Below are 144179 nucleotides of genomic sequence, written 5' to 3'. Positions count from 1 at the left end.
GGATCCATGTCAGCCTTCTGTTTATCACTCTTTCCATCAGTTTGCAGGTACAGCTAGTGAGGCTGATGGGACGGTAGCTATCCAGTTTATTTCTTGGCTTGCCGTGCTTTAGTATAGGGATCATAATGGCTTTTTTCCAGATGTTTGGAATTCTGCCAGATTTCCAGCTAGCATTGAATAATTGTAGCAGTTTTCTTTTGGCTTGAGGACCCAAGTGAAGAAGCATGTCATTTGATATTTTGTCTGGGCCCGGGGCTTGTTTTGGTTTGAGGGCTTTTAGGGATTCATCTAGTTCCTTCATTTTAAGATTAGTGGTCATTCCCAAGGAGTAAGCTGGATTGTTTTCTTTAAATTTATCCTGGATTTCTGAGTTTACATCTTTATTTCTACTTTCATTAATTTGTATTTGTCCTACGCTTTGGAAAAACTTAATGAATTCATTTGCTGCTTCTTGGCCTTTCAGGGGTTTGTTGTCCTTTTCTATTACTATAGGAGTTGTTCTGTTTTCTTCCTGGTTGAGACATTTGGCTATACGCCAGAGTTTGTGGCCATCTCTATCTACGTTTAGTTGTTCTGTTTTTTCATGCCAACTTTTCCTCATGGCGGAAAGGTAATTTTTCCTGAAAACTGCGTTAGCTGCTTTTAGATTTATGTTATTTTCTATACAAGGGTTATTTTCTACTGTGTTTCTGGCTTCAATAGTGGCATTGTGGAGTTGTTGAAGGTGATCAGACCAGTTGGGGATATAATATTTTCTTGCTCCTCTAGGAATTGATTCCTTAGCTGCTAGGAGTATTGCTTTGGAGAAAGCTGAGAATGACTTATTAACCTGATTTGTTTTGCAGTTTATTGAAGTTGTATATAGGTCTGTGAGCTTTGAGAATAGGTGCCAGTTGGCTTTTTTGTAGTTCCATCTGGGGATGGTGGAGTTTTCTGATATTTTGAAGGAGGTATCGATACTGATCAATATGGGTCTGTGGTCGCTGGTGGCTAGCTGGTCTGCAACTTCTCTAGTGCACTTTTTGGATAAGTTGTCTGTTGCAAAGGCTAGATCTGGAGTGGTTGATGTTAGCCAGGCTCTTGAAAAAAAGGTTGGTTTGTCCTCAGGTTTATTTAGCAAGATAAGTCTGTTCTCTGCTTGCCATTCTTCAATTTCTTCTCCCCTGGCATTTAGGTCTGGGTATCCCCAGCTCTGAGAGTGACTATTCATATCTCCTAAGATTAGACAGTCTTCTTGGTCAGGTATTTGAATGTGGTCAATCTCTATTTCCTTGTCTGGTGGGAAGTAGCAGTTAAATAGATTAATATTTCCATCTGGGAGAATTAGCTTAGTTCCCATTATTTCTGATTCTGAGGAGTTGGGCATAATTATGTCTGTGGTAGGGATATCATTTTTAATGAGGGTGAGGATTCCTCCTTTGGGTCTGATTTCTCTATCTTGTCTGATGCAGGTGTAGCCTCTAATGGAGAAACGAAGATTACTGTTCAAATGAGTTTCTTGGATGCAAGCTACATCAATTTCTTTCTCATGCAGAAATATTTTTAGAGCTTCTTTTTTCTTTTGGATGCCCTCTGCGTTCCATTGTAAGATTTTTAGACTTTTGGTCTTGGAGTGTTGGCCAGTAGTATTTACTTTCTTGTCCCTGCTCCTGGCTCCACAGGCAGAGATAGAAGAACCACCAGCTCGCTTGTGTGGGCTCCTTCGAGGCGGAGAGCCCGGCCCCCTACCTGCGCGGCGGGATTCCACAGGCAGGACGCCACATCTATTAGAATCGTTACTGAACTCCAACATAGATGAGGTTGCGTGTCAATGTGTTATGCGCCAGGAGGCCCATTGACTCCGACTTCAGCCTGCTTTTCTTTCTGGGTGTGCTCCCATAACCTTTGATCAACCAAGATCATCTGCAAGGCAGCAGGTGTTTATTTTCGGAGTTTTCTCTCCTAGATGAACTGCTATCCCTAGCTAACGGGTTTCATCTACCCGGGTTTAGAGTTAGAGCGCCCTATACTCGCTTTTTGCAATCATTTCCCTGGATTTCTGAGATGTTTTTAGTAAATATTCTAACCACTGGAATACTTCACCTCATCCTCCATGACTGCAAACCAGTTGGTCCGCGGCTGTTTATTTGCTATTCACAGCTAACCCTTATATCTAAGGGTCTTTCCCCTATCCGCCACCTGGGGACGCGCTTGGTAGAAGGTGGTAGCTCCCCCAAGGTCTATTCCAATGAATAATTGTGTAAAGTAAAAGTTTCAACTTGATCCGAAAATAGGTGCAGGAGAAATAATGTATACAAACTTTTGACCAGACAGACAGAGTGAATGTATTCCTAATTACCCATTCTTCCTCAGCAACTTCAGAACTTTCCACATTGTCTTTGCCGACTCCTGAAGATCCTTTCATTTTCATTATCTTATCAGTCCAGTTGCTTCCAATTTTATCATCTCCCACAAAATTCTTTACTGCTAGGTTCACCTCATCATGAATCACCAGACTTTCTGGGGAGGAAATATAGACCTAGCTTTGTTTCTGTTATTCTATTTTTATACTTTTATTCCCTAAAATATGCTACAATTGATTAAACATTCCTAATGGTATTGAAGGTAATAAAGTCTTAACTGTATTAAAGGTATAAATAAAAGAAAAAAAACTATTACCACTGATAGGCATATTAAGTACATTTTTTTACATATGTATTACATCAATCTTAAGTATGGTAGGAATTTAAGGCTTAAAAATGATAACTTCTCTTGAGGCATAACATTTGTGCTACAACTATAGTTAAAATTGTTTTTCAAGAAGTAATGACACAATGAACTACTTTCACAAGCAATTATCTTGAGGCCAGACTTGAAAAGACTTGGATGGCTGCTTGATCCTGCTATATGGATTGTTGTTAGGTCATATAGATGGTCCCAGGTACCCTGTCCGCTGACATTTTACAAAGACTTTCTTACCTACTTGAGAATATGTAGTCTACCAGACTACAAGTGATGATTAAACAAGCAGATAGATCAATAAATACAAATGGAACTCAAAAAAAAATTATAAAAAATCAAGACAGCAGTAGGTAAATGAAAGTAGCTTGTCTGCATATTTTGCAGTTATAATTAAAGGGCACTTGCCAGTGTTTTAAATTTTATGCTATCATCATTGAACATCAGACTGGAGAATTTACTTTGTTGACTCACCCACGATAGGGCTATCTCCTAGTGTTTTGATCCTAACTGACATCCCATTTGTCAACTCTATTTTCTCACGGTCCTCCTCTTTAAAGAGTAGAAATAAATCTCCATAAGATTTGGTAACAAGATCTTTTAACATGTCTTCAATATTAGAGTTGTGGATAAATGATTTCACTTGACCAAGAGACAGTTTGTCAGTTTGACCTTTGGATTTGACATCTGTAAAATAAAAGTATAACATTATTTACTGACTCATTTTTTGATATTTTAATTTATTTCAAGGAAATCAATATGAATGATTAAGATTAATAACTAAAAATAAAACAGTTTAAGCACCAAGTAAAAATTGCCTTGTTTAAAATATTAAGTTTTTAGGTACTAAGCAATATCAAATACTCAAAATAAAAAAAAAATCATTCATTTTCAAAACAAGATGCTTCAGAAAAAAAAGAAAAAAAAAAGAAAAAAATATATATATATACATACCATATGAAGAATTCAAATATCCTGTTGAGACTTTTGTAGTTTCACTAAAATTTGGTTCTATTTCTTTTCCTTCTTCATCAAACTTTCTTCTGTGAGCTTTTTCAATTTCCAGAAATAGTACAAAGTACCTTCCCTTTGGGACAAAAAAAATGCAATCAAACTATACCAGCATGTAGTATAGTGTACCAGCATGTAATAATAGTTAAAATCCTAACTAACACTAATTAATGGCAAATTTAGATTTCATAATTCTGGTCTAATATTTTTTGGAAGTAACTACCTTGGTAGTAACACTGCTATCAGAACTAGTAATACTGATTCTTGCTTGACTGATCACTTTGCCTTCACAAAGAACTCCAGGATTTTCTCTAACAATAAAAGTAGAAAAATGATCTCTTTTTAGTGGTTATCTTATAAAAAAAAAGTGCTTCTTTAAAAATATATATCAGTGCATAGCCCTAGCAGTTAATATTCTTTCTATTCAGTTTTGGGAAGGGATGGGAAGAAAGCATTTACAAACACCTCTGGTCAGTATCAGTACATCCAGAAAAGTAAAAAAAAAAGGTAGACTATCATCAGAACAGTGAGATGATGATTAAATATATTCTAATTACCAAACTGATTAGGAATCTTGAGGTCAATGCTTTGAGTTTGTGCAAATTAGAAGTAACAGAAAGTGACTTTATTTTGACTCTTAACCTGGCATTTGTTAGCCATGTAAATGTTAGAGTGACCATAAATCAGTGTGAATGGTAGAGGAGATTGATCTAAAACTAATCTAGATCTGTCAGGGCAAAAGTTAGAAAATATAAAACTGGTCATAGTTATTTGTGTTAATTCAATATTATTGATAATAAATATTTGTTTCTAGATCAATAATAACTATATTAAATACAAATTTAAATCCTGTTGTATTTTTCTTCTTATATAATATAAAACTGGTCATAGTTATTAGTGTTAATTCAATTATAATCAATAAATAAATATTTTATTCTAGATCTATAATGACTATATTAAATATAAATCTAAATCCTGTTGTATTTTTCTTCTTCTTCTTCGTTTTCATTTTTAAGTTGGAAAGGTTCAGACCAGTAATCCTAAATCTGCAATGAACTGTGATCTGTACTATAGGGGGGTTTTAGGCCAGTGTCTTGTTCAGGCCTCTTGATAAAGTATGCAGCTTTGAAGAATATGGTTCGCATTCTCTGATGATGCTCCACAAGAGCTAATCTCACTAGTCCCTATTTTTAGCTTCTGGAACATGCTTTTTAAATTTTAAATTATAATGATACTAGATCTCTAGAGTTAAAAGAATATATTCAATTTATTTAGATCTAGATCATTAAGATCATTAGATTTTGGCAATGTTTCTTACTCTTAGCCTCAAAGTGGTGCAAAGGTGGAAACAGCAGTTAGAGGAGAAGATTAGGCCAATAATTATGGAATGACAAAAAAGAACCATCGTTGTTGAGCTAAGGATAGAAACCACTATACTAGCATGGATGAAAGAAATCCTCAACAAACTTTCCACACACTGTTCCTCAAGGGACCATTTTTATGTTGGAAACCTGCACGGCTTATGTGGTACAGAGAAGCAATATGGGGTTAGTTTATCCAGTGTGGTTAGCCTTCCACCTGCCCTCTAACACAAGAGTCTTGGGATAATAGCCATAAATAATAGGAATGTTAAACATTTTACATACTGCTTGGATCTTTCCAAGACAAAAGTTTGTTCAGACAGGTGGAGCGAGCTCCCATGTCTCTAGACTAGAGTTCCAATTAAAAGTCTTCGACTTTAAACTCTTATAATTTATTGCAATTACTGTCTATTACAAAGATCACTAGATTACTAGGGTAGATCTAGATTCTTGAACTAGATATAAATTACATCAAGATCTAGAATATCCCTCTAATATTGATAGATCTATCTATATTTAATTAAATCGATAAAAATTGAAAATTATTACTAGTGTAACTTTTACACTTAGACTTAGTAAAGATCTACCTTTTTGTATTTAGTAGCTCCTAGATCTAGTATTTCTAGTACTAGATCTAGTTACAATCTAGTAGTAAAGTTGTAGGGCCTACTACTACACTACACTAAATGTCTGACAGTGACAGATGAGATCTATTATATTAGATAATTAGTAATATTTAGATCTAGCATACAGCATAAATATAATACATGTATAAATATAGAATATAGACTCTAGACTAGATCTAGAATTTAGATGATAGTCTTAGGTCTAGATAGATTTAAGATTAGAGTTTAGAGAGACCACTACTCCACTAGTCACTAAATCATAAAAAGTATCATGATGTCATATATAGTAGTTTATTTAATTCAGACATTACATGAATTCGGACAATCGCTGATTTTGTGGTCATTAAATAATTATTTAAATATTTATTATAAAACTAGCACACTGTATAATGTGCTTGTCCATTTTACAATGATTGTGATCCAATTTCCTTCAATTTAGCTTTCTTTCTATGTAAGAAAAATGAATTTCAAATTTGTTAGTCAGGTTGTTGTTTTTTCCTATGTTACCCGGATGACATTACCTCTTCCTAGGGTTAAGACTATATTTTTTGATTGGCTAAGTCTATACTAATGAGCCCGGCAATATTTATTCTGTTTTTGGAGCTGATTTATTTGATAAATAAGCCAAGTTGTTTGATTCCATACAAAAAAAAAATTAATAGGGTGTCTGAATTAAATTACGATTTTCTTACCAAAATTTATTTCGGACAGCCAGTTGAGGACATCAATGTTAATGATCTTATATTATATTTGTTCGTTTGTTGTTTTTTTAATAGAGAATAAATGGGCAATTGTTTGGAGTGAGCTTGGTACATTGAATGAAGTTAAATGCTTAGATCTAGACCTTCTAGATAGATCCAGATTTATAGAGAGAGAGAATATAGAGGATTCAGTTAGGCAAGAATGGCTATCCTAACCTGTACTATACTACAAAAGATCATCTGTATATTAGAAATTTATTAAATTAATAAACAAAAAACACAAACATTCGACACACATCTAATCATGCAAACATAAAATAAGTCTAAAAGTTGGTGCAGAAGTCACTATCCCAGTACCTAATTTTGGTAGAATAAGTGCGTTCATATTTTTATTTTTTGTGTTATGCATAAAATGAAAACATCTTAATGATTTCATGTGAGTGGCTATGCCTGGGGATCTTAAAATTTAGTTAATGTTAATATAGAATTAAAATCTGAGTTTATTGATGCCTAAATATAGAGACTGTCCGAAATAAATTATGGTGTCCGGAATCAAATAATGTGGGTCAAATTTGTCCGAATTAAATGAAAATACACGGCCTCTTTGACCTTAAATATAATAACAAATATAGGTTAGGGGTACAAATATAAGTAGTCATCCTTATTCTCCTTTAACTAAAGAAGATTTTGATATTTCATTTTCAGAAAATTTTCTTTTATATGTCGAACCATTGTAAAATAATGCAGTGTCAAAGTCAAACTTTCAAATTTGGGCCTATATAGGTGTCCGAAAAGCATTTAAACTACTCTATGTCGAGTCTAGCCTAGAGTGTCTAAGTCTAAGTCTAGAATGAATTTAGATGGAAGTTTTACCTAGATGACTAGAGTTACAGTGACTAGACTCACTCTAATTACTCTAAAGTCTAAAGCCTAGAATTTAGTAGAATGAGACACTTGACTAAGTCTATTATATATCATGACTAATTAAGATTTATATAATTAATGACTAGATTTAGATTTTAGATGACAGAGTACTAAAGACTAGACTCACTAGAGTGTGACTAGACTAGTGACTAGGGTCTAAATTATCTCTAGACTAGACTAGAGTAGAGTAAGACTAAGACTTATCACTTAGACTTAGACCTAGATGTAGTAGTCCGAAGTAGTCAGACTGCCTTAGACTTAGACTACTTAGAGTTTCTAGACTAGATGTAGTTACTTTTAGTAAGTTAGACGACTTATTAAGTTAGTTGTAGTAGACTCTACTGACTACTCTTAGAGTTAGAGACGAGAGACTCGGAGAGTTTAACTTTAACTTAGACTTAGAGTACTTAGTAGACTTAGACTTAGAGTAAGTTTAGTTAGAGTAGACTTTGAAAATTTTAATTTTAAGACTACTAACTAACTTGCTCGATTTAGGAAAAGCCAAATGGCTCCATGCTCCATTCCATTTAACATTTTGCACAGGCAAATTATCTAAAGGTTTATTGTCATATAATCGACTCATTTTACTAAATTTTAGAAATATGTTTCTTGATTTGTTCAAATTAATTTATTGTCTACTTTCGTAATATACTTCCGTGGTCATATTAAAATATTAAACTGACATATTTCTATCTTTACAAAAGAGTACTTCATAGTGGATTACATTTTGTTCTTTCTAAATTCCAAATTTAGATCTAGATCTAGATTGTATTTAAAAATATATAGATCTAACAGTGAAATAGTGTAGATCTATATAATTTCCTTAGATTCGATGAAATTAGTGCAATCGCAAAATCTTACAGATTTTTTTTTTTCTGTGATTTATGTTATGACAAAAAGAAATGATGCCTTTTTGAAGTCTTACTTATAGACACAAATCTTTTATACCTGAGATTACATTTACTTTGATTGTTTATACATGGCTGGCAGCTGGTCTGTCACTCTGTGCAGTTATTGTTTATTTTCCAAATAGTTCATGGAACAAAAAAGTGAATTCACCCACATCGTTGATGTTCATACACACTTGTCAGATGATTTATTAATAAAAGTGGGCATTAAAGAAGCTTAGAATTTAATCTTTAGAAACTTGGCTTGATCTATGACTAGTCACTATGGCCATGGCTATAATTTATAGTATAAAATAAATACTTCAAATAGTAGTATGATTATCATTATGATAAGTATGGGTATTGGTTTATCATTATGTGACTAGATTGTCTAGATCTAGAGACTAGATACGCAGAATCAGGTTTCTCTTATATTTTAAGAGTATGCAGAAAAAAATGCAGATTACAAATATGTAATTTGATTTCTTCGGAAATAAATAATTTTTAAAATATAGATTATCTCCCTTAAGTTAATTGCCAACTTGTTCTGTTTGTATTTTGTCTTTGTTTCTAACACTACTAACAGCTATTAGATCTAATAGTGAAACTTATTTAGAATGCAAACAAGCTTTTTGTACTTTATGCAATAACTAAATATAAATTATAAATGTAATAAAAGTAATAACATAGATCTACAAAGACGAAAAAAAATACCATAACCTCTAGCTTTAAGCTTGACATGTTGTAGCCATAACGTAATTTAATCTTTGTTGTTTTTATGATAAAAAAAATATTTGTACCACCACATCATTCAAGTATATTTTTTTCAGTTGTTCGATTCCAAACAAAATAATTAATTATCAAGAGTTAATAAACTAATTGGCTAATTTTAAATTACTGCTTAATGCACAGGGTTAATTAGATATACCAGTAGGCCTGACACACACAAACTGTAATAGAACAAAGAGAAATAATTAAACTATTGAATGTAAAACAATGAACAATATAAAAATAATCAATATCCACAACAAAGTAGAGAACATCATGATTGGATTGTGGCATGGAAGGGAAGATTCTGGAAATGTTACAATGGTATCAGTTAAATTTACAGAAAAAGTTTTTTATTCTCAATTTAGACCCACTATACCATGAGGATTCAATGAGAAGAATGCAATATTAAAAGGGCTCATGCTGAAAAATAATAGAAGAGCTTCTAGACTTTTGAAATATTTCAATAAAGAGCTAAAAAGTCAAAGAATACTCAGAGATTATATGTAGGACTATATCCTAAGGTCTAGGGTGGGGATATGTGATACAGGTCATCTGTATTTAGGGGTAAAAAGTATATGGTTGGGAGGGGTAGCGTTATAAAGCTGGCGTGCCAATTAGATGTCACATTATGAAATTAGGAGGCACTGTGACTGAGCGGTAAAGCGCTTGACTTCTGAACCAGGAGTCCCTGGTTCAAATCCTGGTGAAGACTGAGATAGTTAATTTTGGGATCTTTGGGCGCCTCTGAGTCCACCCAGCTCTAATGGGTATCTGACTTTAGTGACATTAGTTCGGGAAAAGTAAAGGTGGTTGGTCATTGTGCTGGCCACGACACCCTTGTTAAACACTGGCTACAGAAATAGATGACCTTTACATCATCTGCCCCATAGACCACAAGGTCTGAAAGGGAACTTTACTTTACATATTATGAAATAAAAGTGTTGTTGTTTTTTTTTTTTTGTTTTTTTTTTTGGGGGGGGGGGGGCGAGCAGGATGTAAACAGTAAAAAAGGGCCCAGCCCATAAAGAATCATAGAACCTATCAACTATTTCAAAATAACTGAAAAGCAGAAGTATAGTCAGATAGTGTAAAGAAGACTATTAGTCTAGGCAGAGAGTGTGTGGGGGGGGGGGTCTAAATTATAAAGCGGAAGGGATCCATAGCAAAATAAATTATATTTATATATATTGCCTGGAACCAGATCAACTGGCATAGCCAGTGGGTAATGCTTATAATAATATAGATTATTGAATCTAGATTTTTCTAGATCAAGTCTTTTAAAGAAATAATAATATTTTGTTATCAAAAACACAAAATACAATAGTTTAAGACCAATGCAGGTGTGTAAAAGATTGTTAGTGGGAAAAAATTATAAATATATAATTTCCACCTACCACACTGGCCAATATCCATCAATCCATCCATCTATCCATCTTGGATGACCATGGCCTGCTCTAGCCCATCTTTCCATTCTGATCTATCCTGTGCTTTACGTCTCCATGCCTTGACTCGTAGCTGCTGTGGTAGATCTGCCTTGACATCATCAAGCCACTGTTCTTGTGGTCTTCCTTTGAGATGCCTGTCATTCAGCGCCAATATCAAACTCCTTATCATAAATGATAATCATAAATATGAATTTCAATGACCATCTTAGCCTAACTTGAGTCTCTTAATTTTAAGCTCTACATCTATATCTAAGCTTACTAAATAAATAACTTATAAATAATTACTAATTTTATGTACTAATTAAATTTATTCTAACTATACCACTAATTAATCAATTATGTGAAATAATTTGTTCAATAATATATTTTCCATTTAATTTAGGATGTAGGTGAAATTATTCAACGAGCTGTGCAGGTAAGAACATATAAGACTCAGTTAATATTGATATGTGGTTATTATTTTTACACAGTTAATCACGGAGTAAAAGTAAAGAGTAACATTCCCTTTTCAGACCTTGCCATCTATAGGGCATAATATGTAAAGGTCATCTGTTTCTGTGGCCCGGCCCACAGTTAATGAGGTTGTCAAGTGGACAGCACAACAGCCAACTGCTTAAAGTTTACTTTTCTCCATTAGAGCTGGGTGGACTCAGATGCGCCCTAAAATCCCAAAATTAAAATTCCCAGTCTTCACTAGGGTTTTAACCCAGGACTCCTCAATTGGGAAGCCAAATGCTTTACCTCTCTGCCACTGTGCCTCTACCGTGCCTCCAAAATTACTGATTTATAAGTAAGTAAAAATTCAAAATGTAAATTACATACATCAGCATTTACCTTATTGTGTGAGGTCCTCTGATGAATTTTTTTTTTATTACAATATCAGCAGCACTTTTCTTTTGACTTTAAAATAATACAAACAGATGCATAGGTCAGGGCTTATCTGCCAATAGTTGCAGCAAAATTGATGTAATGAGTTTACAGTACCTAATTTTATCAACATCTACTCTGAAGTTACATAATGAAATTAAATTATGATTAAATGTTCTATATCACTAGGACCTAGGAATCATGCTTCCTAGATGAACACTTATTTAAGTAAGGAAAAGTGCTCCTGCATCCTTGTTACCTGTATTCAGCAACAGGTCAAGGTCAAGGCAGCTGGTATAGGTTTGAGTATATTTGATGACCAATGGGACCAACATTTTCCAGTATGGTATTTTGAATACCCGGTACTCCACAATGCTTGTCTGATTACCAATTCATTATTGCCCGTAATAAAACGTGACCTCAAATTAGTGAACATCAATACTGATAATTGGGAAGACATAGCTCTAGACTGCAACAGATGGAGAGAGACAGTGACCAAGAAAGCTATGGACAGTGAAAGTACATGGGTCTCAGCTCAGGAAGAAAAACGCACAATCCGAAAAATGGCCAGCTCCTCTACCACCGAAGCAAAAGCCACCTTAACCTGCGTTATCTGTGGACGGGAGTGTCTCTCCAAAATAGGGCTCCACAGCCACATGAGGAAGTGTGCTCTGAGATGAACCATAGTCGTTCTACGACTGAAGGAGGCCACTGAAAATTGCCTCTTCATATTGTGAAATAGACACTATCACCTTACAAATGTTTAGTTTTACCTTTATCTGTTTCTACATGTCAATGAAAATCAAATTTCTAAAATTTGCTAAACTGGCCAAAGTAAGTAAGCTACTTAAAAAAGAAACCACCTGGCTTTTTACCCTCACATAATATTTAAAACCTAAGCTTTATGCTGGAGTATTTCTCTCTGTCCTCATATTATACAATTTTATTTTAAAGCAAAATGTTTATTCAGCACTAGTGGTTGCAGAAAGCAAGCTAGATTTCCAGCCAATATTGGACTTGCATCATATGTAAAGTATTTTTACTTTTAATATAATCATAATTTTTATTTAACTTTCATTTTCAGAGTAGTAGTTTTATTATAATTTCTTGTTGCTATCTGTATGGTAAAAAGATTTTATTTTCTAGAGTTTAAAGTTGGTTAATTGGTTTGTAAATAATACTTTATATTTTGACTTTAAAATTTGCATTCAACATCCTCTTGATTGATATTATCTATAAATTTAAGTTAATTTCTTATCTATGCGAAATAATAGTGTGATAGCTTAAGATATTAAAAATGTATTTATCAAATAGATCTACATATTATTTGTTTGGATTAATAATTAAAATTAGGCAGGGCCAACTAAAAATATTCATATCAATATTGATAAATATTCTAGCCCTAAACAAAGTAAAATATATGAATTTCAGTTGTATAAATTTTCCCTGATTGGTACCTATGTCTTCGTGTATACTGATTTTTTATTAAACTTATTTATATTTAATGCTGGTATGTTATTGTTAAGATGTTATATAGCAATGTATCAGGCATTGTAGTTTCTACAAAAGCACTTTGAATTATTTCTTTCTTTTCAGATACCCTGAGTTTGTGCTGCCATGTCTTGGCATACATCCAATACAGGTACTTTCATAATTCATCTTGACATCAAACTTTGTTTCAAATTATTGATTAAATGATTTTTATTTGCCCAACACATCTTGTGTTTCAGAAGTCAGGAAAAAAAGATGAGAAAGGAATAGAAATCAAGAGAAGCGTCTGTCCAAGTGTAAGCCTATCAAACTTTATTGGCACAAATGAGTGAGCGTTTCCAGTGTTAATATTGTTATTAAAGTTTACCATGGCATTGATTAGTGATTTGCTAAGTTTTAATATAAAAATGCTTCTAAATTATAATTAAATTTTCTTGTGTGTTAAGATACGTTTGGACATACGTTCATACAGGTGAAGAGGTCAAATAGATAAAGGATTTCTTATTTTATTCATTTCATCACTTAGTGAATGGTTTGGACGATACAAATTTAGATAAAGTAGAGCACACCTATCTAAAGGATCCACTACAACATACTGTCAGGTACCTATTAGGGAAAAGTAAAGGCAGTTGGTCATTGTGCTGGCCACATGACACCCTCTTTAACTGTATGCCACAGAAACAGATGACCTTTATATCGTCTGCCCTATAGACCACAAGGTCTGAAAGGGGAACTTTATTTTACAACAGACTGGTGATTGCATAGTTGTTTGTTTTGTTTTTGGCCTGACTTATCATGATGGTAATCCATGATATTGTCATTGATATTCTGCTCTGATACAATTGTAAGTCAATATGTTAAGCTCCCAAATCAACTGCATTTTAATAGTGCTAGATAAAAGGGAAATCTCGTTAAAATATACCACACATTTGGTTCCTTTTCAACTTCTTTTCTCACCACCCATCTGGTTCCCCTTCAATTTCTTCTCTCATATTTAAGTTCAAATAGAACTGTCAGTAGAATGCTATGAAAATCTGAAACTAGGCTAGAAGTTATGCCTGGTGAAATGTTTTCACCAAGAATTCCGGATTTTACAAACTTTGTCATGTGGTATGCCCTCTAGACCTAGTTTGAACACTGCCTGCTGCTATCTTCCACTATCCTGCAGGAGGTTAATAATCTTCAGTTCTTAAAGAACATCTGCAAAATAAATAAATAATGCTCCCAGTATGAAAGAATATCTAAATGTACAAATTTAAATGATTAATATGTGTTTCTTACTCGCTTAAGTCAATAATAATCTGCTTTTTTCTTCCCACTAGGATTATGATGGAGTGGAAGAGTGGATAGAAAAACATGTAGATCTGGTTGGAGCTGTTGGAGAGGTTAGAATAGTCATGGAGGATTTGAATTCAAATAGTTTGGGTCAATTTTAAGTGGTTTTCTCTTTAACCTTTTTTCTTTTTTTTTTTATATTACTATATGTATAAAATCTATATCTATAAAATACTTCACAGATTGGTCTAGACTTCACCCCAAGGTTTTGTCCACTGAAAGAAGACAAAGAAAATCAGATTCTGATTTTTTCAAAGCAGGTTATTTACAAAATTAGCAGGCAATATATTAGTGTGTATATGTATTTTGTTGCTAAGAAAATTTTCTTCTATATCTATATAAAAGACATCAGTGTTGAAAACATATCTTTTGGGAAACATACTTGTTAAATGCTCTTAACACTACCTGAGAAGAACTTTGATTGGTGGCAAGGCAGGGAGACCTAGGTCTCCCATAATGGTTAGGAAATCTGCTGTTAGGCGTAGTGTCTCATAGCTCCCATACAGTTTGAATGCCCTTTCATTTATGTCTCCATGCATCTCTCCTAGCTGTGGACACTCTTGTAAGACGCGCACCACTGACTCCTCTGACTCACCACAGTGTCGTCAACATTTTTCAAAATTTGGCCAGAACAGAGCAAAGTATGCACCAATGGGTCAGTGTCTCATGTGCCACTGCGCTATTATCAATAGTTCCTACCTATTTAGCTTCCTCTGTGGGTCATCTTGGTTGGAGTAGCATATGTGCTGCCAGACTCCCCTGGCTTTATCAGATTCATCCCAGGATTTAAACCACTTCTCATTTACCCACTCTGTTGAAACATACTTGGGCCTCAAAAGTGGGCATGGCCAGCGCTCCTTCATGAGCTAGATCATTAGCTGTGTCATTGCCCCTCAAACCGGTGGACGTTTTTCTGTCATTTCCAAAATGGTCACTATGATGGTGGACCGCTTTTTTAGTACTTTTTTAGCTGCTTTAGACTCTTGCAAGTAAAAATTGTATAAAGAATTCCTTTTGGTAAGAATTGAAGAGGGGCATGGCCCTCAGAGGCTCAGGTCATAGGGGAAAGTTTGTTCCAAAGGCTCAGGTCATAGGGGAAAGTTTGTTCCAGAGGCTCAGGGCTCATAGGGTTAACATTGCATCTGATAAAGCATTTGTTGAATCAAACTTTCAAATATTCAACAGATTTAAATTAGTTGTCTGCTTACAATGATCTCTGTTATGTATGGTAGGGGTGACAATAGAATTATTTTTAAATCATTAAATTGTCATCTAGAATATAAGTAGCAATTTTGATAGCAAATAGAAAATACTATTATGTCTATGTTGTTTTTTTATTGTTACACTAATGCTAAATATTAATTTAGTTTTTTTGTTTATTTTATTTTAATTTCATTAAATTTTGTGTTTTTTTCTAATTCAATAAATACATTTAAGGAATTATTAATATGTATTTCAGGTCCAGTTGGCAGAAAGACTACATTTACCAATGTAAGAAATTTTGTATTCATGTTTTTAATTTCTTTACCTAATCAAACACATTAGGACCAGCAGTTGTTTTTTTATTTTATTATGTCTAAAACTAACTCTATTTCTTGATATCATACAGAAATGTGCACTCCAGATCTGCTAGCAAGCAAACCATACAACTTCTCAAAGAAATAGGTAATACTTCTTTAACAAGTTTACTTTCAACTGAACACATTAAAAAAAAATGTTATTGTTGAAGATGTAAAACATTAAAGATTTAAATATGAAAATATTTCAAAATAGCAGCACAGTAATACTTAACCAAAAATTTTCTTCAAATAAATAAACTGCCCTTTTAAATTAAATTACAAAAAAAAAAAATAATAATGTTACTTATAGACATAACTGAATATTACATCATACATATAACTGATTTCATTGAATGTCTTCATAGGTGCACACAATGTTTTACTTCATGCTTTTGATGGAAGAGCCTCTACTGCCCTACAAGGTGTTGCTTATGGTTTTTACTTCTCTATACCAGCCTCTGTGTGTAGAGATGAGCAAGTATGTGGTTGTTAATGGTTTAGCAAATATTTGGTTTTGCATGGCTTTGCAAATTAGTGGTCGTCTTAGATCGAGTTTATGGTTGTGGATAGTTGAGCAAGTATGTTGGTTCATGAGATACATGAAATCTATTGTCATTATATTTATACAAATATTTTTCTGTCATTTGGCCTCTTCAGCGACTGCTTTCCTCCAGAGTGTGGTGGTGTCTCTAAAAGTCTCCTGTCAACTGCTATTCCTCCAGAGTGTGGTGGTGTCTCTAAAAGTCTCCTGTCGACTACTATTCCTCCAGAGTGTGGTGGTGTCTCTAAAAGTCTCCTGTCGACTGCTATTCCTCCAGAGTGTGGTGGTGTCTCTAAAAGTCTCCTGTCGACTGCTATTCCTCCAGAGTGTGGTGGTGTCTCTAAAAGTCTCCTGTCGACTGCTATTCCTCCAGAGTGTGGTGGTGTCTCTAAAAGTCTCCTGTCGACTGCTATTCCTCCAGAGTGTGGTGGTGTCTCTAAAAGTCTCCTGTCGACTGCTATTCCTCCAGAGTCTGGTGGTGTCTCTAAAAGTCTCCTGTCGACTGCTATTCCTCCAGAGTGTGGTGGTGTCTCTAAAAGTCTCCTGTCGACTGCTATTCCTCCAGAGTGTGGTGGTGTCTCTAAAAGTCTCCTGTCGACTGCTATTCCTCCAGAGTGTGGTGGTGTCTCTAAAAGTCTCCTGTCGACTGCTATTCCTCCAGAGTGTGGTGGTGTCTCTAAAAGTCTCCTGTCGACTGCTATTCCTCCAGAGTGTGGTGGTGTCTCTAAAAGTCTCCTGTCGACTGCTATTCCTCCAGAGTGTGGTGGTGTCTCTAAAAGTCTCCTGTCGACTGCTATTCCTCCAGAGTGTGGTGGTGTCTCTAAAAGTCTCCTGTCGACTGCTATTCCTCCAGAGTCTGGTGGTGTCTCTAAAAGTCTCCTGTCGACTGCTATTCCTCCAGAGTCTGGTGGTGTCTCTAAAAGTCTCCTGTCGACTGCTATTCCTCCAGAGTCTGGTGGTGTCTCTAAAAGTCTCCTGTCGACTGCTATTCCTCCAGAGTGTGGTGGTGTCTCTAAAAGTCTACTGTCGACTGCTATTCCTCCAGAGTCTGGTGGTGTCTCTAAAAGTCTCCTGTCGACTGCTATTCCTCCAGAGTGTGGTGGTGTCTCTAAAAGTCTCCTGTCGACTGCTATTCCTCCAGAGTGTGGTGGTGTCTCTAAAAGTCTCCTGTCGACTGCTATTCCTCCAGAGTCTGGTGGTGTCTCTAAAAGTCTCCTGTCGACTGCTATTCCTCCAGAGTCTGGTGGTGTCTCTAAAAGTCTCCTGTCGACTGCTATTCCTCCAGAGTGTGGTGGTGTCTCTAAAAGTCTACTGTCGACTGCTATTCCTCCAGAGTGTGGTGGTGTCTCTAAAAGTCTCCTGTCGACTGCTATTCCTCCAGAGTGTGGTGGTGTCTCTAAAAGTCTCCTGTCGACTGCTATTCCTCCAGAGTGTGGTGGTGTCTCTAAAAGTCTCCTGTCGACTGCTATTCCTCCAGAGTCTGGTGGTGTCTCTAAAAGTCTCCTGTCGACTGCTATTCCTCCAGAGTCTGGTGGTGTCTCTAAAAGTCTCCTGTCGACTGCTATTCCTCCAGAGTGTGGTGGTGTCTCTAAAAGTCTCCTGTCGACTGCTATTCCTCCAGAGTCTGGTGGTGTCTCTAAAAGTCTCCTGTCGACTGCTATTCCTCCAGAGTGTGGTGGTATCTCTAAAAGTCTCCTGTCGACTGCTATTCCTCCAGAGTGTGGTGGTGTCTCTAAAAGTCTCCTGTCGACTGCTATTCCTCCAGAGTGTGGTGGTGTCTCTAAAAGTCTCCTGTCGACTGCTATTCCTCCAGAGTGTGGTGGTGTCTCTAAAAGTCTCCTGTCGACTGCTATTCCTCCAGAGTGTGGTGGTGTCTCTAAAAGTCTACTGTCGACTGCTATTCCTCCAGAGTGTGGTGGTGTCTCTAAAAGTCTCCTGTCGACTGCTATTCCTCCAGAGTGTGGTGGTGTCTCTAAAAGTCTCCTGTCGACTGCTATTCCTCCAGAGTGTGGTGGTGTCTCTAAAAGTCTCCTGTCGACTGCTATTCCTCCAGAGTGTGGTGGTGTCTCTAAAAGTCTCCTGTCGACTGCTATTCCTCCAGAGTGTGGTGGTGTCTCTAAAAGTCTCCTGTCGACTGCTATTCCTCCAGAGTGTGGTGGTGTCTCTAAAAGTCTACTGTCGACTGCTATTCCTCCAGAGTCTGGTGGTGTCTCTAAAAGTCTCCTGTCGACTGCTATTCCTCCAGAGTGTGGTGGTGTCTCTAAAAGTCTCCTGTCGACTGCTATTCCTCCAGAGTCTGGTGGTGTCTCTAAAAGTCTCCTGTCGACTGCTATTCCTCCAGAGTGTGGTGGTGTCTCTAAAAGTCTCCTGTCGACTGCTATTCCTCCAGAGTGTGGTGGTGTCTCTAAAAGTCTCCTGTCGACTGCTATTCCTCCAGAGTGTGGTGGTGTCTCTAAAAGTCTCCTGTCGACTGCTATTCCTCCAGAGTGTGGTGGTGTCTCTAAAAGTCTCCTGTCGACTGCTATTCCTCCAGAGTGTGGTGGTGTCTCTAAAAGTCTCCTGTCGACTGCTATTCCTCCAGAGTCTGGTGGTGTCTCTAAAAGTCTCCTGTCGACTGCTATTCCTCCAGAGTCTGGTGGTGTCTCTAAAAGTCTCCTGTCGACTGCTATTCCTCCAGAGTCTGGTGGTGTCTCTAAAAGTCTCCTGTCGACTGCTATTCCTCCAGAGTGTGGTGGTGTCTCTAAAAGTCTCCTGTCGACTGCTATTCCTCCAGAGTGTGGTGGTGTCTCTAAAAGTCTCCTGTCGACTGCTATTCCTCCAGAGTCTGGTGGTGTCTCTAAAAGTCTCCTGTCGACTGCTATTCCTCCAGAGTGTGGTGGTGTCTCTAAAAGTCTCCTGTCGACTGCTATTCCTCCAGAGTGTGGTGGTGTCTCTAAAAGTCTCCTGTCGACTGCTATTCCTCCAGAGTGTGGTGGTGTCTCTAAAAGTCTCCTGTCGACTGCTATTCCTCCAGAGTCTGGTGGTGTCTCTAAAAGTCTCCTGTCGACTGCTATTCCTCCAGAGTGTGGTGGTATCTCTAAAAGTCTCCTGTCGACTGCTATTCCTCCAGAGTCTGGTGGTGTCTCTAAAAGTCTACTGTCGACTGCTATTCCTCCAGAGTGTGGTGGTGTCTCTAAAAGTCTCCTGTCGACTGCTATTCCTCCAGAGTCTGGTGGTGTCTCTAAAAGTCTCCTGTCGACTGCTATTCCTCCAGAGTGTGGTGGTGTCTCTAAAAGTCTCCTGTCGACTGCTATTCCTCCAGAGTGTGGTGGTGTCTCTAAAAGTCTCCTGTCGACTGCTATTCCTCCAGAGTGTGGTGGTGTCTCTAAAAGTCTCCTGTCGACTGCTATTCCTCCAGAGTGTGGTGGTGTCTCTAAAAGTCTCCTGTCGACTGCTATTCCTCCAGAGTCTGGTGGTGTCTCTAAAAGTCTCCTGTCGACTGCTATTCCTCCAGAGTGTGGTGGTATCTCTAAAAGTCTCCTGTCGACTGCTATTCCTCCAGAGTGTGGTGGTGTTTCTAAAAGTCTCCTGTCGACTGCTATTCCTCCAGAGTCTGGTGGTGTCTCTAAAAGTCTCCTGTCGACTGCTATTCCTCCAGAGTGTGGTGGTGTCTCTAAAAGTCTCCTGTCGACTGCTATTCCTCCAGAGTGTGGTGGTATCTCTAAAAGTCTCCTGTCGACTGCTATTCCTCCAGAGTGTGGTGGTGTCTCTAAAAGTCTCCTGTCGACTGCTATTCCTCCAGAGTCTGGTGGTGTCTCTAAAAGTCTCCTGTCGACTGCTATTCCTCCAGAGTGTGGTGGTGTTTCTAAAAGTCTCCTGTCGACTGCTATTCCTCCAGAGTGTTGTGGTGTCTCTAAAAGTCTCCTGTCGACTGCTATTCCTCCAGAGTGTGGTGGTGTCTCTAAATGTCTCCTGTCGACTGCTATTCCTCCAGAGTGTGGTGGTGTCTCTAAAAGTCTCCTGTCGACTGCTATTCCTCCAGAGTGTGGTGGTGTCTCTAAAAGTCTCCTGTCGACTGCTATTCCTCCAGAGTGTGGTGGTATCTCTAAAAGTCTCCTGTCGACTGCTATTCCTCCAGAGTGTGGTGGTGTCTCTAAAAGTCTCCTGTCGACTGCTATTCCTCCAGAGTGTGGTGGTGTCTCTAAAAGTCTCCTGTCGACTGCTATTCCTCCAGAGTGTGGTGGTATCTCTAAAAGTCTCCTGTCGACTGCTATTCCTCCAGAGTGTGGTGGTGTCTCTAAAAGTCTCCTGTCGACTGCTATTCCTCCAGAGTGTGGTGGTGTCTCTAAAAGTCTCCTGTCGACTGCTATTCCTCCAGAGTGTGGTGGTATCTCTAAAAGTCTCCTGTCGACTGCTATTCCTCCAGAGTGTGGTGGTGTCTCTAAAAGTCTCCTGTCGACTGCTATTCCTCCAGAGTGTGGTGGTGTCTCTAAAAGTCTCCTGTCGACTGCTATTCCTCCAGAGTGTGGTGGTGTCTCTAAAAGTCTCCTGTCGACTGCTATTCCTCCAGAGTGTGGTGGTATCTCTAAAAGTCTCCTGTCGACTGCTATTCCTCCAGAGTGTGGTGGTGTCTCTAAAAGTCTCCTGTCGACTGCTATTCCTCCAGAGTGTGGTGGTGTCTCTAAAAGTCTCCTGTCGACTGCTATTCCTCCAGAGTGTGGTGGTGTCTCTAAAAGTCTCCTGTCGACTGCTATTCCTCCAGAGTGTGGTGGTGTCTCTAAAAGTCTCCTGTCGACTGCTATTCCTCCAGAGTGTGGTGGTGTCTCTAAAAGTCTCCTGTCGACTGCTATTCCTCCAGAGTGTGGTGGTATCTCTAAAAGTCTCCTGTCGACTGCTATTCCTCCAGAGTGTGGTGGTGTCTCTAAAAGTCTCCTGTCGACTGCTATTCCTCCAGAGTGTGGTGGTGTCTCTAAAAGTCTCCTGTCGACTGCTATTCCTCCAGAGTGTGGTGGTGTCTCTAAAAGTCTCCTGTCGACTGCTATTCCTCCAGAGTCTGGTGGTGTCTCTAAAAGTCTCCTGTCGACTGCTATTCCTCCAGAGTGTGGTGGTGTCTCTAAAAGTCTCCTGTCGACTGCTATTCCTCCAGAGTCTGGTGGTGTCTCTAAAAGTCTACTGTCGACTGCTATTCCTCCAGAGTCTGGTGGTGTCTCTAAAAGTCTCCTGTCGACTGCTATTCCTCCAGAGTGTGGTGGTGTCTCTAAAAGTCTCCTGTCGACTGCTATTCCTCCAGAGTGTGGTGGTGTCTCTAAAAGTCTCCTGTCGACTGCTATTCCTCCAGAGTGTGGTGGTGTCTCTAAAAGTCTCCTGTCGACTGCTATTCCTCCAGAGTCTGGTGGTGTCTCTAAAAGTCTACTGTCGACTGCTATTCCTCCAGAGTCTGGTGGTGTCTCTAAAAGTCTCCTGTCGACTGCTATTCCTCCAGAGTGTGGTGGTGTCTCTAAAAGTCTCCTGTCAACTGCTATTCCTCCAGAGTCTGGTGGTGTCTCTAAAAGTCTCCTGTCAACTGCTATTCCTCCAGAGTGTGGTGGTGTCTCTAAAAGTCTCCTGTCGACTGCTATTCCTCCAGAGTGTGGTGGTGTCTCTAAAAGTCTCCTGTCAACTGCTATTCCTCCAGAGTGTGGTGGTGTCTCTAAAAGTCTCCTGTCAACTGCTATTCCTCCAGAGTGTGGTGGTGTCTCTTAAAGTCTCCTGTCAACTGCTATTCCTCCAGAGTGTGGTGGTGTCTCTAAAAGTCTCCTGTCAACTGCTATTCCTCCAGAGTGTGGTGGTGTCTCTAAAAGTCTCCTGTCAACTGCTATTCCTCCAGAGTGTGGTGGTGTCTCTAAAAGTCTCCTGTCAACTGCTATTCCTCCAGAGTGTGGTGGTGTCTCTAAAAGTCTCCTGTCAACTGCTATTCCTCCAGAGTGTGGTGGTGTCTCTAAAAGTCTCCTGTCAACTGCTATTCCTCCAGAGTGTGGTGGTGTCTCTAAAAGTCTCCTGTCAACTGCTATTCCTCCAGAGTGTGGTGGTGTCTCTAAAAGTCTCCTGTCAACTGCTATTCCTCCAGAGTGTGGTGGTGTCTCTAAAAGTCTCCTGTCAACTGCTATTCCTCCAGAGTGTGGTGGTGTCTCTAAAAGTCTCCTGTCAACTGCTATTCCTCCAGAGTGTGGTGGTGTCTCTAAAAGTCTACTGTCAACTGCTATTCCTCCAGAGTGTGGTGGTGTCTCTAAAAGTCTACTGTCGACTAGTTCCATCTATTTTCTATCATCTTTCAAATATTGTAGATGTCTATTTTCTCTCTATCATCTTTCAAATATTGTAGATGTCTATTTTCTCTCTATCATCTTTCAAATATTGTAGATGTCTATTTTCTCTCTATCATCTTTCAAATATTGTAGATGTCTATTTTCTCTCTATCATCTTTCAAATATTGTAGATGTCTATTTTCTCTCTATCATCTTTCAAATATTGTAGATGTCTATTTTCTCTCTATCATCTTTCAAATATTGTAGATGTCTATTTTCTCTCTATCATCTTTCAAATATTGTAGATGTCTATTTTCTCTCTATCATCTTTCAAATATTGTAGATGTCTATTTTCTCTCTATCATCTTTCAAATATTGTAGATGTCTATTTTCTCTCTATCATCTTTCAAGTATTGTAGATGTCTATTTTCTCTCTATCATCTTTCAAATATTGTAGATGTCTATTTTCTCTCTATCATCTTTCAGATATTGTAGATGTCTATTTTCTCTCTATCATCTTTCAAATATTGTAGATGTCTATTTTCTCTCTATCATCTTTTAAGTATTGTAGGTGACTTTGTCTAGAACTCATCGTCTTCTCATCATTTTTTTCTTCGTCTTCACTTTTTACTTCCTTAAAATCTGTGGAAAGTCTTGATGATGGCTCTTTGTTATCATAACAGTTTTAATTAAGGAGGCCATTAATAGGACAGTTATTAAATACATTTTACTGGCTAAATAAAAAAACCTCTGATATTGAAAAATTATAACAATACTTTAAAGGTAAAGTCATTGGCATTCTGATATTAACAAGTATTTTGTATCTATATGTAAATAGCTGTTGTCAATGAATGTCTAAAAAAATGTTTGTTTCATTCCAGCTTCAAAAATTGTTGAAAGTTGTGCCATTAGACCATTTGATGATTGAGACAGACTCCCCTGCAATAGCTCCAGTGAAAGGAGTAAGTAACCAAAGAATCAGACACGAATGATAAAGCCATTAGTATCAAAACCACAGCATTGGTTGCTAACAATATAAAAACTGTTGTTTGATTTATGCATAACATTCATCAGCTCAAGAAGAATGTTCTAATTGATTTCATGACTAACACAGCCAGTTCATTAGCTATCTCTGCTAAGAACTTTTTGTAATCTACTTGCATGTCTGTAGAGATAGCAGCTAAGCATTGTGATTTTTAAGTCAGGCCTACAAAAACATTTAGCACACTTATGCTAGTCACTAAGAAAAGTGCCCAGATTGGTGAACTGAAATGTTAGAATAATGTACCACTTGGGTATTGTGAACCATGTTATAGAGTTCAGCAGAAATAGAGAACTAAAAAGATTGATAAGATGTTGTTAATGATATCTTAAAAGATTCATCATCCACTGTGAGAATAATAAACCTATAAATGAAGAACAAAATCAATAGGAATACTATTCAATGCAATTCAAAGACTTTTTATAGGTTTTTATTTGATTTTTTTTATTTATTTACCCCTTATTACAAAGCTTATGTCTACTCACTCTGTCTGTCTGGTAAAAAGTTTGTATACATTATTTCTCCCACACCAGATCTGAGATCAATCTGAAATTTTGCACATAAGCTCAAATTCAGGTCGTTCCCCTTTTTTATCTTTTATAAATGCTTTTGTATTGTTGTCTAAATCTATTTCAAATTTATTAGATGGCTGATCTAAACTAATTGATACATCTTTGCTTAATATAAGCTTTCGGGGGTTTTTTTTAAATATTTTTTTTTTCTTGTTATAAACATGATGAAAATCTTGCCCAAAAGGGAGTGAAAAAGACAATCTAAGAAACTCATTGCTAATGCAAACTAAGCTAGATCAAGCTTAACCTTCCAGTGCCCCATATTTATTAGACATTATGAATATAAGACAATCTTTATATACATTGAATATAAGACAATCTTTATATACAGTAATAATAAGACTACACCAATATTTTTTTTGGAAATTTCTCTTTTTTTATTAAGTAATGTTTTAACTTTTCACAAGTTATAAATTTATATAAAAGAAAAAAAAAAAAAAATTAAATTTGGATTTCCTTTGTTTTCTGTTTTAGACGGTGAATGAACCAGCCAATGCTGTCATATCCTGTGAATATATTGCCCAACTCAAAAACGTTGACATTCAAACAGTTAAACATATGACAACTGCAAATGCTATGAAACTGTTTCCAAAGCTTGCAACACTTCCTTGCCAAATGATGTCACAACTTTAGGCAACTTTCAATAAACATTAATAGAAATAGAATTTGATAACTTTACTACATTACACATTCTTGTACAAAGAAATCGAGTACTTAATATAATATTGGAAGTAAAAATCTAACATTTCTAGTTGTTGTAAGAAAATGCTAAGTGTGATGTGAGACTTGGTCAACATTTTTTTGTCTTGGTATGTTTATCCCAAGGCCATTACTATAATGGAAACATATCCACACATGACTCATCAGTAAGGCAAGCAAAGCAAGTTTACTTTAGGTCAAATAATGATTTTATAAGTATAAAGGAAACAAAATAAGTGGAAACAATTTCCTTGATTGAAACAATGTCTCTATCAAGATAATTATTATAAGGATGTTTCTGCACTGTTGTTACATTGGTGGACTCAAGGGTCCTTATCAGTGGCTTTGACTCAACTGGACTTAATTTATTCACTTATCTTAATAACTGCCATTAATTCTCTTGAAATAAAACCAGTTAAGAAGTATGTATCCAAATAGCCCAGCTTAAAATATGAAGTTTTTAGGCAGTAAATGTTATTTCAAAACAATATATCATAGTTCTTAGGCAGTAAATGTTATTTCAAAACAATATATCATAGTTCTTAGGCAGTAAATGTTAAATGTTTTTTCAAAACAACATATCATAGTTCTTAGGCAGTAAATGTTATTTCAAAACAATATATCATAGTTCTTAGGCAGTAAATGTTATTTCAAAAAAAACAATATATCATAGTTCTTAGGCAGTAAAGGTTATTTCAAAACAATATATCATAGTTCTTAGGCAGTAAAGGTTATTTCAAAACAATATATCATAGTTCTTAGGCAGTAAAGGTTATGAACGTTATCATTATCAAGATGTTTCTAAAATCCTTAAATAAAATCTAAAAGAGATCATTGTAACATAGGTGTTAATGAAAGAAAATAAATGTGGCACAATGGAAGTCATTCTTAGTAAGAGAACAATCCACATTCATCCATACATAACAACAAATGAAAAGAAAAAAAAAGAAGCCATACCAGGTATGAAGAATTTTATAATATCCTGTGTATTTTCACTAAAAAAATAAAACTATAACAAATGCCAATCCTAGATATGAAAGAACTTAATAAGCCTTTAATTGAAAGCTTTTAGTGTAATGTATTTTGATTCAAAATTCTTCACTGTTACTTGGTCATGGGAAGGAATGGTGGCTGAGTGGTCAAGCGCTTGGCTTCCGAACTTGGAGGTCCTGGGTTCCAATCTTGGTGAAGACTGGGATTTTGAATTCCTGGATTTTTTTTGAGCATTCCTGAGTCCATCCAACTCTAATGGGTACCTCATTTTAGTTTGGGAAGGTAAAGGCTGTTGGTTGTTGTGTTGGCCACATAACAACCTGCTTGCTAACCGTTGGCCAAAGAAACATATGACTTTAACATCATCTGCAAGAAACATATGACTTAAACATCATCTGCCCTAATTCGCATGTACGATATTATTATGATGTTACTGATACTGTTATGAAATTATGATTATAATGAGGAGCTTTTTTTTTTTTTTGAAATACTTACTAGTAAAACAAAAGGCATACAGTATTCCTTAGCTTGGCTTTCCTTTCTGTTTAAGTCAATGACATGGTAAGAAATGTCGTAGACAAAACGAACATCGAAGTTCTTACGGACCTACAGAGTTCCTGGTTATATTATAGATGGCAAGAAAAATCTACAACCATGACTATTAAAACAGAATAGACAAATACGGCGACAGAATCTATGTAATTGCGCATGAATGTGTCAACATTATTTTGAAAGAAAGACTTTGTTTGGAAAAATTTTGAATTCATGAGAAACTTTTTAAGTATAAGAGTAACAATTGAGATGAGTTCTGAACCCAAATATTTTTTTCCTAGTCGCCTTTTCCCGACTTTTATAGTTCTGTAACAATACGAGGTTTCAAACATGCGTACTGAACAAAATTAATCACTTATAAATCAACATCTTTTTTAAATATTATTTTTCGAAATGCTTTGGATAGAATCTCTTTCATTTGGCATTTTCGTCCATTCTTTTATGTTGTCTTCCCATCGCTTTCTCGGTCTGCCTCTTCATCTTTTTCCTGGTACTGTTCCCTGAAGGAAGGTCTTTGCAAGCCCCGAAGACCTTGTAATATGGCCATAGAGCTTTAGTTTCCGTTGTTTTTTTTTTGTTACACTAGATAACAGGTCATAGTGAGGTCCAATCACTCTGGTAACCATGTCTCTATTCTATTTCAAGGAAGATATTGAAAATAGTTGGTTGGCAGCCTTTACTTACTCCCTGTGGTTTTAAACCAGTCTCCAATGTTTTTAAAGTAAAAGCATTATTCAAAAGGTTCTTAAATATTAGACGTTATGAGCGAGTCAAAACAGTTGAATATCTAAAGAGCGTTTAACCGTCGCTCTGTTGGCGTCTTATTCTGACCAAAAAAAAAAAAAGCTTGCTACAAGAGATAATATTACGATAAATAGCAAGGTACTGTATTGAGAAGAGTGTTGGGTCCCAATGAAGAAATTGTTTTGTTTCTTGAAATGAAGGACTTTGACTGTGACTTTGTTAATAATATTTCTAATAAAGAGTGGGGCGTGGTGGAATTTTTTTTTTTAATACGAAAAGGCGGCAGTAGATCACAAAAGGTTGAAGTAGTCCGTATGCCTGAAAATAGCCTCCATAAACAACTTTTTTTATGGGTATCTGCAGAAAAGCGTTGGGGGGGGGGGGGGGGTCAGCTGTCAATAAGCGTTGCAAAGGCTCCCTTTAGAAGTTTGAGTTTGACTTTCACTGTTGGGAAACGCTAGCTCATCGCTCCTCATAGCGTGAAGCCTTGAGTGTCGGAGTCTCAAGATACGATGCAAGGAGAGCGGCCAGTATGAAAAGAAGCATGCATATCTGCTGACCCAACATACACATGCCATGTATGTCATCGGCTTTTTTTTATCTTCGAGTTCATAGGAAATGAAGGATATACGAGGGGGGGGAGGGGGGGGGGGTTCAAAAGTAGGTAGGTACACAGTGATAAAAAGAGATGACATTTCATTTATTATGCTGAAAGAATTTGTCACCACCTCAAAGTTGGTGCCACATTGTAAATACCCTATTTTGTTATTGTGAGTGTAATTCATAAATCATGTTTAGGAAGGTGAACACTTTTAACCTTGAGTTAAGAGCAGTAAGTAAGATATGTCAGTAAAAGCAGTCATAAAGGGGCAGTCATTGAATCACTAGCGGTTCCAGAACTTTGGAGTGGGAGGGGGGTGATTTTTTTCCAAACCCTAACGCCCAGTAAACCCTAACCCTATGCCTTAACGTGCGTACAACATATATATCAGTGGGGTTTGGGGCGAAGCCCCGACGCCAAAAGCGTTTTCTTGCATTCTTCACTACAGAAACACATTCTCCTGACCTAAAGCTCATTATTCATCAGTGATGTTCGGTCGAAGCCCCGATTCCAAAAGCGTTTTCTTGCATTCTTCACTGAAGAAACGCATTCTCCTGACCTAAAGCTCATTATTCATCCTATTATAGAGTACCTTTTGAATAATGTTGAAAAATATGCTAATATGAATTTATATGCCCTTAATACATTGCAAATAAAACCGATTTGTTCCTTGAAAAGATAAGATGCATCACATATTTAGATTAAGGCTTTGAGGATCGCCGCCGAAAAAAAAAATATTCGATAAATAATATTCAGTAAAATTCAAGCATAAATTGTGAGTTATAGTCCCAACTTTATTTCACTAGAAAAATATCAGATTGAGTAAAGGTTAAAAAGGCGACTAAGAAAAGATTACCTGGGTTTAGAACTCATCTTAATCGTGACTCTTATACTGAAAAATTTCGTTTGAATTATAACTTTTCCAAAGCAAAGTCTTTTCCATTTTATATTTACTAATCATAAAATTTGAGATTAGATTGTGGAGCGACATAATATAAAATGGGTTCACATATCAATACGTAATTTATATTAGCCTATATAGATAATCGACAAATTTTGTTCACATACTATGATTTCTCAATAAAAACAGAACCGCCCCCCCCCACTCAGAGGGCTAGAGTGGGGAGGGTAGTATATGCAATCGCCCCCCCTTACCCCAGCGAATCGGCCAAAATACCCCTACCGCCCCCCCCCCCGGATCCGCCAGTGCGTAGTGCGTAGCGGTGACTAAGCTAGAACGCTTTAGTATTTTCTCTACGAAAAGAGTAATAGATTATCTAAGAATGCTATTAAGATAACTCTTGTCAAATCAAACTAGCATGTTATTGCAACATAAAAATAAGTTTAAACAGTATAAAAATGTTAGGAGAGTAATCTCGGGATGCCGGACTCACTATTCAAGTAGGGAACAAGAGGATGATGCTAGAGTGCATTGATCCCCTTTATGCTCAGACAGATGACTAGATATTTTAAACAGAAATACCAAAACTAGAATACATCTTTAGGCAGCAAAGGTTCATTTTGAGGAAGCTAAAACTATGAAGTACTTGCATTCTACAATTCAAATGAAATACCGATGGGACTTAAGGAACTTTTACCAGCCCTTTGATTAAACCTTCAACTGCTTCTTGCCAATAATGTATGTAAACGTGATGTCTTTTGAAAGAAGCTTTTCAAAACTAAAGTTAATTAAGAACTATTAATTTAGAACTATTGAGGCACGAATTTTAAATCAAGCAGTTCTGTCCATTGAAATCGCAAAAGATATTGACATCAGTTGTTGTTGTTTTTTTATAAGTTTTCAAGCTTGAAATCCTGAAAAGTTCTTGTAAGCTTTTAAGTGTTACTTTACTATTATATTTTGTACTGATTAATAAATTGAAATTCGTCGTCGGCACAAAACTAGCACTACAATATATGTTTAACTGTTTCCGTTAGACGCTCTTTAAAGTCTACTAAGGAAATCATGTTCAGTTGATGTTCAATATTTTTCTAATTTAAACTCTTATATTTTAAACTATGCAATAACTATAATATGATAAAATGAAACAATTAAATTTTAAAATAGAATCGACACTTTGTTTTATCATTCAGTAATAACTGTCAACGAATTTAGATAATTATATAGCCCACTGTATTATGGCGTAACAAATAAACAATAAGTTAAAATTTTTGTTGGGAAGATTTGAGAGGAAAGCTGAACTTACCGCACCGGGTGACACCCACCCTAGTGACGCCACTGGGCTTAGGGCTTTCCCCCTCCCCCTATAAAGAAGGTCCCAGCTATAGCTATAGTAGGCCTATTTTCAATCAAGCAAAAGACAGATTTCTATTGTAAACTAGATGAGCGTATTATAGCCAGTGGGGGGGGGGGGTTCGATTTATAAGGTTCCCCTAATCTTTGTTTACGACGATATCAAGACAAGTCTAAATCTGGTCCTGCTCCCAATAATTCTATTTTATCTCGTTTTGTTTGTCTAAGCTGGGAAGGGGGGTGGTAAAGGAAAAGGCCCAGTTGGCTTTGGAAAAAAAAATTCCCTGATCTTAAAATAGATCTACACTAATTTCACGTTTAGGTGCTCTTCATCATTAAAAACCATTTTAAACCTTCTCTACAACAATCACTTGTCAAGTAATATAAAAATTATAGAATAGATCATAATCATCATTCAGTATGAGTATCACGGATCTTTCTACTTCTAATTTGTTAAAAATTACAATACCATCTCGTTTATAAGATCTATTCCTATATCTAGGTAATTGTAATAATTCAGTTTGTCCCTTTCCGCGTTAGAATAACCCCGTTAGATCTAGACTATTCTAGACTATCTATTATTCTATATTATATTAGTATCTAAGTATATTATTATAATAATAATAATTATTATAATAATATATAATTTTAATAAATTTTATCAAAAATGATAATCATAATGAATGATAATGTTAATCTTAAATTTAAATCTAGTCTAGAATATCATAATTAGATATCTGATAATTAAATTACATATCATATATGATCATTTATGATGATATAGTCAATATAGTCATTATAGATCTAGATCTAGATGTAATAATAATATGTCAATGTCACTTTACTATGTCTATGTGACATGTCTGATCAGAGTCTGATGTCTATACTGTGAGTCTGTAACTCTGTTGTCTCTATTAGTCAGTCTAGAACTCTAGTTACTAAGATAGATCAGATCTATTGAAGTCTATTCTACTAAATTCTAGATCTAGATAGAGAATAGAGTAGTTTATTTAATCCGGACATTACATGAATTCGGACACTCGCTGTTTTGTGGTCATTAAATTTTTATTTTGATATTTAATATGAAACTAGTGTGCTGTATAATAATAATGTACTTGTCCATTTTCCAATGATTCTGACCCAATTTACTTCCATTTAGCTGTCTTTTTATTTTATGTAAGAAAAAAGAATTTCAAATGAAAATGTATACAACAGGTTTTTGTTTTTTCCTTTGTCCTTTGTTACCCGGATTACTTATAAATACCTCTTCCTAGAGTTAAGATTATATTTTTTGGTTGCCTAAGTCTATGCTAATGAGCCCGGCAATATTTATTCTGTTTTTTGAGCTGTTTTATTTGATACATAAACCAAGTTGTTTGATTCCATAACAAAAAAAAAATTAATACTTAATAGGGTGTTTGAATTAAATTACTATTTTCTTACCAAAATTTATTTGAGACAGCCAGTTTTGGACATCAGTTTTAATGATCTTATATTATAAATTTGTTTGTTTGTTGTTGTTGTTTTTATAGAGAATAAATGGGCAAATGTTTGGAGTGAGCTTGGTACATTGAATGAAGTCTAATGCCTAGATCTAGACCTACTAGATAGATCTAGAAATCTAGATTTATATTATATATAGAGAGAATATAGAGGTTTCAGCTATTTAGGCAAGAATGGCTATCCTAACCTGTACTATACTACAAAAGATCATCTGTATTAGAAATTTATTAAATGAATAAACTAAAAACACAAACTTTCAACACACATCTAATCATGCAAACATAAAATAAGTCTAAAAGTCTGTGTAGAAGTCACTATCCCAGTGACCTAATTTTGGAAGAATAAGTGTATTCATATTTTTATTTTTTGTGTTCGTATTTATGCATAAAATGAAAACATCTTAATGATTTCATGTGAGGTGCTATGCCTGGGGATCTTAAAATTTAGTTACCGTAATGTTAATATAAAATAAAAATCTGAGTTTATTGATGCCTAAATATAGAGACTGTCTGAAACAAATTATGGTGTCCGGAATCAAATAATGTGGGTCAAATTTGTCTGAATTAAATGAAAACACATGGCCTCTTTGACCTTAAATATAATAACAAATATAGGTTAGGGGTACAAATATAAGTAGTCATCCTTATTCTCCTTAAACTAAAGAAGATTTTGATACTTCATTTTCTTTTCCATGTCGAACCATTGTCAAATAATGCCCTGTCAAAGTAAAACTTTGAAATTTTGGCCTATAGGTGTCCGAATAGCATAAACTACTCTAGATCTAAATCTAGATCAAGTCAAGTGTGACAAGAGATCAAGAATTCATGATATATCATATGTGATTGTGAAGAACTAGTGTAGATTTTTTTTATAGATTCTATTTCTAGATCTATTCTTGAAATTGCTGTTTCAATGATAGTAATAGATCTAATACCATATAGATCTAGGTCTATCATCTAGAATCTAGATTTAATATACTAATTTAGAATAACTATCATAATAAAATATATTTTACCATATATATAGTAGTCAGTAGATTCTTATATCTGAACACCGACTTTCGGGAACTACGTCAAATTTTTATTTTATTTCTTTATTTGGTGAAGGTTTACTTACAAAAAAACTGAAAGCAGATTCTTATTCTTCAACTAATGACAATAAAAATAGCTGTGTTCCTTTGAATTACCACTCATAGTCAAGATTTTATTTTAAAATAAATTGGGTCACTTCATGTTCCTATATTGAACGCAGTTTTTGTGCTTTCCACTTCATTGGACACTGAGCACAGTCAATGAACGCCACTATGTAATTGCTAATAAATTATATCTGTATTAATAAAAAATTATTTAGATTGTATTAAAAGAAGTAGATTCACTCCTGCAATATGTATTTTATGTACTTATAGTCTATTGCCTCATATACTCTCTCTCTCTCTCTCTCTCTCTCTCTCTCTCTCTCTCTCTATATATATATATATATATATATATATATATATATTTATATCTGTGGCATTTTACGATCGCAGTTTGGGCATATGTGATCACCAGGCGCTGTTGCATTTTCACCTTTCTGCTTCTGTTGTGTATGGCATATGCAATCCGAGACCCTTCCTTTATGCTCTCTCTCTTCATGTGGATCTATCCAGTGCTACTTTTTCCCAGCTGCTAGTCGGACTCAACCTTTGTGAGGCCCTATGCGAAACGGATTTCGCGGGGCCAAGTTTGGGTAGAGATATGGATAATAAGTGCTCGTCTCATCTTCACCATAGACCATGCACCGTTTTGCTTTGGCCTTTCTGATGCCATTAAGGGCCTTCGACATGTCGCTCCGTTTCGCTGACTTAGAGATGTCAGCAAAGCCATGGTTTAGAGCGCCCGACCTATGACGGTCTGTGACCACCATGACCTGAGCCATTAGCAGGGGCGCTGCTGCTTTTGGTTCTTTCGCCCTAGCCAAGTTATTAAGGAGTTCCCATGCCTGCCGTCCATCCATCTATGGTGAAGATGAGACAAGCACATTCACTAACGTATTTACCCATGGAGAGCTAGCATTTGCACTTCGGAAGTACAAGTTACGAAAGGCACCGGGCCCAGATGGTCTTAGCAATGAGATGCTTAAGAATCTTGGCCCAGTTGGCAGATGGAAACTTGGAATTGGTCAATTGAACTTGGACTCAAGGGGATTTCCCTAAGGCTTGGCGGGAGGCAATGATCATACCCCTTCTTAAAAAGGGGAAAGTCCCAGACCGGGCAGAAAGCTATTGACCCATCTCGTTGATGTCCAACGCTGGGAAGATGGTGGAACGCATGGTCAACAGAAGGCTCGTATGGTTCCTGGAAATGAAAGGTCTCATTGCTCCTGAACAGGGCGGTTTCAGGCAGCACCGAAATGCGATCGACCAGGTGACACTATTTATGCAGAAGGTGGCGGACGGCTTCCAGTGGGGCAACACAAATCAACCTGGTCAGTCGACGCTAGCGGTTTTCATAGATCTCAAACTAGCCTATGACAGAGTATGGCGGCCCGGTTTGTTGTTAAAGCTCATGAACCTAGGTGTGGATTCTCATATGCTTAGGTGGATACAAAATTTCCTCACGGAGCGAACAGTGCAGACATGAGTTGGTAAGCACGTGTCGAGAAAAATTCCATTGGAGCAGGGCGTGCCGCAAGGGTCGGCTCACAGTTGTTCACTCTTTCTTGTGTTCATCAACGACTTAGCGGCCTTCTTGAAATGTCAGAAGCTACTATTTGCAGATGATATCGTGTTATGGGAGTGGGGGGGGATCGCCAACAACTCAATGGCACCCTCCAGCAAGCACTGATGACAGTGTCTTGCTACTCCAGGCTATGGGGCCTCGAGGTAAACCACTCGATGTCGGTTTACTCGTGGTTCACATTAGGGCGCGATATAGTGAAGGAACCAGTTGAGCTCCGGATGGATAGCAAGATTCTGGCATGGGACAAAAAGCCCAAGTACCTAGGGGTCATCCTCGATCAGAAATTTACCTTCTGCGACCATATCCAGCACGTGAGTGGCTAAAAGTCGTAAAGAAGCTAGCTGGAGCGAAGGCGGGTGTGCTGACATCACTGTACATGGGTGCAGTTCGGTCTCATATGGACTACAGTCTACCTGTTTAGGTCTGAGCATCGCAAACGTCTGTAGCAAAACTAGACGCTGTTCAGAACCAAGCTATTAGACTCATATGTGGCACGTTTCACACAACGCCAATTGCCGCTGGCGAAATTATGGCCAATGTGCCGCCGCAGAGAGCGAGCCATCCTGATAGCTCATGAGAGATACGGACAGCTGGAGGAGGGATGCCCGCTCAGAAGTCTGGTCGACATCTGGGAGGGCAAGAGACATCTTAAAAATCCGTGCTTCATGCATGTGGCGCGTGAGCTGGTCAGAGATAAATCTGCCGACAGAGCGGGCTGCTCTTTCCCCGTTCGGTTCCTTCCCCCCTGACAAAAGCTTTCGGTCGACGGTACAGAAGAGCCTTCTTGGCGCAGAGGTGACCAAGCGGTGGGATCCTACACGGCTACTACATGCAGCCAGAGAGACCATCGCTTCGTATCCGGCTGGAGTGACCACTATCTACATGGACGGATCTGTTCAGACGCATTGTGAAAGCTGGGTATGGGGCGGTGGTCTGACTCCCTGGTAATCCCGAAAGTGTAGAGCTGAGTGGACCCTGCAATGGGAAAAGCAGCACAGTAGCTGAGATGGAAGCAATGCTCGTAGCATTGATGTGGGTAGCGGAAAGAGTCAGAAATGGATCCACAGCCCCAGTGGACGTGGTCATTTTTACCAATTCAATCTCTGCCCTCGATGCCCTTGAAGGGCAGCTTGCAGGCGTCGGGAAGGTGGAAGCGCTCCACTCGGTGGTGAAGCGACATCTACAGCTCAATGTAAATATTTTTATACAGTGGGTTCCATCCCATTGTGGTCTGGTCAGTCATCAGAAGGCTGGCTTTTTAGCAAAGGCCACAGCGGCAACGTGCACCCAATATGATGAACCGTGCACTCTCACGAGTGTACAATCCCAAGCCGACACCCATTTGTTGGCACATTGGTACAAGGGTTGGGACGTTTCCGACAAGGGCCGAGAGCTACACAGGCAGATGAGTAGACCAGACTGAAAGGACGCGTGGTGGGAGCTCTGCCGTGTGGAACATGCAGTCCTAGCCCAGTTCCGAGTCAGACACTGTCCAATAGGCACGTACTTTGGATGGTGGAAGGAGAACTAAGACACACGGTGCCGCCACTGCGTCGAGGACGATGAGACAATAGAGCACATTCTTTATGAATGCCGAGCTCTGCATTAGGGACAATCGGGACAAGGAATTGAGAGAGGAAGTACTGGTCCATGTGCGGCAAAAGGTCTGTCCTTGTACGGGGATAAGGCGACCTTACAACTCACTGCCTGCTTCCTCTTCCGTGCTCTACGGGAGTAATCTCAGCATGGTTGTTACTAATGGGGTTTCTGATTTGGATAATAAGTGAAATTTAAGAGTTTATATTAGAAAATTAATTCGTCTTTGCATTTTATTAATTCTTTACTATGTACAGAACTACTTTGCGAGCCTTGCGTGTATCGAACTCATACAGTATATCATAAAAATTGTATTTCCTACATAGATCACGCTCAACAGCATGAATTACCAAATGTTTCAATCTATCTACGAGAATTGTTGACCTCAAGTAATTCTTCATAAGTTTGAGGCTCGAGAAGCTTCTTTCACTATATTCCACAATTACGAGTATTGCATAATGCCTTTTTTTTATCGCGCATAGGATTGGCGTTTTCCATATTGAATGACACCCCAAAATGAAAATTTTTGTCTATATATGTATGACTTTTGTAAAGATTTTAATAATTTCCAGATATTTCCAGGAGTTTTTTGTATATTTTGCAATTTTAGGAGATTTCCAGGACTCCTGGTAAATCGACAGGAGGCAGCAGGAATTCAGTTATAAGTTATGAAATGGTTTAATTTAATAATTTACACCTAGAATTAGCGCGTTGCCTTTGAAAGTGCGGGACCCACTGCGGTCACATGGGATGCATTGGCCTAAGGCCGGCCCCGCACAATAACGGCGTATGCTACGCCGTGGGTTGACTAGTATAAACTAATATAGATGCATTTTTTCTTCTTTTTTAGTCCTTATAAATAAATTAAGTATATTTATTTAAAGTGATTTTATAAAAAAAACTTACAAACATACTTTTGTAAAACATTTATAACCAAAGGATATGTTAATAATAATACTTGATAAACCTAGATTTTATATGAGTAAATATAATGCTGCTGTATGCAAGTTGTTGTTTTTTTGTCAGAGCATTTGTTTATTTTTTGTAAATAACTGTAAGGTTTACTTTGAATTCACAAAAAGATCACTGGTAGCTCACACCATTTTTTTTTCATCAGGCAATGGATTTATATATTATGATCATGTCTTGAAAATAGTTATAATAATTATACCAGTTGCATTGCATAAACTTTTTTTTTACTCTAAAGACTAAAACATCTTTTTTTTTTTTTTTTGGCATTTTTTTGTATTCTCTGAAGTCTTTGATACTGCTTACTCTTTTATCATTTTCAAGTGTGAGATGTTGCTGTAACTTGTACAGCATTCCAAATGTAACTGATTCAACACAGTACCTAGGTTATGTCAATTACAATAGTTTGTGTTTCTTACCTTCATTAGTGATTGTGTTTAATGCAGTCAAGAGCAGTAGACAAGTTGTAGACAGGCAGTATGTGTCTTAAATTCAAGTCAAAAAATAGTTTCAAGTTGACCGTTGTCCTTAAATTCTAATTCAAAAGTAAAGTTTTTTGTCTACAAACAAAGTGTTTAATCTTAACATGGTAGAATATACAAATTTAAAAAATGAACAATTCTGTCAGAACGTGGAAAAATAATTAAGGAGAAAAAGAGTTAAATATAACTTAAGTTATATACTCAATATCTGTAAAGTAAATAATTAGGACCTGTTAAACTGACCAACTACTAAGTTATATATATTTAATACCTGTAAAGTAAATATTGAAAATCTGTAAAACTGACCAACGGCTAAGCTCTCTATTCAATACCATTCAGACTTGTTAAAGCTCACTAAGCTAGATGTAAAAACTTGTGTGTGCCTCATTGTAATGACATCAGGAGGGGAAAAACAGTTGATCATTGACTTGGCCACATAGCATTATGTAAACTCAATTAGCTATGGAAAGTGGTGAGCTTCAGACCCAAGCCTCAGGGTGACAACTGAAATCATTTTGGGGGTGTGGGACATAAGTTGCTCACTACCTATCAACGGGACTTGAGATTGAATCTTCACTTAAGCTGAGTTGTGTTTGTTGAACGCCTGTTGAACAGACACCTCTTCCCCCTATTGGTCCACAAAAAGATTGGACCATAATGCACTGGGCATGATATTATATGAAATGTGTGCTACACAAAAGTAATTTTGAAACAAAAAAATTCTAGTGATGCTGAAGTCTTTGCACTGTTGTCCTTATTGTCCTTCCACAGTTACATTGCAAGAGCGTGATCATTTTAGTGATATTTTGAATTTTTTGCTTGATGGCTTAATTGACAAGCTTTAGTGAAATTGAAATAGAAAAAAAAGTTATCGTTCCTTACTCTCCACATTTCTAATCTAGAGATAACTCTGTTGATAAGAAGTCAGCCTCCAGGTCATTTTTTTAAAGTTATCTCATTGTTGATGATGACAACTAGCACAAAGTTATTACTGGATGTTTGGATAAAAATAGATGTGACCCTTTGTGTATCATAGTTTGTATGTTTTTATTTCTTATTTTGTTTGCAAAGGGAAACAAGTTTCTTGAGGACTATTTGGTAATTCACTAAGATGAAAGTATTCTAGATTGTTTGTCTTTATTTAGAGTTTGTATTTCCTTTGAGTCATTTTGAGGTACATCATAAAAATTACTCTCAAAATATATGATGAACATAACAAGTCATTTTATTACATAGAATTATATCTTTTAATTATTAGCAAGAGATAATGAGCATAAATAGTTATTTTACAACAGAAGTATATCTTTTAATTACTATCTCTATATATTTTAGGACAATGTTTGCCTTGACTATAAACTAACCCTGACTATGAAGTTGAAATGATTAAGTTGTGGCTTTGCTTGTATTTACTCTTTAATTACTTTCTGAGCCACTAAACATTGGACCAAGAAATCACTTTAGCTTTAGTTTGGAATCAACATACAAAAATCAAATATCATGTGACCAAGTTATCTTAATTGGTCATTATGTCCAGGGAGATAACACATTCAGTGCTTGTAATTTGGAGTTATCTAATCCAAGTTTGTTTTATATTAAAAGAATTGTGTCCCATTTCTCAGGGGAGGAGGGGAGAGATGGGTGTAAAGGTGAATTGATAAACATACTGGGCCCATAGCATATGTTGCATTCTGTGATCTCGTCTCATTGGGATATTTGTTTGTTCCATTTCTTTTCAATTTGAGGTTTGAGATTTACGAATATGTTTAAAATTTATTGCATTTTCATTGAATGTCAATTTAGTGAGCACCATTTTATTTATTTAAGCTTATTAGCTGTACAGTATAACAAAATCCTGATTGCATTGTAGTTAGCTGTTGATTTTCTTTAGCAATTATCCACAGCTAACATTTCTTTAATATAGCAAAGAGATAATGCCTAGTCAACAGCTTGACTGTTTGTTAATAAGGCTCTAAAAGTTAAATTATTCTTGGTTATAGTATTAGCATAGGGCACAGGGTAGCTGAGTGAAAAATGCTTGGCTTCCAAATAGAGGGGTTCTCAGGTTTGAATTTGGGATTTTGAATTTTAAGATTTTTAGAACACCCCTGATCCCACTGAGTCCACCAAAATCTAATGGGTAATGGGTATTTGACATTAGTTGGGGAAAGTAAAGGCAGCTGGTCATTGTGCTTGTCACATGACACCCTCATTAATTATTTGCCTTAGAAACAGATGAACTTTAAATCATCTGCCCTATAGATTGCTAGGTCTGAAAGGTGTACTTTACTTTTATAATAGTATCATTTAACATATATAAACATATATAAACATATATAAACTCATTTCAATTCTAAACAATAAGATATACTCAATTGAAATATTTTTTGTGCCTGTTAATAGGCATAAAAATATTGATATTCTCAAATGTGTCCTGTTCAAGTGTGTTGTAGTTTGGTACATGACCTACTGTTATCATGTTATCTTGATATGTCAATGACAAAAAAATGTCATGTTTTATTGTAGACAATGATAAAATTAAATCCTTTAAAAAAAAATAGGATTGACTAACAAGTGAGCCTTTGTATGTTATAATAAAGATTTTTAAAAACTAGGTCAAATCTTCTTTGGAAACAAAAACATTTTTATTATTGTTCTTCTTCTTATTATTTGATCATTGTATAGTGTCACCATGCCACTACAGTGCTTGCTCTGATTCAATCTGACTTGTGGATGTTGGTGAACAAGGATTCTAAGTAACCTTTAGAAATATAACTCAGCTCACTTTCAATAGAAAATGTCTCCATCCAGAATTCATACACAAGCCCTTAAGCTTGGATGTGAAGCACCACTCTGCCTCAAAAGTCTAGATCTTATTGACTTCAATAATTCAGGAAAATATTTTTATTCTTTCCTATTCTTTTCTAGTCACTTGAAAAGAGAATGTACATACAGGATTTCTTGTTTGGGAATTAAATTTTCACCATTTTAGAAACTTTGATCATATCATTGGCCTGGTTTCTTAGTTCCCAGTATGTGCCAAAAATGAATAACACTTGTGGTTAAGACCATCATCGCAGTAGTCTGTCAGCCAGGAGTAAAATTGATTCTAATCTTAATTGTTGAAGAGCTCTAATATTTGGAATCTCTAGAATTTATAAACAAGAATCGAAGCAGGACGTTTTGACGCGAAGGTCGTTTTGGCACATGGAACGTTTTGCCGTGAAATGTTTTGGTCACATTATTTACATTCATCATATTATTTATTTTAAAAGAATGATACATATCTGTTTTATAATGATACATATCTATGTTTTGTATGAGTGTTAGTGTTAAGACGTATTTTTAATTTTTGTTCATTATTTTTGGTATCTAAGTTTATTGAATTATTATTAAATCACTAACATTACACAAGACCAGGCAGCCATCCATCAAAGTTATTCAGACATTGTTTGTGGGGGAGGGATGGGGAGAGAATGTATACTTTGTTTATATTATTATAATATAGTGAAAAAAACTGTTTATTATACATTTTAAAACATTTTTAAGCGAAAAACATTAGTAGTTTTTGTACATTATATTTGTAATAAGTTATTTGAGTAATTATTTTTATATCTGCTAACAAAATTTATTTTATGTGAACTATAACACTGTCCATTAATCAATGTGACTTATTATTTTGTCTTTTCCTCACTTCTACTGGGACCTTTTCCATTGTTTATATAGACTGCCATCAGGTTTTCAATTAAAAAATATAATAGCCCACAAGTTTTTATTCTGGTCGTACCTTTTTTTTTTTTTAAACACATTTACAAAGAGATCACCCAGATACCCTGCTCTTTCTCCCCCTTTCCAACTGGTCCAGACAAGTGATAGGATCGTAGCGTATTGAGAATCCTAAAAGCATGAAACTGTGTTAGACAAAACAATTAGTAAAAAAATATTTCAAATCGCACAGATTTATTATTATTATATATAGTCTACATTTGTTACAAACTAATTGTTACACTTAATATAAGCTTTGTTTTGTTTTTATCATTTTTTATATTTTGCATGTTATCTAAAACAAATGACTCTTATAAAATCAACATTAAATTTTATTTTGGATAATGGAATTTAAGAAATAAAAAAACTTAATGTCTGCGTACAAGTCTCTTTGGAAGAAGATCTAGACAATATTTTGATACAAATTGAAATAAAAGTATTTTTATTAGTTATTCATATTTATAACATATATAAAACATATAAATTAATTGTTTGAGCTCACTATCCTGTGTAGCAACCATATAGAAAAATTAATGTAGACAAATAGAGCCTTTTTTACCCCTCTCTCTTTAAAAAGATCAATAATAAAAAAAATGTGTATGTTTTCCCTTTTCAAGATTAAATAAGAAGCAATTAAAAACATTTTAGGAGAAAAAAAAAGACTTTTTAAGCATTGTTGATAATATTGTCTATTTGGCTGAAAGAATGGGGTCAAATCAATGATTGTATTGTGGATAAATAACACAAAAAAGTTGTCCTAAAATAAACAAACACCTAAACTTGGTTTCTCAGTAATATTATGTACTTCAAATGCTTTTAGAGAAACCATTGACTTCTTCCTGAACAGCAGACCATTGTGCAATTAACTACAGATATAGTACTTGTTAAATAATATTTGAATCATTTAATGTTTCAGTTGAGAAGGAAAAGATACCTAGATTCATCAAACTGTTGCTTGGAGATGTATTTCTTCATGTTGTCTTTCTTGGTTACCACTTGCTTGGCCCAAGGTATTTTGGGATATTTTGCATATTAAATAAACAAATATTATATTTATATATATATATATATATATTGTGATTTAATTGAAGCACAAAATTAGTTTTAATTTAAAAATGTTATTGTAAAGGATTGAATTTTTTAAATTTTCTAAATAGTTCCCTAAAATTATTTTATTACTAGGTCTGTCATTAATATTTTCTTTTTTTTTTTCATCTCCTTTTTTGTTAAGGATTATCCTCCAAGTCCTCCCCAGGTACCCCTTCTAATAAGATGATGATGTCATTAGATACCATTGTTGCACAAGTCACTACCACTGTGCCCTTATCATCTAGTACCACCATTTCATATGAAAATTCCACACTGTCCCCATCATCTAGTAGCACTTCAGAGAAAACATCCACAGTGCCCTTATCTAGTTCCTCCAGTTCAGAGACAACTTCCATGGTGCCTTCAACATCTAGTTCCTCCAGTTCAGAGACAACTTCCATGGTGCCTTCAACATCTAGTTCCTCCAGTTCAGAGACAACTTCCATGGTGCCTTCAACATCTAGTTCCTCCAGTTCAGAGACAACTTCCATGGTGCCTTCAACATCTAGTTCCTCCAGCTCAGAGACAACTTCCATGGTGGCTCCAACATCTAGTTCCTCCAGTTCAGAGACAGCTTCCACAGTGCCTTTATCTAGTTTGAGCCGTTCACATACCTCAGTGACCCAACCATCTAGTACTACTGGTACCAGTACTTCAGCCAGTACCACAAGAACTGAACAATTTACTACCAGTGCCTCAGCAACTACGATCAGTACTGCAAGCCCTTCCATCCAGACTAGCTCATCAGATGCACCTATAAATACAACACCAGGCATATCAAAAGTAAGCCCTTAATATAATGTATTTTATTATTTTTCCTCCTCTATACCATAGGAATACATTGAAACCTACTCAAACTCAAATGGAATCAACTTTTCGATGAAACAATTTGATTGGTTTGTTTGTTTTTCATGGTTTTATGTTCCGTCAGAATTGAAGATGACTACATCCAAGCCCAGACCTCCTCATAGTGGCAGAGGATGGATAGGGCAGGGTATGAACGCAGGACCATTGAGATGAATGTCCAGCAGGAATACCACATGACCAGGCAGCCATTCAACAGACATCTTTATCTTTGTGTACATAAAAAATGAGAGCACATCTGACATTATAATGCACATCTATTATAGTGCACATCTTTTATAGTGCACATCTATTATTAGTGCCCATCTGACATTATGAAAGGGAAACTTTACTATTGAATCAATTCAAACACAGAAATGAAATGGGAAATTAAACATTAAAAAAATAACAAGGTATCATAGAAAGGAGAAAAGAAAAAAAAACATTTTTTTTAGGTGCATTAAAAATATTTTGTTTTATTAAACCTTTGAAAAGATTTATTTAATGAAATTAGGAAATTATTAATTTTTTATATCACCTATTTTCTTCATCTGTTTAAAGGATGATCACATTAACTTGTTACTAATTCTACTAGATATAGCAGATAACTAGAAATGTTGTGGCAAAATGTTTTTCTCTTTAAAAAAGAAATGCCAGTTTTTGTGCTGGTAACTATTAAAAGTTCTGTCCCAAATAAGTGTTTAAAACCTGAACATGTTTATTTGATTATTTGGTGAGATGCATTATTTAATCATTTCTAGCCAGAGCATAACATTTCACGCCTGCATGGTACAATTTTAAGTTATCAAGAATGACCAGACTTGTCACAAATATATTGTCACATAATGTACATTAAGGTCTCAAGCGATGTGTAAACTAAAAAAAAAAAAGAAAAGAAAAATAAAGTTCCTGTAGTACTAAAAATAGCCAAGGGAGTTAAAAATAAACACACAAGAAAATTCTCATCTCTCCTTTAATGCTGGAGATGTTAATTTTAGAGAAGATATATTTACAAGGAGTCGGTCAAAATATTTTTAAAAATACATGTTAAGTCTAATTTTAGAGAAGATATGTTTACAAGGAGTCGATCAGAATATTTTTAAAAATACATGTTAAGTCTAATTTTAGAGAAGATATATTTACAAGGAGTCAGTCAGAATAGTATCAAACTACATGTGAAGTCTACTCGAGTGACTCTATTTTGAAATGAAATGTATATTGTGTGTTTATGATTTCCACTTGAGGATTCAAAGCTTTATTTCATTAAGAAGAGTAATTTCTTCACTGAAACAAATATCTCTGGCAACATGGTGGAGTTTGGGTCATCAGACATAGTTTCCAAAAATAGCAAGATGTGTTCAACCCCCCAAATACCATTGTTACATATATCTCATCTTAGAGTGTGCTTTATTTATTGTACATTAGTCTTGATACAAATCATAAAAAAATCTTCCTAGACTTGTTGTTGGGGCCAAATTTCAAGTAAAACTTAATGAGACTTAGGTTTGGCTTTATAAAAGTTAAGCAGTTTTTTGCCCATTAGTATTCACCTTGCTAAAACTAAAATGCCCAGCACAGTCTGGCAAAGTGTTGCTATTTGATCCAGTCCTGGTGCAATCATATAAAGGAATCAAACTGCTTCTTTTGGGGGATTCTAATTGTCTTTCTGTGTTATATAGAGTACTTAGCAAAATATGGGTTTTAAAGCACTAAGTCTAGTGTTTTTCTTTGACATCATCTTTGAATTGCCTAAAATGCATTCTGAGCCACTCCAGTAGGCCTGTGGATGTTACTTAGAAGTATTTGTATTTAGAAATTGGAAGTTTGTCTGTAACAAGAACTACTTGGTTTGGCTCAATATTGTCATCAGTACCGGTAATGAATTTGTTTGTTTTCTTGATCAGGTGACAAGTACCAAAATGCCTTCCCCTGAGTACACCATCAAGATCAGTGAAACCAATCTATTAATTGATTCTGGTGATATCTTTTTAGAGCTTGAAGGTAAGTCCCCACTAACTCTGGAGAGCAAAGTTTCTAAAAATTAAACTACAAAAGAGTTTGGGATTCACACAAACTCACATATGGCCCCAAAAAGGTTCAAACATGGATCATCTGTTGGTAAAAGAAATGCCTGTATAATGGCAGAATTCAATCGTTTCAGCAGGACTATTAGAAGCTATGAAGTACAAACTATCATCATCATCATCAAACTCCATTAGAGTGAGGGCTTGAGAGGCTCAAATCCTCTCTTGCAAAAGCCCTGGACAGAAACCCTGCTGTCTTGCGTAGTGCATGAATGTCGCCATACAGGTCGAGAATTTTGGGTTTCCCAGACCTGTCGAGACGGAGATCAGCAAGTCTGGGGCAGTACAAACTATCATCAACCACAATCCTAGCTCCCTCTGTGGACAAGTGGGTTGGTGAATGGCCAATCTTTTTTTCTTGGCCATTGTAAGAAGTCTTTAACTTCTGTCAAGCAATTTCTCAATATTCTTACCAATGCTAGTAATAAAGAATATTAAACACTGCCTATTAAATCTTGCTTTAAATATGTGTACATTTATGTACATACAAAACTAAATGCAATCAAGAAATTATTTCTAACTTGTACAGCAGAAAACAAACTTTTAAAATATTATTTTATCCAATAATAATGAATAAATTTTATATAAATATAGGTACCAAACTATCAATTCTCTTTCTTAACATAGCCTCCACCCTTTTTTTAAAAGTATTTAATGTGCATAGCTAATTTTTAAAACAAAGTAGTTTGCTTTTAGATGAAAAAAGTGACAAGATTGCAATCTGCCAAATATCATGAAGGGGGCATGGCGGCTGAGTGGTAAAGCACTTGGCTTCTGGACCTGGGTTTGAATTAGGTTAAGACAGAGACTTTTAAGGCCCCCACTGAGTCAACCCAACTCTAATGGGTAACTGTCATAAGTTGGGAAAAGTAAAGCAGTTGGTCATTGTGCTAGCCACATGACACCCTTATTAACTGTAGGCCATAGAATCTCTTTTTTGAGTTTTTGAGGTCACACAAAACTAATATCATCTTTTCCTCTTTCAGGAGCTGCTAATAAAAGTGTAATAGGAATATATTTATACTTTTCATAGGTCCCAAAAATACAACGATTAAGAACATTTCATTGGTCATTCAGAATGCAACAGTGAGTTATTCAGAAAGGAATGCAAAATTGAGACCCCTGGAAGGTATCTTTAACGATGATGGCTTTTTTGTCACCAATTTGTCTTCCATTCACAAAGTAAGTGCTCTATCATAGAACCCAAGGGATGATAGTTAGGAGGATAATACATGATGTAATGTGTAGTTTGGGTTGGGAAAGTTCTTGTTATTTATTGGACTGGCAGAGATTACAGTGTTTGGGCATTTGGGCTCACTTTATCATAGTGACAAGAGCTCAACGTTTAACAGTATTAAGAAGATTGAGGTGGGGAGAATGGAAGGGTCTAGTTGTATACTGTAAGTGAATCAAGTTGACCTCTTACTGTGGCCGTGAAATAGGAGTGTGTCATCTGTCACATTTAAATTTCACAACTAATGCCAGATAACTTGGCTGACTGGTTTGCACTCTGGGCTGTTATCTTGATGTTCATGCAGAAGGTTTGGGCTAGGAGATTCAGTTCTTCAATTCTGAAGGAACCCAAAATAAAAAAAAAAACACTGGAATATCCCAATGTCAAAATTAATCTATTTGATTCTTATTCTTTAACGACTAAGCAATGACAGTAGAAGCTATAAAATAAACCCATTGTTTCCTCCAAGCATCAAAAGACTATCAACTCTGAGTTGTTCTCTCCATAGCAAATCACGGACTGGACCTCTGTGCTGATAGTGCTCTTGAACTCCACAAGTAAATCTGAATTGGATTCTCTGGTCTACTCAACAGACAGCAAAATTCCAATAGATAGCAGAGTGAATGAAAGCTACTTTCAAGATAGTTTGATAACATTTAATCCAAAGTGAGTACTGGTCCAATTTCTTTTATAAAGCCTGTCTTTCACATACATGACTCAGTGCATGTGCTCAGTGCATTCTGGTCCAATCTCTTTTATAAAGCCTGTCTTTCATATGCTCAGTGCATTCTGGTCCAATCTCTTTTGTAAAGCCTGTCTTTCATATGCTCAGTGAATTCTGGTCCAATCTCTTTTATAAAGCCTGTCTTTCATATGCTCAGTGCATTCTGGTCCAATCTCTTTTATAAAGCCTGTCTTTCATATGCTCAGTGAATTCTGGTCCAATCTCTTTTATAAAGCCTGTCTTTCATATGCTCAGTGCGTTCTGGTCCAATCTCTTTTATAAAGCCTGTCTTTCATATGCTCAGTGCGTTCTGGTCCAATCTCTTTTATGAAGCCTGTCTTTCATATGCTCAGTGCATTCTGGTCCAATCTCTTTTATGAAGCCTGTCTTTCATATGCTCAGTGCATTCTGGTCCAATCTCTTTTATAAAGCCTGTCTTTCATATGCTCAGTGCATTCTGGTCCAATCTCTTTTATGAAGCCTGTCTTTCATATGCTCAGTGCATTCTGGTCCAATCTCTTTTATGAAGCCTGTCTTTCATATGCTCAGTGCATTCTGGTCCAATCTCTTTTATAAAGCCTGTCTTTCATATGCTCAGTGCATTCTGGTCCAATCTCTTTTATGAAGCCTGTCTTTCATATGCTCAGTGCGTTCTGGTCCAATCTCTTTTGTTGACAGATAGGGTAAGAATGGGATCCTGCTGCTCTCGGCAAGCACAACTAAGTTGTGTCAATCTCAAGAATTCTTCCTGTACATCAGTTAGCCACTCAGCCAGACATCAGTGTTCTAAAACCATTGGTCAATGTTTGGGTTTTTCATGCTACCATTCACTTAAATGGATGAAAGTATGATATTGATATGATATTGGAATTGTGTACAAATATCTGCACTTTTTGTAAGACTAGATCTTGACACTAATGTATGAAAACATTGACTTGAATAGCATTCTTATTTCATTGTCATAACTAATTCAAATTTTGAAGTAATTTCTGACAAACATGTACAAAATTCAGGTTTTCTCAGAAATATTTGCTTATAGTGTCCCTCTTTCTCCAAACAGGAATCTTCCGCAAATTAATGTGTCCTTCTCGAGATGCTCATCAACAGGTTCCTCCAAAGCTTTTGTTGTCACCATGCCAACCAGAAATAAGAAGAACACATGTCAGCTGAATTTTACCCAAAAACTTGAGTTGAAAATGACGTCTCCCACAGCTTGTGTCAAAGACACCCTGCCCCAAGATTTTAAAGACATTCTGACTAAAAATCTTATCCTTGCAGTGAACAAAAAGAAATCCTGTGGTTTTTCATGGAACATGATCAATGGTAAGTATGTCTTGTTCTCGTTTGACTGATTATTGATGTCAATTTGTTTGCTTCCAAAGTTTGAAACTGGGTTGAAATTTGAGTGTGTCTCATTTTTGAGTGGTTGGGCATTGAACTAGCCACTTAACATGTTAGCTGGAAACTGGGGAACTTGACATCACAAAGATAAATGCATTAAGTCCCTTAGTTACCAAAACCGGACACATGACTAACACATTATATTTTTTTTTTTTTATTAATAAGGTTGAAAAAGTAAAATATTTGAAGGTTGTTTTTTTTTCTCTGTTCCAGTTCTTCAAGAAAAGCCAGAGTGTCATAGTGACAAAAGTTTGGAAGTGACAGTCAGTTTCAGCATCTCTTCAGCATTCCAAAACCAACTTGCTCAGATAGTGGACGGCTACAAAAGTTTTCTGACTGATAAAACTCTCACTATGAATGACAGAGTTTGGTCTCTAGACAAGTGCTTTGAGAACTGCTTCCCTTCCATCAAGCCACCTACAAACAATGATGGTAACCTTTCTTTGACATGATGAAACTGTATTCTTCTAGAGTTGATCTAAGAGTATCTACAAGGCAGCCAAGGGGAAGAACTCCTGGCTAAATAGCTCAAGCTCTAAAATTCAAATTCCATTAAACAAAATACATGATTTAATTTTGAAGGTTTAATTAATTTAAATTGGTCTACTCAGCACTAATAGGTAGAAGACAAATATAAAAACTAAATCATGTGTTATGCACACAAACATTTTAGCACTACAGACTGTAGTTTCAAGTCAAACAACTTAATGTCACTAACAGGTGGTAAAAATAAAATTGTATACTGTCGAATTGGGTTAATGGGTCCACGATTTGATTAAACCAGCTATCTATTCAGATTGAATGTTAAAGTACCAAAACAAATTTAATTATACAGTTGAATTAGACTATCTGGTTAACAGAGTCAAAACGATTGGGTCCTGATGTGGTCTAATTAACTGGATTCTCCTTTATTTAAATGTTCTATGACTCTATTTAATGTTCAGTGACTATTTAATGTTCTTTGACTACTGTCTTTTCTTTAATCATAACCCTTGATTCATCAACTGCTTCTAGATATTTAATGCTCATCCTTTGTTTCTTCTGGTGACAAAGAGGTAAAATGCTTGACTTCTGAATTAATAGTCTCAAGTTCAAATCTTTATTGAGAACTTGTAGTTATCATTTTAGAACATCCTTTATTCCACTTAGCTTTTGTTGTGGAATGTATAGTTAGGTGGTTGTTGAGCAGACCACATGACTCACTCTTTAACCTTTGCCCTCAAAAGCATGCTGAACTTGACCTGCCCACTCAACTCATATTTTAATTGCTATGATTTTAAAACTTGAAAACTAATTTTCTCTACCCATGATGCACTAAAAGCATGTTGTCTCCCTCAATCAGATGACAAGATTAGGTTGACGGTGGCTGTGGTGGTATCATGTATTGGTGTCTTTTTGATTGTCCTCATTGCTGTGGTTGTTTACATGAAAAATAAAAGACACAGAATTCTGTAAGTTGGTTTCAAGTCCCTTTTTTTCTAAGCTTTAAGAAACATTATTTTAGCTGTGGCTGTCTTATGGCCTTAAGTTCATTATTTGTTACTTTTTTTTGATGACATATATGAAAGTGATATTGGAATATTGTATTTCCACAGTACATTCAGTTATTATATTATGTGACCTATTTATGATGTTATAAGAGGGGTTTGATTTTCAAAGGTGCAAAATAAACAGTGGACAAAAAAGAAAAATTTATTAATCTGCAAAATTCAAAACATGATTTCAGCTTTCACATACTGTACTAAATTACAATTTAAGCCCAGCTAAATTCTAAAAATATATGTACAACAGTATACATAATTATGGAGGCACGGTGGCTGAGTGGTTAAGTGCTTGGCTTCCAAACTGAGCTCCTGGGTTCCAATCCTGGTGAAGATTGGTATTTTTAATTCTGAGATCTTGGGTGCCTCATGAGGCCACTCAGCTCTAATGGATACCTGACATTGGTTGGGGAAAGTAAAGGTGGTAGGTCATTGTGCTGGCCACATGACACCCTAGTAAAACTATGGGCCACAGAAACAGATGACCTTTACACCATCTGCCCTGAAAGGGGAACTTTTTACTTTTCTGTACATAATTACATGAATGAACATGGGCACCATGTTGGATTACTGAGTGTTGGTATTATGAAGTGTGGACTAGCAAGAGTCAACTCTAGCAGAAATTCGTCTCAGTTAATCAGTCTTACATTTAATAATGTGATTGTTTTACTTACCTATATATTTAGTCGACCATTCAACTTTCTCTTTGAACAGTCAGTTCCGCATGACCAGACTGGATGATGACGAGGATGATTTGATAGGAGATATGGATGACTTTGTTGGCAATCAAGGACCAACTTTTCGTACTTTCAGATGATCACTCACTGTTGTTGACACCTTGCCAGAATTGAACAAAAGAAAATGGCTGCTATTGTTGAACCCTTGTTATTCTCAACTTAACTTAAAACATTCAAAAGTACGGGCCCCACATCCTGTGTCAGTCTTTCATCACAGACAAAATCTGGTTGTGATGTGTTCTGCACTCCTGTTTTTATTTTGAAAATGTCTTTTTTTTTTTTTTTTTTTTTTTTTTTTTTTTTTTATTTATTTATTTAAATATAATATTGTTTTAAAATCACTTGTTAGGAATTCATAACTTTCTATTATACAGATAAGACATTATAGTCTTTGACATTATTTGTATAGACTATGACATTGGTATACAGATCAGACATTATGACATTAGAAAGTGGTATACAGATCAGACATCAGATCAAATATTGCTATACAGATCAGACATTATGACATCAAACATTATGACATTTGTATACTGATCAGACTTTATGACATAAGACATCTGTATATGGATCAGACATTATGTCATCGGACATTATGACATTAGAATACAGATCAGACATTATGTCATCAGTCATTATAACTTTAGACATTGGTATACAGATCAGACATGACTAACTTCATTTATTGTAAACAATTAGAAAGTATTGAATCTTTTTGAATTCTTGTATGTTTAGTTTTATGCACTTGATGTCACTATTTTATGTTTCTTTCTAGATATTTATGTTGTTTATTGAACTGTTACTCCACTCAACAGGTAGTGTTCCCTCAAAAGGTATGGCTTGATCTGGTTTGTTTGAATTCCTTGGATGTAATGCTTGGTTACCTACTGTTTGCTTTAGAGGGGAAGCAATACTGAGTAGTAAAGAGACAGGGGATTAGTTTTGTTGTAGTCATAGCTTTTAGAGTGGAGTAGGCCTTGATAGTTATGCTGTAAAAGTAAATCCATGGCTATCCCAGAATGTTTCAAATACCCAATAGCTCCTACATTAGTACAGTGGGTCTTTTACGTTTAAGTCATACAGCAGGATAAAGTGCTAGAAACCTTTTTTTTTTTAAACTTTCCTCTAGGGAGAGCTCATCGTGTCTCGTTTACAACAAAAACTAGACCATAGTGACTATTTTTGAGTGAAAACTGGACGTGTATTGCTTTTTTATTATTACTTTTTAAGAATTTTTCGAACAAACAGGCCCATAGCCCCAGTGTATAAGCCCTCAAAGATATATACCAAAGGTATTAAAAGTATATATTTTTTTAAACTAAGACATATCGTTCTGTTTTTTAAAGTTGTTTATTTATTTATTAGTACTAGATCTTAAATTTTTATACTTTTTTTTTAAATGTTTAAATAAAGAATTTTTGAAATTCAGAGTTATCCCTCTTTGGTTAGGGTATGGGAATGATTATTCAAACTGGAAACATGATCTAGTGGGTGAAAATCAAATGTTCAATACCAAATGCTCTACAAATGTAACCACACACGTTTTTTTTCTATTACTGAGTTTCTCTCTTGCATATAACTGATTGAGTGCAACAAAGTTATTGATTACAAGACTAGAACTTGTTTAACTAACTTGATTTGAAACCTTTATTCTACATATTTCTATAGGTTATGTTATTATAGAAAGTACAGCAACTCATTTTCATTTTGTCAGCATTTAATTTTAGAAATGGCATACATTTGAGACCCTAAGGATAGCTACCACCAAAGACAAGTTGGCAAACAAGGAAAGATCAAATTAACTTGATAACTATCTTGCATGGGTTAGTTAGAGTCTGAATTACCTTGTGAATATTGCACCCATTGTGACTGACATGGAGACTATGTCTTATTACTATTTGTTATTTGTTGTAATAAGGTCTGATCAAATATTTAACTATATCAAATTATTCCAATTTTAAGTATGACGACAGAGAATGAAATTGATAATTGGATTAGCTTAAGGCTGACATTCATGTTCAGAATCAACATCAGAAATGTAAAGAACATCATGACAATGGTCAGGTGTGCAGCTTTTTTACTGTCACATTAACATTGGTGCTTTTAAAATGAATCAATGTATTGTGGTACTGTACTGTAAATGTTCTTTGTTATGTTGCTAGCTGTTATATCTTTCTTGTATCATATATATTCTAAATGAAGACACTTTATTTGTGGTTTAGCACAACTGATTGGAGTCGAGTGGAACTACCAAAGTCTTGTTTCTGTTTGCACTGGTACATAGTCTGTTTTCTAGTCTCTAGTTCAATGTCTCTAAATGTCTGAAACTTCAAACAGGATTTGTTTTAGTTCATAGTTTGGTCTTACTTAGATTGAAGTCAGGAGTTTTGAATTTGATTCATGTCACAGATTTTTGTATATATTATTATTATTTACAATTAATTGAGAAAAAAAAAAGGTGGCTGTAAAAAAAAATGATCTTTCCAAGAGGAAAGTTGTTTTCAGACCTAATGTTATTCTATTTTAAAGGTAGTGCAGTTATATCAAGAAAGATTTTTTATTAGTTTGGCTAATTGCTTTTTTGTCATGTTTTTTTTTTTAAATACTATATTTATACAATTAAAATTACTTATATTTTGTATACAATTTTATTACAATGTTGTTTCTAATGTTTTCCTTCCAAGAATGTGATCATTTATAAATCAACAACTTTCACTTGCTGTACTGAGGGCAGTGTGAAAGTAAATGTTATAGCAAAGTATCAAGTCTTCACACCACAAACTCTTAGCATTGGGTTAACATTAGAATGTGTTTGGAACTAAGATTCTACTGTTTATGAAAAACATTTGAATGCATGGGAACTGAGATGCTACTTAATTGCCCTTTTTTTTTTCCCTGTGCCTAAAATGATTATATTTTCATATTTTATAGTTGTTTTTTTTATAATTTTGTAACTTTTTCAGAATTATTATTGTACAAATACAAATATTTACTTTTGTTTATCAAAGTGCCTATATTTTGAGACTATTGAAATGTTGGTCTACAATAGTTTCTAAAACTTTTTGTACCATGTTGGTCTGTAGAATAATTAACTACCATTTCAAACATGCTATGTATTTAATTTAACGTTTAGACATGTCCTATAGAACTAATTTCCTATTTTAGGCTCATCTAGATTAAAATGCATTTGTGATGTTTAGTCCTAGGTCTTTCCCATAGTTTCCCATGGGATTGAAGCAGAACAAAATGTGAAAGTATATTTGTTAATACTGATGCCTTAGATACAATATTGAATGCCTTTCATTAAGCTATTACCAGAACATGTATACAATACAAACTTTTTTTCACCTGGTTCTCAGATCTGTTTTGGTTTGTTATTAGTTTTCTTGTAATTGAACTCAACAAAGTCAAAGACAAATAAAGTTTATCAACAAATATAATTCATTCTTAAAGAACATCATTGTAGGGAGGAATTAAAATTCTAATCAAAGAAAGTTCAAGTACATACATAAAGGGGGGCAGGGTAGGCAAAAATTGTATTTACAACAAATGCATAATGTAGACATTGAAGACACACTGACCTGGCCATCAAACACAGAAAGCCTCAATCATCACAATAGAAATGTGTCCAGTGAATAAATGGGAGAGAAAACAAAAAAGTCACTAAAAGATACAGGCACTTCAAACTACCTAGACAACAGTATCATGAAGGACAGACTCAATCCTCCACTAAGCTGTTTCAGGCCTGGTGCACAGAACGACAAGGATATCCCTGTCAACAGAAAGCAACAAAACACAATCCATTACCACTATTTTCTAGATGAGATGGCACTGCATTATCATACATGTTGTTCAGATAACAACTTTTTTTTTTTCAGACACAAGTCAGTTAAAGGAGATAATGAAATATCTAATTTAATTGAATAAGTTTAATTTCTTTTGTTAAAAACAAGTTTGAACAGTAAAAAAAGATTTTTAATATAATGCTATTAATAAATATTGAAGTCTTCTTAACCATACGATTTAAATTCAAATCATTGTATATGGATAGTTGATTACTCAGTACAAAGTTTAGACTAAAAAGAAACAAAAGGTATGTTCTGTTTCCTCACTAAAAAAGTCAGTTCCATCTATGTTGATAGAATTTCTTTTTCTGACTACAGAAAATTAATGAACTAATAACATGCAAGCCATTTTGAATGGTCTCATATTAATGCAGCTGACAGAAAGTACTATTGGTACATCTACACAAGACAAGATGATTAGTGCAACAGGTATTATTCAGGAGACAACTTGAAGACATTTCATCACTGCTACAACTTTAAATTAAGGCATTAAGTTATTTCTAGCATACTAACAATGATCAGTTCAAACAGAAAATGGTAGTCTACTATAGAGGATTTGTTTCTGGTATACTAACAATGTAGACTTCAAATGGTAATCTGCTATAGAAAGATTTATATGAGACATGCTGTACACATTTACACACACCACATTAGTACAAGGTAATCTGAATAGCATAGTATTATATATATATAATTATAGAATATATAGTTTATCACTCAATTTTCTTCCCATGTGAAGTGCTGAGAACTAGTTTTAAACTCTTTCTAACTACAAAGATGACATTTTTCCCTCAGTTGTAGTTCTTATGTTTCAAGTTATTTCAGTTTTGATTTCCATACTTGTCCACCTACTGGTGAGGAGTAATGACACTTTTTCACTAGACTCTTTATGGCACAATCTCATCTAATGTTTGTAATGGTGACATTATTTCATCACCACCAACTTTAAGTGCACATATTTCTCATGATCAAATCTGAAAACAAAGTAAACTTAAACTGGCTAAACAGCTCATCTCTTTTCAAATAGAATGTTCTGGGTTATGTAGCTAGGAGCTCATTAGAAAATCATGTCCTCTTTGCTTTTTATATTTTTCTTATTCTCTAAGAAAAAGAAAAAACAAAAAAAAAGAAACGACACAAAAAAAAATTGAAAACATATTTATATAAATATATATTATAATAGGCAATATTTTTCTCACAACATTTTCTAGTTATATACAAAAGAAGTATATACTAAAGTTGTATAATAGAATACAGCACTGACCAATATACAAGTGCCTAACTTTGTTCTCTAGCAACATTTGATCACTTGTTTCTTTTACGAATCTACTAGCGAGGCTTGCACAGATAAAATGGTTAGAACAAATCAACCTTAAAAACATACATATTCACTACTGGTTCATTTGCCAATACATTTAAAAGTATTGAACACTAAGTGCAGATGTGTCTCTTACATGACTTGTCTTCAAGTCAGTAGCTCTTAATGTCAAATCCATTAAAGCAGCTCTGGCAAGTCTCACACCACTAAAACATTCAGCCAAATAAAGACTCAATATCTATTCATCCATAAAGTGACTGTGTAGGAATGATTTTTTGAACAGAAAGGACAAACGTTCAAGGAAATACAATGTATAACTAATAACTGTCTCAAGAGATTTCATAGCACAATTATCAATGCTGAGAGAAACTTCACCTCAACATATATTATGTCAATGATAAAAATAAACCATGAATGTGATAGTTTTAATATCAAGTGGTTCTAAACTGTTCTACTAAGTGCCTCACAGACATTGACTTCTACCACAAAAGAGAACAAATACAAATGTCAAGACTAACTGGGCTGGTGAAATGCACAGGGTTTTGATAAAAGGGGAACACAAAAAAAACTAGCTCTATCCATTAGTCCCTCAGTCTACTTCTACATAAAAGTGTCTTGTTTAAGTCAAGCACCTTATAGTCCCCCGCCACCCCAATACAATTACTTCAGCCAGCAGACTATAACACTCATTTGTTCTGATAGAAAAATATGATAGACAAGACCACTCCCCTTTTTAAAAAAAAACTAAAATAAAATAATAATAATACCTAAAAAAAAAACAAAAACAATAAGCCTTCATCTCTTCACTTTCTCTTTTACAAACCATCCACTTCCATCTCTTCAATTGTTTACAAAGACAACACAAGAATTTGTCTCTTTACTTTCTCTGTATGTGTACTTCAATTAAAAAAAAACATTATACAAAATAAATATAAAAATGGTTTTAAAAAAGTGCACTTAATCATTTGTTTATTATACAAGACATCAAATAAAACAATGTGAATTGGAACAAAAAATGTATGCTAAAAATGAGTCAATTAAAATGACAATTCTCACAGAATATAACTTCTCCCATGAGTAAAACTAATCAATGAATTCTCCATGCAGTTTTCAGTGGTCAGACCTACAAGTCAACTAAGCTCACATTTTTAGTTGGAAAAAAAAAAAAAAGGTTTGTAAAAAAAAAAACAACTGAAAGACAACTCCTCAATCAGACAGTGCCCATCAACATAATTTCATTTGAATACACATTATGTATTGATACAGGACATACTGACCACAAAGCAATCACCCACTCATAAGATAAGCAGTATCATCAACAAAATTGTTTCACGTATTCAAAAAGTATAATAACCAAACTATGAACAACATCTACAAAGCAGTACACAGCTTTTTCTAGTTCTGTATCTTTCTTGTCAATGTTTACAAAACAAAAGCCTTTTATCTAAAACAAAGTCTCAGCATTCATTTGTTTTGTTTTTTTTAACTAAAAAAATAATCCCATAGTTTTAGATAACTCCTGTTCTTTGTGTAAGTTAACAAAACCTCCTCCACACTGACATTTGAAACTGAAGTGCTGCGTCACGGAAATGATACAAAATGTGTCCAAGGTGAGAGTAAATCAGATGATTACAACTGTAGATTAACATTGTCCTAGTTCTGACACTATAACTTCACTTCAAATTGCTTCACAGATTTGCTCCCCAGTGTGTTAGTGGATGTTGCCGCTGGTTTTCCTAGAGATTTGGCTGCCCAGGCAACATCGAAAGGATCCACTCCTGGGCCAGGGGCAGATGTGAAAGGTGCCGCTGGTGCCGATGTAGGCCACAGGTTAGAGGAACTGGCAGAGGAGGTGGATGATACAGCACCATTTTGGGACTGGTAGGAACTGCTGCTGTCTGGCTTCCTTAGCTGGTAGGTCTGCTGCCAATGCTGGCTGGACATTTCCCCAGTGTCAATGGAATGGCTGCGACCATGGGCAAACGCATGTTGCTGCTGCTGAAGTGTTCCCCCCGACTGTGTCTGCTGAGGGAGTGTCTGATGTGTGCCATTAAATGTTGCTGAGACTGGATATGTTGGTGCAGTGGTGGTAACAAAGGGATTGTTGGTGCTAGACTGGCCAGTTCCAGCAGCCACTGTTGCAATACCCCATGTTGTGGGAGCATACTGAGATGTACTGGTTGCTCCCCATGGATTGATACTCGCATCTGCAAACAAAATTAAATATTAGACATTCAACAAATATTAAATCTTAAGCTGCCAAAAGAATACTAACAAACTTAAAAGGAGTTAAGCTACTTCTAGTTGAAATTGTAAAATTGGTTACTTGATTGTAGATTTGTTGTTGTTGGTAGGTACACCAAGCAGATTAAAGAGAAACCAACTGGTCTGATTAAAATTTTAACTACAGATTCATAGCTTTTAATATCTGTCTGCTCAGGTTTGCTAAAATTCAGTGTACCAATTGAACTGCAAGAAGGTTTTGGCAAACTCCACAAGAAAGATGTCAAAAGAATTACTTGAATTATCTCCTTGTAGTTTATCTGTTTAGGTTTTTGAACAAATATAAGGTAAATTATGCATTTAGTAGAATTATCTAGCTCTGATCTTGATCAAGTCTAGTTTATCTGTTTGGGTTTTTGGCAAAAGGTAAATCGTGCATGTGCTTTAAAGTGACTTCCTGTCTCTAACGATTCACTCTACTTCTACATTTTAATTAAATGAGCATCTCTTGCTTTTAAAGTCTGAATAAGGATCAACTTTCAAATCAAAAGTGAACTGACCAGCAACCAGTAAGAATGGCACCATTAAGCCAATGATTTCCCTGAAATTTGATTTGGCTGGTTTGCATTTATGTACACTTCAACACCTGACAGAATTGTTATTAAGTCTGGGCCTATAGTTTGAATCGATGACTAGACAAAAGTAGTTATAAATCTTACTTTGTGAAGCAGGCAATGTGTGTTGCCGTGTTAGTGGGGCATGATTCTGAAAGTATGTGGGTAAAGATGTTTGATGGGTCAGTGCGACAGGGGCACTTGAGAATGGATCATCCGAAGTGAGTGCTGTCAAGCCTTGAGTCAGTTGCTGGCACATTTGAGCAATAGAATCTTCCTGCTCCTGGGACACTTCTGGGATTGTACCTCCAACAGCTGTTCACAAGTAAATAAATACAAGCATATATTCTACTAATAGGATCATGCAATGAAATCTAATCTAATAATCAGAGTTCTAAAATAGGGATTTTCTATGATTTGGAATGTATATAATGGTCTTAGTTGAACTATGAAGTGAATGAAAGTGAATCTGAGGGGAAGGAAGGAAGTTAATAAAAAAAAAAAAAAAAAAAGAATTCAATTACAGCTGACATCAAATATACCAGCTAGGAATAATGAGACAAAAGCTATAAATTTGGGTTTAGCAATTAACTAATTTGATACAATGAAAACAGTCAAGTAGAAACTATCTGTATCATGGACTTTATAGGTCAAGTTGAATTCTTACCACCATTGCCATTTTGTGTAGGTGATTCCATGACAGCATTCTGTCTTTGCAAAGTGGAGGGCAGCTCATTCAGCCTCAATGACAGAGTTCTTTTGAATGGTGAAGAGACTTCTTGGAGCTTCTCAAACCCTCTGAATGAGCCCTGGCGTTCCAATAGATTGGGTGTTGCATGTGGTCTCTGAACAGCATATGGGTTGCTGGCTGCTCTCAGTGGAACAGGTTCTGAAATGGAAATATGCAACTGGGTTCACCTAATGTTATAGAATCATTGCAGAGGACACAAAAATATTTTAGATGTAGAATTAAAAACAAAAAGAATTCAGTAAGAATAGTTTTAAGAGAAAAAAAACTTTTTTTCTAAGGATAACGAGAAATAAAAATTAAAGTCATTAAGAAAACATCCTTGACAGAATTAAAAAGATTTTTATGATGTACTTTGTAATATCATGTATGGCAGGTATCAAGAAAGAATTTGTGTAATTATAAGGTCAATTAATTTATAGGGACATTAATTTGTGTTGATTTTCAGGCCTAGTACACCTTCAAAAATCTGTTTCTTAATTACTATCTTTCTTATACTTTAGGATGCTTATAGAAAACATCTAATAGTCAATCTTCTTTATAAACTCCTTTTCATGAAAATAACTAGCTTGACCTAGTATATTAACTCATTGACTGTGCTACTTTTTTAGAAAAACTTTTTTTTTCCCCTAATATGACTAAAACAAAAATGTGTAATTTAAGTACCAATGATGCTATAGTAACAATTTTGGTATCAAATTAAAGGTAAATGAATGGAGAATTTAAAAATTTTAAATATAAGATACAAATTATAATCTAAATAATATGACCTTATAACAACAAAATGGATGCCAGCTTTAGTACTTCTGAGACCTAAATCTAGATTTTCATCTTTGCGTTACTGTTGAAACAGCATATTAGAATACATATAGATTTATCAAAAAGAATAGTGATAAAACAGTCAATAAAAGATGATGAATCACTGATTATATTCTTATTTTTACCCGGCTTTCTAGTTAGCCAAAAAGGGAAAGTTATTGCACTTTTCATGACTTCCAATAGCAAAAGATACCAGCACAAAATCTATCAATCAAATGTACTCAAATATTATGTACATGTGAATCAATGGGATTTAGATCTATATTTCTCTTACTTTTATTCACTTAAGACATATTTGATTCTAATACCACACTAGTGCAAGATATAGGCTAGTGAGAGATCAAAGCATAGATCTTGAAATAGCGAAGGACAATACCATTTCTAATTCAGTTTACCTAAGATCTAGACTTTCATTATTACTGTTCATTTGTGATAAATAATGGATCTACAATAGTTTTATATTTCATATTTGTTTAGCAGTAAACTTTGTGGACTACTTACACGTCAGAGTGCAATATGAACAAATTGAAAGCCTTGGCGATGATGATTTTTACAAATAAACAATACTAAAAACAAATTGTTAAAATAATAGGCAAAAAATGCCTAGCATGGATAATTATTGGATGTAGATCTACCATCTCTGTTGTTTTCATTTATATAAATTAGTCTTAGATGTAGAGATCTAGCTAGATGTAGAGATAAAAGCTTAGATCTAGTCTATCTTGATCTACATTCCAGACCAAGCCTTAGCCACCTTAGGACAATACTAGATCTGGATCTAAATAGTAAAATACTAATAATATCCAAGTCTGTTGCTAAATCTAGACCTACTGTATCTATCTAAATCTTCATTATCACTTATATCACTATTATAAAAAGATTATAAAATTTCTTCTCTAGTAAACATTGTGGGTGTGTCTTGGACTAGCCTAGCCATGACATGGATTTTTGCAGATAAACAATACTAAAAAAAAAATTTTAATGGGCAAAAAATGCCCACAGTGGATGATTATTGGATGAAGATCTACTATTTCTGTTCTTTTTATTTGTTCTAGGCTTAGATCTAGAGATTTATCTATATCTAGAGACAAGAGCTTAGGTCTAGTCAATCTTGATCTACACTTTACACCTACCCTTATGACAATACTAGTTCTGGATCTAAATACTACCTATAAATACAAATCTACTTCATCCTACACTAAATCTAAACCTACAGGAACTAATCTCAATCAAAATTTTCATTATCACTATTTATTTGTGATAAATTATAGAATAATTATAAAGTTTCTTCAGTAGTAAACAGTGTGGGTTTGTCTTGGACTACTGTAGCCATGGCGACATTTTTCACAAATCAACAATCGTAAAAAATTTTTTTAAAAATCTAATAAATGTTTAAATAAGGCTAATAGCTTGTTATTGCTATGTAAACATATGATGAAGAACTCTTTTATAGAGAGAAAATAGTTAAAGTATTCTTAGTTAAAAATTTAGATTAAAAAATGCAATGAAACTAAGGTAGGGTACAAGCGTCTTTCCCAGAGACGTTCCGCGCTTTTAGGGGTAGTCAGAGCGTCCCTGGGAAAGACGCCCCGCAGCCATTGAGTGAAAGCAGAAGACCTAATCAGTGAGAACCTCTGTAGAACCTACCTACCTGCAAGAATAGCACTCTGTGGGTCAACTATTCTTTCAGTAAGAGTTGTCTGACGGAAGGATCCAGTTCTCTCAAAGCAAGTCCTGGACTGGTTGTAGGTCACTGTAACCCCTGTCTCTTTGTCACGCTTCTGTTTCTTTTCCAGGCAAATAGCAAAGGCACAGCCTACCGCATGGCTCAACCTCTCTCCCTGAGTATATCAAAAGATCTAGATTATCACAAGCTCAGTCAAAGTCTTAGAAATAAGACAACCCCTAATGATCACTACGAACCTCTTTTTTCTTCCCTACTACTATTGGGTGTCATATTTAGCATATATTGAAGTGAAGGTTACGAGAAGGACAGCTCTAAGTACAACACCAATACATAATAAATAGCATGCACTTCGAAACATGTCAGCTACTTGTTGATTCAAACATACTCTAGGGACTTTTGTTTTCTACTTAGTTGACACATTTTACAAGCTTGACATAAAACCATGAGGAAAGTTATTAAAATGATATTGTATGTAACTTTTTGTTTTCTGTTTTTTTTTAACCAAAAGTATAAAGTTTACAATTAGTAGATGCTGGTATTAGTAGAATCATTTTCATGCTAGGCTATAAAAGCTAAAAAAAATTAATAATTCTGGCCGTCATTAGAAGAGTTGATTACTTTCATTTAATTACATTGATAAGGATGAACTAATGTGTTCATTAAGTTTGCTAATAAAGATGTTGATGGTAGACAAAGTGACTAAACAGTGTCACAATGAAACAGAGTCAATATCAATGTATACAAACACAAGAACAATAGTAATTACTATTAATAATATCCTTAGATTACAATATTTTTACAAGTTATACACACTTACTTCAATTCCTTATATACATTTTTAATAGACGATGAAATTGTACATTTCAATGTTTCAATAAAACACTTATTACTTGGTAATTTAAACTTAAAAAAAACAAAAAACTTTAAATGTTTGCTCATTAGCTCAGTATGAGATGTTGATCAGTTTCTATGAATGGTTAATAATCCTTTTTTTTTAATTAGCAGTGGTATAGTTTTATATATACAATGAAATAAAATAAGATGACAAAGTGATATTGTTTAAACTGCAGGTCCATTATGTTACAAACACCTAAATAGCATTCACAACAGTGACCTAGAATTAACCAATATTTCCACCATTTTATCTCATTAACAGTTTTTGCTGAGAAAAATAAGAATCTTTACCATCTCTTTTGTATTCTAATAGGAGTTTAAGAAATTCTACATCACATTTTATTTGAATAGCACCCACTACTAATTTTCAGCTTATTTTTAAATATGGTTTAAATGTATGCACATACAATATGCATATGTAATTTAAAAAATAAATGGGTAAAATTGTTAAAGAAATCAATGCAAATAGTTCAAATACAGATGATGGAAACATTGGATTTCAAAATAATTGTTAGTTTTTTTAAACTCTAAATGTGTCAGACACAGACATCACAACAGCTGCTTTTCCATTCTGTGGCCATTAAGAAACAGAGGAAATATCAAAACTATCATTAGTATTAATCTTCAAAGAAAAATAGAAAAGTCTTAAAGTTAGTTTTAAACCAATGAGCAAAGCACAACAAGAAGATATGAGTGAATCTAAAGTAACCATGCAAGTCTCATTCATCTGCAGCAGAAAGAAATAAACAACAAGAGTTTAGAAAGGAACATCAGTAGTCTAGATATTGTGGTTGTTTTATTTTACATAACACCATAGAGTCTCCCTCAAAATAAAATAACTCCTACATTGCAGGGCATCAACAGTGTATACATACTATGACAGCCCACTGCCACCACTTTTACTTTCAGCATTGTACATTACTATATTCAATATTTTGTAACCCAAATGCACCTGACCCAACCGACTATAATAAATCATTGTTAATTAAAGAAAAGAACAAAAAAAATGGAAAAAAAAACTATTCAGCAAATCAATTTAAAAAGAAACTGAGCCAAACAGAAAAAAAAATAATTTCTACATCATGCTGAATTATTAACTTCTTACCAAAGTATCAGCTGAATGTTAAACACATGAGAGGCACACACAAACACACACTGCTACAGAGATAGCTTTAAGTAAAATGACTGGACTTGGGCCATGAGGGTAAGGAGTACACCCACTTCCACAGTATGTCACATCTAGAAAAATTGATAAAATAATACTGACACTTACGGATTCTTTCACAGCCAGGAAGCCATGACACATCCACCTTCTCGTTGTTCCATCTCTACAGATGTAGGCGAAGCCTTTCTCATGGTTTCGGTCTGGTGCACAGAAGGAGACTTTCTCAATGGTCTGGTCCACAATCATGCTCTGAGTAAGAATTAGAGAATTCTAGAAATGTCTTTTACATATCACAATGGTGACAGAAATAACAAGTATTAGGGGAAAGTCATAAAGTGATATAAGTAGCAATACTATAATGCATAAAGAGATGAATGTATAGAAAGTATATCTTACAGAGGTATATCATACAGAGATGAAAGTATTATAAGGAAATGAAATTAACTTTATTGGGTGGAAAATATTTTTTTAAATATAAGAAAAAAAAAAGGTAATAATACCAAGTTAAGGAAAACCAAAGAGCAATGCTCTTGATAACAATGTTCAGTGTTAGAAATAATATCTGAGCAAAAGAATACAATCCCAAGGAAATGTTTTTAAGTGGACAAATATGTCTTTCAAAGAGTAGCTAATAAAACAAACTCTCTCACCTTGCTAATTTCATCTACCACTCTCAGGGCATCACCTGACACATATAATACAGCTCTCTGATACTTTCCCTTACACTGCTGACAAAAATACAAAAGTCATAACAAGTCTATCACTACTCAGTGACATATAACAGTTCCTAAAAAGTCAAGTAACAATATAATTATTGTTCAAAAGTTTTTTTGCTAAAGTGAATAACAATTACAACAATTATAATGTCAATAGTTAAATTTATAAGTTCTAATTAATTTATACAATTATGTTACAAAAGACATTTGAATTTCCTTTTTTTTTAAATTTCAAATTCAAAACCAACAAGAAAAAAAATAAATATATACCAGCATGTATCAAAATTGTCTTTTTTTTAAATAAATAGATCAAAGGTTTAATAATTAGGCAAAAACAAAACTTGAACTGAACTTACTGATTTCAAAGCTTTAACAGCTTCTTCACATATATGCATTCCTCTGGAATCAAAGACTTCTATGTAGCCTAAGTACTAACCAAACAACAAGCAAAAGAGAGTTACTTCAGTTTTGTTTGTTTCCTCTCATACTCACAAACATACATGATTATTGATTATAAAACAAGCCCATCAAAATAGTTTAAGCTCAAAATGTGTGAGAAAAATTGCATAGAGTTAAAATATTTATTATTAAACTGTCAATCAATCAAAAAAACTCCCTGTTCAGTATAAGGTCTGAATTAAGTAATTAGATTCACTTGACAAACCTCCCTGTTATATATAGTTAATGCATATTTATAGATTTGAGTTTAAATACAAAAGAGTTTAGAAAAGTGGGATACAGAATGTATTTGAAAAGAACTGGAGATGCATCGAGTAGTTTGCTTTAGATGCATTTCTTGGATGTAAATTAGCATGAACATTTGCAAGTCCTGTATATATTCATTATGCATTATCCAAGTCCTATATATATATATATATATATTAATTATGCATCATCTCCCATCAAATTATTACTTTTTTTTATTAATCAGTGATCAACAATTCTGAGAATGCCCCAGTGCAATTTAAGAATGAACTTTATCTATACAAAATAATAGAATTAAAACAAATAATCTTGTCTGGTAAAAATATCAGAATTAATTCTAAAAACTTACCCGAACTTGGAAGCTACAGGTTCCTTCTCGAACTTTCTTTTCATCTTCCTGCCACTGATGAGGCTTAGAGCATTCTGGAACATGGTCTTTTTTCTTCCGAAAGCTAAGCCTTCGTCTGAGGCTTTGCATTATATTTCTGTAGCGTCCAAATCTCTTACTCCTGTTAATGACAATATTAGGAATACGTACATGTTCTGAAGAATTTTGAAGCATAATACAATTTTAGTAATAAGCACTCTAAATTTTGAAATAAAATAAGGCCAAAATTTAAAAAACATTTAAATATTTTTAAAATGTAAAAAAAAAATTGCAATTAAAAAAAAAATTTCAAGTAATATTTTACATATTTAAAAAAAAAATATTTTAAGTGTCAAAAGCCATAAAAGATTCTATCACCTATCCACACTAAGTGGATAGAATGTAGAATAAGTGATCCACTTGAGAGAATTGCCAGAATGTTGCCCAGTGCAATTAACAGTGGTCATCATTAAGTGTGTATTACACTTAGAGACACTCATGATGAATGATACTGAATTGAGTCATTGAGACACCATGCACTGCAAACAATACCCAGACTTCTATGTTGTTTTTGTTGTTAAAAGTATTGATTTACTTGATCACAGACTTTCTGACAGCCTTCCAAGAACACCCAGCCAGAAAATGTAGAGATGTAAACACTAACAAATTTGCTATATATATATATGTATGTATGTATGTATGTATGTATGTATGTATGTATGTATGTATGTGTATGTGTATGTGTATGTGTGTGTGTGTGTGTGTGTGTGTGTGTGCGTGGTGTGCGTGTGTGTGTGTGTGTGTGCGTACAACAGATCATAAAACAAAGCAGTTTCATTAAGAGTACTTTGATGTAATCAATAGTTAACAATTTCAAACATTACAGACACCAACAGAATAACTAATTAATGTTAAATACATTTCCAACAATGACCACCATCATAATTGAATGACTGTGATTGTGTCATGTCACTGCCTCCTTTCTCCCAATGATGACTCCCTGAATGAAGATAAACTAGCTAACAGTATACACAAAGTTCAGAGGTGTGACATAAACAAGTTGTAAAACAAAAACTGTTCAAGACAGGTTTTTGTTTTAAATTGGTAACATAAATATGATGAATATTAGGTTTGAAAAAGTATATTGAACAACAATTGAAAAAGTAATGGCATACAATAAATGAGAAAACTAGGTAATGAAAACAAATTGACTAGTCCACACAAAATAATGACAAATAAATTCAAAATGGGATTAGCAATTAACAAGTTATAATAAAACCTTGTATGGCAGAAGCCAAGTTGACTAGAGTTTTGTACACAAAGCATTTCTAAATGTATGCACACATTTTCTGAGTCTCTACAATTTATTTTCATTATTTTTGTTTAATTGCTGTATTGTGATTGAAAAGTATTAGATGACAACAACTTAACATTTGTAAAGACATGGCTAACTGGCAATGTGTGAGAACTAAGAAATGTCATAAGCATTCACTGAGATATATATATATATCCACATATTATATAAGGCCAATTACTATGGATGCATCTAGCAGCCAGCACAGGCCCTAAGTAATATGGCCCTAAGTAATATGAAGCCTAAATCAACAAAATGCATCAAAAACTCTGTTTATCTGTATGTTAGTGTTTCTAATAATGTGAATACTGTAATGAACAGATGGCACTACTCACCCTGACTCTGACCTCTCCATCGTTGGAAATTTATTTCTTTTCAGTTTCAGCACACTACAAAGTTACAAAAATCCTTCATTAGGAACACATTATATCAACACACATTTCAAAAACATTCATCTGACCAAAAGTCATCAGTTGATGGTGCGTCCTGTACCACACTTCAAGTGTTTGTATACTTGACAATGTTGTCTTTTAGCATTAAAGAACATGTTTGGTTTCAATAAACAGAACACTGGTCTTACTAACAAGACATCAAGTGTTGTTCTAACAACAGAGTAGTGAAAACACTCCCAGAAGAAAAAGGTTTGAACAAGTAATAATTAGCTGCTAACATTCAGAGGTCTCTAATTCTTTCTACGTCTGTCTGAACTGACTAAAGCAGGACAACAGTTGCGGTCTTGTCTAAACAAACTGATACGTGGGAGGGGGGAGGGGCTATTTAGAGTATGTAGGTAGGTCTTGTAAACCTGCACCACTAAGCCCTACTTGGGTCTTGATTCAAACGTAACCTATTTACTAGTCTGGCTGCACAGTACGTTTTGCATATGAATCGACTGTCTCCTGCTACATCAACCGTGACCGCGGATGCCTGTCTCGTGCGTTGACACTAAACGTAAACAAAATGGAGGAGGGGAGGGGAGAGCGCGACAGTCAACTAGCGATGGAAACAAGTTCGGATAAAGATCAAGTTGTAAACGCTACTAGATCTAGATGTGATTACTACATAGTTGAAAATGGGTCAAAGCCCAAGAAAAGAACTACAAAGAGGGGTACACTCACGACCTGTAGGCCAGCGAGCGAAAGCAGAACACGCTAAACAAGTCATAGACCTTAACACTAATGTGTGTCTTCTCAGTGTCTGGTCAAACTGTTGCTATAGCGCTATGGCAAGCGAGCAGAAACAGCAGGCTCAAGTCATAGATCTCAACCCTGACTTATGTGTGTCTTTTCAACGTCTGGTCAAACTGTTACTAAAGCTTGGACAACACTCGAAACACAGTTCGAGTCATGTCAATACTCACGGCTAACGAGACTAAATACATCCAGAAGGCAAACAAAAAACATTTGTCGCTTATGTCTACGTGGTAGGTTTTAGTCCGTATCGTTGCTCAACTTACAGCCCATCTCCTGGATACTAGTGCCAAACGTTTGGCCAGGTCTGGAGAAGGAAATGTCAAATGATGACGGTGCCCTAGGAAATGAAGTCATTAGAGACACGGTAAAGGGGGAGTAGTGACTAAAGTCGATGGGCGAACTACCAAAACCACTAATCAAAACTTGTGTTGACCAGCTGCCCGTGCAAACATCTGGACAAGCGTAGTCCATTCAAAGTCCTACTCTAGCGCACACAGACTCCACTAAATGTAGGTCCGGAAAGAAATGAAAGCACTGAGTCTACCTTTGAACAAACTCACTACGAACATTCAAACTCAAACACCATCTTCAGGCCATTGAAATTACAAACAGCATAAACCAGTAGAGGACTAGACGTAGGGACAGTTTCAACTGTTTTGTACAGTGAGGAGGATAAGTTCATCCTTGTGTTTGTGAAGTTCAAGGTACTTCAACTCTTCGAGTGGGGGGGGGGGAGACGTGAGTAAAAAAAAAGACTTAGCTCCCTCCAACTTCTCATCTAGTTATCAAATCTGAATGCATGGGACATTCTTTACACAAGACTCTAGACCAGTGTTTCCCAAACTGTGCTCCGCCACGAGGCCTAAATAGGTGTGTCCACGAACTACGGGAAGAATCATTAATGAGTACGCCACCACGGGAAGTAATCTCTAACAACAAAAAATAATCTAGGTGTATTGTTAAATACTCAGAATGTGCGAAGTGTTCCGTTAAGGATCTAGATCATTCAATAACTTGAACTTATTGAGGTAAGTAATTGGATAAGGACCTTTTACGATAGTCCAATTATTTAAAGAAAAAAAAAAGATATTTATTAGACTTATTATCTACATTGAGATCTATCCCGCAGTGACCTTGACATGTGTCTACATTACTCTACAAGCAACCACAATAACAGATCTATTCAAGCAGGCTACATTTCATTAAGAAATATTCCGAAAAACAAATCATTACATCCATATTCCGAAAGTCTAGTCCATTATCAAGCAACGTGCTTCTAATTGTAGATGAAAATAAAAACTCCACTAATATAAAATAACACTTTGTTGATAAACACAGAAGTGAAACTCCTTCCAGTACTGCACTGTATGAGACCATGTGCTGGCGGTGTCCCAGTCACACACTAAGGCAAGACTTTTAACCTCTACACTCTAACAGATTTCTTTTTGCTGCCATTTCAGATTGGCCACAGCGGTGAGGGAGTGAGAGGGGAAACCCTATGAGACTACTAGTAGAGGGTTAGCCACTTGACCCCTCCTACCTACCACAATAGCCCAGGTACTCCCACACTACGCCAGCACTGGCTACACGGACACGCCTATTTCAAAGCATACGGCCGTTCCAGTGGTGGACAGTTCTCGACCAGTTTCAAACACCAGGCCAAGACGAGAAAGGACACGAGATAAAGCCATTTGAGATTAAAAACATCTAATGATATCGGCTATCCCCGGTCTCAGCTTACAAGGCACCGAAACACAAGAAAGGCACAAGATAAGCCTTTATCAGGACAGGGTCTGTTCTTTGTGTGACGGAGACACCAAGTATGTGAAGGAATGTAGCACACACTTGGCGCGGTGACCTCACATTCACCTAGTACACAGAAAGGTTCATACTTGTGGCTGCTTTTTAACATGTTTTCTTTGTGTGTGTGTGTGTCGCATCTAGATCTAGAATCAAATGAGCATAAGCTAACCTTCCTGGTGTGATACACTAGTTACCGGTACACCCAAAAACAAAGGCTAGAAAAGGATCTATCTAGTTCTAGTTTTGTTTGGTAAGATTACACAAAAAATGACTTACGTCTAGATTTTCGTATAACTTTATTTTTGTGCTAGAATTATGTGGGTGTTTCTGTTGTTTTTAACTGTAAATCTGTTACATAACGCTGGCAGCAATTATTGTTAACAATGACAAAGTATCAATTAATAAATAGAGCTGAAATCAAATATTAAAACTACCCTATTCAAAGTAAAGTACATTAAACACATTAAAAAAATAATCTTCTAGGATTACAAGATGATATATAAAAATGCATGCAATATACTAATAGATCTAGATCTCTATTTATTGTATATTACAATATGTGTTCATATATATATATATATATTATATTATAAATATAATTTTATAAATATAGTACCCATATAAAATATGGCCATTTTCTGAAAGTTCAATAAATCTATTCCACACCCATCATTTAATGTTTCATTTAATCAACACATAAGCCTGACAAATATATATATATTTGGTTTAAAAATTTTCCAATATAAAATGTGAAATCATTTTGTAGAACTCAACAACCCTTTAACCCAATAGTTTCATTTAAAAAAAAACTATTTTAATACAAATGTTTTTTTGCAGTGAAGTGTGACAGAATAAGATACAAAGTCACATCCTATTTAAAACATAGCTTCTAAATGATTCTAACATAATGTCTTAGAAGCATTAGCGTTTATGTCAATTAAAAAAAAAAAGTTTACTAACAGTTTAATGAAATAAGAAGCTAAACACAATTTGACTGTAAAAATGTAGATCTATCAGTAGTTGATTAACTATCATTAGTTGATTCTAGCTAACTATTCGTAATAGTTATTGTTTTCTAAATCACTGTGCTGGAATATTTGATAAGACAAAAAAAAACTTTATCTGAAACCATTAGATGACCAGGAAACAGGAGCGGGTGGTGTCTGATAATTGTTAATAATGGCTGAACTAGAGCACTGGTTATCTTACACACCAGATCTCTCCTGTAGGATTGACATGCACCTCATAACAAGTGATAATGCAAGGCTAAAAATTGATTTGTGAAATACTATATCTTCCACAGTCACATTTGGCCCGATGTGTTAGAAGCTTTGAGAGATAAAATTGAAACATAATGTAATGCGTCATGGCTTTAAATATAAATAAAGTTTACACACACACACACAATTAAAGTTTCAATAAAAATTAGCTCTTCATTTTACGAATTACATAAACAACAACACACAAAATCATTAATATAATATTTGGTTGAGATGCTGCAGTCTTAAAGCAAATGGATTAGAGTCAAAACACAATTAGAAAGAAATACTTCAAGAATTTAAAGCCTAAACCAATCAACCTGTTCTAACAGCAAAAATAATAGGCAGACACTGCCACCCTTACAGAACAATACAATACTTCAGGGTCAAAGTTTGAAGGTTAGGGTTCAAATAGCAAATTCCCTGTCTAAACTTTTAAAAGAAATTGGTTAAAATATTGTGTTAGGCGTAATATGATAAAAAGACAGTCGTAGTCTTGAATGCCTTTAATTAGAGTAAAAATTTAAGATTTTTTAAAAAATTATTTTATACATATATATATATGGGGGTTAACCCAATTTTAATAAGTTCTTCAATAGCACATTGTAGATCTCAAACTCAAAAATGTTGAATAAAATAAAGCTGACAAATAACAATACTGAAATAGTTTTACATTTGAGTAAGCATGTATAGGCTAAATGTTACAAAAATATGAATGAATATTAACAATAAATGTATGTTATGTTATACATGTAGATATATAGGCTAATGACATACCAATAACAGTGAATTAAATGTGTTACTGTTAGTCTCAGATATATAGAGAGATACAAGTAATTCAGCTTAAACTTGTCTAGTTAACAATCAGAACATTAGAATACACATTGTAATATTTTGTTATTTCAAATTACTGTTAAGATACATTACAATCTAAAAAAAAAAAAGAATAACTAGAGCAGTTCAGCAGGAATATGATACATATCACAAATACATTGTGCATTATTGTTTATGATATAACTGACTAAATATCTTCTATCTGATTTTAAAATATTCTTTGATAACTGTCCTTAAAGATGTGAACAAACAAGCAACAATCTCATTAAAATATAGCATCAATTTAAAGAACATCTTTTGATTCAGAACCCATTTAGTTAATGAAGTTGCAAATAATAAAACTAGTATACAAGAGTGATTTATTATAACCCACATTTCATAAACACTGACTAGTGGAATAGTTAGGTGTTGTTTTTCCCAATAATTACACACTATTTACTATAATTTAAGCTTTCAAAATACTACTCTATAAAAAGATGTGTTGTTTTTTTTTTATCTTATTATGAAGCTAAGTAGTAGATCTAATATTAAATTACCATTACTCTTCTACCACATATAACCTACAAAATCTTATTTGGGATAAGAAGAATTAGATCTATTAGTCTAGAATGAGAATAGTTACTAGATCTAGTATGATAAAGTGTAGATTGTTAAGTGCTTTACTCTGACAAAGAATAGAATGAATTCTTTATTATTATAACTTAATACAAGACTAGCTAAGAATACATTAAGTTTAAAGTTAATAAGTTATTAATATTAGCTAATCTACTTTTGACTTTACCTTTGTTTTGGGGCCTCCTTTTAAATCCTTTTAAGTTTTATCCTCTGTCAAACTAAATCCTTGCCCTTTGAAATGAAAGAATCTCTTACTTTTCCAAAGTCATGAATTTAGCCTACACTGTGACTAATGTTTTTATTATAACACCTTAACTAGTTCCAGATTTATTCTATTCCTAAATGTTCATGTCTATCTATCCTACATTCATCTATAAATCTAAAATGTAGTATAGTTTACTGTATTATTATTATTATACAGATACATGTGGGTGATGGACACACTAACTTTAACACAGTTCAAACTGTGACACAACACAGCGCAGTGACATTAGCTTTAGGAGTACTACTTACTACTAGGATAGCTTTAGATCTGGGACTGGATCTAGAAGATCTATAAAATCTAGATACATATACTACATTAGAATATATATCTATCTTAGAGTTAGGACTAGAATTAGACTATCTTAGAATTAGATCTAGAAATCTAGACTGTCTCTAGATCTACTGATTAACTGATTCTACTTTAATCTAGATCTATCTTATGAAGATGATATATACCTAGACTAGATTCTGCTCTAGTTTATCTAGACTAGAATAGTAGATCTAAGTCAATCTAGATCTAATCTTAAGTGTAAGTACTATTAGTCATTCTACTATGTCTCTAGATCTGTGTAGACTATATTCTAAGACCAGATATAACTAGATTTTACTAGATCTAGTACAAATGTAGTACTCTATTTAATTTAAAATATTCTAGACTCTACTGTAGTATATCTACTTATAGATCTAGAGTCTAGTTACTAGATTCTAAAAAGTCTAGTAGATTAGACATTATGAATACTTAGTAGCCATAAGTATCAGATCTAGATCTAAATCTAGTAAAATCTCAATAAATAATCTAGATTTTTATTTCAATGATTGAGACAAGATCTCTAGAGATCAGATGTAAGTCTGACTAGATCTAGATCTAAGAGTACTAAGACTAGTAAGACTTTCACTACTATAGAAGCTACAACAAAATATTGACTAATCATTAGTCTAATCTAGATAGGATAGAATAGATGTACAGATCTTTTATTCTTTTTCTAATTCTTTTTATACTATATTGTACTAAGGTTTATCGCCTAGTCTATATTTATCTCTCTATATCTGGACACTAGACCTAGAATAGAATCTACTCTAGACCAAATCTTGATATCTAGGTCTATGACTAGTGACTTGTCTAGTACTCTATGAATAATAGACAATGAATATTATATATATATATATAATATGTAGATCTAACTTAACTGTAACTCTAGATTAGTCTAGATCATAGTCATCAGTAGAGTCTAGGTCTAGACTAGAATCTAGAATTAGAATTGACTAGATCTAGAATCTAGATCTACCTTAATCTTATTAATTTTCTTATGATAATCTAATCTTGGTCTCTAAATTAGAGTCTTAGACTACTTAGAGTTAGTATTTAGATCTAGTAATCTAGATTATCATCTATCATTCTATGACTATGACTGTCTATGAAATGAAAAAGTGGACTATGAGTATGAGTACTATGACTATATTGAAACTATACTGACTGACTAGAATACTCGATCTAGAATAATCTATATTTCTAGATTATGTAGTTTAGATCTAGAAATCTAGTTAGTCTAGTATCAAGTACTAAGTAGTAAGTAAGTAGATCTATGACTATTGACTGAGATAGATAATAGATTCTAGTCCTAGGACCTAGTCAAGATCTGGATCTAATCAACTAATGTCTAATGACTAAGAGTAAGACTATCTAATGACTAAAACTTAAGTAAAGTAAGTGACAGTAAGTCTATCTGAGTATCATTAGTATCAATACTATTATATATCTATAAGTATAAGTATGTATACTATTATTTATTATCTCTATTGACTCATTTCTATCATGTCAATCATGTCTATTCTAGATTCTATAATTAAATAACCACCAGCCAAAATACCTAGACTTGATATAATCTAGATTGTCAAATGAAGAAACTTTTATTTTTATACACAAGAATAATTAATCCTAGATTACTCCTAGTTATCTCTAGAGATGATTGATCATAGGTCTAGTCATAGTCATACTTAATCATGCTAGATCTACTATCTATCTAGATCTAGAATCTAGATAGATTCTGATAGATCATCTATCTGATTCTGATAGATTATACTATAATTATAGATCTGTCTATCTAGATTCTAGCTAGATCTAACTATATAATAGTATATATAGTTACTAGACTAGATAGAGTTACGTAGTGTCAGTCTAGACTAGAATCAATCTAGATCTAGTAGAGTCTTAGTCTTAGAGTAAAGTTGGAGTCTGGAAAGTCTAACTAGTCTAAGAGTTAAGAGTCTAGATATGGATCTAGATTTAGTTTTAGACTTTAGTTAAGATAAAGATGATCAGGAATAATCTGACATTATTAATGATAATAGAAATTCGGTAAACACAGGCAATTATTTATTTCCTCAGGCTCAGGTGATTCAGGTGTCAAATGAATAAACTTTTATACACAAGAATACTTAATCCTAGATCATACTAGCCTAGACTAGATGATGAATAGAAATTCGGTAAACACAGGCAATTATTTATTTCCTCAGGTGATTCCAACATACCGTAAGAAAAAATTGTAACACACGGCAAGCGGATGTTTCAGATACGCATGCGCCAAGGGTTATCGATTGCATTCCTAACGTACTGAAGGCTTGTTTTATTTTTCTGTCAATTCAAATTATTTCATTATTGTACATAGATTTATGCCAATCTGTTTTATATATATCTAAATCTATATAAAATGCACACTTGAAATATTAATTTTTTTAAATTGCAAATAATATCGATGTAGTTATTAGTAATTTAAGCAAAATTATGGAAAATCCACAGAATGAGTAATTATTGACCAGACAAACGTCATCGTCTCTAGTAGGCCTATAATCAATAGGCTTAGTGGTAATGATTTAAATATGAGAAGAATGTGTAAAGAATGGAAGGGGAAAAATGAGAAAAATAATAATAACAGAAAATAGAACTAGCTGCTGCTAGACCTCATTCTAGAATCTAGATCATATGTTCACTTAATTTTTAAAACTAAATATATATAGATCCACAAATCTATTTTGACTATATTAACATATAGGCCTACAAGGTTACAAAGACAGTTTGTGTGGGAACAAACTCAAAATCGGCCACCTAAGTAGTCCACTCAGGCAGGTAAAAAGGCAGGTATCAATATTTTCAGAAAGAACATCAGAATTAAATTCTATCAAAGACAAATGACAGAGAAGAATGGAGAAAGAAGGTTGACAGATATTGTATGGTGCCCCAGCGGTCCAGCAAACCAGAGGATAGGTGAAAGTGAATGTGAAGTTAAATGCGAACCTGGCCTAACTGATGTCTTATAATGAATATCTAATTGATCTAATTGTTTTGTAAAGGGTTAATCTCTTAATTTTATATTCAAATCCTCAAAAACAGAAAAAAAAATCATTTCGTTAAAAAAAAAATTCCTTTAGTCATGTATTTTATGCACATGGCCGCACTGCCGTTCACGCGATAATATGAAAAACTACTTATTAATTATTGTTTTAAATTATGTCCAACTTATATGCATACTAAATAAAAAAAAAAGTAAACATTATTTTTTGAGTAAATGTAGGGCAGAACTTACATAGCGTAGCAATAAAATGTAAAAAAAAAAAAAATTTACAAAAAATCTTAAACCATTTTCATAAATGTGTTAAAAATATGGTCAATTTGCAATGCCCCCTATTTAAGAGCCTCCAGTGTTACTATTAATAATGAATAGTTGTAAAAGTGATTTAAAAATTAGATTTTTCGCATTTAGAAAAGAAAAAAGTTGCAGTTGCATAAGAAATTTGAATGGACTAAAATATTATGATGTCGTATTTTCAATCTTTTCTAGTTTACGAGATCTAAACGGGACAGACGGACATACATTTCACACAAAACTAATAGCTAATAAAAGGCAGCATTTTGCTAGGTCTAGACTAGAGACTAGACTCTAGACCAGTGATTACCTAATTGGTCATAATAGACTCCATGGTTCTACGGCGACTTCCAATTGGAGGTCTATGGGATGTAGGCCTAAATGGGGATCTTCGATATTGGAACTCATTTAAGCAAATCGAGACTTGAAATTTATGTAGACAGTAGGCATTTGTTATTTTTTTTTTTATTTCATTCTTTCCCTGTCGAACAATCAATTGAACTGCCTTTAAGCCCTATCAACAAAGTTTTAAATAAGGACGCTATGAAACCATGTTAGCTGGAATATCATTTTAAACAAAGATAAAGTTTATAGAATAGACCCACAGTGGTCTAATTCTCTAAATCTTTACTTCGAAATCACACAAAGAAGATGATGGGTTTTTATTGTGTCTTACAATTGTAACAATATCTTTTTTATCGGAAACCAGAAGACCTCATAGGCTTACTATAAAAAAAAAAAGTGTCCCTTTCAGACCTTGCGATCTATAGGGCAGATGATGTAAAAGTCATCTGTTAACGAGGGTGTCATGTGGCCAGCGTAACGACCAAACCACCTTTACTTTCCCCCAACCAATGTAAGGTAGCCATCAGAGGCGCCCTAATGATTTCAAAACTAAAAATCCCAGTCTTCACCGAGATTCGAACCCAGCACCCTGGTTCTGATCGAAGCCAAGCGCTTTAAGCCACTCAGCCACCGCCCCTCATTCACACTATAGTTATGTATGGCTCCTTCTGTCTCTGAAGACAATAGATGCGCCCAGATAAGACACTGGCTTTGATTTCGTCTTGAGACGGAGCAGAATCTGGAGTGACTGATCAAACCAATTCTGGAGCGGAGTATAGTAGCCTTTATAGTAATAGGCAAAAAATGTATTGAGTCAGCCTTGAAGAAGTGTTACGAACCATTTCACACAAATCTGCATCTGATATCTTAAAAATTTCCTGTATGCAGCAAAATAGACCTAAGCCAGCCAGGAAAACCAATGACTTGGCAGAATTTAAGTCATTGGTTAACATGAATTACTAGATGCATGACGCGTAGGACGTAATCGTCTTCTTTTTAAAAGCAACATCTGTATTTTATAAGATAAGATAAGGTGTATTGGACTATTGGTAAAATGAGTTAAGAAATTAAAAGTTTCACGTGTAGGCAGTGGCGTAGCATCCATGGCGCGAAGGGGTTCAATGAACCCGGGCCCACGACCAATAGGGGCCCACAGCTGTGGCGTAGCAACATGGCGCGAAGGAGATCATTACGCTTGGGCCCATGACTTATGACCAGTTGGGGCCCACATTAGAACTTAGGAAGAACATTTGTTTGTTCATTTGAAACACTTTGAAGTCGTTTAACTCTGTTAAGAAGTTGTAAAAACATTCACTTTTAAGACATTAAGACATTATTACTTATATGCAGTCCTAACTGAATCAAACGTTATGACATAATTACTTATTTAAAAAAAATGTACGATCTCTACATTGGAATGTCTTTACATTTAGATTACTCTTTTGTCTCACACTAAATTTGTCTTATTGGCTGGAGGGGGGGCCCACCAAGATGTTCTTGAATCCGGGCCCACGGGTACCTAATTGCTACGCCACTGCGTGTAGTAGGCCTACTAGTGTGATACCGATGTTTAGGCCTAATTGTATAGCAGGCAGTGGTTACGCCGTATAGATCTACCCTCTCTTACCGTCACCTAAATTAAAATATAACGTAACACAAATAGTCCAATATTTAAACTACAATCTTACATATGACGTCCTAATGTGTCTTAAAACGAATATATATTAATTTGAACCAGAACAGGAAAGCATTAGGATAGAGGAAAGAACATGATATCAAGCGATTGTGAAGAGTTAAAATTGGTGGAAGCTAAGGAACCGTTTTATGTGTTTCCTGAAGGCTGTAGTAGGGACCTGGAGCGAAGCGGGGAAGGCTGTCGTTGGTCCGCATTCAGGTTGCTGGTGAAAGGACTGGTAGAATTAGTAACAAGACTCTTGGAATGCAGAAGCCTGTTATGTGTTTGTCCTGGTAAATAAACACATTTGTTTACTGTAGAACCTCGATGAGTTGCCTGCCTTAGAGTTACAACAATACTGTCTCTAATTCAGTCACAAGAAGCACTGGCACTTGATTTCAAACATCACTTTAGTCCAACACCAAGCCGTATTTATGCCATCTCCCATTTAGCTCGAGCCTGTCTTTGTGGTCCCTTAAGCTATGTCTAATTCATTCTCTAATTCTTGTGCTATCACCCAGACTGCTTTCACATTTGATAAATTGTTATCTTCCAATCAAGTGTTATAACACACATATGCTAGCCCGCACAGCTTTTCAGACGCTCTTGAAAGATTTGGATATCGCTTTAGTAAACCGTTAAAACGTTTAATTACAGGGAAAATGGTCGTCGAGTCTTCTACTCAAAGCTTCTCTATTCTGCCTTCCCTCAAATCCGGACCTGCTGCGATAGTTTACAATCAAAGCAAAAGATCCTGCCTGCTAACTAATGTCTGAATAGATCCGACGTGAACATGACCTGTATGATTGTATAGTTTTAGACTTTAAACAAAGAGACAGCAACATTACGTGTTTCTTTTCTCGCTCATACCGAAGATGGACGAACAAAGATAGACTTGAATATTAAATAGCACTGACTAGAATTAATCTTGTTTTAAGAAGAACACATAACTGAAATAAGGTTACATGCCAAATTTCGTACGACAAAGTAGCGCTGACAAAATGATGTCTTTAAAATGTCTGTAAAAAATCATATTTATCTGGAGGTAGCAGAGGTTTGAATTCTGAGTTTTTCTTCTCCCTCGGGCAGGAGGAACTCGTTAGCTTTAGGTGGCAACCAACCTTTTGTCCTACACGCTAAGCTCCTAAATGTTATCACCGACAGCACCATGGGGGTGGGATGGGGCTGGGGGGCGCGAGACATCGGGTAGATTGGTCATGAGGCCATAAGGTGAAAATCTGTAAAAATCACTAACTCAGATTTGACAATATGTTTCAGAAGAGAAAAGAAATAAAATAGATTCTAGAAAAAACATTTTAGACACATGCAGATCTAGGTATTACAAAAGACTAAAGACTGAATCATTTATTTCAAAATAAAATGCTGCACATATTTTAATGACTGCATGTTGAGCGTCTCGCTAATGACACACAAGTCCTAGGTTCGATCCTTATACTAAACAAGTTTTGTCAAGGACAAATAAAATTTATATTGTTATGACTCTACATTGCGCACTGCCATAAGTTGCGAGACTGTGCACCATGAGACACAGGACAGAGACACGCTAAAAGATAGAGGAAGTCAAAGATGGCCGATAATTAGATCTAGGATGTAAACAAGAAAGAAGTGCTGCTATTATTGGTTACTCTAGTGGTAGCCTATATTTGTTATCGCATTACTATTGTTCTATTATTAAACTTGTATTTTGATATATCCCTTTCATTGAGGTTCTTTTGACTCGCTGTTGGCTGAGTTACAGCAATATGTTAAATGTTTTCTTGGAGGTTCAGAGTATGCCGATTTAAATTATTCCGACTGCGGATTCCAGCTGTGGCTGATTTTGAAACCAATACGATGCCGATGCCCACTCATTCTCATCGTAAGACCTCAAAACCATCCATTCGAAGATTGTTTGTTTCTTTTCTTATGGTGGTTGATTTTGAAATAAATACGATGCCATTGCCCACTCATACTCATCGAATGGCCTCAAAACCATCCATTCGAAGTTTGTTTCTTTTCTTGTGGTGGTTGATTTTGAAACCAATACGATGCCAATGCCCACGCATTCTCATCGTATGACCTCAAACCATCCATTCGAAATTTGTTTGTTTCTTTCTTTTCTTACGGTGGTTGATTTTGAAATTAATACGATGCAAATGTCCACTCATTCTCATCATATAACATCAAAACCATGTTATCGGTTTGAAAGTCTAACCTACAAGATTACAAAAGAGAGTTTGTATTTTTGGTCAAGAACTTGATACCAGTTCTTGATGGCTAGAGTGGTTCTCACTACTTCGGCTAATATAATGTTTAAAGCTAGTATTAGAGATGACGATAAAGTAAAGAAACACAACAATAATAATTATTATCATTTCACACTCTGGACACACATTTGAAATTGATATATTGATTTACAACTAGGCGTTAACCACCAACACTGAAAATAATGAAAAAGAAGTAAGTTGATGTTTATTAATATATCAAGTTAGCAAACGTTTCGAACGACAGTAGGGACTATAATATGCAAAACAAAATAGTAATAATAATATTATAAAGTGTTTTCTTTAACCTATGTGATTCCAGAACTAGAATATAGTAAATCCGCGGGATGACGGGAGATGGGAGCGGGCAGGGTTTGAACCCTGGACCATCGATAAATCTGAACGACAGTCCAGCACGCAAACCGCACGACCAGGCAGCCATCCATGGCGCGAATGGGTTTAATGAACCCGGGCCCACGACCAATAGGAGCCCACAGCTATGGCGTAGCATCCATGGCGCGAAGGGGTTCAATGAACCCGGGCCCACGACCAATAGGACCCCACAGCTATGGCGTAGCAACCATGGCGCGAAGAAATTCATTACGCTTGGGCCGATGACTCATGGCCATATGGAGCCCACATTAGAACTTAGGAAGAACATTTGTTTGTTCATTTGAAACACTTTTAATTCGTTTAACTCTGTTAAGAAGTTGTAAACATTGACTTTTAAGACACTATTACTTATATGCAGTCCTAACTGAATCAAACGTTATGACATAATTACTTATTTAAAAAAAAAGTATGATCTTTACATTGGGATGTCTTTACATTTAGATTACTCATTTTTTTGCCACACACTAAATCTGTCTTATTGGTTGGAAAAAAGGGGGGGGGGGGCAGCAAGATGTTCTTGAACCCGGTCCCACGGGTACCTTGCTACGTCACTGCGTGTAGGCTAATTATTTGCTAACAAAATATTTCTCTATAATGATGGATGAGCTAACCTTGCCTGCTATTCCTACTAATGATGCATTATTATTTGCATATGTTCCTATTATTTTGAATCAAGAAAACCATGAAGAACTGCTCTGTCGAGAAAGTGTATCAATTGCTCCTTCACACTAAAGTACCCGGTACGATGATTGTCAAAAGGTTTTTGCAATTTCCAAATTTAGAACAGTAAGAAAACATATCAATGAGAATTTTTAATATTAAACATAACAAAATTGAAGCCCAATTTTTTTTTATCAAAGCACTGAAAGCAGCTCTAATGGGCACCTGGCATTAGTTGGGGACAAAGTAAAGACGGTTGGTTGTTGTGTTGGCCACATGACACCCTCGTTAACCGTAGGCCATTGAAGCAGATGACCTTTACATTATCTATCCTTTTGACCACAATGTCTGAAATGGGAACTTTACTAATAGGCTATTACATACCTATTAATTTCGAGATAGGTCTACCAAACAAAATAATTATTTACCAATAGTTAATTGTCTAATTTTTGGTTACATTTTTATTTATTGATTCTTGTGTTGTCAGGTAAAAGAAAAAATTGTGCGAAATTTCAGCTTGATCCGAGATTGGGTGTGGGAGAAATAACGTGTGGGCCTTACAAACCTTTTACCAGACAGACAGTGTGAGTTGATATAAAGTTTGTAAAAAGGAACTTTTTTTTTTTTTACGATCGTAAGAGGATACGATTAGGCTAAAGGGTAGCAAAACAAGACTCTCGTGGGGGTGCCTAAGGGGGTGCGAGATTATCCTCATTGGACTGTGCGGAGTTGTAAAAAAGCTCCCACAACCTTGTCACAATCCAGGCGCTGTTCCTCAAGGGGCCTTTATGGTGTGTCCCGCACAGTTAGCCTGGTATAGAAAAGGAAAATGGCGGGGGTCTTAGTGTACGCGGTCTCTTGCCGCGAGTCTGACCCACCCGTCAGGCCGGTGAGAGGGAGCTCTTGTTCACTTTTGCTGGCCTAGAGTTCCAAGAGCTGAAGGCTCAACTCTACCTGACAGTTTAAGAAGAAGAATAGGAATCGCCCCAAAAAACTTTCAGAACCTTCTATGACAGGCTACCTTTATAAAAGATAAGCTATATGAAAGCGATGCATTGTACAGATTACATATATAAAGGGGCACCACTAGGGACTAAATTTTTTATGAGAGACATAAGTGAACTAAATATAACGAAATAAGGGACTGCGCCGACCAGGACTCGAACCAGTGACCGTTTAGACCAAAAAAAAAAAAAGTGTGGTTATAGAGTGACAGTCTAGAATGGACAAGATTTTTATTATAGACCTTTGACCTCCGCAAGGAACAGAACAGTGGCTTAGCTGGGGGTGGGGGAGGAGGGGGGAGAGTTTGAAAATCCCTCCGGGTCCCCACTTGAGGGGGGGAGGGACCAAAATGAGTTTTTTACATTAAAAATTAAATATTAGGCAAAATTCAGGGGGCCCCAAAGAGGTCAAGCCCCCCCCCACATGCCCCCTAACGATGGAATATTCCTAGCTACACCCCTGGAACAAAACATGGGCTTATGTTTTCCTCTTAAATTGGTGGTTTGATTCTCTGTTCTTTTCAACTCGCTCCATAAAGTCCATGACTTGCAGGGTCACAGGAAGCAAGAGGAGATAATGGACCCGCTGTCACTCAAACTAGGTCGCTCGCGTGTCTCCACATACGTGATGTCACGGACATTGCCGATTATAAGCTGCACAGTCTCCGTAGTCTTTTCCTTCTCTCTCTTTTTTTATCTTCCCCTTTTCTAATGTACTGTTGTTGTTTTTTTTTAAACACAGAGTACCTCGTGTACCGTTAAGACCCACATTGGTCACGCCCATATATTGACCTCGTTTCAAAGTCCTCAACTGGCTACTCTTGGTGTATGTGTGTGTAAAAGAGGACAGTGTAACCCAACAGTTTTAGTACTTTGCACATAGCTAGTGTAACTGTTGCGACGGCATTATAATTTATTACTAGACATGCAAAGTCCATAGTTTATAAGCTCAACCTACAGCCCGCGAGCCATATCCAGACCCTCTAAACATCTGCCCACAGTGACTAATGAACAAACTCAGCCTCGGTTTCATTGGTCTCGAGAATTTATTTTTGCGGTGATACGACACGTGATCTGTATGTCGAAAATGCATATATGCATCTCTCCCCCCCCCCCTTTTTTCCCAGTCAAAAAAAGGAAACAAAATCCAAAACATGTAAATTAATTACTCTACAGACCATGGAGTGACTGTTATTTTATAATAATACACCAGAGTTGAGAAAGAAGATGATGGTTATATGAAATGTAGGTCTACTTTTACTTGTTCGAGTAGATCATTTGGATCACTTGGTACCAATTTTGGTTTTAGTTTAATTTATTTTAATTTTCAACATATACAACGACCGGCTACTGGTTCAACCGAGAAGTGGCTTACTGACTACTGGTCCAATTACAAGTAGCTGACAGTCTACTGATTCAACGACAAGCGGTTCATAGACTACTGGTTCTATGACAAGTGGTTGCCAGTGGCGTAGCTAGCAATGTGCAGGTGGTGCGGGCCGCATGGGGCATCAAGGGGCATCAAGTGGTGGAGGGGGGGGGGCATCAAACTGAGGACAAACTTTCTCAGTAAAACTACACATTGTAATTACATAAATAAAAACAAACATATTTATTTGTTTTGATAATTTGTTATGTCCTATATTCTTTCTTAAATGAAATTTAAGCTGTAGACCAGCTGGAATTTAATTTGACCAGATTTCTTTCAATCTCTGAAGGCAACTTTTACACCTTTCTTTTAAGCCTTACATGATGTTACTTCAGTGTTCCCTGCACTGGTTATGGACAAGTTTATAATGATGTTGTTTTTAGTTACTAATTAGTAATGTTACAATCTCTTTTGTGAACCAGTGGGGGAGGGGGTAACTGGGAGAAGGTTTTCCAACCACTGCTAGAGTCAGGATTCGAACTCAAGCCCCCTTGCAAGGTGGCTAAACCGTAACTAAGCAGTTTTAGTCTCTCAGCCACTCATCACTTGCTTGGAGGGAACTTGAAGTTTGTCTGTGACTAGGCAACAATAATGACAGCGAGGCTCATTTCTAGTCTAAACACAATTTAAAACTTTATTGTGACAGTTACAGATTAACTTGCTAACTTAACTATCTAATAATCTAATGATTCTATTCCAATCAACAAATGAGTCAAGCGTTTGATAAATCATAAATGAAAATTCTTCAATTTTTACATATAGATTTATAGAATTATTTAAGTATAATAGGCCCGAATATACAGTACGAATATATTTTTAAGTAAGAGTGTAACAAAATCCATATTTCGTATATTAATAATATTATAGAATTGGTAGATCTAGGTCTAATTTTTGCCTTATAGATTAGTTTTTAGAAATTTAGATCTAGTAGATCTAAATCAGACTACTTTTAAGTCTAAGTTAAGGTTTAAGTTAAAGCTATTTGCTAGTGTTGTACGGGGTTGTGACTCTAGATTCAAGCTAAATATAATCGTGTACTACAATAACTACATTGAATGAGCTCATCATTGTAATAATTTTTTTCCCATATTGGGCCTATTTAGTGACGACTGTAGGTTAATAATCACTATTAAGTGTATAGATAGAGTATATAATTTTAAACTTTGTTTTTCTAGATCTAGGCCCAGCACCTCGATGGGATCAGTCTAGATAGATCTAAATAGATTGGTCTAATCTCTAAATATCCAATACTACTATTACTAGATCTAGACTTCATCTAATTGAATTTAGGTCTACTTCATACATCATTAATGATCTGAGAAAAGAACTCTGCTCTTGATCAAAAGCAGTAGATCTAGAACTACAATAAGCCTGAAGCAGTAACATAAGCCATAAATTGCGTAACTTGACTTAAACGAAACATGTGAACTGAGGCTCGCGGTACTGCGTGGGCTGAAACGCTGTTCGCTTGGCTAGATCAAGAATAAGCCGACAAACAGTAGATCTAACATGTAAAGCCATAAATTGCGTGATTTGACCTAATTTCCCCAACTCTAACATCCACTTTTTATAAATTGGTGTGTTTTAGTCGCCTTTGTTTTCAGAAACTGGCATTCCTGTAAAAAGGAATACGCTAAGCCATAAACTGAAAAACTTGACCTAATTTCCCTTAATCTACGTCATCGACCTTGGTTGACTGGGAGATACTGATCTCGAATGGCTTCGAGATTGTGAAATGTTATAGTCCCTAAAACGCACATTAAATTGCTTATATCTAAATAATTACAAAGAATATATGTCTAATATTTCGTATGTATGTTTTTTAAGCATTATGAAACTACAAAACCTCTTCAGTTGGTCTTTAAATAAGCAAGAGGGGAAAATGCGGAGAAATTATCTGTAGAGAATCTTGGACATCATGCGTTTTCTCTTAAAGCAGAATCTGGCACTCCGTTGGCATCACGAACGAGTTGAAGAATTGGCAGTACAAAATCAAAGAAATATCCTGGAGTGAAATTACTACTCAAGTACGACCCATTCCTGAGAGACCGAATTAGTACGTACATGTCCCAACAAAATAAAAACGAATTTAAAAAATACAAGGTTACGAAAGACAGTTTGTGTGGAAACACAAACTCAAAATCGGCCCCCGAAGAGGTCCACCCAGTCAGTCTTCAATATTTTCAGAAAGAACATCCGAATGAAATTCTATCAAAGACAAATGAGAGATAGAATGGAGAAAGAAGGTTAACAGATCTTGTGTAGTGCCCCAACGGTCCCGCAGATCAAAGGATAGGTGAAAGTGAATGTAAAGTTAGATGTGAACCTGGTCTAACTAGTTCCCCTTTCAGACCTTGTGGTCTATAGGGCAGATGATGTAAAGTTCATCTGTTTTGTGGCCTACGGTTAACTAGGGTGTCATGTAGCCAGCACAACGACCAATCGCCTTTACTTTTCCCCAAGTAATGTCAGGTATCCATTAGAGCTGAGTGGACTCAGAGGCGCTCAAAGATTCCAAAGTTGAAAAGTCCAGTCTTCACCAAGATTCGAACCCGCTTTACCGCTCAGCCACCGCGCCTCCCCTGGCCTAACTGATGTCTTATAATTGATCTAATTGTTTTGAAAAGGCTCAATCTCTTATTCGAATCCTCAAAAAAAAAAAAAAAAAAAATTCCGCATTAAAAAAAAGTTCACAAAAATGAAGTTTACAAGATTACTATTCTTTTTAAATTAGGTCTAACTTGTAATGCATACTAATTAGCTTTTTCTCATAAAAAAACTGCTTGCATAACTGATTTAAAAAATTAGATTTTTCACTTTCATAAAAAAAAAAGTAGCCGTTGCATCAGAACTTTGAATGGTCTAAAATATTGTGATGTCGGAGTTTCAATATCTTTTCTAGTTTACGAGATCTAAACGGGACGGACGGACAGACGGTCAGACGGACAGACATTTCGCACAAAACTAATAGCGTCTCTTCCCCTTTCGGGGGCCGCTAAAAATTTACAAATAAAAACGAATTTATTGTAATATAAGTGCTCATGATAACAAACAAAAATATCTTACAGAAAGTTTAAAAAGTAAATATTTCTAGATTATTTTACACAGTACACCTAACATCTAAAATCTAGATTAAAATTTGATGGTACATTGACACGCAGAGCCCCAAAGACGTATTAGCCACAAGAAAAAATTGCCAGGCGAAAAAAGATGAAGATAGATTTTCTATCAACACACAATAAAGAGCTACTGATGGAAATACCTTCCTTGGACCGTATTGTTCATGAAATAATAACTCCACAAGAACACGTCATGATAAATATGAAGTTTAGTGGCCTTTATTGAATCTTTAGATGGAAATCAATCTCGATGGTTCTCCCAACGAGATAGACAAACGAGCTACTATCAAGTTTAAAATCAAAACCCCCTTGGCTGTGCTGGGACAAGTTATGGACAAGTGATGGTTTAGTATTAAAATCTCACCTAAAATAGACAAAATCAAGCAAAAAATATGTCACTAAATTCAAGGGGGGGGGTTGACCCCCTGACTACGCCCATGATATTTAGTAAATCTACATACTGATATTCTACATTTAGTAAATCTATAGCAGTGATTATCAAACTTTACACGTGACACCCCTTGAGAACAACACATTTGTGTTCGCGACCCCGCAGAGGATCTGGGATGCGCCATTAGATTTTCTTGCGGGGTTCTGGTCCGATTCCCGAAGTCAATCTTTTCCCCGCATTCTCAGCGTCATAAATTCTTTGGCGTAGTCCAATACAGCGGACTTTTCATCACAGTATTTAAAAAAAGCGGTAGAGGTAGGCTAAGTCAGTTGGGGGACATTCGACGAAAGAAAAAGAGGTAGGCTAAGTCACTTGGGTGACATTCGACGAAAGAAAAAGAGGTAGGCTAAGTCAGTTGGGGGACATTCGACGAAAGAAAAAGAGGTAGGCTAAGTCACTTGGGGGACATTCGACAAAAGAAAAAAAGGTTAGATTCTAAAATCGCTTTGGCGAAAACGTATTAAAATGTCATCTTTGAAAGTTTTAAATCGATCTTGAGACAGAATAAATCTAACCTCTCTCTCTCTCTCTCTCTCTTTCTCTCTCTCTCTCTCATCTGTCCTATAACTTTCGCCGTAGGGGGACTAGGGATGCTCTGACAGCTCGAGTAACCCAAACCCTCCATTTTTTCCCGGTTAGCAGCTTTTTTTTTATTGGAAAACGAGAGGGGCCGGTCCATTCCTTTATATTGTCCAGCCAGTTTTGCAGAATCCTCTCGCGGAAACTGCATCAAAGGTCTTAAAACTTAATTTTTTAAAACATTGGTAATGTTTCTTACTTGATGAATAGGTAAATGTGTATTTAGAACTCAGTGTGTCCTTGAAGAAAAAGACTGCCTTCGTGCCCCTTTCGACAGAGGTCCCCAAATTTTGAGGAACATTGTCCTATAATAATAATAATAAACTGCTTACCTAGGTCGCCATAACCAAGTTTCAAAGTTAATACACCAGCACTTGGCTTTGACTCACTATTTGATCGGTAAGGATACTCCTCCTTATTACAAATACTCACCACAAGAGGTTCTTGAGTCTACGGATCATCTACTGTACTGTGATAGGCCTATTTTAACCAACAAAACGGTAGATTTTAATCGCCCTGATTTGCTGATCATCGATAAAAAAGAAAAAAGCCTCTACCATTATTGACATCGCCGTACCACTATCTCATAATTTAAAAAAAAACTGAGCTGGAAAAACAACGAAAATATGGGAACCTTGGCTTGGAGATTAAGCGTTTATGGAAATTATCTAAAACAACAATATACCCCATTGTTATATCAACCGAGGGGATAATAACAATTGACCTCACAGATACCTTCAAGGCCCTTGGCATTCATAGGAACATTCTCGTTGCCTGTCAGAGGGCTGGTAGGCCTACTTCTGTAGACCTGCCATATCACCAGAAAATTCCTCGGTGGAAACTGATAAAAAGATTACGATGAATTTTGTTTCCCTTTAACGAAACTCGACCCTGGCTTCGCCAGAGAATGAATACTCGTTCTTTTCTAACATAATAATAACAATAATAACAATAATAATCTTTATTGTCCGTAAGGAAATTTGTCTTACAATTTGTAGGGATTACCAAAACAGCAACCATGTAATGATGTTTCCGGTCTCACCGAATTGACCATCGTCACAAAAGGAGATACAAGACACACACAAACTCTTTTGTTCCCCTGGCAATCATTAAACACAATTCAAATGTCTGATCTAAACATTTCACATGTAAATTGTGTGTCCATCTGGTGTGAACGTATATTTTGTTTGCTAGAGTTTAGTTTGGCTGAATACACAAATTGTAAGACCAATTTCCTTATGGGTTATAAAGGTGATTATATTAATACTTAGTGACTGAAAAGTCCATAAAAAAGGAAATGGACAAGTAACAGTTTAAAAAAAAAGTAAATGTACCCCTTTAGACCCTGCGATCTAGAAGGCAGATGATGTATAAGGTAAAGGTCTTCTGTTTCTGTGGTCGACGGTTGATGAGGGTTTAGGTAACATGTAAAATTACATTATTTTGAATCAACCGTGTCATTAATTTTTAAAAGATGAAGACTAAAAATAATAAATTAGTAAAATTAGTGAAAATATTTGTATTAATTGTTTTTGTTTAGCGCAACTTCCAAGCTCAATATAAAGCATGCTCACTGCGGAATGGTTCCATCACATTCTTGGACCAGTTGGGGGGAGGGGAAGGAGGGGGGGGGACCTGGGAGAAGGTTTCCGTGCTGCATTTTAATTGATTTTTTAAATTATTTTTTAAAGTTGCTCTGAGTCTGAATTCAAGTTTAAGGTCTTAAGCCTCCACAGTGTGAGGACTAAGCGCTAGCCACTGAGCTATTCAAGTACTTATAGAAATAGAAATTACCTATTGCTAGTCTCAAAATTGTTGCACATGGATTATCTCCCCTTGGTTTAGTACATTTTTCACATAAGATATAACATTTATTAATTATGACTAATTGATTAAATAATCGGTTAATTGTTTTATTGATTCAAGTGGTGTCATCAACAATGAATAATTGTGCAATGTTTCAACTTGATCCGAGAATGGGAAGTGAGACAAATAACTTGACAGCAGACAAAGATGATATAGCTTAATGAAGCATTTAAACAAAAAAAAGGAACACACACATGACTCCGAGTGAACTAATAGAGCACGAATTACACATTCAATGATTGGACTCTATCCTTCATGCCGTTCCTCAGGAAAACCATTTTCTCGTGGCACTTTTGTACATTTTAGAAATACAAGAGCTTCCCCAGGAGTACACGGCCTCCGGCCTTGATTCATGAAGGTGACCTCAGAAAAGTATGAAGTGGGAGTGTATAAATCCTCAAAACGAATGTCACTGGCTGAGCTCTTCAAAACAATCTTTTATTTCTGGTTTTCGAAAAAGGTAGTTGGCTCAACCCATGACATGATACCAGGTCAGGATGGATGATGATATCTTGCTTATTCCATTCTGATTCTGCTGAACGCCATTCAAATCAATTGTAGGCCTACAATGAACACAGTAGCAGAGTACGGCTACAACCCAAACCTTTTTTTGTCTCTTCTTGTAGTGTTTAACGTCTTTGGTTTGCTTTTTTTTTTTTTTTAGTTAGCTATAGGCTTAGATCTAGACCTCGAATATATAGGACTTCAGAATTTCAAGAATTATTTTTTTAATTTTAGCTCGTGGGGGGTTGCTATAGAAATTATGCTAAGAAGAACATCTGGTTTTGGTAGACTGGTCCAGGCGATAGTGAGAATGTTCACTTTCTTGTATCGTCTGCCACTTACATTGTCTTTTTTTTTTTTTTTTACCCTATGTCTACCACTCTGGCATATTAATTAAATAACCTCGGTACAGGCTTGGTGTACAAGGGAGACAACTGACACTAGACATGCGCAGGCGAAGCCTAGGTTAGACATGGAGGGTTAGCCAAGAAGACAATAGGTTAGAATCACAAGAATAGCAGCTGTGGGAGGTAACTCTTAAAATAAGAAAATACTTTTCCACTGTGCAGTTATCTTTCTTTGACAATGGAACTATACTACTATACCAGGGCTGGCGAACCTATGACACGCGTGCCCAATGTGGCACGCGAAACGATTTTGTGTGGCACGCGACGACGATGATATTAAGAAATGTGTTTTTTGGAAAAAACACGGATATCTCAAGTTACCATAATTAATAACGTTCAATTATTTCCGAGAACTGTAAATAATATGGAAGAAGCGCTAGTGGATCATATCCCATATAATTATTTTCATATGACTGTGTTTCATTTGGGGAGCATAGGGCATAATAAATTTTTTTCAAGACAAATCTCGTATTTGAACGAGATCTCCTTAGCTTCCGCCATTTTGTTGATATTGAAAACGTGTCGGTCTTACATCGATTGCTAGCGTTGCCATCAATAAATGTTTATCAGAATAATTACCATAACATGTCATTCTCAAAAATAAAAAAAAGAAAACTTAATGAAGAAGAAGGAAGTGGCCGACCTTTTCAAGAGTGGTGGACTGAAAGATATGGAATGATTCACAGAGAAAACAAGAAGCCTTATGTGCCATGTGTTTTGAAAGTGTTGTTTGTCGGACATCATCAGTAAAACGTCATTATGAGTCCAATCACAGCTGGCTTTTAGGCAAAAGCGAGGATGAGCAAAAAGAACATATATCGCGTGAGTTAAAAAAAGCGATTTCACAATCCAGTTCTTTTGTAAACTTTGTTAAAAGTTCTTCTAACTTAGTGGCTGCAAGTTTTGAAGTTTAAAAAATTATAGCTAAGCATGGAAAACCTTTAAGTGACGGTGATTATATCAAGGAAGCAATGTTAGAATATGCGTCTTGTTTGTTTGAAGACTTTCAAAACAAGGATAAAGTCATTCAGAGAATAAAGGATTTGCCAATAAGCCGAAACACGGTTAAAGCGAGAGTTATGAAATTGCACGTTAATATTCAAGACCAAGTAAAGAAAGATATTAATGCATGTCAAGCCTATTCTATTTGCCTTGATGAAAGTACTGATGTGATATCGTCCGCTAGACTGGCCATCATTGTCAAATATAGCAAAGGAAATGAAATACACGAAGAACTAATAAAATTAGCAGCTTTACCAACGACAACAACAGGTGCAGATATATGTCAAACTGTTGTGACTGAACTCAGAAATGCAGGTGTAGATCTCAAAAAAATAGTTTCTATTACAACTGATGGTGCTCCAAGTATGACTGGAAAAGATACAGGTTTCGTTACTTTGTTTACAGGACATGTTGGACACCCACTAATAACTTTTCACTGCATTGTGCACCAACAAGCCCTATGTTCAAAAAAACGGCTTAAAGGAACTTGAAGACATTATGAAATGTGTAACAAAAACCGTAAACTTCATTACTGCCCGTGCTTTGAATAAGAGAAAATTTGAACAGCTGCTAAATGAAGTTCAGTCCAGTTACTTTGGCTTATTAATGTACAACAACGTACGTTGGCTAAGCCGAGGTCACGTTCTGGAACGGTTTGTGGAATGCCTTGATGAAATTCGAATCTTTATGGATGATAACAAAAAAAAATTGCTCAGAATTGACAAATGTTGACTGGCTTATCAGACTAATGTTTTTTACCGATTTTTCATCCCATTTAAATGAGCTTAATACGAAGTCGCAAGGTTTCGGAAAATCTGTCGATCAGGCATTTGACATCTTGACAGCATTTGAGAAAAAGTTGAAGATTTACAAACGTGACATAGAGAAGGAAGAATTAAAATATTTTAACAAACTGAAGAAATTTTATGAGGATTTAAAAGTTCATGATACTACCGGCAAAGATTTTCAGAAAAGATTGTTTTTAGGGATAATTGACACAACTGCTGAACAATTTTCACTGCGTTTTGAACAATTTCGAAAATTCGAGTACACCTCCAAATTTATAAAATATCCAGATACAGTAGATTTTGAAACTCTGGATTTGACCATGTTTTCTTGGATGGGATTACACGACTTTGAAATGCAACTTGTTGAGTTTCAGTCCAGCGCAATTTGGAGACAGAAATTTATTGACTTACGAATACGACTTGAATTAATTGAACGTGAACGGTTAAATGGATCATTAGAACCTCAGATATTAGCAGAAAATGAGATCCTTCAAGTTTGGAATGACCTGCCTAAAACTTTCAATTCTCTGATAAAAGTAGCAACATCCATTCTGTCAATTTTCTCGTCTACTTACTCATGCGAATCTTTATTTTCTACAATGAATTATATTAAATCAGATGCCAGAAGTTGCTTGACCGATGAACTAAGTGCGGCGTGTGTAACTTTGAAGAATACACGGTATACACCAAATATCAAACTATTATCGTCTACCACACAACAGCAGAAGTCGCTCTGATTGACCTGCCCTAAGACTTCAAACTGTAGGTCAGGATAATAAAATTGAATAAACAAGTAATATTGTTACTAAGCTGTTTTTATACATGCAGTTGACTTTCTGGCTGTAGCACTTCTTTAATAAAGCGGCGTCACTAGTAGACCTACTGGGCACGCAACAATCTTCATTGTTTTTAAATTGAAATTAATTGGCACTCGGACTCAAAAAGGTTCGCCAGCCCTGTACTATACTAACAACCAAAGAGATTCTAGAATCTAGACACTCTAGATCAGGGGTTCTCAACCTGTGGGTTGCGACCCCTTTGGGTGTCGAATGACCATTTGTCGGGGGTCGTCTAAGACCATCGAAAATTTTACTTTCAATCTATTTATCATGTAATTTTTTTTTGTCGTTTCTAGCAAGCGTATTTGTTCCATAGTTGGTAGCCTAGAGCTTTGGATTTGTTCCATAGTTGGTAGCCTATACCTTTGGATTTGTTCCATAGTTGGTAGCCTATACCTTTGGATTTGTTCCATAGTTGGTAGCTAGAGCTTTGGATTTGTTCCATAGTTGGTAGCCTAGAGCTTTGGATTTGTTCCATAGTTGGTAGCCTAGAGCTTTGGATTTGTTCCATAGTTGGTAGCCTATACCTTTGGATTTGTTCCATAGTTGGTAGCCTATACCTTTGGATTTGTTCCATAGTTGGTAGCCTATACCTTTGGATTTGTTCCATAGTTGGTAGCTAGAGCTTTGGATTTGTTCCATAGTTGGTAGCCTAGAGCTTTGGATTTGTTCCATAGTTGGTAGCCTAGAGCTTTGGATTTGTTCCATAGTTGGTAGCCTATACCTTTGGATTTGTTCCATAGTTGGTAGCCTATACCTTTGGATTTGTTCCATAGTTGGTAGCCTAGAGCTTTGGATTTGTTCCATAGTTGGTAGCCTAGAGCTTTGGATTTGTTCCATAGTTGGTAGCCTATACCTTTGGATTTGTTCCATAGTTGGTAGCCTAGAGCTTTGGATTTGTTCCATAGTTGGTAGCCTATACCTTTGGATTTGTTCCATAGTTGGTAGCCTAGAGCTTTGGATTTGTTCCATAGTTGGTAGCCTAGAGCTTTGGATTTGTTCCATAGTTGGTAGCCTAGAGCTTTGGATTTGTTCCATAGTTGGTAGCCTAGAGCTTTGGATTTGTTCCATAGTTGGTAGCCTAGAGCTTTGGATTTGTGAGAATAAAACAGTGACATTGCTCAAAGTAATTTTCTTTTAGTAAATTATGAAACGACTGTCAAACATAAATTTAATGAACTCAAAATAGAAGGTGACATATTGAAGAAGGCGGATATTTTGTTAGAGGATAAAGAAGACACTTTGAGTTAGTGAGTGTTACATCATTGTTTGAAGGCAGACATGTTTTTGTTTCCATTGATAGTTACTTCTTGGTACTGAGTTTGATGGGTTCAAAGTGTTATGCTAGTTCACACTGATGTCACGCGAGGTGGTCGAGAGGTAAACTCGAGGTGGTCGAGAGGTAAACTTCTAAAAAAAAAATATTTTTTTGTAAATCTCCGTCAAGAAGTTTTTTGTTTGTTTGTTTTTGTTTTAGTCAGAAAGTACAAAACTAAGTAAACTAGTCCACCTGGTAGACATCTTTGTAATCTTGAAAAATTAAATTGTTCAATAGTTGGGGTCGCTACCTAGAGAGGAATCGTATTAGGGGTCGCGGCACTAAAAAGGTTGAGAACCGCTGCTCTAGATCTATATCTAATTCGCTAACTGCAGACAAATTGCATGATATTCTTTAAAATGACAATTTTCTAGCAATATTATAACTGAAGTCAATTATAAACAAGATCCATGTTGAAAGTGTAGATGTCAGTGATTTGTTCCGACGATTTCCTTTCGAATTTTTTTTTTTGTTGGGGGGGGGGTCAAAGGTTGAACATTCAGATCTTATAACATAGCTCAACGTTGTACAGCATAGACCAACAATCGGACATGGTGGATAGAGTGGACACTAGCTAGGAGATGTTCATCTTGCACTGATGACTTCAATTCAAGGTTCAGGAAGGTAAGGTAGAACGAAACCAATCCTTACACAAGGTCTGAACACTGATCTGCAACGTCACTACCTGTGGTCAGATAAAACCAATAGCTGGTTGCCATGGCACAGGTCTGTGCGATGTGGCAAAGAGCTAATAGTGTAAGCTGTTCACGGGTTGTGACGTTGCATAGTACCACTGCATTATATGTGTTACATAGCTGAAGGTCTCTCTTAACACACACTCAATCAATAAGACTAAAAGCACGACTACATTAGACATGTGTTTTATTATTACTTCCAGATAATACAAATTGAAGGGATTTGAATTCAAGGCTATACATGATGCTGCTACAATGATGCCACTGCAAGTCCTAACAATACCTAGTCTAACATTCTAATCCATACTTTGGAGGAGTGAAATGAATATCAAGAGGGACTCTTTCTGGAAAACAAATTAATAACATCAAGAATACACGTGTAAAAGATTTGCTTTAGTTTATTTCATTCACAGATAATGATTATTCAAGTGGGCTATTTTGAACTCACAGAAATGTCATTTTCTTGAAAGGGACTTCTAAAAATCAGCTTAAACCCTAAATATAGACCTAACCTTCAAATGGGAACAGACAAAACTCTAGACAGTCAGACTTTAGAGAAGTTTTTGAGATCAATTATAATTTACAATGTGAACAAATCACTAATTCATATTTTTTTTTTACACTTTGTTTCAAAATGCTTTGTCTGTTAATACTGGAGTGAGTTTTTGTAACCCTAACTTTAATGTTAAACAAATGTTATTTGGTTAGGTTATCAAATTAAAAAGTTAATGTTACTAAAGAGTACCATCTGATGTGTACTATAACTCAAAGGGTCGTAGCTTCATTAAAATTAAATGTATTTATTCTTTTGATAGAGTTACCCTAGTAATTAAACAATGTATGGCTGGTATCTGTGAATAAAAACCTGTCCTATTTTATGAAATACTTTACAAATTTTGGTTGGGTTGTACAAATAAAACAAAATAGTCATAAATTATAAACTCACTATCACATCTCTTTAATTCAGTCGGCTTTAAGTTGAGTGTAATAATGCCGAAGATTTCTTTGAACTCAAGATGATCACATAAAAAAACAAATTATATGCATTACTTAGAGACTTTAGGTTAACTGATGAATTGATCTCATATTTCAGAGGATCATTCCTCTACTCTCATCCCTCGAATCATAACAAAATTAATTAAAATCTTTTCTTACAGGCATATAGAAAAACGCTGTTTTACACAATCGCAACTCATTATCAAATAGCGGCACAAGAGTGACTGTCATTGCTGTCAAAATTATGCATTATTTTTTTTAAAGAGTGTAATAATTTGTCATTGTAAAGATCACTAGTGTATAGCTAAGCTATGATGTCCAAAAGCAATAAAAATTTCTAAGTAGAAACTAACAATGTTGTTTTTTTTAAAAAGGCCTATATAAGGAAATAACTGCTAATTTGAAAACATTACTTTATTTATTTCCTTTTTTTTTAAATAATTAATTATTTGTTTAATTTTGTTGATTGATTTGTGTTTGGTTAGGAACACTGAATAATTGCCACACCAAGTTTCCACTTGAGCCAGAAAAAATGTGTCAAGTTAGACAAACAGGTTGTGTATAAGCTTTATAGAAAAAAAAATCTAAAACCTGACAGCATTCAGAAAGTCCCCCAAAGAAATCCAAATGTTTCGCCAGACACTTATAACTACCACCCAAAGCGAGAAATATTGAGATTATGCTATTTCTGCTGCTAGCTATCACTTCCATAGTACAAATGAGATAGCTTCAAAGTTGTTTGTAGGAAGAAAAAAGGAATGCATAGATGATGCTCTACCACTAACCACATGACCACAACATTGCTTTCCCTGTCACAGTCCACCAGTCATGCACAACAGACTAGAGCATGCAATGTGCTTTTAGTTCTTACACAGGCCCCTAGCAGGCTGTAGATTCATGTCAAATGTCTGCCATGAAAATAAAACTAAAAAGATGGAAAAATTGTATTATATAATAGTTCAGCCCAAATTGAATAATGGTGTCCGAATTTTTTTTTTAACAATTATCACAACAAACATACAAAAGTGTACCAAGAAATGATTTCATTACATTCTAAAATGGGATTGTGAATCATGTTCATTTTGAACAAACTAAGTAAAAAAAATAAGTTTTCTTTCATATAACATTAACAGGTAATATTCTGTGTCATCATGCCTTTTTTTCTTAATGTGTGGTCATGTACAAGGGAATAATTCACCATATTACTTGTAATGAGAACAATGAACAGAGAGATGAAAGCACTTAAATGAGCTTCAGTCAATGATTTAGTACAGGAAGCATGTTTTGGTCAAAACACAAGTTACATGTACAAAGTATTTTAAGGAATATCTAAAAAAAAATGATAGATGAAGCATTATTTTGTTTTATTTCATTAGGAGTCAACATTAATGTACAAATATATAATAGTTTATAGGTCAAAAGTAAAAACAACATAAACAAAACAAAAAAAAACTGACTATATCAAACCATAATGTAAAAAAAAAGTATCAGAAGACTATCCTAGAAACACAAATGTCTCTACACGCCCAATCATACAACTACTTCATGCACAACCTAAAGGACAGGCTTGCCAACCAGAACTGCACATGTAAGTTCCCAAACCTTCCTTACACAGGCATACATTTCACATAAGATAAACAACTTGAATTTGTTCAGGTTTTAAAGTACAGTGCATTGTTTGAAACCATGGTCCTACTTAACTAGAAGTCTGCTACTGGCACAAACAACATTCAAGCCAATACTCAGTTTCAAATAACTGATCCCACAAGTTGGAGAGGATTAGATTGAGTAACAGATAGAAAGTAATGGAGGTAAAAATCCCAAACCATGGTTTAATAGAAATGGTAGCTGTTTACTATTTGAAGGTAAGTATGACCACCACTAGGGAAACACAAAATATACCGTATAAACTTGAACAGCCTTTGACAAGTCTATCTAGACTTCTGTTTATACTATCAGCACTGCACTTATACACATATCTATTCAAAATACAATGCCTCCAATTCTGCTGCTTCAACCAAAAACACCCAGCAATAGTTGCAACATTTAAAAACAAAAGTTATCATGCAACATTAAAATAATGGAGTTGAATGTACAAGAAACAAACCAAATAATAGTACTCATAAATAATTTACATCATCGCCAGCACCTGCTGTTTCAATTTCCGTATTCAAAGAGCTACACACTTGCCATGAAAGTTCTTTATTCATTATAATACAATTTTAAAAAGGAGAGTTGAAATTTAAAAAAAATATCAGTACATATTCTGATCAAATAGAGCGCACAGAATAAAAATAGAACTATATATTATATTATAGATTGAATTAGAAGGTGGGCCCATTTTTTAGGCTCAAATAAATATGTTGCTCTGTCTATATCAGGATCAACAAACTTTTGAAATAGTATTGGGCTGTTTGTGCCAGACTCAAATCTACAACAGTTATCTACTTATATGTTTCTCCTCCTTGTACCCTTCCCCAATAGCTAGGATGATCTATTACAATCAACGCTAGTTTTCATACCAGATAGTGTAAGTTGGAACAGCTCAAAGTAAAAACAAAATACTGCTTTTGTTTCAATAGTTCACCCAAAAGGATAAGACTCTACAAATTTGATAAATAAAAACAACCATTTACATGAGCTTTGATGGCAACATGAAGTACAATGTTCCCCCCAGGTTTAGTTCTCTACTTCTGTACAATAGCAGTCAACACAAAAATACAGATGAGTTCAATACACAGTTTTCCTTGGCTAGTATATAGAGATATAAGAGTTGCCTGCCATGTTATCTACATAATTCCCTGGTAATTGGGCAGTTAATATGCACTACACGTTGGTGTTAATTTAAATAGGATTATAGAACTTGAATTTACATAGGAATATATAAGAATATATTGCAATTACTTAGGAGAGAAAACAAAATTTCTAACAGAGTGCACTTTGTCTGCGTCACAAGTCAAGAGCTGGTCAGTATGTGTCTGATACATACCTAACATCAAATGTACAAAAACATCAAGCCTCATGGAACGTGTACATTTATATTTACATACACAGTTAAGGAATTTCATGATGCAATACTATTTCAGTAAAACAGCAAAAAAAAAATAAAAAACAACCAACTGCAAATGATCACATTATAGAAAGTAAAACTGGTCTAAAACAGACACGTCATGAAGTGAAGGATGTTTTCCAACTAGACACTAAATGTGATTCAAGTCATTTCAAAGTATCTCTTGTATCAATCTTTTTTATTTCTTCAACACTTAACTAATACATAATAGGCTGGAGTAGTAGGTCATCTGTCAGGTGTCTGAAAGCCAATCACTTTTAGATATAGTCACCATAACACATCACAAATTACAGCTAGATTTCAGTTATCAAGGTTTAGTTTAGATATGAATGTTTCATTACTCTTGAGAATATTGCCAAAGAAAAACAAAACCCAGAACAAATGTAACTGTATGTAATGATATACCGGTAATCTAAAACAATCCTAACAGGAGCTATAAGCAACGAGGCAATTATGACTTGTACATTCAATGTAAAATAGTGTTCTCATTACTGGACTGGGTTAAGAATGCCACAGTATTCCCAAATTCTGACTTCCCAACTCCATGTGAACAAGCTCCAGTCAAATAAAAACAAACAAACAAGACAATGGATATACATAAAGATATGTCTAAATATAGAGAATAAATCATCCAATCAAAGCCCAAGTACTTGGCTTATTCACATGTACAGAGACATTCCTCAGATTTGATTTAGAGTCTGGTCTCCAATACACTGATTCCTACCTTTCAATTCATGGTACCATTTCTGATTTCAGCATTTTCCCTGATTTATATCAATTTTTAATAGTCCTTAATGAAAGAATCCATACTAAATATATGCCAGCTGGGTTTAACTAAGGGAGCCAACATTTTTATGCCATGACAATGAGGGAGAAATTTGATGAGACCATTGTCAAAGTGTCACATTCTTGAAAAGAATAATGGATGAAGAGGGGGGTAAAAAAAGAAAGTCTGAGAAATAACAATGGCCCTTGGAACCTAGTTTTAAAGAGAAAAAAATAAAGCTTTACAATTTTGTGTTTACTTGTCTTTTAATTTTGAGAGCTTTAGAACTAATGAAATTATTTATCATCCATATAATTCACTATAACTAACACAGTGCTGGATTGTCTCTCATAGGTTTAAATAAAAGGTAATAGATTGATTTGTTTCAGATCTGAGTACACATTTTACATTAGAAAAAAAACTTTATCTGAACCCTGTCTTTCTTGAAATAAGCTTTCCCACCACAAGATCTAAAAACAACTAAAAAAAAATAAATCATTGAGTGATGTCATTTTAAAACAATTTGTCTATTGCCTTTTTCAGTACACAACAGCACGCACACTAGAGTTAGGAATTGCTTGCGGGACACCTCCCTATGAGAAATGATTTGTTTAAATTAGACTAGATTAAATACTAGGACACATCATACAAACACTTTAGCCAGGGCATCAGCACCGGCACTAGCTATGTATGGTTTCTGTGGGTGGAAGGCAACATCGTGAATGGATTCCTCAAACTTTTTGCGATGTGAGGTAATTTCTTGAACACACGTTTTACTGTCTAAATTCCAAAGCCTAATAGAACAATCATGACCTGAAAAGAAAAAGACAACAATTTGAAACAGCTGTGAGCTAGTAAGTGGGCTGAGATTAATTCCTTTAGCCATACATACAAGCAGCAAAAAGAAAGCACTTACTCCCTGATAAAAGATACAGGCCATTGGGATCTATGGCCAAACTTGTAACGGAATCTAAATGTGCTACCATTGAATGAATTAGTTTTCCTGGATTGGAAAAAGAAACACAAAATCTTGTTTAATAAACATAAATTCTTTACAAATTTAAGATTTGAGTTTAAATCTAAAAATAAAACAATTAAGGTCAAATTAAACTATCAAAGAACAGATAACTTTGAAATGAGTATAATACCTGTATTATTATCAAAGAATCGTATGTGCCGGTCTTCATGGGCTGTTATCGATATTGGCAAGGTTGGATGATTAATAACTCTGTTAATTTGATTACTACCACTTGAGTCTGAAAAAAAAAAAAGACAACAATACTTTATAATAGGAAAGAATTTGTTAGTCTGAGATAAAACTAAGATAACATTATTGATCCATACTAATGGAAACTTCATTTAAAAAAAAAGAAACACTTGACAATATAAACTTTTAATAAAAAAAAATGTAATATACTATAGTTGGTCAATACTTTATAGTTAAAAGGTATGTCATTCATTACTTTCCAATTAAAGACATTTGTGTTCTTCTGAAAGATGGGTGTAATTAAACTTAGATTGAAAAAATCTTTAAACAAGAAGGCTATTTGAAGTTTGTACAGTCAATTTAAAAAAAAAGAGCAACAAAATATTAAACAAAATATTATAATGTGTACCTGAGTTAATTTTTGTTTCTAGCATTAGAACCTGTTTACCAGTTTCAATATCAAATATGTAAGTATTAGAGGAGGTATAGCTAGCAACCATTTGGCTTGGGTCACAACGTACAAAATCCACAGATGTCGGAACACCTTCTTCTGAAAAACAAAGCAAAATAGTATTCATTACAGCAATTAAAAGCATTATTATTTGATCTAGTTCAGTTGTTTCAGTGTGTTCCTAATTACCTGATTCTACAGTAAATGTATTAAGTAGAGGAGACTTGTTTCCAGGACTCCATAGCCTGACAGTTCCATCAGCTGAGCAGGACAGTAGCTGGTTTTTAGAACTGTGTATTGACAATCCCCATACTGCATCTGTGTGAGCCTCAAGTGTGTCTGATAAAACATTCGGATCTGTCAAAGAAATAGTTTTTTTAAGTAAAAATTTTAAAAACATATGTACAAACATTGGTTAAAAATATTTTAGAAAAAAAGATGTATGTCAGATACTATATTGTTCTTAATTCATCAGGATGGTCTTATCATGTTACTTATGTTATGTAATGTTTTTAAAAACGCTTTCTCTCCTAACTGTCGATACCAACATTGATTTGATCCCACTAAATTAAATTAATTTTTGGTTTTATAAACTTTAATTTGTGTTATATAAAAAGAGCATGATTTTTCCTATAATTCAATACCTAATATAACATTTTCTGATAACATACAAAAAAGTTACTTAAGTTTAATCATCACAGGTAGTTAAACACAAATGAGCAAAATGAGTAATTCCATATAATATAATTACAGAGAGAAAGAGTTAAACCTACAACACTTGGAAGCCAGTATAGTAGAAATGGTGGCTGAGAGGGTAGTCCCCTTAAATACAAATACATAACTAAAGGTTCAAGGTTTAAATGCAAGTTCAGCAGATTTTTTTTTTTATGGGATACAACTGCTTTTGGATATTTCTACTTGTTACATGACTTGCTTTGATAACTAATGTTGTAATGGTAGTGATGAGTTCAGGTTTAGTAGCACTTTTCCATTACAAAATTAATTAAAAAAAAAAAAAAAAAAAAAAAAGATTTTAGATGAGCTTTTTTCATTAACTCTTTTCTCTCTGTAATTATGTCCCACATTTCATTATCTATTTTGCTAATTTGTATTTCACTACCCTATTATGATTAAACTTTTTTTTTTATCAGAAAATGTTGTATTTGGTATAGAATTAAGAGGGAAAGCATGCCCTTTTTATATATGGTAAAACCAATTAATGTTTATAAAACAAAAATTTTATTTGTGGATTATGGGATTTGAAAATGAAAACTTACAGACTGTGGGCAAGAACCACTAGAATTGGATCAAGACAATCTCTAGGTAATATTTTATGATCCTAAATGAACTAAACATATTTTTTTATAATAGCTATTCATATTTTCACAAATCTTAATGCATAACATATATAAATCATATAAAATTACTGTCTTGGGCTAATAATTATCCAATGTCACTACCATCTAGAAAATGAGATTATTAATTGAGAATTAGATTGAGATATAAAGTAAAATTAACTGATGTTTATGAAAATTCTCATAAAAACAGGAGCAAAATGTTATGAGGATTTTGAGGAGCACTAGAGCTCTGGATAAACTTGGTCATTTTGCATAATAAAAGAGGCAGATATGGCGTAGGAGATGATTGGGAAAACCTAAAGTCAGCAAGACAAATGTCAACAATATCTGGAGAAACTTTGCACTTGTCCTGAGGCACATAAATATCAATATACTGCTCACAAACAGTCATTAGGTCTTTCAAGTTGTAGTCCAGAACTAAAGTAAAAAGCTAATGTGATTAGGTACTTTATACCAACTAATATGCATTAACAGTATGATCAAAACAAAATAAACTAAACAAGCAATCAATATGATAGCACCCACCAAACGAGTCATATGGGTCAATATCAGACTTGGGTATATTCCAACATCTGATTGTTGTGTCCATGCCACCACTGTAACATTGCTCCCCTGAGGGACTCACAGCTAAACTAAGCACTGGTCCCACATGAGCACGAAATGTGTACACAGGCTCAACATCTAATGAAGCAGCTCTGAAAAAATGTTAAAATTCTTAATCTTATATAATCAATTATGTATTGGCCACTCATACAAATAATTAAATATCACATCTAGGTTTGTATATAATTTTAAGGTCAAAAGAATTGCTAAACATAACTCACTTTTTAGCTGGCACTGTTTTTTGAAGGTTCCATAATTTTAAAGTGTGGTCTTCAGAAGCTGTTAACAAGACAGGTTCCACAGGATGAAATGCAAGAGCTCGAACACCATCAAAATGGCTGTAAAAAATAAGTTATAAAAACATGAACTAGTGACAAACTGTACAAGTAGATAAACAATTAATTTGGTACACTGCAAAATATACTTTTTACAATGTTCAAATTGAAACTAGGGTTAGATTAAGGACAGTTTTACGGTCATGGTGTCATTATTTTGGCACCAGAATGTGCAACACATGCGCCATCAGCTATTTTGTCAAGTGTAAGATATATATATCTGTGGCATTTTACGTCTCGAGAGACGATCTTTTCCCTTTGCAACTTCTTGTGTGACTAAAGAGGCCAATCCTTGATACACAGCTGCGATCGCAGGTTGGGCATATATAATCACCAGGCGCCGTTGCATTTTCACCCTTCTTTCTGCTTCTGTTGTGTATGACATCTGCAATCTGTGACCCTTCCTTTATGCTCTCTCTCCATGTGGATCTGTTCAGTGCCACCTCTTTCCAGTTGCCAGTGTCGATTTTGAAGAGCTTCATGTCGCGTTTGCATACGGATATATATATATATAAATAAGTGTATATGATTTATAAATTAACACCAAAAAAAAAGCCCATTATATTAAGATCTAGTTATATTTATCTAAGAAGACGGGTTCCTTTTTTTTTTTAATTATTACAGGACATCAAATTTGTATATTTCACAACTGTAACTAGTAAATTTAGAATCTATATCTGATATAGATATAGAATAGATCTAGAGTAGTAGCAGAGCTCTAGAGACAAGATCTAGATCTACCTAGTAACCAAGCATTATTAAAACTATTACTAATACTAGATTAATTTATATAAATTAATTTCTACTATTATAGTAATAGTGTAGTGATTGGTCTAGAATCTAGATACCAGAAAAGACAAGTAGATTCTAGATCTAGTCTAGATGAAATCTAAATCTAGAATAAGCTAGATCTAGATTCTATATATTGAGTAGATCTAAATGTCTAGATCTAGACCTAGTGGCTTCTAGACTAATGGAATCTACATCTTCATTTTCAATTATCTTGTCCTCTGGACTAGATTTAGTGACTTTAGAATAGATTAAATGTCATGATTAGATCTAGATCTATAAAATATCTAGATCTGAGTGTTACTGATCCCATAGATCTGCTACAAACTAATGCCAATTTGTAACTTTCGTACGCCTACCCTAATTTAATATAATATAGAGAGGTCATACTACTCTAGATCTAGAATGTAGAGAATCTAGCTAGATCTAGATCAATGTCTAGATGTATTTCTGTATAGTCTAACAAGAAAAATGTAGTTCTAGATCTAAAATGTGTTTTAAATCAATAGCGCTTCAATATTTTTTATTAAAATAAATATGGGAATCAGTTATTCTTTTTTTGCATTTTTTTTAAAGCTCCAAAATAATTAATTTCTACTGAATTTTTTTTTTTAAAGTCACGTTGTGTACTTGTTAACTGGACAGTACCAACCCGCCACTCCCAACACTCTCCTGTTTTTCATTTCTAGACTAATCTAATTGCTATCAAGAACCAATCAATATATAGATTGAGTGTTATGTCTTCACCCCACCTTCTCTGTTAATTTTTTTCCCCATAGGACGGCTTAGCGTGACCTCTGTGAGGAAAAAAAAAAAAAGGATGCCAAATGTGCTGTCATGAGATTTTGCGTAACGAATATGCATTTTGCGTAATAGGCAGGTCTGTAAATGTAAAAAAACAAAAATACCTTCTTAAAGTGTATTTAGCATTCCATGTTTTTCTGTACACTTCTTTAGGTGCAGATATCTGAAGAGAAGGACATTTTTAATCAACAGAATAAATATATAATAACTGATGTTTAATAACAATGAATCAATGAATAAAAAACTACACTCACATCATAATTCATGGGGTCAGCTTCATTATTAACGGTTAGCCCTGCCAATTCACCAAGGCCAAGCCCACCATCAATGTTTTCCTCATCATCTTGCATACCCATCATTGGTTTCCTTGCGTAGCTTATTTGACCACCAGAGGGAACATCTAAGGATAGTTGTGAACAATGAGATAACACACAGGATCAACTTTCAAAGTCAATTATAGAGTTAATCTTATTTTTCATTCAATCATACTCCAAATTATAATTTGATTTTTATGAGTTATTACTAATCCTTAATAAGAAGAATTTCAAGTTACTTTATATTTGATAAACATAAACAAATACAGACATGCTATACTGTGCGCTAATTTAAGCAAAATAATACCATTTGCTAGGCACAGGTTTTAAAAGGTATATTGGTTACATTACAGAATAGTAATATTTAGAATGAAATAGCCAGCAAAAGTATAAAAAAAAGCTATTTAAAAACAAAATTCAACACATATATATATATTACATCACTAGAATAAAATGAAACCCAAAACCATCAAGTATAATTAATAAAAAGTTGCATTAATAAAAAAATTTATTATGTAAAAGCAGGAACAGTGAATTGGGTGTAAAATATTTTCTCTAATCCAGCTGGTGCAAGATTAAGCATTTGATATTAAGAATATAGTCAGTAAAGTAAAAAAAAAAACATCCAAAAGTTAATAAGCAAATGGGAAAAAAAGTTTTCTAAATTCATAAAATTGGACACCAAGCAATAAATATTGGAACATGCCATTTTTAAAAAAAATGCAATTTTATGTTACAATAAATCCATTTATAAAATTCAAAATAAACTTTGAATGTGATGAATACGATGTATCTAAAGAAATGTTAAGCAAAGCGAAAAGAAAACTATTTTGTTTAGTGGCTTGGCTACAAGAGGTTATGTGAAGAGCTTTGAGGAGTCAGTCCTACCGTCATCCCTGTCCTCGCCAGACTGCATGTGTGTGTTGTCCACCGAAATGTCATCATTACTGCCTAAACTGGCCAGCATGGCCTGTAAGGCATGCCGAGTTGGCCCTGTAAGGCACAGAGGCCACACAACAAAGAGCAATAAGACTACAACATAGACTAGGATAAGCCCAACATGCAACACAAAGCATTCACATTTCACATTAAGTCAATTCTCAGATACACTAACGAAAGAGTCATTACTAACTAAAAAACTGAACACTTTTATACCAAAATAATGAAAATTTTGTAAAATGTAAATTGAAAAAAAAAAAGAAAAAAAAAACTTGAGTAATTTTTAAATTATTCAATCATGCAAAAAAAAAAAAAAAAGTGCCATGAACTACCCTTCCAAGATAAACAAAAAATAAATTGAAATACTGATTATTTAATACTAAAAAAAAAAGAAGTACAAATCTCAAAAATGCACAATACAAAAATTTTTTTTAGCACTAGTTATAATGAAACCCCACCCATCTATATATTAAATATCATGTTTAATTAAATGATTGAGTGTTTAGTAAACACAATGACTTGTAAGTCAATCTCACTACAGACTACATGGTTAAAAAATCTGAGTCACTAAAAGGGAATTGTTACTGGGCTTGTAGCAGTAAGCCATTTCCAGTACATGCTAAGATAACTTTTTTTGTTCACTATAATGGCTGTTACAATTTGGACAACACAAATGTTTAAAGCATGTCTTTTTTAAATGTCCATCTTTCGAAAGTAACTAGACAAGAGTCAAGAACTAAAAATACACAACAGAAGAGGGAAAGGTGAACCAAAATGTTCATTTTGCACACATCATTCCCTGCTACATTTGTAATAATATCCGCCCCAGTGGAGACATGATACATACAACAAAGCAATGGGGGTGTCTAAGAACACGGTCACAACACTTACTAGTTTTCTTTCCCTTCCTCTCCTTCTTATACTGTTCTTTCAGTTCAGAGATATGACGTTGATCCACCACCCACTCCTCATCCTCAGTGGAAGAGGTGTCGTGCTTCTCTGTTTGTGTGACACCATTACAATAAAAAGAACACACTAAGACAATGTGACAAGATGTCAGGTGCACATTGAAATGGCAATGGATTCTTTCTTTCAGTTAACCATTACTTAAATGTACTTGAGGAATAAGCATTCCTCGCTAGAAAAAGAATAGTACTCACAAAAAAAAAAAATTCTCATTTAGTCTTATTCTATTTTTTGATTTACCAAAAACAATGTGGAATAAAAAAAAAATTGTTGAAATAATTTTTAATTGACTATCACACATAAAATGTTTGAAAGGGAAAAGTTACAGCACATTCTAGAAGGCCTACTCCTAGTTAAGTGCAAAGGGATTAACTCTATATTAACTATCTGAATGACATTATTCAGTATCTGTGCAATTACACAGGATTTCCAGTGATGTTAAAAACGTATTAGCCTACAATAAATAAAAAAAAAACACCCTCTCTCTTTTTTTTTCCAAACGCACAATCCTATCAGAATACTTCATTAATCTAAAAAAAATATTTTTTTTTAACATCACTGTAAAACCATAGACTACAAACACACAGGTGAAATATGAGCATAGATAGAATGGTTTATGCAGCACAATAAATGTCACACAAGTAGCGTACAAGACAAAGATATGCAAGAAAACAAATTGACAAAGGAAACTTTGAAGTCCCCTATTTTGTGTTACATCAGGGGGTGGGGGTGGAAGGGAGAAAAGCTCAATTGAAAAGCAAAATGAAAACTGACACTGAGACGAAGCAATAGTCAGTGTCATTAAAAAAAAAGTTTTAAACATTTTTCTTTCTTTATATTTTATGTATAGATGTTCTTGCAAATCATTCACATAAAAATGACTTTAAAGGCATTACAACACAAGGTCAGAGTATCATGAAGAAAAAAAAAGTTTTTGTTAATTTCATAATGTCAAAGAAATGTGATGGCTGAAACAAGATGTCTGAAACTAGATACTCACCTGACACTCCACCAATTTCTGTTTCTAGGAAATGAAATTCTGCAAGTGCTTCTACTGTATCAGGGTCTGTATCATCTAGACCTTCATTTGACTCATTCTTTAAACAAACATGTGCAACCATGTTAGACTTGCATTTGTTTATAGTTATATTAGAAATTTTAGAATCAGTGAATACAATTTTAAAAAAGCTGAATTAACTACAAACTTAAACAAAAAGATATGTCCACATCATAGGGAAACATTTTTTTCATGGAAAAAAAAAAAAAATATGCATTAGTAAATAGTACTTAGGAGTGTCTTGAAATATTTGCATCATAAAAAGTTTTTTAACAATTCTTGCGACAATAATAAAAAAAAAACAATATTTGTCAAGTCAATAGAGAAATTTTTTAAAAGTCTAACATTTCAATGCAAAATAACATCAATTTTTCTATTACTTTATATTTTAATTCTTTAAAACAAGAGTAACTTAATATTGATAATAGTACAGAATAATTAACAGTCAAGAGCAGGATGGATGTCAAGTTCAGGATAGATAAGTAGGATGACAGGATGGATAAGTCAAGCGCCAAATGACAGGATGAATAACTGTCAAGTAAAAGATGGATAAGTCAAGTACAGTATAGTTAAAATTCAAGTATAGGATGAACAAGTCAATACAGGATGGATATCAGTTATGTAAAGTTTGTATTGTACAGACGCTGTATTAGTTAAGTATTGTATGATATATTTAAATAAAAAGGCATATTTTTAGACTAGTCTGGTTCCAAGTAACTTAAATTTGGTTGTCAAGTAAAATTTAAAAAGTTATTAAAAAACCTTGAGTTTTATTCCTTTTCTTTCTAATCTTTCTTCAGCTTCGTCATCTGCAGCCATTCCGTCTTCATTTTCATCACTATAAAAACAAAATCATTACATCTTTATGTAATTATCAAAGATTTTACAATTTAAAAACTATAAAATTGAGATTTATTAATTAGTTTTCTTTCTTAAAATAGCGGTCAGCCATTTCATTAAAAAATTTTAAAAATAACTTGCCTCAGATCATCATCATCTTCGACAACATTACCAGAGTTCAAAAAATCAAAAGTAGTCATGACAGCATTCTCTGCATCAATCAATGCACTGTCTGTGGCCATATTGCTCAATTTTTTCAAACCGGCCCTGCAATGTAAGAAAATATTTTAATTCATAAAACACAAAAAATGACATTAAATCACAATTTGGGATGATATCAAAATATAAAGGAGCTAGACATAAATACTTTTCCCCCTTGATACTTCCTGTTTTGTATTTATACATTTTCCACAAAATTATTTGCATTGATATAAAATACCTTTTTCCCTGATTATCTCGCTTATTGGCTTGATTTTCTCCATTAACAAGCACAGACTGTGAGATGTCTGCATCACTGTCACCTGTCTGTGTCTGAAGGCCAAGCAAAGACCTCACACGAGCTGAACGCACATCTATTATGGTGTCTGTGTATCCTATTTCTTGCAAGTACCTAAGAAAAATTTTAAAAATATTTTTTACAAAATTTAAAAAAGGCACTAATTAAAAAAGTTAACAAAATTTAAAAAAAAAAAAAAAAAAATTTTGAAATAAATTTGTAATTTTTTTTATTAATTTATAAGATACAAATAAAGTATCCCCTACTCCATTTTTTTTTCTTGTAAAACAACAGAAACTCTAGAAATCAATTTATTAACTTTTTCACTCACTGTCGTAAAAGCTGCCTTCCTTGTCGCCATGTTGCATTACTGGTTCCAGAAGAAGTTGACAAGGAAATTTCCCCATCAATTTGATCTTCTGAAATGATTTTTTTTGTCAGTTTTATTTAAAACAGAAATCATTACCAGATGAGCACCTAACATTTGACTAAATCAAAGAGCGTACACTTTTTTTTATGTAAGTAGTAATTAGGTCTAAATACCTTTATTTTCTTTGTCAAATGAAGGTGGTTTGAGATCTTCAGGGTTCAAGTCTGTTCCATATTTTAATTTATGATATTTGGCTCTGGCAGAATACACAAAATGTTATGTGAGAAAAACTGAGTTACATCCTGTCATTCTCAAAGGCAGAAAAGGTTTCAAATTTATAAATGAAAACAAGGGTAAGGTATGGTTGTATGATGAGGGACAGCCATTACAAAGTAAATACATTCATAATAATATTTTCTATGAGATTCCAAGGAACAATACACTTTTTTCTTCTAAAAACAAAGATATACAAATATATAACAGAAATAACACTATTCATGCTATGTGCAACTACAGATGAATTTTTTTGAATGGTTTGTGTAAGCGTTGTCAAACCTACCAAATTTTTAGATTTTAGTAAGATCAAAATGTTCTTGCCAACTGTCGTTTTTATTTCCTTCACTATTTTGGTTTTAGGAAGATAGCTTTACTGACTTTCTAAGGTGTATTGTTGCATGAATAATCACACACATACATATACATTCATACATTGTAAAACAAGCAGTAGAACAAGAAAATATCTTTAAAATACTTTTTTAAAAACAAAACTTATATTAGGCATAGTCTCAATTATTTTGGATCAATTATGTAATTTATATATATATATATATATATATATATATATATATATAGACTAACAATAAAAAAGCATTTCTAAAAATATAAAAAAGGGAAACAACCTAAATTCGAACTCATGGCTCAAGCCTTCTCAAAGCAACATGTAATCACCCTGCTAGAGGAGAGCTTATGAACATGGTAGATTGTATAGTTATCTATTGTTTCTATAGTCTTGACCTATTTTTCAGGTTTGTGTTCACTAAGACTCAATCGATGATCTATACAGGGGACTAATTCAGCTTATGCCACCACTTCAGTCAAGTACAATTGCTTTCCCTTGTTCAAGATGCCAAACAAAATAATTGAGTACCAATAGATATTTAACTAGTTGTTTGATTTTTTTTTATTGATTCTTGTGTTGTCAGGTAAAAGAAAAAAATGTGCAAAATTTTAGCTTGATCTAACATAGGGTGTGGGAGAAATCATTTGTACAAACTATTTACCAGATGACAGACAGAGTGATTTGATATAAGCTTTTTTTAAAGACAAAGCTTATCTAAGAGAAAGAACTGCCATTAACTAAAAATTACATGGTTTAGCTCCCTTTCTGATACAAAACAAAATTAATTAATCAGTACTAAATGATTAATTGGTTATTTTTAGGATTGATTCCTGTTTTGCCATCGACTATGAATAATTATGCAAAACTTGATCAGAGAATGGGAAGTGGAAGAAAAAAAAATGTGTCAAAACATAATAAGGGAATTAAATCCATATATAATCTCATTAAGTAACATTTTTTCCCTTATTTTGATATCAAACAAAATAATTAATCATCAATAATTAATAACTAATTGTTTAATTTTTTAAAAATTGATTCATGTCTTGTTAGGTTCAATAAATAATTGTGCAAAATTTTAACTTTATCCGAGAATGGGAAAAGGGAGAAAAAACATGTTTTAAAAACAGACAGTGAGTTGATATAAGCTTTGTAAAAAAAAAATAACTGACAGCAACCAGATTTTCTATTTGAAAGACTAGCAGTTTAGTTTTTAAAAAATAACCTTTGTTACCTTTCTTGTTTCAAAGCATACTCAAGCATTTTGATACGCCTGACTAAATCTTGTTTCAAATTTTCTTGACCTTTCCTTTCACCTTGCAAAAATGCAATGCGTGCCTGAAAAGTAAAAATTTTTTTCCCTTAAAATTTATTTTATATTATCACAGCCAATAATGCCATTCCATTTGTATTTTATTAGTAAATTTTAATTAACCTAGAAAAGAGAAATCAAACATAACAGAATAAGAATACCCACTCAGTCACCAGGTCCCCATGATTGGGGTGATTCTGTTAAAATGCCATGTTTAAACAGATAATTTAAGATCACACAATAAAAATATTAAATGTGGAAGATTAGAATAAGCCTGTAAGTTGTGAGAGATGTGCAGATAAGGAAAGCAAGAGGAACAAATATACTAAAAAGAGATGAATTTAAAACAACATTTTGAGTTAAGAGATATAGAGACATCACTAGATAAACAAAAGTCAACTTTTTGTTGACAGTTCTTTCTAGAAAGCAATGTTGAGGAGATGACCACAGGCCCCTATTCTTCAGTAGAAATGCTAGATATTGCTCAAAAAGATTTTATAAATAACTGATAAATTATAATAAGACAGCTTGAAGGTAGATGGGCAGGGTTCAAACCCAGAAAAATGTTTTTACAACACAACTTTTTCACATTTCAACTGAATAAGTTCAGAAGGAAAAAATCAGATCCCTCCTTTTTTACCTGACAAATGTCTTGAAAGTATGTTCTAGAATATAATATCCCTCTTAAACATTTTCTTTCAAAAGTAAACAAAGTCAGTTTGTTAGGGGAGTAAAGCGATTTAGAATTTCTACATTATCTAATTAGTTACAAAGTCATAATTTGTGTTGAAAAAAAAAGCAGCAGACCAACCAGACTGGAGATAAATAGATGATACTTTCATTGATAGATATCTACTAATAATCTATAAAAAAAACTAGACTAACTTAGTTTTAGGAACACTCCATAAAATTTCACCATAAGTTAGTAAGTAGATCTAGTTTCTCTGCCTATGCTCTTAATACAAATAAATGATTTTTATAAATATTTATGCTTTTAGAAGAGTCAAAGCAGGAATATGAATGTCAAATAACAATAACAATGTGTGGATTTTTAATCTAATTATTAATGAGAACTGTATACAGTTTCAGTTGATTTGATTTTAAACTTGACCCAACATTAACCTTGGTTTTATTGAAAGAATTTATTAAAAAAGGAATGTGTCTTAATAAAAGATTTAATAGGAAATTAATGTTTATTAAATCTGTAGTCTAGTAGCATCTACCAATTCACCACTGATCAATGAATTCAATGAAAATGAATTTGTCTATCTTTGTCTATCTTTGTCACCACAACTTAGACCAGACTTGGGATTTTAAACTCCTCTAATCTAGACTAGAATCTCTATTAATTCTATTGGCAGAGTCATTGATTAACATGTATGACTAGATGATTGACCTACTACCTAGGGACATGTGTAGGACATAATTGTCATATTGGTCATCTTTTTAAAAGTATTTTATTAAATATTATATATTTCATAAATAATTATATATATATTTAATAATAAATTAAAAGTTAGTTGTAGTTTTATAGTTTAAAATTGACTGTGACTGTCACTCTACTAGACTCTAGACAGTCTATTTAGAATCTAGATTTAGATCATTAGAAATTAGATAGATCTAGATTATCTCTATAAAGAATATATGTGTATATTATAATATTTATAATTTTATAAATCATTATAATTATAGTAGTGTTGTATAATAATAATAATATAACATAATTAATAAACATTAAGATAATATTACTACTACTAGTCTGTAGTCAACTCTTTATTATTCATTTTACTGTCTAGTGATTAAGATTTAGATTTTTAGATCATTAGAAATTAGATAGAATCATAGATCTAGATTATCTCTATAAAGAATAAATATAATATTTATAATTTTATAAATCGTTTTTATACTAATTTATAGATTCTAGTAGTGTAGTCTAATAATAGTAGTATAATATAATTAATAAACAAAACATTAAGATAATATACTACTAGTCTAGTCTGAGTCTGTAGTCAACTCTTTATTCATTTTACTGTCTAGTGATTAAGTGTAACTATCTCACTCTGTAACTAGACTACTGAGTAACACAGTCTCTAGTCTAGACTCTAAGACTGTCTTAGAGTAGACTACTGACTAGTCTAGTCTATTCTAGACTTAAGTCTTTTAAGACTAGATCTAGTAACTAAACTCTACTAAACAGTTACAGGAGCATAAATAGAACCACCGAGTGCTAGCCTAGATCATGTCTAGACTCTATACTATACAGTAATATACACTAATCGCTACGAGAAAGCAAAAGGCTTAAGAGTTATGTGTGTTAGTGTACATTTCATTACGCACTTGTAATTCAGCCCTTTCCACTTCCCACTGCGATCTCTCCATTTCGAATCTTGCCCATTCTGTTTGAAGAAAGTGGAGAATCCCCGGCATAGAATATTGGGGACGCTGTTTGATTCCATCATCTTGCTGTGATTTAGTAACCATGCCTAATGCACCTGAACCGGGCCCTAGTTGGCCGCTATGTTGTGATCCTAGGCTGTCTTCTATCATATTTGCATGGTCGCCATTACAATTTTCATGTTCATCGAGGGGGCGCTAGCCATCAAAATGACGTCACAACTGCCAAGAGTTGATAATCGATAGATTTCCAAAAAGTTTTACCAGGCATTTCATTCTTATTACTTTGTATCTAATAACAGTAGACCAGATATATCTAGATCTATAGATCTACCTTATATAGACTCTCTAGAAGATCTCGATAGATACTGGACTAAATATGGACCATAATACCCTAATCACATATCAAAATATTTATAGGCTTTACTGATATATTATTTTGTCCATTTCGATAGCTTTAGCTTAGAATATATAATATAAACGCCTACAGTGCCCACATCAAAGCTATATATCTAGATAAGACTAGATAGATCGTTATCAAAATATCTGACTTTTGGCTCGAGATTCAGTTGTTCATTTTGTTTCAGTTTAGACGAAGATCCAGACTCCATATCGATATTTTAAAAAAATGAAAGATAGGCCTACAAACATCTAGACTAGACCTAGATTCCAGAGTAGGTTACTAGTGCATCGATGTTTCAATTTAGTCATGTTAACCAGGGACTTAAAATTTGCCAAGTCGTTGGTTTTCCTGTCTGGTTCAGACTTCAGGCTATAATACCCATTCCGTATAATATGCTATAATATTAACATAAAAAATATAGAGATGTATAACATTGTCATAGAATATGGAATAAGAAATGTGCAAATATCATTTGTGTCTTTCTGAGTATTTTATAAGGTTATTAATCTTCAGACTCTAAGAAAAAATATTATTATTATTTCTATTACTATTGTATGTTATTATTTATTTTTATATTTTGAAAGGCTATCCATATCACTTCTTATACTGGCTAACAAGCCTTCTCATAATCATATAGATCTACTGATAAAAAATATTAGACAAATATTGACCTAGTTCAGAAAGTAGATTTTTCAAGAAATGAATGCACCTAAAATTATTTTTGCGATAAATGTTTATGATAGTTTTTTTTAGATCTTAAAATCATACTTCTAATACTTCTAAAATCATACTTCTAAAGGGGAGGCAATTTATATCTACGATATATATATATTTATTTAATATTTTAGATTTGTTTCCCCTGGTTGGGGGGGGGGGGAATAAACAAAACTAGTGTATAAATCTATCGTTATTTCGAATGTATGCACTGACTTAAACAGTTAAATCTTTTCTAGACTAGACTGTAGACGACTCTGTGACTAGAATCTAGAATTGATCTAGATCTATTCATAGAACTCTATTCTAGATCTGAATTAACCGAGTATAATGCGACTAGTCACTAGACTAGATCTATCATCTAGCTAGGTCACTTGTCTTCTACTACTAGATAGTAACTAGATCTAGATTATTCTAGATCTAGATCTAGATCTACTTGAAGTACTTCTAGTCCTAGTACTACTAACTACTGCTTACTACTAGTACTCACTGTGACTGTCTGAGTAGTAGACCTAGACTAGATAGTATAGTTACATAAAGTCATAGTACATAGTTAGATTCTAAGATTGTAGGTCACAGTAGGTCCAATTAGAAAATTTTAATTAGACTAATTCATTGACTATGCCAGTATGAATTGACTGATCATGAAACATTGTAAAAATACTAAGATTGTTATTAAATTTATGACAATCACTATGTTTTTGTTGAAGTAAATTGAAGTCTGAACATAATCTACATTAAAATATATTGATAATATTGTTATAAAATATCTAGTCACTCATTCTGTTCCAATGATATTATTTTGCTTCATTGTAAATAAGCAGGGACGGATCAGATTAAGAAGGTTAGTTCATTCAATCATTGTATTATATTGTAACATTGTTGTTTCTCTATTTAAATTATGACAATGACTTTTCTTACAGAAAGTGACAGAGATTCAAAACAAGATGATTTAATCATTTTGGGAAATAAAGTAAAAAGACACTTTCCACCATATTGCAGTGGGCATTAGCTGGTATATTCACATAATGATTATAAAAAAAAAAAACAATAAAAATCTTTTTCACTGACAGATCACTATTTTAATAGAGATCCAGCTCTATCTAGAAGTCTCACTTATGTTCATCAATCTAAAATGATTATTTTTACCCATGTCCTTGTAACATAAATAACTTTTTCAAAGATGTCAGAAATGACAGAATGGTCAATATAAAAATAGCACTATGTAGAAGCAAACATGATATAAAAATTCCTTTTTCCAAAACAAAATTTGCTTAGAAAACCATGGGAATAAGGAGGGGACTGAAATGTCAATGCCATTTGAATGTGTGTGTGTGACTATCAATTGGGAAAGTTTATTAAGACTTAAAACTTGGATGTTATTATGCTTGTTAAATAATATCCTCATAACTTCAGCTAAAAGAAACTCATAAATCTAGCCATTGAGATTCTAAAATAATTTTGTTCCTATGTATAGGGCATAAAGATCTCCTATATATTTTGAATGAATCTACCTAAATGACCCAACTATCCAGTGTTGTTTTAAGGGATTTAAAAAAAATGTTTTCTGGTCTAGTACAGAGGCATTTTTACTGAGTTGAATGCGTCACTATAACATAATTTGTACAAATACTCCTTCTTCCCTAGTGCTATTAGAGCATGGAATGGGTTGCCTGAGCTAGCCAGGAAAACCAGTGACTTGGCAGAATTTAAGTCATTGGTTAATATTGTTATAAACTTGGTGGTGGCACAGAGAGGGGTAGTGGTGTGTGTGTAGTCAGCCGACGCAAATCGCCCTAGGCCAGCGCTAGAGGAGCGGTCAACCGTGACGAGTTACGACGGTCAGCCGAGACAAGTGTCAACACGGCGGTTCGGGAAGGATCGACTGCGGTCCGGGAAGGTTCGACGTCGTGAACAGAGCTCAGGAGCGTCACGAGAGTTGTAGTCATCTGACCACCTAGAAACGTCGAGCGGCGTTCTGTCCGGTTCGAGAAGGCCAGTAGGGACCCTATATAAGAGCGGAGGCGACGCAGTCAAGACAGTTGAGAAAAGGGGCTCAATACAGCAAGGTTCACGACAGAAGGTTCAGAAAGGAGGTTTACGACAGAAGGTCCACTACAGTCCGGTCGACTACAGCACAGTTCAGCGGTGTGGTTCTGTACGGAACATTACGACGGTTCAGTGCGGAGTACTGTCAAGTACAGTTGAGACGGCTGGCATCTTGATCTTGGTCTGCGATCGAGTCCGACACAACGAGCCTAGTGTGTGAAGTCAGTCCTGAACTGTTGAACCCAGTGCAAGCCCGGAACGAGACGGAGAGGCCAGTGCAAGAGTCGATACGGCGGAACGGCTATTAACAAGAGAGATATTTGTACAGTGTACGTGTTGCCAATTGTACAGTATTGGCTGTTACTTATTCAACTATTAAAGTGTTACGTTACTTTGGAGCCCTGAGTTGTCAAGTTCTTTAAGTTGGTGGTGTATGGTGCAGTTTGCAGAGAGCCTGGATAGTGAGATTCGTAACAATATGCATGACTAAATGCATGACGCGTAGGACGTAATCATCTTCTTTTTTGAAGTAATGTCTGTATTATATAAGATAAGATAAGATAATATAGGTTATTTTCATAATATGCTTCAACAAAGTTGCAATGTTCAATGGTCCAATTCATGATGGGCTAAGAAAAAGAAATAAATATGGCTATAAAAATTAAAAATGGTTAAACCTAGCCTACCGAATGGAAATATCCTGCCTCTCTATTGCCACTACAGCTGATGCAGTGCCCATTCCAAATATGGAAGATCTTCATGCCTCTCTCTGTATACACTTACACTCTTGCAACAAAATGAGACAATGCATGGAATAACTGTTCAACATCTCTCTTCAGAAATTATCAACATGTCCAGGAAAAGGAGAGAGAACTGAGAGACACAGCTGTGATCAACAAGTGCTTAATGCGATCAAAGAAACAGGTACGATTGTAAAGTAATTAGATAAATAGTGAACATCAGGACATTTATATTTGGTTTGTAAATATTAGTTTAAATGGCACATTTTGTTAAGGAGAATTACAGAAATGAAAGGTAGATAATAAATGATCATTTTATGATATTCAAGCCAATATCTTTTTATTTTGCAAGTGACTTCGCTGACCATGATAAGTGAATTAATGGTAATGAATTCGAACAATGCTAGTGACATCAACTATCTACACTTTATGCAAAAATTAGCTGAAAAGTAAAAAAGAAAAAAAGTTTAATTTCCCTTGCTCTGTGTGAAAAGAGTATCTGTTTCGTTTTCAATCAATCTTTCCACATAAATGTGCCTATGAAAATACTCACTTCCCAGACTTAAAATAATTCACTATTATTTATATGTATATTTTTTTTCTTTTGGTTTTGTCAAGACTTTGTCATAAATGTCTATATCATTGGTCTTAAAAAGTTTTTTTTCTGCCCCAACTTTCTTGAGAGTTAAATGGCTGCACCATCAACATTTTTGTTTTACCTATGTATAGTTTAAAATGTAAAAACAATATTAATTGATGTAATGCTCATAGAAAAAACATGAAATTTCTGAAATTTCTAAATTCATTCACCAAACACAAGATTCGTACAAAAATTGTACCATGTCTGTGTATGCCAGTTACTGATGAATGTGCTCCACTGTGTCAGTAGAAGCAATTTCATATTTGAGCTATTGTTTGTTTCATTTTTAAATGTTTGATAGTTAGTTGGGGCATTTATACATCATGGGGTTTGACCAAATGCCATCTTTTTTTGGATATATTCAAATATTCAAATGAAGACTATGTTATAATATTAAATACAAAAATGAATCATATGCACTGCTAGAAATGTATTTAAGGTTCTATGATGGGCAACATCAATTCTCATCAATGTTAATAATCAAAGACTGTTATGCACCTAAATAAATCAAAGCCTGTTTAAAAGCATGTTTCTGTTTTTTTTTTTTTTTATCTTGGGCTCAGTCATCTCATGGATCATACTTTTTTGTTGGTTAGTATTACCAACAATTAAGATAAACCAATTCCCATTAATGCTAATAATCACCTCAATAAAAGCTAATGTCTTGCACAACATAATCATGACCTAAGGAGAGAGAAACAAATCATTTAGTTAGACTAGTGATGGGCTTTTGTCATTTCTAATTGTCTGTTTCACTCATCTATTCATAAGAACAATAAAATAGCTATATTTCATTGTCTCATTGATAGCTATATTTCATTGTCTCATTGATAGCTATATTTCATTGCCTCATTTATAGCTATATTTCATTGCCTCATTGATAGCTATATTTCATTGTCTCATTGATAGCTATATTTCATTGTCTCATTGATAGCTATATTTCATTGTCTCATTAATAGCTATATTTCATTGTCTCATTGATACCTATATTTCATTGTCTCATTGATAGCTATATTTCATTGCCTCATTTATAGCTATATTTCATTGTCTCATTGATAGCTATATTTCATTGTCTCATTGATAGCTATATTTCATTGTCTCATTGAAAACTATATTTCATTGTCTCATTGATAGCTATATTTCATTGTCTCATTGATAGCTATATTTCATTGTCTCATTGATAGCTATATTTCATTGTCTCATTGATAGCTATATTTCATTGTCTCATTGATAGCTATATTTCATTGTCTCATTTATAGCTATATTTCATTGTCTCATTGATAGCTATATTTCATTGTCTCATTGATAGCTATATTTCATTGTCTCATTGAAAACTATATTTCATTGTCTCATTGATAGCTATATTTCATTGTCTCATTGATAGATATATTTCATTGTCTCATTGATAGCTATATTTCATTGTCTCATTAATAGCTATATTTCAATGTCTCATTAATAGATAGGCCTATATTTCATTGTCTGATTTTTTGCAACAATTTAAAAAAATGTAAACTACACAACATAAGGACCATTGATTTTGAAGCTTTGTATGGTTTAAGTGTAAGAATTGTATTTGTTTTTTATTAATGATGGAGGCCAGGTCATTGTCAACACTCAGAAGTACATAGGTTGTGAGTGTGTGTTTTGTGTGTGAATGTTTTTCGTGTTTGCATCCATATTGTTGTAGTTATTCTGAGGTGGACAATTGTACTGGTGGTCAAACTGAATTTTCATTTGTTTGGACCAATACAACTACCTTTTCTTATCATATAAGTGTTTTTATAGAAATGAATGACATCATTTTTATTTTAATGGATATGAAGCACTTACAAACTATTTCAGAAAAAAATAAGAAGACAGTTATTTTTTTTTGTTTTGATGAAGTAAATTTCAAAATAATTTTGAGTCAATCAATAGAAGCCCATGCACATACCTCTGCCTTCTAAGCTAACACTGCCTCCTAATATTTGTCCAATGTCCCATTCAAGAACTTTTTTTCTTTGTATATATATCTACAGTGCAACTTCTTCAGCCATGACAACATGACAGTGGTGTACAAGATGTTTACCACACTGACTCTGATTTGTGGAACAACCAAAGATGAAGTAATCATGTTTATTTTTTGTTTAAATAACTTTTACAATATTTACCAGCCATAATGTCTACTGATATCTACAGTATCATTCCAAACTACCCACAATAACAATGTTGTTGTTTTTTTTTTATTAATAGCTTACTCACTTTTATAATCCAGCCCAGTATCTAGTATCTAAACTATTGGATATTTGTTTGCTCAGACCAAAGCTTAGGTTCTGGTCCATATCTTCTTATCTTAAAAAATACAGACATTACTTAAAAAAAGATGATTACATCATACAAGTGTTCCTAAGTCAATCTAGCCATGCATGTTAACCAATGTCTTAAATTCTGCCAAGTCATTGGTTTTCCTGGCTGGCTCAGGCAACCCATTCCATGCTCTAATAGCACTAGGGAAGAAGGAGCATTTGTACAAATTTGTCCTGGCATATGAAACGAGGAATGTGCCTTTATCTTTGTGTCTTTCCGAGTATTTTATTCAGTTTTGTTTTTGTATTTGAAGATTATGGTTCAGTGTTTTATGTATAATTGCTACTTTACTTTTAAGTCTTCTATCCTAAAAGCTTTCTAAATTTAGTGATTTTGCTAAAGGTGTTTCTCTAGTTAAATGTGAATATGTTCTATTTTGTATCCAGTTTCTTAATGTTTTCTTGAGTTGAGGGGTCCCAAACAGAGGATGCATATTCTATTATTGGCCTAACCAAGGTTAAATAACATTTTAGTTTTATGTTCTTATTTGATTTATGAAATTTCTTTTAATAAACCCTAACGCTTTGTTTGATTTTTTGATAGTTTCATCAATATGGGGATTCCATGACAGTTTTTCATTTATTGTAACACCAAGGCATTTTGCGTTTTTAGCCTGTGTTACTGGTTTACCATGAATAAAATAAGTGGAATCTATTGGTTTTGTTTTTTTGTTACTCTTAATAGCTGACATTTTTTGTGGGTGGAAAGACATGCTTCAATTTGATTCCCATTTCTGTATTTCATCTAATTCTCTTTGTAAAATTTATCTTGTGTTGTTTTTATTGTTCTATATATAATGCATTCATCTGCAAATAATCTGACTTTTGTACCCGAACTAATGCCATATGGTAAATTATTTATTCTTTTTTTTTATACTGGTATAGGTTTTAGGTTGTAATATTGATTTATGATGTCTTCATAGTGTCTCCAGGCTTTATTAAGTTTAATATTTTATCATTTTGTAGTCTTAATATATAGCTCAGACTTATAATGTTTCAGCTTTATCTTTTTGTAGTCATTTGACACAACTGAATTTTTCAGAAATCGCTTCTTTTTTTTATTATTACCTGGGATTCATTGTTTTTTGTTTTTGTTTATTTTTGTTTTCAGATACATCTCTTATGTTGTAATATAATCTAAAGATGAATAATTTTCATACTGCTCAATTTCTTATCTTTTTGATTAAACAAAATAGAACACCTTGAATCAGAACATTTATAAAGACTGCTTTAAGGACTACAAACAACTTAGAAAATATGAATATTTCACAGAGCATCAATCCTACCAAATAAAATTGTGTTTGCTTAATTTCTTTTCAATCTAGAATGAACTGGCCATTCAAGAATTGCTAAATGTATTCATGGATTGTATTGCAACTTATTTTCAACATGTGGTAAGTACAGACACTCAAAATATATCTAAACTTTACCAAAGCTTCTTACCTATTACCATTTAGAGCACAGAACAGGTTGCCTGAATTTTCTAAGTTTTTCAAGTAAAAGTAATACAAGCTATCATTAAAATTGTTATTAGTCATTATTTTTAATGAGGCAGTGAAGCAGAATGAAGGTTTTTTTTACTTTGTCATTGTGAGGATTTTCTTTTGTTAGTAAGTAAAGTTCCCCATTCAGAACATGCAATCTATAGGGTAGATGATGTATTGGTCATTTCTTGTTGTGGTCTACTGTTAATGAGGGTGTCATGTGGCCAGCACAATGACCAACCATCTTTACTTTTCCTTAACTAGTGTTGGGTACCCTTTTAAGCTGGGTGTACACTTTGGTTCAGAAGCCAAGCACTTTACCACTCAGCCATCAAGCATGTTAGTTATCATATTTTTCACCTAATAAAATGCATGTGACCGTATGACACAGATAGTGATGCATATAGGTCAAAAGAAAAGAATTTTTTATCCAAATGGTTAACTTGAATATTTATGAAAATATCTCTGCTGTTCTGTTTACACATTTTTTAAGGTTTTCTTGCTTTGACATTTGCAGTAATGTAGCAGAAAGTTTTTTTGTTTTTTTTTAGTTATTTTTCTTTTAAAAATCAATTTATCCTACTTTTAGTTTTGCTTAAAAAGAGTCAAATTAAAGGATACCATCACATTTCTCTTCTTTTTTTTTTCTTTTTAAATAACTTTTTTTTTTTTTTTCAGTCTGAGCTGGATGTATCCTTTTTTAATTTGCTAAATTTGTTTGTGCATCCTTCGATATTTTTAGCAGAGCATTAAACAAGCAAAATATTTTTTTTATTTTTTTTTTATATTTATTGGGTATAACACACTATTTTGTGGCAAAGATGTTATGTTTTGTGGCAAAGATGTTATGTATTTTTGTAGAAAGAAAAATTATTTATGAAAATGTTAAGACAATGTTGATTAACAAATCCTATACCAGTTGATCAAGAAATCCTAAGTTATACAAATTTTCATTTATAATTAATATACATAGTCATTGATACAATCTTTACATTAATATAGTCTTAAAAAAAACTTTACACTATCATTTAATTATTTTATTGACATTATGCATGATTAATCTCCCCTTAGCCTGCAGTTTTTTTCTACATATTCTATATAAAATTAATTAATTATGACTAATTGATAAAATAATTGGGCAATTCATTGATTCATTCATGTTTTGTTAGGGGCACTGAATAATTGTGTTAAGTTTCAAGTTGATCAGGACATGGAAATTGGGAGGAACGAACTATGTGTCAGCAATGTGGTGTAGCTTTGTAAAAAAAAAAAAGGGTTTGCTTTTCTAAGATCTTATCTTATATAATACAGACGTTACTTCAAAAAAGAAGATGATTACGTCTTATGCGTCATGCATGTTAACCAATGACTTAAATTCTGCCAAGTCACTGGTTTTCCTGGCTAGCTCAGGCTACCCATTCCATGCCCTAATAGCACTAGTATCAAAATAGCAAAAGTATCAATTATTTTTAGTATGTTAGGGAATGCTAAAAATATAAATATTCATATCATAATAGTGTGATGTAGTGAGAATTTTCATTAAAATTTTGACCATTCTACTTATTCGTTAGTATACACATTTTTAGTTGTTTCTGTTTGCTTGTTTGCTTTCATTAAAGTTTTCATGGAATCTTAAAACAGAAATCAAAATGGTAACAAAAATTATTTCTAGAAAACTTAATATGATCATTGTAAATAACCCAAAGAAAAAACTGTTCACACTTCATGTAGTCATTTACAGTTACAGGCATCTTCGAGTCCATAGGATATGAGAAATCATTTACTAAACAATATTTAGGTTCTAATGATTTTACAGAGAATTTGTTTTAGACATAACAGTGCAACACAACTACTATTGTTTAAAACAGTATAACCCCAATAATCCACTATAAAACAAAATGTAACACCATTAGTCCAGTATAAAACAGAATGTGAAACAATTTAGTGTAAACTAATATATAACACAAATAGTCTAATATAAATAATCTAACACAGAAGTCTATTGGAAATGTTTATTGTATTTAAAAACAATTTTCAGAATGAAAAAATTTCCTGACTGAAAAAAAAAAGGGGGGTTTGGGCGGTTTGATTGTTTGTTTTGGAATCCTTATCTTCTGACAGATTGTGTACAATATTGAGAGGGTTTACATCATACTTGATGAACTGATTGCCAATGGTTGTGTTGCTTATACATCTAAAGAGCGAGCACTTGTTCCTCTACAACTGATTGATGCAGGCTCATGAAACTTTTTCCTATCTTCACTGGGAAACTAACATCAACCACATGTACACAGAATTCCAATAAAAATGCATAATCTCAATGGTCTTTGTTATATGTGTTTGTAGTGTATGTACAGAACTATTAGTGTATTGCATTGTAATGTTTCACATGTTTTGGATGCTCCTTTAGAATTGAAGATTATTTATTACATCTTAGCCCAAACCTCGTGTAGGATGGCGGGGAATGAAGCTGGCAGGGTTTGAACCTAGGACCATTGAGACAACAGCCCAGAATGCAATAAGTGAATTTCAACACAATAGGTACCAGTATACAATAATTATGTTTCACAATGAGAGCCCGATGTATATACATGGGGATAGTGACCAGATTAAAAAGCCAGTTGAGCTCATGGTAGGATAGAAACGGAGTTGAGGTCACATCAGTACATCATCATATGTATGGATAGACAGCTGCCAAATAATTGACCTGAAAAAAACAGGTGCCTTTGTTGGGAAGTTTTACTAGTTGTTGTACTCACTTGGAAGAACAATGAGTTCAGTGGACATTATGGACTGCTTCTTTCTTTCATATCACTTACTGATTAAATACTTAATCAAAATCCATCAAATTTTTTATTTTTTTTTCAAAATTAACCCAGGTTGTAAAGAACACAGGGAAAGCTACTTAAGATGTTTACTAATGCATTTTTAATTAAAAATAACTTTTGAGTTTATAGGCCAAATATAGGTACTAGTATATTTCTTACTTTTCAACTTTGAATGCATTCTGAAGGAAAGAAAAAACTTTCATTAACAGTTATATAATAATTTATATACAAAAACTAATATAGTAAGTAGAAACACAAAAACAGTCCAAAGTAGAAATGGGACATGATAATAATGCTGCTTTGTTTCCTCACTGCATTCAATAGCCTACACTGCACTTACAACACAAAATATATGTATGTAGATCAAATAATAAGTGATCATTAATGCTTTTAAGTTTATACAAATAAAATTGTGCTGCTGTAAAACAACCAAGACTAGTTTCTTTTATTGCATAAAAAGTTTTTGAGACTTTTTTTTTCACATTTTATAAAACAGGCCTGCATATATATATGTATTTTAAGAATGTATCATATTTGAACATAGATTATAAACAGAATCCTGACTTTACTATGAACAATGATTGAAAATCAAGAATATTATCTGATTAACAACACATTTTAACAATACTTTCAATCTTGAACCAGAATTTTAATCTCAGCACACCATCACCAACACATTTTAAGTGAGAACTAACAAATGGAGAAGGAGCAAAAATCCTAAAAACTTTTGGATGAAGGTGCATAAATGGAGACAAAATACAAGAAAGTTTATTAAATAGTGTTGTAGCATGTCAGTAATAAATTATAAAAATTAAGGTTGCACCAACAGTCAGTCAGTGTTCAAACATTCAGAAAAAGAAATGTTTAAAGTTATGGCAGGCCATGACTACAACAACAAGACTTTAAAAATAAGACTCATGACTGCATCATTTTATCATCTTCTCAGTGCTGTCAACAAGGAGGATGCAAAGTATTGAAAATATATGACTCATTATTATGTATCAGTGTTTCTTAGATCAAAATGTGGAGACCTGTCGTAAACCTCAAACTTGAATGCTTATATTTAAATCTGGTCAGCGAGAATGTTTGTTTTTACAACTATATTGAAGAATAGATATTAAATCATTAAAGTTGAAATAAAAATGTCAAATAAATTTAAGAAATTCAAGAACTAACTTCCAAAATTCTCTTTGGCTGCACAATGAAAGTAGGTCTCAAAATGTCTTGCCTACTCCTAGATAGATTATTTGTTGTCAGTTTGGTGTAGACCAACTTAGCATTTGATGTGTGCCTTTAATAGAAACTAACAAAAATGAACTCATTCAATGAACTAGTCAATGTTATTATCTCAACACATCCAGTTGTTCATTTTGAATGTGAGGTGTTGTACTAGTCATTCTATGTGTCTTCTAGACACATTTCATTGAAACAAATATGTGCTTGCAGATAGTGTACAAAGTAACAAAAAAAAATAGAGATAATCTTTTTTCTTTTGAAACAACAGAAACATCAGCTTTCAAACATTCAGATGCATTTGTAAAAAATGTTTATTTTAATAAAAGTATCTACTGTAAAGTCAAAGGGAGGTAACGAAATCACCCTAGGGGCGATGGCAAGAACTGTTTTGTAATATCTGGATAAAAAAATATTTTTTGACATCTTGATCACAAGACAAATATCATGGCTATGAGCTACTTTCTATTTTGCTTCTTCCACAGTTATTTAATTACAATACAAGAGTAGTTAGTGACTTTTAAACTATGTTTATTTATACAAATAATATAAGAGTACAATGTTTAAAATGATTTGTAAAATGTCCATGTGCAGTTCTATTCACATTTTGTAATAACATTATATACAACAATTATACCTTGGGGGTCCTTGGCTAAATAAAAATATAAGAGAACAGCACAATGTGAAGTAGAGTTTGGCAATTAAAAGAATATTCCAACATTTGTCACATGAACAAAGATGTAATTATACCTACCAAGAGTTCATGCTAAACAATATTGACCTTGGTCATCACACGTCTTTGTTGTAAACTGAAAACTCTCCCTGTGATACCAGTATTCAATAATTATGTTTCACAATGAGAGCCCAGCGTATATATATATAGGGATAGTGACCAGATTAAAAGCAGGAAAGAGACTATAGAGACAGCTAAGAGAATAATTATTAAGCTTCCCTCTCATAGACTATTTGAACTAGTTGCATAGAAGTTTTCAATTTGATATTTTTGTAATACCAACTTTGTTATTGATTAAACAATGCTGGACTTAGTTGAAGTCAAGACACTTCTAGCACTAGGGAAATCTATCCATAAATAAATTTTCTATTAAGAAACTCTACTCTGTTCATATTTATGCTTCTTTAAGTTTTTAAGTGTATATTATATAACTATTGTGTTGAAAAAAAAAAAAAGACCCTTTTTGTGTCCATAGAGAATGACCACATAGCTATAAGTTCAAGAATCAACTATTCAGGTTTAAACTAGCCAAAATATCACAGTGGTTGATCTCCGCACAGCATAATTAATGACAACTTTAATATCTTTCATAAATGTATTTCAAATAGACAGAGGTAGAGTTTTTACATGCTATCTCACCAAATCATGCCTACTCACTTCACTATTATTTCATTCCTCCTTCACTATCATATTTCTTCCTATTACATGCTTTCCTCATCATTTATGTGCCCACAATTACATTACTCTCTCACTATTGCATTATATCCTCACTATCATTACTTTCTCACTATTGCATTCTCATTTTTGCATTGCTTTCTCACTATTATTCCCACTTCAACCTCATTAATGCTTTACTTCCTCAGTATGACAATCCCACTTGTCTCCATTCAGTCAGCAATATGTACATTTTAAAAAGAAAACAACATGTGTCTTTAAAAATGTTGATCATCAGCCATTGCGATAAAATTGTTAGTACCAGTATCATTGTAAATTTTCAATGAGTGCTTACAACTAATCACAAGCTTAACAATTCTATTCTGTTCTGAAGTAATAATCACAAATAATTCAAACAATCATACAGAAATCCACTCAGCCTTTAAGGTAATGTATTGAGGATGATTCACCGGCAATAAAATTATTGAAAAATTAACATCTCACCACATTAATTAATGAAGAAACAACAAGAAGAGACTTTTTATCTTATAGATATATACAGAAGACAAATTTTAAAAGATAATTTGTGCACAAACATTAGGTTGAAGAACAGCACATTCACACATGTTTCATTTAGTAGTACACACTGTGGTAATGCAGAAAACACTGTTACCCTCGACTTCACATGGTTTTATTATCAATGTCATGGTGACCCACTTGACAGACTCAATTGCTTCACCAATAAGGTCAGACTCCCCTGCAATGTTGAGATGTGTGTCTGTGTTAACCATTTGTTGGATGAAGCCTTGTTATGTTATTGTCAGTGGTCATGATTGCAAGCTCCCACCTGTTTTGAAAAGTTACAAGCAATAAGCTTTAGCAATATAATTCAACCTCAAAATGATTAGAGAAAATAATCCAACTCTTTCAATAAGCTATGCACAGTAGAACATAAAGCTGATCATTTTGACCTTGATTAAATAAACAAACCATTATTACATACACTCTGGGTTTTTTTGCAGCTCACTTAACAAGTTACAAAAGTTTTTTAAGAGAAAAAAAAAGGTGAATAAAACTTAAAGAAAGATCTGTACACTGTGTTAAGATGGTCAAAGTGGGAATAAGGGAATTAGCATCCTTCCTATATTCTTGTGACATTATGCTATGAAAGCTATGAAATGAATGATACACTCTTTTTAACAATTATGCTCTGAGTTAGTTTTGTAAGCAAACTTCTTAATTAGTGCTGTGGTGGTTGGCTAGTTATATGGTTGGCTAGTTATATATTCTGCACTTTATATCGTTAAAAAATGTTCCAGGGTTTGAATTCCTTAGCTGTCATATCTAGCTGAAGGTTTGGAAAATTTTGAGAACTATCTAAAACCCTTGTCAATAGCATGATGGCTGTTGTTTAAATTTACCTTAAATCATGAGGCAAGTAGGAACACTCTATCTTGTGTTGAATAATAACCAGAGAAGCCAAAGTTTTTAATGATGGTTCTAAAAAGAAAAATATTCAAAGAAATCAAAATTTGTATTAATTCTTGCAAAATATTTTTTTATATGCAAAATGTCTTTGTATATCAACTAGTCGTGTACGAATTAAAATACTTGTATTGATGGGAAAAAAGGTTAAATACTAACGAGAAAAAAATTTTTAATAAGCATAAATTTTATGAAGTTACCATAGCTGGAAATCTGGTTGTTACACTGGCTAAAAACCAATCACTTTTATGCAACATTTGTATAGCTACCACAGACAAACACTTCTAAAAATCATCTATATGGTTTAATCCACCACTGTCTATAACATCTACACAACCTTTTTACACAACATCTGTATAATCTAGACCACCAATGTCAACTACTTTTATACCACATTTGTATAACCTAACCAAACACTGACAACCACTTCTATACAACATTTCTATAAACTAAGCCACCACTGACAACCACTTCTTTACAACATTTCTATAAACTAAGCTACCACTGACAACCTCACATTTCTACCACCAAAAGTAGAGAAATAAATGATAAATAATAAAGAGTATAAGAACTTATAATTAGTCTCACTGACAACCACTTCTTTACAACATTTCTATAAACTAAGCTACCACTGACAACCTCACATTTCTACCACCAAAAGTAGAGAAATAAATGATATTATAAAGAGTGTAAGAAATTATAATTAGTTTCACATACCGAAGTCAAGAACATAAAGATCTGATCTGTCAATGAGATCTGAGTCTGAGGGACTTGATTCATCTGTTATGTCCAAGGGAACATTGGGACTTGTCCCGCCAAAGAAATAGACTTTGCTTCCAATTACACAGGCACACTGCCTCCTACGAGGACTTGGGCCAATACCTGGCACCTTCAGTCTGGTCCATTGATTGGTGGCTGAAGAAAGTGTGTCAAGGCAGACACCAGAAGCATTGAATGATTCAAGAGACTCAAGCCAATAATATATGTGAAATATATTACTACCCTAAAATAACTTTATACTCTGGCTAAAGCAACAACAGGTTACTTAGAATTCAATACTATAATAACATTTTTTTTAACAAGGCAAACGTCAAGATCAAGAATCACTAAAATAAAGACAACAAGCAAACTAATGTAGACTATCTGTATAGGAATTTATACCAGTAAAAAAAAGACCAAAAAAAGCATTAGTGGTTTAAGTTAAAAAGTAAAAATCTCAAATAGTGATTGTGTTTGTATCATTCGATTTACTTACCAAAATCATAACGATGTAAATCATTGAAGTGGATCTCAAGCAAGCTATTGTAGCCTCCAAAGATGTAAAGTGATCCTTTATACTCAACTAGAGAATAGAAGTTAAAATGCTTGGCATGAAAAAGATTTGAAAAAATAAACATATAAATGATGGTTAAAGCTTGAGGGCACATACATGCGGAATGACTACGGCGTCCCAAGGGGGCATCCACTGTTGACGATGCCAGTCTGGTCCATGTTTCAGTCACTGTTTCAAAGGCCATGAGCCTGTTGCAGTAGAACTCATTGTTGGTAAACTGGTCCCCTCCATGATCACAACGACCTCCGTAGATATACATTACAGTACCGATGGCTGTTGCAGTGTGAAAGTCTCTCCATCTTGCTGGATTACCCTGGAGAAAGAAAATTTAATGTATGAATAAAATTGAAGAATAAAATAAATATTATTAACAATAATATATCTATATATACATAAACACACTTACTAGCTTTACCCACTGGCTATGCTCATTAATTTGATTGATGATCTATCACAAAATACTGTTGTTAGAAAATTCAATGATGCCTCATAACCAATTTTCTTATGATTCAATCATGAGGACAACTCTCTTATGCTCTCCCATCTGTCTCATGCTGTGTCATCTCTTTTAGGTCCTTCTACCGCTCTCATGGTCTGTCACCTCTCTCATGCACTGCGGGCTCTTTCATTCGTTGGGAAACCCGGAATATTAGATCACACTTGCAAATCTTTAGGTTCCAAGTTGGATTTTTTTTCAAAAATGACATTGAGACAAAGCACCTATAATCTTTACTGGCTATTTCAATGTGGAGAGGATACTTTCTAGTGGTTACTCTGTATCCTTGATATTCTTTAGTCCACAAGGGAAGGGAAATAACTCACCAGTTTGTGAATACAAGAAGGTATTATTTGGATTGTACATTTCTTCACTATGAAATTATTTTATTCAGAATAATTTAATTACTAGATAATTCATGTTTTCCTTTTGTAGTGTTAAACCTACTTGTCATTTAAATTTGGCATTTTGTGATAATACAAAATATTTTATGACATAAAATGGTTACCATCCATTAGAACTCAGCTAAAACCCAAACCTCGCTCAAAGAAACCAAGTTCTGCAGTACCAGTGCACCGAATGTGGTAGTCGAGAACAAAGGATGAAAATAAATCAATTATGAAATTTGGTACTTACATTAAAAATGACAGCAACCCATTCAAATGTCTTCAAGTTTAAGTAATTCATGTCATTCGAGAAACGATCAGTCTAGAATGAGATATGAATGGACACATTTAGACAAAGAAGAAACACATTACTTTTAGATACAAACCTAATTCTGAATATTAGAGGGTTATTTTTTTTTTAGATTTTATTTTTCAAAACTGACATGTTTTATGTAAAAGTACAATTTTTTATTCTATTCCAGTAAGTAGGTCCATCGTTTTGGTATTAATGTTATAGAATATCACAAATTTAAAAATTTTATCTTTTTTTTTAAAATATAGAACTGGGTGAATTTAGATAATATTTATTGTCCCCCACACCCTTTTTAAGTCAATTATTTTTATGTGTTGAAACATAATTACATAATAAAATTGATCACAGGAATCGATTTAAAACACTTTGATATCAAGATTTAGAACTAGAAAAAAACACAAGGAAACACCATTAGTGCAGTAACACATTCAAATTAAGGATGAATTCAAGCTTGTCAAACACTCACAAACTCTTCATATCCAGCAAATATGTACATCTTGTCCTGAATGATACATGCAGTATGGCCATCCCTGGCCTCTGGCACTGGACCAGATACCTGAGGTTTATCCCATTTCAATGTCGCTGGAAAGACAAAAAAAAAGGGCAATGTTAACTACAAGGATTGTTTTGCTGATATTTTTTTTAGACTTTCCTAATTTGCTTTACAGAAGAAATGAAATGCAAAATTTTATGCCAGCATGCTAAAATTAACGTTTAAAAAAACAAAAAACTATTAAGAATGAAAGTAATACCAGCACAGAATCTGTACAAAATCTTGCAGGCTCCAATACTGTCATTTCTTCCTCCCCAAATGTAAGCACAGTCTTCATACTCCACCGCTGTATGACCATAACGTTGGTAGGGTGTGTTATCCAAGTCCACTTTGGATGTGGGTAGTGGTAATAGAGACCAATGCAAGGTTACTGCCAGGAGTCAAAAGAAACTGAAATAACTTGTTGCTTCTTCACAGTGGACTAACATTTTTTTTTCATCCTCATCATGTAAACATTTTTTAGAAATCTGTTTATAGCAGACACTAATTCTAACATTTTGGTGTTGAGTAAGAAGTATGCATTGAGTAAGATGCATGCATTCAGTAAGATGTAAGTGTTGAGTAAGTTGTATGTCTTGAGTAAGTTATATGTGTTGAGTAAGATGTATGTGTTGAGTAAGATGTGAGTGTTGAGTAAGTTGTATGTGTTGAGTAAGTTGTATGTGTTGAGTAAGATGTGAGTGTTGAGTAAGTTGTATGTGTTAAGTAAGTTGTATGTCTTGAGTAAGTTGTATGTGTTGAGTAAGTTGTATGTCTTGAGTAAGTTGTATGTGTTGAGTAAGATGTGAGTGTTGAGAAAGATGTATGTGTTGAGAAAGATGCATGTGTTGAGAAAGATGTATGTGTTGAGTTAGATGTATGTATTGAGTAAGATGAATGTGTTGAGAAAGATGTATGTGTTGAGAAAGATGTATGTATTGAGTAAGATGTATGTATTGAGCTAGATGTATGTGTTGAGTAAGATGTATGTGTTGAGAAAGATGTATGTGTTGAAAAAGATGTATGTTTTGAGTTAGATGTATGTATTGAGTTAGATGTATGTGTTGAGTTAGATGTATGTGTTGAGTAAGATGTATGTGTTGAGAAAGATGTATGTGTTGAGAAAGATGTATGTGTTGAGTTAGATGTATGTATTGAGTTAGATGTATGTGTTGAGTAAAATGTGTGCATAGAGTAAGATGTGTGCATTGAGTAAGATGCATGTGTTGAGTAAGATGTAAGATGTGAGTGTTGAGTAAGATGCATGTGTTGAGTCAATAAAAAGTTGAAACTTAAGGCCCAAACTTCACTGTTTGAATGTAATCTATGATTACAAAGCAGCATAAAGATCCACCAAATTGACTTTCTCAACTGAGATGAGGTAATCTATTAGAGAGATTGAATCTATTAGAGACACAGAAACTATTAAGGACAAGAAGTCTTTTAGAGACATCAAGATTGGTAAAACCTTTTACTACTCAGTTCCACATACCATACCGGTAATTTAAAAAAATATTTTGGTGCGTTGTTGATTCATTCAAAACAATTTTTTTTAAATGCATCAATTCAACTGACCTGTATTTAATATGTGAACATCCATTGGTCGTGTTGTTTCATAATCCTCACCAGTGCAATAGCCACCAAAAGAGTATATTCTGAGTCCAATGGCCACAGCAGCATGATTAACTCTCTTAGGCCCACCTTCTAAATGAATTGTCCAGGTCAACATTTGGTACAACCTGTCTGTCAATAGTAGTCAGTTTGAACTATCTACAAAAGTTAATTTTAACTGTCATCTCCAGTCTGAAATGACAGCATAGATAATAGATTTAAACTATCAAGTGATTATTGATCAGTGAGAGTTCAACCTGTAAAAAAAAAATTAAAATAAAAAAAAATAAGCTTTAAAATAAGAAGCTGGAAAACCACTGAGAATCTAATTGATTGTAGGGTATGTCCAGACTGCTTTTTTTTTACCTTTTACAGTAGGCCTACAATCTCTAAGTAGTCTTGCTGATGTGCAGCAATGTTCAGTGATTATTTGTCTCACTTCTGGTAGGTTACTAGGCCTATATATATGAGGCTTTGCCCCCCCCCCCTAAATTATACTTCAATTTGATGTTTATGTATAGCACAATACCACATATGAATTTTCTTTATTTATATTGTTGGTGAATTGGACTGTTTATAATATTTTGCATTTGATTATCCAAACAGACCCTGCTCCCAATTTAAACTAGATAATCAACATTCTACTGTAGTACCTAGTCTACTCAGCCCTGTCTAGAAATTGTAGGGCTACTCAGCCTACTAATCTAATATATAAAGTAGAAAGTAAGGCGTATGTATGGTATGGTATGGTATGGTATGGTATGGTATGGTATGGTATGGTATGGTATGGTATGGTATGGTATGGTATGGTATGGTATGGTATGGTATGGTATGGTATGGTATGGTATGGTATGGTATGGTATGGTATGGTATGGTATGGTATGGTATGGTATGGTATGGTATGGTATGGTATGGTATGGTATGGTATGGTATGGTATGGTATGGTATGGTATGGTATGGTATGGTATGGTATGGTATGGTATGGTATGGTATGGTATGGTATGGTATGGTATGGTATGGTATGGTATGGTATGGTATGGTATGGTATGGTATGGTATGGTATGGTATGGTATGGTATGGTATGGTATGGTATGGTATGGTATGGTATGGTATGGTATGGTATGGTATGGTATGGTATGGTATGGTATGGTATGGTATGGTATGGTATGGTATGGTATGGTATGGTATGGTATGGTATGGTATGGTATGGTATGTATGTATGTATGTATGTATGTCCCCGTATAGAAATCAAAACCGTTTGACCGATCTTGATAAAACTTGGCAGAAATTTTCCTTGGGTACCAACTTAGACCAAACTTAAGACCCTCAAAAAAAAAAGTTGACCAGCTCTATGAAAGCATTATTCTTCTTTGATTACTTCATCGATCTAGGCAATCTAGGCCATGTTTACATAAGAAATACTAGAGTAGTTTATGCTATTCGGACACCTATAGGTCCAAATTTGAAAGTTTGACTTTGACAGCGCATTATTATTACAATGGTTCAACAAAGAAAAAAAAATGACGTATCAAAATCTTCTTTAGTTAAAGGAGAATAAGGATGACTACTTATATTTGTACCCCTAACCTATATTTCTTATTATATTTAAGGTCAAAGAGGCCGTGTGTTTTCATTTAATTCTGACAAATTTGACCCACATTATTTGATTCCGGACACCATAATTTATTTCGGACAGTCTCTATATTTAGGCATCTATAAACTCAGATTTTAATTCTATATTAACATTAACTAAATTTTAAGATCCCCAGGCATAGCCCCTCACATGAAATCATCAAGATGTTTTCAATATATACATAAATACGAACACAAAAAATAAAATATGAACACACTTATTCTACCAAAATTAGGTCACTGGGATAGTGACTTCTACACAGACTTTTAGACTTATTTTAAGTTTGCATGATTAGATGTGTGTTGAATGTTTGTGTTTTTTGTTTATTAATTTAATAAATTTCTAATACAGATGATCTTTTGTAGTATAGTACAGGTTAGGATAGCCATTCTTGCCTAACTGAATCCTCTATACTCTATATTCTCTCTATATAAAACTAGATCTATCTAGTAGGTCTAGATCTAAGCATTTAACTTCATTCAATGTACCAAGCTCACTTCAAACATTTATTTATGCCCATTTATTCTCTGTTTAAAAAACAACAACAAACGAACAAATATAATATAAGATCATTTTTATTGATGTCCAAAACTGGCTGTCCCAAATAAATTTTGGTAAGAAAATCGTAATTTAATTTGGACACACCCTATTAATTTTTTTTTTTGTATGGAATCAAACAACTTGGTTTATGAATCAAATAAATCAGCTCCAAAAACAGAATAAATATTGCCGGGCTCATTAGTATAGACTTAGCCAATCAAAAAATATAGTCTTGTCTTAACCCTAGGAAGAGGTAAAGTCATCCGGGTAACATAGGAAAAAACAACAACCTGACTAACAAATTTGAAATTCGTTTTTCTTACATAAAAAGACAGCTAAATGGAGGAAATTGAATCAAAATCATTCGAAAATGGACAACCACATTTTACAGCGTGCTAATTTTGTAATAAATATAAAAATATTTTTTTTTAATGACCACAAAAACAGCGAATGTCCAAATTCATGTAATGTCCGAATTAAATAAACTACTATAGGCTTACTATAGATCTAGACAATCTCGTCAATCTATCTATAAGAATAATAAGACTATATAGATCTATCATCATCTAAATTCTAATATGATCTAATTCTAATGATGATCTAGATCTAGATCTAGTAATCTAGTACTACTACTACTACTACTACTAGATCTAGTTAGTAGATGATTGATAGTATTGATACTCATAGTCATAGTCATAGCATACTGATAGTAAATAGTAAATCATAGTAGATCTCATCACTCATCATGATACTATTGATACCTGGATCAATATTCGAAGTCCGCTTTCAAAGCTCGATGAATGTATGATGCAAAAGAAGATTTGTTAAAAAACAAGACATGAATTTATAACAGATCTAGACACTCTGGTGTTGTTATTTTTTCGCAATGTTCGATTTGACATTAAATAAACACTTTCGCTTCTTAGATATGATTCTCTAATCTACGTTCACTGGTGTAGGGGAAGCTACTCCTAAATAATAATCCCTTATAATGATTGAATAACTTACCTTTATTCTTAATCTAGATCTAGACATAGATTTTTGTAGACATAGATCTAGACTTAGACTCTAGACCTAATTTTTCTAGACATAGATCTAGATCTACATCGAGAAAAATTATTATATGTTACTATCGTAACTATGTTGATCTAGATTCTACTTTGATTAGTTTACAAACAGAAATTTCAGAATGTCCATTCATGGCCAAGGGGATATTTTAATTATCCAAACAGGAGGTGAAGATTCAAATTCAATCAAGAGACAAGTTTAACTTAGTTTAGTTTTACCTTAGCCTTTTAGCCTTAAGCCAAGCCTTAAGTAAGTCTAAGACTTTAGTTTAGACACTTTAGTTATTAGTTTTAGCAAGATCACTAGTCACTCATTAGTGACTGGTGTCACTAGACCTAGACTAGTTACATCTAGTAGACTAGTCTCTCTAGTCTAGAGTCTAAACTAGTCTAGTAGATCTAAGTCTAGTAACTAGAAGTACTAGATCTAGATAAATAATATAATCATATATAATGATAATAGACTCTATATTACTCTATAGTCTATAGATCTATAGACTCAATATAGAGTCAGACTAATATAGATCTAGAGTTGATCAGGAAACATCAAAAAGATGGTCAAGCAAGACAAGATGCCTGTCAGTGTGTGTAGTCACTGAATGAACTCTTTATGTTGTGTCTGTTCTATTTATGTGTAGGCCTATGTTTCTGTTGTGTTGTCTTTACACTTTATATGAGAAAAGAGTCCTTGTTATCACAACAAATTTCCACAAGCCACAAGGATCAATAAAGTAAACTTATAAAGTATAAAGGCAATAAAGCACTAAAGTCTAAAGCAGTCTTAGTATATAATATAGATCTAGTCTAATCTAGTCTAGATTAGATCTAGACTCACTAGTACATATCTAATCTATATACTATATTATATAGATCTACTAAAATAGTAATAGTTACTAATTATATTAGCCTACTATAGTCTAGATGAGATCTCTATTATATACACATAAAATTAGAAAAAGTAAAATCTAGAATTCTAGATTTAGATTAGACTAGAATTTACTAGTAACTAGATCTAGCTAGAGACAAGACTGGCTGGAGTTGACTAGATTTACTTTAAATTAAATATAATCTGAATCTTGTTTGCCTCGCCTCAACTGATACTGCAACTGGTGATAGCCCAGCCATAAAATAAGGTTAAGAATAGGCCATAGTCATAGAATGTCATCTATTTTAAGATCTACTCTCATCCAGATCTAGTTTTTATCTTCTTCAGAAAAAATGATACATTTTAGATTTAGTAGAGAGGCTTTTCAGAAGTGTGTTTCTTTAAAAAAAAACAACCTTTGATTATCCAAGATTCACTGCAAGGCTCAAACTTAGGCTATTTTTTTTCTAAGCTTGTTCTATTAGAAAATGGAGTACATTGAAATCTCTTCCCTAAAAGTAATAAAAGCATAGACTAATCTACGTCTACATAAATATAATATATCATATTAATAGACCTACTTACAGCTGCTTTTACAAAGAGACATTCAGCATAGTAATACATAAAATTGAAAGCTTGCAATAATATCCCAGTTTTTTAAAGTATCTGAATGCAATTTTCAAAAACATTAGCCTTACAAAAAAAAATTTGGAATATAAAAGTGGTATAATATATTATGTACATTAACATTTGATTCATCAATATTTTTTAGGAACTATTGATAAATTGTATCCACAACATCCAGGGGCCTATGGATTTGAAATTGGTCCACCAGCTGTTATAAATATTCTTCCGAGAGCTGCGCCATATCTTTCATGTACAGTAGAGAGTATCTGCTCAAAAGATAGCCAGGAAATCACTGATGCTGACAGGTTTTGATTGTAAACTTCATTGTTAACTAAACTCAATTTACTCAACTTACAATTTCTAATAAGACTAACAGGACCTATAATTTCTGATAAGACTAACTGGACTTACAATTTCTTATAAGACTACCTGGACCTACAATTTCTGATAAGACTACCTGGACTTACAATTTCTGATAAGACTACCTGGACTTACAATTTCTTATAAGACTACCTGGACTTACAATTTCTGATAAGACTACCTGGACTTACAATTTCTTATAAGACTACCTGGACTTACAATTTCTTATAAGACTACCTGGACTTACAATTTCTTATAAGATTACTTGGACTTACAATTTCTGATAAGACTACCTGGACCTACAATTTATTATTATTATAGCTTTTATATAGCGCTACTTTCATGCTTATAGCATGCTCAGAGCGCTTTTGGTCCTATCTCATTTGTGGACCGGTGGGGGGGGGGGGGGGGGAGGGGGTATCTAGAAGTTGGTTTTCCGCGCTGCCTTTAGGCGCTCAGTAAACACAACTCTGCCCGAGTCGGGTGTCGAACCTCGAGCCCCCTTCTAGGTAGCCAAGCCAAGCCAAGTTCAAGCGCACTTGGCCTCTCGACCACCCTTTCTGATAAGATTATCTGGACCTACAATTTCTGATAAGATTATCAGGACCTACAATTTCTTATAAGACTACCTGGACTTACAATTTCTGATAAGACTACCCGGACTTACAATTTCTGATAAGACTACCTGGACTTACAATTTCTAATTTCAATTTTACATTTTATCTAGTAGATGATGTGTTGGAGTATTTGATTATCTTTACCTGAGCTCACGTCAAATTTTGCAGATTTGCCTGATTTTTTTTTGCCAGACAATTTTTATAAATTGTTGGCTTAGAAACATAGATATCAGTCTATTTTAGGAAAGTTTTTGACAGCTTTTACTTATGCCATTGATCAGAGCATATTTTTATGTAATTTCTAATCAGAAAATATTAACCTGTTTATATTGTGTACTTAAGATAAATCTACCAAATATTACTGTCTGCATTCACAATAGAAGTCAAAAGTAAACAAACATACTCCTTGGAATAATAAAGTAATAAACTTTTTTTTTCTGTTAGGGAAGATATTCTCCGGTGTGTTGTGGATGCAAATCAGCAGTTAGTGCTAATTACTCATGGCACAGACACAATATGTGAAACAGCTCGTTACTTAGCCCGAGCTGGAGTTGGCCAAGGAAAAGACTTTGGACCAGGTGTAGGAGAAAAGGTAATCAAAATTACATTCGGCTTTAGTCTTAAAATATTTTCTTGTCAACAATGGATACATACAAGTAAAAAACGAATGTCTTAAAAAGTTCCTTTCCATGGTATTTTGTAAATATAATTAGAAAGTCTATGACATATATTAATTAGGAGAAACTTTGGAGAAAATGCCTTCTATTTTGATCCAGATATATGGTTCAGTGATGAAACAAAAATCATGTACATTGAAAAATTGTGTGGCAAAAATAAAAAGGGGAATTACATTGATTTTTCTCTTATAAATGCTTTTCCCATCTCTATATCATACTGGAAGATTAGAGATTTGTATCTTTATGTACCAGTATTATAATATTCTAATGTTTTGTGAAAGCTAATGACATATAAGAATTAATTTCTGTGATACCACTTGTTTATAAATCTCATTTGATTCTTTCAAACTGGCTAATATGACACAACTTCAAAAGTTAGATTCACATTAAGCAGTATATTGTCAGGGAACTTAGGATACTTATATTAATTCACATCTGTCTGTTGAAATCATTATAATGAAATTTGACTCTTTCCCGTATTTAATGTTTTTTTTTCCTTCAGATTGTTGTCCTCACTGGTGCAGTCAAACCAGAATGCATGAAAGACTCTGATGCTGATTTCAACATAGGATTTGCTCTCGGTGTATTACAGGCTTCTACATCCCCTGGTGTCTATGTTGCCATGGAGGGATCCATTGTTTCTGGGATGCATGTTGTTAGAAATAAGGATGGAAAGTTTCTGGATGAGAGAGAAATGTGAATGAAAGAATGAGTTTTGTTGACTTGTAGATATGTATTATATTTTGGTGCATTTTTTTTCATTTCATCCCCTGATATTTTCATCATCTGATCATTTTATCTAACAAATTGTAATTTTAAAAATCATGAAATGAGCAATATTTAATGTATTCATTTTTTATTTAAATGATAAAATTGTAACACGTTACTGTTTAAAAGGAATTAAAGCAAAACTTCTACAGGCGACATGATATTACGAGGATGGGTGAACTCCACCTTTATAAGAAAAAAATAAAACCTTATTTCAAGGCTAAAAATGAAAGTGAAACATATTCGTACTTTCACCACAGCTTGGCCTTTGATGATAAGTTATCAGCGGCACGGTCATAATTATTGTAATCGCACTTCTATCTCTCAAAAGATTTCCACTACTTTCACCACACCTTGGCCTTTGATGATAAGTTATCAGCGGCACAGTCATAATTATTGTAATCGCACTTCTATCTCTCAAAAGATTTCCACTACTTGCACCACATCTTGGCCTTTGATGATAAGTTATCAGCGGCATGATCATAATTATTTTAATCGCACTTCTATCTCTCAAATGATTTTTTACTACTTCCACCAAACCTTGGCATTCGATCAGGATAATATTATGATATTACAACCCCCACATTCAATAGAAGCGCTATAGCTAAGTACACACCCAGATTTACAATATAATATAAGATTTCTCATTAAGAATACAAACTGAAAGAGGAAACACTGTAAACGCATTAGTAACAAGTCATAAAATGTCAAAAAGCATTCTACATAATCATATTTATATATAAAATATTTAATTGGGGATGAAGTGACTGGGGATGAAATGACCGGTCACCCATTATTCATTTGTTAACAAAATCTTAACACATAATATTCTGCTCTAGTATAACAGTCAGTCTGGTATATTGAGTATGACAGTATGGAAATCAGATAACTTTATTTCTGAGCAGCTGCTGATAGCAGAAATTAAATGGCAAATAAAATGTTTATATATTTGTTGTTTTAAATGTTGTTTGTTTATTTTATAATTAAACTTTACATGTACAAATAACATTTCTCTTATTATTATAGAAATTGTTTTGTGTCTTATCATACTATGTTTCCTATAATATAAATGAGAAAGAAAAAGTGCAGCTATTCTTTTAAAAGTCTTGTCCAGTAGTTTTGCTAGATGTGTTTTTGATGAAAGTTTTGTCTTTACTTTAATATGGAAAGTACATCTCAATTGTGTGGCTTTTGTCTTGAGTCTTTTGGCAGTGCTGGATTTATGTATAGGCTACAAAAGTTAGAGCTTAGGGCCCCCACTTTCTTGGGGCCTAAAAAACTTGTCACAGTGATCAGTTGTCATCTTATTAAACTATTTTGGC

At 34.2% G+C, this 144179-nt stretch overlaps 8 protein-coding genes and 1 long non-coding RNA gene across 42 annotated transcripts in view; 5 read left to right on the top strand and 4 right to left on the bottom strand.

Annotated features, from left to right (window-relative positions):
- LOC106074174 (arpin-like) overlaps nt 1-8037 on the bottom strand; it is an 11990-nt gene extending 3953 nt beyond the window's left edge. Inside the window, exons 1-5 of one of the 2 annotated variants that reach the window (XM_056024940.1) lie at nt 7824-8037; nt 3953-4040; nt 3673-3805; nt 3193-3405; nt 2218-2499 (exon numbers count right to left, since the gene is read on the bottom strand). In XM_056024940.1, coding sequence (XP_055880915.1) covers nt 2218-2499; nt 3193-3405; nt 3673-3805; nt 3953-4040; nt 7824-7924 — 817 coding nt within the window. In that variant the 5' untranslated portion in view covers nt 7925-8037. The remainder of the gene's footprint in view (nt 1-2217; nt 2500-3192; nt 3406-3672; nt 3806-3952; nt 4041-7823) is intronic. The other variant, XM_013234905.2, reaches the window with a different exon arrangement.
- A 267-nt stretch (nt 8038-8304) lies between these two features.
- On the top strand, nt 8305-26325 carry LOC106074177 (putative deoxyribonuclease TATDN3). Of its 3 annotated transcripts, none has more exons than XM_013234906.2 (12): nt 8305-8449; nt 10827-10859; nt 12266-12339; nt 12908-12953; nt 13042-13098; nt 14125-14187; nt 14320-14397; nt 15597-15628; nt 15747-15802; nt 16062-16174; nt 23382-23462; nt 24589-26325. In XM_013234906.2, the coding sequence occupies exons 1-12, from the start codon at nt 8378-8380 to the stop codon at nt 24745-24747; spliced, it is 864 nt and encodes a 287-aa protein (XP_013090360.2). In that variant the 5' UTR covers nt 8305-8377; the 3' UTR covers nt 24748-26325. The 3 variants fall into 3 exon arrangements, with proteins under 3 accessions (XP_013090360.2, XP_055880914.1, XP_055880913.1); XM_056024939.1 differs by having other exon boundaries at nt 16062-16118; nt 24589-24779; XM_056024938.1 differs by lacking the exon at nt 24589-26325 and adding an exon at nt 24076-24096.
- Nucleotides 26326-30317: 3992 nt separating this feature from the next.
- LOC106074178 (uncharacterized protein DDB_G0271670-like) lies at nt 30318-53997 on the top strand. Of its 4 annotated transcripts, none has more exons than XM_013234912.2 (10): nt 30318-30459; nt 41903-41996; nt 42218-42858; nt 44823-44919; nt 46036-46184; nt 46745-46902; nt 48021-48283; nt 48575-48793; nt 49704-49812; nt 50617-53997. In XM_013234912.2, exons 2-10 carry the CDS (start codon nt 41948-41950, stop codon nt 50717-50719), a joined length of 1788 nt encoding a protein of 595 aa, XP_013090366.2. In that variant the 5' UTR covers nt 30318-30459; nt 41903-41947; the 3' UTR covers nt 50720-53997. The 4 variants fall into 4 exon arrangements, with proteins under 4 accessions (XP_013090366.2, XP_013090364.2, XP_013090367.2 ...); XM_013234910.2 differs by lacking the exon at nt 30318-30459 and adding an exon at nt 38169-38322; XM_013234913.2 differs by lacking the exon at nt 30318-30459 and adding an exon at nt 38319-38398.
- Nucleotides 53998-54059: 62 nt separating this feature from the next.
- Nucleotides 54060-75667, bottom strand: LOC106074180 (protein numb-like). Of its 16 annotated transcripts, none has more exons than XM_056024923.1 (12): nt 75592-75667; nt 72965-73029; nt 67430-67483; nt 65723-65882; nt 65025-65099; nt 64603-64680; nt 64061-64201; nt 63497-63514; nt 61858-62047; nt 59307-59528; nt 58745-58954; nt 54060-58009 (listed from the first exon to the last, which is right to left on the bottom strand). In XM_056024923.1, exons 3-12 carry the CDS (start codon nt 67447-67449, stop codon nt 57468-57470), a joined length of 1656 nt encoding a protein of 551 aa, XP_055880898.1. In that variant the 5' UTR covers nt 67450-67483; nt 72965-73029; nt 75592-75667; the 3' UTR covers nt 54060-57467. The 16 variants fall into 16 exon arrangements, with proteins under 16 accessions (XP_055880898.1, XP_055880902.1, XP_055880901.1 ...); XM_056024927.1 differs by having other exon boundaries at nt 75516-75613; XM_056024926.1 differs by having other exon boundaries at nt 75489-75603.
- On the top strand, nt 70192-97575 carry LOC129925312 (uncharacterized). Of its 3 annotated transcripts, none has more exons than XR_008777111.1 (3): nt 70192-70340; nt 75577-75670; nt 96245-97575. It is a non-coding gene; the product is annotated as an uncharacterized LOC129925312 (long non-coding RNA). The 3 variants fall into 3 exon arrangements; XR_008777112.1 differs by lacking the exon at nt 96245-97575 and adding an exon at nt 84412-84557; XR_008777113.1 differs by lacking the exon at nt 96245-97575 and adding an exon at nt 82057-82141.
- An 807-nt stretch (nt 97576-98382) lies between these two features.
- Nucleotides 98383-116007, bottom strand: LOC106074179 (striatin-3-like). Of its 3 annotated transcripts, XM_013234914.2 has the most exons (19): nt 115668-116006; nt 113253-113356; nt 111576-111658; nt 111364-111451; nt 110976-111146; nt 110678-110803; nt 110459-110534; nt 109640-109736; nt 108565-108672; nt 107623-107727; nt 106675-106820; nt 106525-106583; nt 104714-104830; nt 104415-104584; nt 102721-102888; nt 102490-102630; nt 102022-102129; nt 101790-101876; nt 98383-101686 (listed from the first exon to the last, which is right to left on the bottom strand). In XM_013234914.2, exons 1-19 carry the CDS (start codon nt 115875-115877, stop codon nt 101517-101519), a joined length of 2334 nt encoding a protein of 777 aa, XP_013090368.1. In that variant the 5' UTR covers nt 115878-116006; the 3' UTR covers nt 98383-101516. The 3 variants fall into 3 exon arrangements, with proteins under 3 accessions (XP_013090368.1, XP_013090369.1, XP_013090370.1); XM_013234915.2 differs by lacking the exon at nt 107623-107727 and having other exon boundaries at nt 115668-116007; XM_013234916.2 differs by lacking the exons at nt 107623-107727; nt 108565-108672 and having other exon boundaries at nt 115668-116007.
- A 970-nt stretch (nt 116008-116977) lies between these two features.
- On the top strand, nt 116978-127594 carry LOC106062137 (AP-4 complex subunit sigma-1-like). 8 transcript variants are annotated; one of them, XM_056024942.1, is made up of 6 exons: nt 116980-117685; nt 119730-119814; nt 122289-122375; nt 123941-124009; nt 124778-124789; nt 126221-126420. In XM_056024942.1, the coding sequence occupies exons 1-6, from the start codon at nt 117633-117635 to the stop codon at nt 126341-126343; spliced, it is 429 nt and encodes a 142-aa protein (XP_055880917.1). In that variant the 5' UTR covers nt 116980-117632; the 3' UTR covers nt 126344-126420. The 8 variants fall into 8 exon arrangements, with proteins under 8 accessions (XP_055880921.1, XP_055880917.1, XP_055880919.1 ...); XM_056024944.1 differs by having other exon boundaries at nt 124778-124821; XM_056024945.1 differs by lacking the exons at nt 124778-124789; nt 126221-126420 and adding an exon at nt 126537-127593 and having other exon boundaries at nt 116993-117045; nt 117666-117685.
- A 1076-nt stretch (nt 127595-128670) lies between these two features.
- LOC106062138 (kelch domain-containing protein 3-like) lies at nt 128671-138851 on the bottom strand. 2 transcript variants are annotated; one of them, XM_056024936.1, is made up of 10 exons: nt 138638-138851; nt 135668-135960; nt 134313-134483; nt 134027-134142; nt 133498-133569; nt 132462-132678; nt 132288-132374; nt 131750-131947; nt 130969-131047; nt 128671-130394 (listed from the first exon to the last, which is right to left on the bottom strand). In XM_056024936.1, exons 2-10 carry the CDS (start codon nt 135819-135821, stop codon nt 130331-130333), a joined length of 1158 nt encoding a protein of 385 aa, XP_055880911.1. In that variant the 5' UTR covers nt 135822-135960; nt 138638-138851; the 3' UTR covers nt 128671-130330. The 2 variants fall into 2 exon arrangements, with proteins under 2 accessions (XP_055880911.1, XP_055880910.1); XM_056024935.1 differs by having other exon boundaries at nt 135668-135895.
- Nucleotides 138852-138892: 41 nt separating this feature from the next.
- On the top strand, nt 138893-143819 carry LOC106058798 (uncharacterized). The gene is made up of 4 exons (XM_013216292.2): nt 138893-139111; nt 140581-140740; nt 141857-142004; nt 142592-143819. Exons 1-4 carry the CDS (start codon nt 139066-139068, stop codon nt 142787-142789), a joined length of 552 nt encoding a protein of 183 aa, XP_013071746.1. The 5' UTR covers nt 138893-139065; the 3' UTR covers nt 142790-143819.
- Nucleotides 143820-144179: the final 360 nt, after the last annotated feature.

This window comes from Biomphalaria glabrata, chromosome 3, assembly GCF_947242115.1.
Source record: "Biomphalaria glabrata chromosome 3, xgBioGlab47.1, whole genome shotgun sequence".
NCBI classification, from domain to species: domain Eukaryota; kingdom Metazoa; phylum Mollusca; class Gastropoda; family Planorbidae; genus Biomphalaria; species Biomphalaria glabrata.
Note: the sequence above shows the minus strand (reverse complement) of the source record. Positions and strands in the feature narration are given on the sequence as shown.

Bases quoted from the DNA above. Each gene is read 5' to 3' on its own strand.
- LOC106058798 (XM_013216292.2), top strand. From the start codon at position 139,066: ATGTCCATTCATGGCCAAGGGGATATTTTAATTATCCAAACAGGAG. The intron at 140,741-141,856 runs GTTTTGATTGTA...TTTTTCTGTTAG, and splicing joins GAAATCACTGATGCTGACAG to GGAAGATATTCTCCGGTGTG. The intron at 142,005-142,591 runs GTAATCAAAATT...TTTTTCCTTCAG, and splicing joins GACCAGGTGTAGGAGAAAAG to ATTGTTGTCCTCACTGGTGC.
- LOC106062138 (XM_056024936.1), bottom strand. From the start codon at position 135,821: ATGTTGACCTGGACAATTCATTTAGAAGGTGGGCCTAAGAGAGTTAAT. The intron at 132,679-133,497 runs GTAAGTACCAAA...TTCTTTCTCCAG, and splicing joins GGGTTGCTGTCATTTTTAAT to GGTAATCCAGCAAGATGGAG. The intron at 131,948-132,287 runs GTAAGTAAATCG...CACTTTCTTCAG, and splicing joins TTTACATCGTTATGATTTTG to CCACCAATCAATGGACCAGA.
- LOC106074177 (XM_013234906.2), top strand. From the start codon at position 8,378: ATGGAACAAAAAAGTGAATTCACCCACATCGTTGATGTTCATACACAC. The intron at 12,954-13,041 runs GTACTTTCATAA...CTTGTGTTTCAG, and splicing joins TTGGCATACATCCAATACAG to AAGTCAGGAAAAAAAGATGA. The intron at 15,803-16,061 runs GTAATACTTCTT...ATGTCTTCATAG, and splicing joins ACAACTTCTCAAAGAAATAG to GTGCACACAATGTTTTACTT.
- LOC106074178 (XM_013234910.2), top strand. From the start codon at position 38,266: ATGTTTTTATTTCTTATTTTGTTTGCAAAGGGAAACAAGTTTCTTGAG. The intron at 44,920-46,035 runs GTAAGTCCCCAC...TACTTTTCATAG, and splicing joins TATCTTTTTAGAGCTTGAAG to GTCCCAAAAATACAACGATT. The intron at 48,284-48,574 runs GTAAGTATGTCT...TCTCTGTTCCAG, and splicing joins TTCATGGAACATGATCAATG to TTCTTCAAGAAAAGCCAGAG.
- LOC106074179 (XM_013234914.2), bottom strand. From the start codon at position 115,877: ATGATAGAAGACAGCCTAGGATCACAACATAGCGGCCAACTAGGGCCC. The intron at 111,659-113,252 runs GTAACAAAGGTT...GTATTCTGCCAG, and splicing joins TATGCTTTGAAACAAGAAAG to AGCCAAATATCATAAATTAA. The intron at 101,877-102,021 runs GTATTATACTCA...TTTCCAATCCAG, and splicing joins ATTCTTTGATAATAATACAG to GAAAACTAATTCATTCAATG.
- LOC106062137 (XM_056024941.1), top strand. From the start codon at position 117,633: ATGATATTATTTTGCTTCATTGTAAATAAGCAGGGACGGATCAGATTA. The intron at 117,686-119,729 runs GTTAGTTCATTC...ATCTCTCTTCAG, and splicing joins GGACGGATCAGATTAAGAAG to AAATTATCAACATGTCCAGG. The intron at 124,010-126,536 runs GTAAGTACAGAC...ATTACATCTTAG, and splicing joins CAACTTATTTTCAACATGTG to CCCAAACCTCGTGTAGGATG.
- LOC106074180 (XM_056024923.1), bottom strand. From the start codon at position 67,449: ATGGAGAGGTCAGAGTCAGG. The intron at 58,955-59,306 runs GTAAGAATTCAA...ACTTGTGAACAG, and splicing joins TACACAAAATGGCAATGGTG to CTGTTGGAGGTACAATCCCA. The intron at 58,010-58,744 runs GTAAGATTTATA...TTTTGTTTGCAG, and splicing joins CACATTGCCTGCTTCACAAA to ATGCGAGTATCAATCCATGG.